Source organism: Solanum verrucosum, unplaced genomic scaffold (assembly GCF_900185275.1).
Source record: "Solanum verrucosum unplaced genomic scaffold, falcon-dt-bn FXZP01000261.1, whole genome shotgun sequence".
In the NCBI taxonomy this organism is placed as follows: Eukaryota; Viridiplantae; Streptophyta; class Magnoliopsida; order Solanales; family Solanaceae; genus Solanum; species Solanum verrucosum.
This window is the reverse complement of record NW_026019969.1, coordinates 587,768-694,389: the sequence shown is the minus strand read 5'-3', so window position 1 is coordinate 694,389 and position 106,622 is coordinate 587,768. Positions and strand designations below refer to the sequence as shown.

The 106,622-nt window shown below is 32.5% G+C and overlaps 13 protein-coding genes across 17 annotated transcripts; 7 read left to right on the top strand and 6 right to left on the bottom strand.

The window, feature by feature from the left end:
* Positions 1-19,221: 19,221 nt before the first annotated feature.
* LOC125816451 (uncharacterized) lies at positions 19,222-97,318 on the bottom strand. The gene is made up of 4 exons (XM_049496058.1): positions 97,308-97,318; positions 20,691-21,394; positions 20,331-20,436; positions 19,222-19,724 (listed from the first exon to the last, which is right to left on the bottom strand). The coding sequence occupies exons 2-4, from the start codon at positions 21,342-21,344 to the stop codon at positions 19,267-19,269; spliced, it is 1,218 nt and encodes a 405-aa protein (XP_049352015.1). The 5' UTR covers positions 21,345-21,394; positions 97,308-97,318; the 3' UTR covers positions 19,222-19,266.
* On the top strand, positions 26,812-32,843 carry LOC125816449 (flap endonuclease GEN-like 1). The gene is made up of 8 exons (XM_049496056.1): positions 26,812-27,099; positions 27,568-27,744; positions 28,619-28,789; positions 29,985-30,166; positions 30,312-30,558; positions 30,698-30,827; positions 31,869-32,335; positions 32,444-32,843. The coding sequence occupies exons 1-8, from the start codon at positions 26,905-26,907 to the stop codon at positions 32,684-32,686; spliced, it is 1,812 nt and encodes a 603-aa protein (XP_049352013.1). The 5' UTR covers positions 26,812-26,904; the 3' UTR covers positions 32,687-32,843.
* Positions 34,165-36,625, top strand: LOC125816229 (two-component response regulator ARR14-like). The gene is made up of 5 exons (XM_049495807.1): positions 34,165-34,285; positions 34,371-34,523; positions 34,599-34,982; positions 35,098-35,174; positions 35,606-36,625. Exons 1-5 carry the CDS (start codon positions 34,165-34,167, stop codon positions 36,623-36,625), a joined length of 1,755 nt encoding a protein of 584 aa, XP_049351764.1.
* On the top strand, positions 36,932-42,494 carry LOC125816453 (ribosomal RNA small subunit methyltransferase, chloroplastic). Its single transcript, XM_049496060.1, has 10 exons — positions 36,932-37,204; positions 37,419-37,568; positions 38,140-38,196; positions 38,392-38,493; positions 38,662-38,757; positions 40,144-40,228; positions 40,936-40,988; positions 41,448-41,531; positions 41,778-41,888; positions 42,002-42,494. Exons 1-10 carry the CDS (start codon positions 36,965-36,967, stop codon positions 42,065-42,067), a joined length of 1,044 nt encoding a protein of 347 aa, XP_049352017.1. The 5' UTR covers positions 36,932-36,964; the 3' UTR covers positions 42,068-42,494.
* LOC125816460 (uncharacterized) lies at positions 42,646-43,253 on the bottom strand. The gene has a single exon (XM_049496070.1). It carries the CDS (start codon positions 43,251-43,253, stop codon positions 42,738-42,740), a length of 516 nt encoding a protein of 171 aa, XP_049352027.1. The 3' UTR covers positions 42,646-42,737.
* Positions 44,223-52,142, bottom strand: LOC125816454 (protein-ribulosamine 3-kinase, chloroplastic). Its single transcript, XM_049496061.1, has 9 exons — positions 52,011-52,142; positions 50,326-50,479; positions 50,117-50,207; positions 49,922-49,996; positions 49,723-49,811; positions 49,320-49,438; positions 46,255-46,395; positions 44,804-44,880; positions 44,223-44,496 (listed from the first exon to the last, which is right to left on the bottom strand). The coding sequence occupies exons 1-9, from the start codon at positions 52,117-52,119 to the stop codon at positions 44,350-44,352; spliced, it is 1,002 nt and encodes a 333-aa protein (XP_049352018.1). The 5' UTR covers positions 52,120-52,142; the 3' UTR covers positions 44,223-44,349.
* LOC125816459 (RING-H2 finger protein ATL64-like) lies at positions 53,105-56,006 on the bottom strand. Its single transcript, XM_049496069.1, has 3 exons — positions 55,417-56,006; positions 54,355-54,455; positions 53,105-53,954 (listed from the first exon to the last, which is right to left on the bottom strand). Exons 1-3 carry the CDS (start codon positions 55,573-55,575, stop codon positions 53,603-53,605), a joined length of 612 nt encoding a protein of 203 aa, XP_049352026.1. The 5' UTR covers positions 55,576-56,006; the 3' UTR covers positions 53,105-53,602.
* On the top strand, positions 61,679-62,563 carry LOC125816224 (ethylene-responsive transcription factor ERF010-like). The gene has a single exon (XM_049495806.1). It carries the CDS (start codon positions 61,679-61,681, stop codon positions 62,561-62,563), a length of 885 nt encoding a protein of 294 aa, XP_049351763.1.
* Positions 63,686-68,348, top strand: LOC125816456 (serine/arginine-rich splicing factor RS41-like). 4 transcript variants are annotated; one of them, XM_049496064.1, is made up of 6 exons: positions 63,686-63,783; positions 65,521-65,643; positions 66,513-66,625; positions 66,761-66,996; positions 67,628-67,891; positions 68,029-68,348. In XM_049496064.1, exons 2-6 carry the CDS (start codon positions 65,538-65,540, stop codon positions 68,063-68,065), a joined length of 756 nt encoding a protein of 251 aa, XP_049352021.1. In that variant the 5' UTR covers positions 63,686-63,783; positions 65,521-65,537; the 3' UTR covers positions 68,066-68,348. The 4 variants fall into 4 exon arrangements, with proteins under 4 accessions (XP_049352021.1, XP_049352022.1, XP_049352023.1 ...); XM_049496065.1 differs by having other exon boundaries at positions 63,687-63,783; positions 66,764-66,996; XM_049496066.1 differs by lacking the exons at positions 63,686-63,783; positions 65,521-65,643 and adding an exon at positions 66,053-66,382.
* Positions 73,668-77,574, top strand: LOC125816450 (protein CELLULOSE SYNTHASE INTERACTIVE 3). Its single transcript, XM_049496057.1, is given in 3 exon segments — positions 73,668-74,105; positions 75,630-75,781; positions 75,783-77,574. Coding segments are annotated over 2 exon segments (1,668 nt in total). The 5' UTR covers positions 73,668-74,105; positions 75,630-75,676; the 3' UTR covers positions 77,346-77,574.
* LOC125816457 (peroxisomal membrane protein 11C) lies at positions 79,969-83,513 on the top strand. The gene is made up of 8 exons (XM_049496068.1): positions 79,969-80,111; positions 82,012-82,218; positions 82,354-82,428; positions 82,505-82,579; positions 82,674-82,754; positions 82,858-82,932; positions 83,040-83,213; positions 83,324-83,513. Exons 2-8 carry the CDS (start codon positions 82,027-82,029, stop codon positions 83,357-83,359), a joined length of 708 nt encoding a protein of 235 aa, XP_049352025.1. The 5' UTR covers positions 79,969-80,111; positions 82,012-82,026; the 3' UTR covers positions 83,360-83,513.
* LOC125816455 (F-box protein At4g00755-like) lies at positions 84,269-91,201 on the bottom strand. 2 transcript variants are annotated; one of them, XM_049496062.1, is made up of 6 exons: positions 91,091-91,201; positions 88,704-88,862; positions 86,457-86,873; positions 86,173-86,342; positions 85,772-85,890; positions 84,269-84,589 (listed from the first exon to the last, which is right to left on the bottom strand). In XM_049496062.1, exons 2-6 carry the CDS (start codon positions 88,828-88,830, stop codon positions 84,481-84,483), a joined length of 942 nt encoding a protein of 313 aa, XP_049352019.1. In that variant the 5' UTR covers positions 88,831-88,862; positions 91,091-91,201; the 3' UTR covers positions 84,269-84,480. The 2 variants fall into 2 exon arrangements, with proteins under 2 accessions (XP_049352019.1, XP_049352020.1); XM_049496063.1 differs by lacking the exons at positions 84,269-84,589; positions 85,772-85,890; positions 86,173-86,342; positions 86,457-86,873; positions 88,704-88,862 and adding an exon at positions 89,730-90,751 and having other exon boundaries at positions 91,091-91,137.
* On the bottom strand, positions 91,611-96,600 carry LOC125816452 (F-box protein At4g00755-like). The gene is made up of 6 exons (XM_049496059.1): positions 96,362-96,600; positions 95,558-95,732; positions 92,973-93,392; positions 92,665-92,834; positions 92,311-92,429; positions 91,611-92,115 (listed from the first exon to the last, which is right to left on the bottom strand). The coding sequence occupies exons 2-6, from the start codon at positions 95,682-95,684 to the stop codon at positions 91,812-91,814; spliced, it is 1,140 nt and encodes a 379-aa protein (XP_049352016.1). The 5' UTR covers positions 95,685-95,732; positions 96,362-96,600; the 3' UTR covers positions 91,611-91,811.
* Positions 97,319-106,622: the final 9,304 nt, after the last annotated feature.

Genomic DNA, 106,622 nt, shown 5'->3' with positions numbered 1-106,622 from the left:
CACATCATAAAAAAAATATTTAACAACTATCCAAATAAAGTGTTAATTGTCACATAATTAATTAAATTAATTTTTAAAACTAAATTAAATTACATTAATTTAATAATGTTAGTCAAAGTTTATATGGTTTGAACTGGTAAATAGAAACAGAAGGAGTATTTGACTATTCTTGTATGATGATAAGTTTTCCTTTTTTAAAGGTAATATTTTTTTTTATCATAGAAATAATCTAGATACCATTTAATTCGCTTTAAGAGACTAAAATGAGAAAAACTACATGCTTTTCTTTATTGAAGATGAAGATTTAACGCGTTTTATTAAATATTTGAGGACCAAATAAATATTTATTTAATTGAGAGCCCAAAAGTACAACTATACCTTCTCTTCTTGATTATTATAATTAAGTAAAGATTAAGTAGTTTTCTATTAACTTCAATGTCAACATATCTATATCATAATCAAGTAAAGATTAATTAGTTTTCTATTAACTTCAATGTCAAGTTGTCAACCTTATATTGAAACGTCAAAGTGGAGGAAATTATATGTTTAGTCTTACTAACGTATAGGAGTTATTATTAATTAACACCTTCATAAACTATGGAAAAAAAAAAGAATAATCAAATACTTCTGCCCATGGACCAAGGAAAGTATATAGTAAATTATTTCTGAATTATAAAGCAAATCAAATTTATAATTGTATCTCGTATCTCATGAACCAAGCAAAGTATAATACTTTTACCTTATTCCACTAAATATTAATTTTGTGAATCATGTCATACAATCTTATATATTCATAATTTGCAAGAACAACAATAATTTTTTATCAATCGTATATATCCAATAAAATAAAGTATAAATAAAATCGTTATATTTTATATGATTACGTTGTTCATAGAGATTAGTACGTACTTGATATGAATCAATTATTTATTCTACAAAATTTGAACTTAATTAAATCTTTATATAATATGGAGGTATTTGAATACTTGTATAGTTGTATAAAGTTTTAAACTTATATAAGATATAGTTGTATACTGTTATCAAGCATAATGAGAATACTTGAGTAACAATAGATATTTTTGTAACTTAAATTCTACTCTAATTAAGATCGAATAGTTTGTTTAATTAGCATAATTAGCAGCAAATTATTGAGCTAGTTATTGCACTCTATTAGTTTTGCATTCCATGATTGAATAAGGATTGATGAATTATTATAATGCAAATTAAGAAATGTATTCCGTAAAGAGGAAATGTGACTGGTAGATGTAATGCAAAAATAATTAGTGTTATTAATTAGTGCTTTAATTTATTTATATATGTCTGGAGAGGATATGTGACTGGTAGGAATTTGATATAGTAGAGGATTGAAGGTTTGATTTTCTTTCCTAATGAGTTATAGTGAAGTATTACAAATGAATTATATGAATGAGTAAAGTATTTTAAATTATAAATTACACGAATCTAAATTTCACAAATGAAATTTGGTTAAGAGAATGGATAAATTTTGACTCCAAATCTTAAATAAATTACGAATTAACATTGAGTCGTCTGAAGAACAAGATAAGCTGAGTAAGTTTGTATCTTGTGATAAGTTAAAGACATTTACTTAAAGAATTCTAATAAAACTCATATACCCTACATTGTTCAATAAATATTATAAATCATAAAATAAAAAAAAATGTTTAATTAATATAAATATTTTTAGTAAGATATTCATATCAGACGGACGAAATATATGCTATGAAAAAAAAAGCACTTTGTAATGGAATGATTTGGTAAAATATCTCCCTCAGGTATTAGTGTTTAAGTGGTTTATGATTTCACATCTTCCAATAAATTAGTTATAATTAGAGAGTGATAGAACTTAAAAAGAAATTAATTTCTACTAATACCTACATACTCAAAGGCTTCTACTGGTCCACAATTTGCTTGAGCCACAAGATCAAGACAAAACTTTTGATTATCTTGCTTTGGACAGACTCATCAAACTTTACTCTAATGTCACGTTGTCACAATCTCTAAGTTATCTCAATGTTAGTAAATTGAAAGTATAATAGGAAAAAGCAATTATCCCTCCTTAATTTATCAAAAAATAACAAGTAAAAAGGGATATTAAATTAGGATGTATTTGACAAATAAAATAGAAACAAACGGAGTATTTATTTTGATTAAACAAAGGTTATTAACATTAATTTTAAATTATTAGTTTTCTTGATCAAATTTTTTAAAAGTAAAAAATGTTTATTTATAAAAAATAATATATATTATCAGAGAGTTTAAGTGTTTGATCAAGATTTCAGAAAGAAAAAATATATTTTTATGAAATATCACAAGTTATTTGTCAAAATTGAAAAAATGATTTTTCTTCTAAAAATTATTTCTGTTAGTTTTTAATATATTTTAATATTAAATTAAAATATTGAGCGCATATATTAATGGATAAAAATTGACAAGGAGATGATCAATATTTTTTATGTAACTTATGTAACTGCGTCTACTAGAGTCGTGATCTACCACTAACTACTCACCAATCCGATGCAATATTACTATTGGACTATTTTGTTATTTAATCTATGAAAGAGTTCTAAACTTATAAATCCTGGTGTTTTATCTTTGCATAGACAGTATGAAAAAGATGAGAAATGTAACAAAATATGATAGTGAAGTTAATATAGTAAAAGAGGAAATTGAGATAAAAGGGAAAATATTTTAAGTCTTCAACTTATTTATTGTATGTAAAAAAAAAAGTATGATTGAGTCAATGAAGTTGTTAGACTGTTGTATTTTAGAAAGAATAAGTGAAAAAATATATTATTGAAACAGTGTAAATTATACAATGATGGACTTGAATCTCTTTAAAAAGAGTGAAATATTTATGGTTTAGCTTGTAGTGCATATTTTTATTCTTCTTTGTTAGTTTTATCTTTCAATTAGTATAATTTATTATATGGAGTAGTCACCAACAATTAGAATCTTGTGCAAATACAAATTACTATCATAATATTGGTAAAAGTATTTCTCAATAAAGTTATTACTCTGTAAAACTATTCTTTCAAAAAAAACTTCTGACAAAAAAAATAAAAATATTTCAAAATAAGTAAATTTAAAAAATTTAGTCAAAGGCTATAAGTTATGAAATGATGTCAAATTCCTCTAAATTCTCTCGTACTTAAGCTAAAAAATTCTAGCTCCTAACTACTAATTATTATTATTTTTCTGTAATACCAACTACTTGAAAATTATTCATACTGTGACAAGTAAGTTTGTGGAGTTAAGTAATTTGATCCAATTGTCAATACCTAATATATGGCTGCGTCAACCTTAATTTCATGGACAAATCAAATACAAGCCGTCTCAATTATTATTGCACACTTGCAATTTTCCTAAGCCCATCATATTATAACAAAACTAAACATGTGATTAAAAAAAATAATTCAAACTTGTTGCACGGTTAGTTTTTTAAAAATAATATCCTCAAACATTTTGGTAGCTATTATAATAAAATATTATAATAAAAAAATATAATATAAGGTAATTAATTTTCAAACAAACTGAATTATTATAAAGAAATGTTATTGTAGATCGATGTAACTGTTATAAAACGAATCTTACTATATTTGTAAAAGTTAACAAAGCGGTAAAAAAGTGCAAACCATTATTTTTTAAATCGAACTCCTCTAATAGGAATGTTAAAGATTTTTTTTAAAAAAAACTAATGTAACGATATCCTATAAAATACAATTTTTTTTATGACCGTCTATAAGTTTAAAAAAAAAATCTATAAAAATTTAATGCAATTTTTTATGAGAAAAATTCAGAAAAGAAAACATAATAAATATAAGGATCAATAGCTATCGTTTTAATAATTGCGCTCAATAGTTATAGTTTTGTTTGCTATGGAGGCTGCGGTTGTATGTTTTTGCCGGTTGTATATTTTGATTTTGAATGTACAAATTTTGTATTTATACATTTAGAAATTTTTCAGAATTTCATTTATTTCGCTGCCAATAAACAAACATCATAATTATTTTATTTTTTTCATAAATAATTTACAAATAGCTAGAGTAAGCATACACAAAATTCTAGATTTATACAAATCAGGTAAATTATATAAATCAAGCGAATAACAAAATTTGCCGAATCTATAGCTGCTAATTAGAATTTCTCTAAACACTAGCTATAGCATTTAACATGGTTTAAATTTTTGCTATTCTGCACAATTTTTTATTTATTTATTGATTTTTATGATATTTTTGCTGATCTCCCAATAAAAACGATCATTAACAAAATCATAGGTGCTATAATATACTGTTTCAACAAAAATAAAGTTCGTGGGAAAATAATTTATTTTTTTATGATAATTTTTAATAAAATAAGTCACTAATTTTAAGTACACGTACTAGTGTGGGAGACAGGTGGCATTCTTGATAGCTGGGGTGATGGTTCCCAATGTATACCTCTTGCTTGGACTTCACCCCTAAAATAAATTGTTTTAAGAGAAAAAATATAAAGTTACCATTGAAGTTATTTCGAATTTTTAAAAAGATATTTTAACTTTGTGGTGTCCTATTTTCCTATTGAACAATTTAATACTGTTATAAATATTCCACTTTTCACCCAACCTTAATTGTAAGAAAAGAGGTGCAATCACGCACCAATTATTGTTTGACACGTATTAAATTCTTTTAATTTTTAATTTTTAGTTTCATTTTTTTTTTGATATTTTATTAACTTTATTTTCATTTTTTCCCTCTTTCTTCTTAAATCTTCATAACTTAAATCCTTTGTTCTTTATTGTAAATCCTCCAAAAGTAGCAGTCATTGTCACCTTCAACGTAGCCTGCATGATGCTTCCTTGTTACAACACTATTTCCGCCACTAAAACATCACTAAAAAAAATCAATTCAACTCTCAAGTTACTAAAGCAAGGTAATGAGATCAAAAAAATGAAATGAAGTTTCATAGTACTCTCTAATCAATGGAATTCATATTTTTATTTTATTTTTTTAAAAAAAAAGAGAATAAAAGAAGAAAAAGAAACAAAGAAAAGCAAGAGAAACGAAAAAAAGTGATAAAAATGGATGAAGTAAATGATCTTCTAAGTTGAAGAAGATGAAGAAAAGATAATTGGATTTTGAATTTGGGTGAAGAAGATAATGGGGAAGATGATGTAAATTAATTAAATAATTAATAATAAAGAAATAAAACGACACATGACACTTTGAAACTGATTAATGGCAGTGAAAAGACTGGGTCATGCGCCTCATGTGCGTGGTAACAACCAAGACGAGGAAATGGGTCAAAATGACCCATTTACAAAGATATTAAATAGTTCTATGGAATGATAGGACACTTTCAAAATTAAGGTATTTTTATGTAAATACGGAACAATTTTAATGGTGACTTTATGTCTTTTTTCTTGTTTTAAAACTTGAACCATCAATATATTTTTAAAATTATTTCACTAGTAATATTATAATATATAAAATTATGAGAAAAATTTAAAAGTATATGTATTTCAAAATTATTCCACTATCCAATAAGTCAACTTTACATCTTCAAATTGGTACTTAAAATGGTGCCATATTAGTTCTACTATGACTTTGTTTTGGCGGTAGATTTATATGACTTATTTTAATTGAACAAATAATAAGATATTTTTATTAAATATTTTTCAAGTCAAATCGTCAAATTTAGTAGATTAAAATGTTTAATAATATTTATTATTATTATTATACATATGCTTAAATATTCAATCGGAACAAATTATAATACAAAGATTGAATAAAATTTACTAGCAAATTTAATATTTATCATTGAACTGGACCTTATTTAAACGTACTCTCTCTGTTTAACAATAGTTATTCACTATTAATTTGACACATCCCTTAAAAATAAAATAAATAATAGAGTTTGAATCTAAGGGGAAAAATCAGTAAGGTCAATGGTTAACACATGCAATGTTATTGTGAAAATTGTAGTAAAAGGTTCATGTTTGCCATACCTTTGCCACTTTTGTAATTTGTGTATTAATTACTAGTAGACACATTAAATGCACATGGAGTATAGGATTATGGGTTAATTGCACTCTTCCTTTTCAAGCTTTCAATGTAATTCCCGCATCTCTATTTATAGGTCATCATTTTAGATTTTATGTTCCTTAAGAAACTGGGTAAATTTATCATTATACCCTTATTTAGTACTCCCTCTATCCCTAATTACTTATCCACATTTCCTATTTTAGTTGTCCCTAATTACTTGTCCATTTTGACAAGTCAAGAAAAGACAATTTTATTTTACCTATTATACCCTCAATTAATTACTTTAAAAAAGATAAAACTTTTTGAAAAGCTTAAATTTTTAATTCATTCACTTCATAATTAATAGGGATTAAATGGTAAAGTACAATGTCAATTATTGTTTTCTTAATAGGTGTGTCAATTCAAAAGTGGACAAGTAATTAGAGACATAGGGAGTATACTCTTTAATAAATGAACATGAATTAATTTTTTTTATTAATTAATTTGACCAATGAACATGAATAAATTATTTAGTTTTTCTATGTTGGTCAAATTCATATTTTCATTCAAGGCTAATAATTTTCAAGGGTAAAATAGGAAGAATGATGTTATTTATGCATTGATTTTGTGAACTAACAAGTAGAAAAAAAATATCTATTTTTAATAACGACGAAGTATAAATAGAAACGGATGAAATATTTGTGTATCCTTGAAGTTTTTTTTTCTTAAAGAAAAGTTTTTGTAAATTATAATTTTTTAAAAAATTGGTTCACAATTCACATCATTGTCAAGTGTACCTATTTCCGCTTTGATTCCATTTATAATCCAAAACTGTTAGGTTGATTTTGTTTCCTTTACTTTTTCTGCTTCCACTTATTCTTTTTAAATCAAATTAACTAATTTTTTCCATATCTATGTTTTATTTAAAAAGATATTTAAAAGGAAAAATGACTTAGTTTTCGAAAAATCGATTAAACTTATGGTTTAAGAGAAATCGAGTTTCCAAAAGAACAGAGTCGCCACTTAATTTTTTAGTAAAAAATCAAGAAAAAATACTTACGGTTTTCAAAAGATTTAAACAGATAAAATCAATTGAAAACGGGTTCGAAGTTCAATATACATTCCGAGAAGGTGTTAGGCCCTCGGAATGCCCGCTAACTTGCGGTTGACCGGCGATTTGACTAAAATGACTTTGACTAATTTTGAAAAAAATTTAACACAAGAATATTTAAATAAATTACGATATTTAATTAATTTTGAGAAAATAATTAGATAAACGACACATTTTTCTTTTTTAGAGAAAAGAATTAAAAAAAAACACATTTGGCTTGTGATACAAGTAATTAGAATTTCAATAAAAACTAGATTAATCAAAATTTATTTGATTCATTTTTTAAGATAATAATTCGAACCAATTAAAGCATGAGACCATTTTAAATCAATTGACAAAAAGAGAACACACACAATTTTATTTTATTTTAGTTCATTTGAGAAAAGTGTTAACTTAAAACCATTTAAATAAGCAAAATGATTAAAGGAAGATGCATTCAACACATGTCCTTTTAAAAACAAAAGATTTAATTAAAATGAAATATGGCCAATATATTTTATTAGTAAGATAAAATGAATACAAAAAACAAGTATAAGAATGTATTAAAGGTAAGCCAATGTAAAGAAATTAACTTATCGTTTGGGGAATTTAATTAGGTTTGTTAACAATTTAAAAGTTAGAGTCGACGCGCAATAAGCAATAAATAATCGTAATTGAATAATTAAAGAGTAGGGAGAAATTGAATTTGGGCCTCATTTTGGGCCAAATTCGCTGGAATTTTGGGGTTTAATCCCAAACCCGTTTTTGTATATATCCGATGTATATCTGTGTATATCGAATGTATACATCATATTTTTCTGCTTTCCGGGACCTGTATTTTTATAGAACTTTGTATTTTTGCCTTTTTCAACCTGTATATCACCGTTTTGCACCTGTATCGCTGCATTTTAAGCCTGTATATCATGTATACAAAATATATACTACATGTACACATCCCTCTTTTGGGCTGTTGTGTCGTAATTTTCTTATCTTCAGAAAAATCACTTTTTGAAATGTTCTAAGTATAAAAACAATTTGAGAAATACTTAGAAAGAGTCGCCACTTAATTTTTTAAAGAAATTAAGAAAACTTATAATTTTCAAAGATTTAAACAGAAAAAATCATTTGAAAATACCAAAGAAGGTTCGGGGTTCAATTTACACTTCGAGAAGGGTTTAAGCATTCGAAGTGTCCGCTAACATGCGGTTGACCTGCGACTTGACTAAAATGTATTTGACTATTTTTAGAAAAAATAATTTAACATAAAAAATATATAATAATTTACACTATTCGATTAAGTTTGAAAAATAGCTAAGAAATGAACCATTTTATTTTGATCGCTTTAGAGGAAGAGACCTAAAATGAAAATATTTAAATTAAGGTGCAAGTGATTAGAAAATTAATAAAACCAGACTAATTAGAATTTATTTAGTTCATTTCAGAATATATTAAATCAATTTAATAAATTAAAGTATGAAAAATCATTTTGAATTAATTGACTAACCTTTTTTGAGAAAATAACTAAGCAAGTATTTATTTATTTATTTACACTATTAGATTAACTTTGAGAAAATAGTTGAACAAAGAGCGATTTTATGTAAGAAAAATGTGACCTTAATTGAAATATTTGATTTAGAGACAAGTAATAAAAATTTTAACGAAACTAAATTAGTTGATTTTTCATTTGTGTCATTTTTGGTTTATGAAAAAACTATTTTAAACTAATAAATTTTTTTTTTTTTTTTTTGACTAAAGATTATAAATGAAAATACAAGAGGTGATAAAATAAGTTTTGTTAGAAACAAAACAATTCAGATAAATAGTTCGTGTTTTGGGGAATTCAACTAAGTTAATTAAAAATTCTAAAGTTAGAGTTAAACAACGAATAATAAGTAATCGCAATTAAATAATGAAAGAGTAAGGGAGAAATTGAATTTGGGCCTTTCTTGGGCCAAATTCGCTACTTTCTTGGAGTTTAACACAATTCTCGTTTTTGGTATACAGCTGATGTATATCAATATATATCGGCATGTATATCAGCCCTTTTTATGTATTTCTTGCTTCCAAACACCTGTATTTCACTCCAGCCCTGTTTTTTATTGCGTTTTTGACCTGTATATAAGTGTATACAGCTGTATACATCTTGTACACAACCTCTTTTTATACTTTTTGAGACTTGTTCGTCGATTTTAAGCTGGTTGACTTGATAAAGGAAAACATTGGGCCTGAGTGGCCCATTTGTAATACAAAGGGTAGAAGCACAAGTCCCAAAGGACCCCTCGATAGATCACATACATAAAAAAAACAAAACAAAAGAAAATACATAAGTACCATCCATTAACAATTTAATATTGGAGAAACATTCGATGAAATGAACCAACATATTGAGATTTCAAGCGACTCATACTTGCAAAAATTTGACTCCTTGCTTAAGCATAATACGGATGGATTTACCTTGCATATGATAATTAATATATGCTAACAATTTAATAAAATAACTACACACTAGTGCAACTATCTAACAAAACATTTCAAACTCATGCTGACAGAAAGCAAATTGGAGTTGTTAAACTTTTGATGAGCAACATTTAAACATCCCTTAAGGTAAGTAAGTGAGGAAATTACACAAAAAGCGAATGCATTAGTCCGATTCTCTTAGCAAGAAAACAATATTATATAAAAGAAGACAAAATACACATGAGGAAGAAAACCACAGCGATGTGAAATGGACAATGAACAAAACACCGACACCTCTCAAGAATTAAACAAAAAGTTGGAACACTACTACCATCCACAAAGGGGCCAACACAATAGAGAAAATCAATAGCAATGGTGGACTTGAACAAATAAACAAGTGACTCCATATTAAGGCAAAGAGGAAATAACATATTTGCAAAATACGAGGAACATACACTATTTAAGTACTTTAATATGAAGACCGAGGCAAATCAATAACAAAGAGATGCTTATAGAAATTATCAAACTATAAATCATCTGATTTGATCAAATCACGAGATGATATTCATTCGAGCATAAAAATCAAATAACTACGCATACTCACTCTAATACAACGTCAAGAGTCTAGAACCCACAAGCCATCAAGATCGATTCATTTATGGGAAACAAACGCCAATAAGATAAAAAATAACAAAAAATAAAAAAATAAAAAAAATAACCAGAAACTGATCAGCAGGCAAATGCTTAATCTTATGCTCAAAAATTAGCCTACTTATAGTAAAGAAAAAATAATAAAGAAAATGAGAACACAAAAATGAATTCAAACTTATTTCACATACTCAAAAACGTCCAAAACATATAGTAGATGTAACCTGGTGCACTATTCAAGATGTAATAAATCATAAGGATGATAACAAGTGGTAATCGACGAATATGCATTAATTCGAAACCAAGCAACCTTTTATCATACAACAACCATGAGCCAAGCAAAGAACAAAGTCAATCGAGGAAACAACAAAACAAACTGAAATGAGTTAAAATCAAAAGGGGGGTTCACCTTTTCGAGGGCAGCGAATCGGGACGGCTACAAGCTCAAAGTGACTTCACCACTTACTTCAAAACTCGAACAATGAAATCAGAATATCCAAATCGATTTTAAACGAAGACCCTTTCAGAACCTAGAACTAAAAATGCATTCCAAATTTCTCAAGTGCAAAAATTAATTGTTCAAGAAAAATTTCAAAGAAAAAAAAAAAACCCCATTTTTACTTGAATGTCAAGGATTATTTATAGGGGAAGTTATGGCGATTTAGGGGGAAATCCGTTGGATTTTTGAAAGAAAAATTTGAAATTTTCGTTGCTCCTTTCCGAGACCAACAATAAAAGGCATGAGAGTCTTTCTCTGCTCTGAGACTTCGCAAAAAGGGGGAAAGGAGACGTGAAGGTGATGGATTAGGTTGCTAGGGTTATGGGTGACGAGATTTTTGGATTTGGCTGGATTTTTCTGGGTTGCGTCTGGATTTCTGCGTGAAGAAGACGGTATGGGCAGTGGGGTCGTTTTGGTGCTGCTGTATGTATTGTTTGCTGGAGAATGATTTTGCTAATGGGTTTCTTTGGCATTGACAATGGGGTTGGGCTTTTGTAATGTTTGTATTGCTAGGAATATCATGCTGCTGGAAATTAAAGGGGACTGAGGGAGTTGGGCTGGAAATTTTGAGAAAGGGAATTAGAATTGGGCCTTTAGGAAGTGGCCCAAAATTATTCTTAAAAGATGGGATAAAATGGATTTCAATTATAGCCTAATAGAATTTAATTGGTAAATTCGGCTAAAATTTAAACAAGAGGAGTTAATATAAATTAATTAATGAGCTTCTTAATCTTAACGAAATAAAAAAATAATAATAATTAACTTAATTATAGACTAACTAATTCAATTACAAAACTAATTAACTCAAAATTATAACTATAACTCAAAGTAAATTAATAAAATATTTAACTAAAATGTAAAATCTTTTGTGATAATTTTCAAATATTTATAAATAGCGTGATTGCAAAATATACATACTTATTATTAAAAAGTGATAGAATTACTTAAAAAAAAAATAACTTGAAAGTATTTTGAATTTCATAAAACTTATTAACTCAAAACTATAACCATCCCTAATATTTAAAATATAATTATCTTTTTTGAGACGATTTTCAAATAATCATAAAATATACTAATTATATACATAATTATGTAAAACATATATATTATTTAAAAATTATAAAAAGTGACGAAACTATTTAAAAATAACTTGCAAACTATATTTATTTTACTTATTTTTGAAATTTTTATAGAGCTAATTATTTTAAATCATTTGCAATTGAAGAAGCTCAAAATGATTAATTTATATTGTGGAGGGTCAAAATTGGGTGTCAACATGGGCATTCGGGGCCTGTTTCAGCTTCCTATTAATGGGATTGACTCAGGAAAAAAAGGAGAGAGAGCTTTCATGTCCCGTTTCGAAGATGCAAAGGAGAAACTTGAGTCCAAGTGACTCGATTTGGTGTCACATGTAACACAAAAATGACGAAAATTAGTGAGCAATAGTAGTGTCTTGAAACCAAAATATTAAATGACAATGATGATCAACCGATTCGCAACTCGACACAAACAAAATGAAAAAATAAAAATAAATAAATAAATAAATAAAATAGCAAATAACTAACAATAGCCATAAGCCAAGTGAAATACACGTGAATGCCCAGAAAATTGAAAACAAACAGAATACTCAAACCTTAAAGTTTAATTCCAACATTTCCAACTAGTTTCCATTTTTTATTTATTAACGAACTTGATAAACAAAATAAATCCATGACCAATCAACAAAAAAAAACAAGCAAATTCCACAAAAAATTAAGATCACAAAATCTGAAATAACGGAATGGGTTCAACTAAGATACACAAATCATGAAAAATTTAAAAGGGTGAAAAGGAACCCAAACTCAAGAAAAATATATGTTCAGCATGGTAGTTGACTTAGAAATGGGAGCATAAGCAGCAAAATCTTCAGTTAACATATTGGACTTTTAAAGCAATTATTTTGAAACGAGACTCTAAACATTCGCAAAAGAGAAACTTACTGATTTAAGGAAAAGGAAGAGGCATCGCTAAACTAAGATTTCATTAAGCATGGCTCAAACCACCACATTTTACCTCCCAAAGTAATCACACTTCAAACCTCTATTAACCCTCAAAGGTAACTGATATTAAAGAAATGAGTCGCTCAATTTTACAAGGCATACCCGATCTTTGGCGAGATCAAGGCGAAATAAGAGAATTTGTAAACTTAAAGTGAAACTCAAAGACCCATCTGTGAACATTTGTTTAACCAAAGGACAACACAGTGACAAATATTACAAGACTGAAAGGAAAAAAAAAAGGAAAAAAAGTAAGTTTTATCAAAAGTGATAGGCAAACAAATAGAAGGAGACGTTGAAAACAGAACAAAATCATGGATGAAACGCACTCAACTAAACAGGCTTGGGGTGTAGAGCAACATAGACATGCCAATGATCTTGTTGGAACGAAATAAACTTAAGTTTTGAAGTGGAGAATCGACTAAAACTAACACTAAAACGACGAAGCTTTTGACTCGGTCCAAAGTCATTTAAGCTCACCAATAAAGTATAAACCAGCCATCAACAACCAATGCAAAATGATAGAAATACAACAACAAGAACAATGATCTTGCTATACTGAGAGCACTCTGTAACGGTGGAAAAAAATATATTATAAAGGAAATATTACCTTTCAAGGCGCAGCAAACAGGGGCAGCGAGCTAGCAACTGCGATCCTTCCACCACGAAAGCGAAAACTATGAACAAGAAATCCAAGCAGAAGCTTCGAACTCAATACGAACGGCTACCTTTCTCAGAAACTGAAATCGAAGAACTTTCTATTTCTCTTTGATGGGATTTCGTAGTATGTTCTAGGTATTTTGCTTAAATTGCTCTCTATTCCTCAACCGGAATTTTTTTCTTTCAACCAAAAAAAAATAAAAATCTCCCCCACAGTAAGGAAGATGGAAACATATATAAGGGAAACTAGGGTTCATGTTGGAGGGAAAAGGGACGAGGGCAATTTCGAATTCAAGGCCTACAAATTTGAATTCCAAAAACCTTTCACAATTTAGATAAGGCACTTTTTTTCTGAATTTTCACCCCATTCCGGAAGAGGAAAGGGGCGATGAACGCTCTTGATCAATTCCAATGTCCTTGGGCGCCGAGGTGGCCTTATCTCGCACTATTAAGGATGAAAACATGTGTTTTTGCTGCTGTATGTATTGTATTGTTGCTGCTACAATTGTGAACGTTGGTTTGTCGTTTCTGGGAATGTTCTCGGTTCTCTTTTGTGGAAGAGAAAGAGAGTTGGGCCGGGTCGGGATAATCTGGTGGGAGTTAGCTGGAATGGGTTTGTTCAAGGGAAAATGGGCTTCACGTGAGGAAGGGTCACTTTAAAACAAAAGGGCTGATTGTTGGGATTGTGGGCTGCTGTAATGTGAGGGGAAATGGCCCAGCTTTTGGCCTTTTAAAGAGTTAGAAAAGTTGAAAGGCAAATGGCTAATTTCATAAATAAAAAGGTATATTCCAAATTAAGATATGGCCCATTGAGTTAAATTTGGCCGATTGGGATTTGGGATTTAACCAAATTGAGCTCGATTGACGAATTTGGTTAAAATTTAAATAGAGCGAATTAGTATAATTAGTTTACGAGCTTCTTAATCTTGACGAAATAAAATAATTAATTTAATTATAAACTAATTAACTCAAAATTGTAAACTATTAAATAACTAAGCAAACTAACCAAATATTTAATTAAACAAAATCTTTTGAGACGATTTTTGAATATTTATAAAGTTCAAAAGAATACACCTATTATTTAAAAATTATAAAAAGTGACAAAACCATTTAAAACTAACTTGAAAAATATTTTGAATTTTATAAAGTCAATTATTTTAAATCGTTTGAAAATTAAGAAACTTAGAAATTAATTATATCGGGGAGGGTCAAAATTGGGTGTCAACAATCTATATACAGTAACGAGAGATATTTTAGATATTTGCATTAGGTATCAAAATATTTGTCAAAGTTACAGAATCAAGACATTATTGATTACTCCCTTTCATTCTAAAATAAGTATCGATTTAATTCATCCATGCCTAATGAGAATAGAAAATACTCTCCCGTTCACTTTTATTTGTTATATTATATTTTTCGAAAGTCAGTTTGACTAATTTCCAAAGTTAAAATAAGATTATATTAATTTTATATTTTAAGCAAGCATATTTAGATATTCAAAACCTACATGAAAAACACTATAAATTGCAAATTTTTTTTGCATATTAATATGACGAAAAAATATATCGTAAAATGTTAGTCAAAGTTTTTTTAGTTTGACTCTAAAAAAGAAAACTATGACAGTTAAAAATGGACGGAGATAGTAAATATAAGGTATAGTTTGTAAGTTATACCGATACACTCTATTTATCAGATTTTTTTGAGAATTGGACATCATTATTAAGAAAAAGTTTTTTAATACAAGGATATATTTAGAAATAATTACTATTTTTCTCTTGAATTTCTAACATGACACTTAATTTGTTTTTTTCTTTCTTTCTAAAGCGACACTTAATTCAGAATGGAGGGAATAACTTTTTCCCATTCTATCCTTAAAATTAAATGATTTTGAAAGTAAAAATAATGATTACATAATGTGTCAAGGGTAAATTAGTAAAAAAAAGTATAACTTACATAAATCCCATAGTGTAAGACCTAAATTACATCTTATCCCTACTCTTTTCTATTTTACAAAAATCCCTTAAAATATCAGTCATCCCGATACATAAGTTTCATCCGGAGACATTAATTGTGATACATTATAAAAGCTCTTACTATGGAATATTAACGTAAAATTGATTTTCTTTCCCCCAAATCACGCATAACTGATTTCTTTCCACAAATCACGTAGAACTGATTAATATCAATCCATTCCAATCTGTAACAACTTCACAAATTTCAAAAAATCAAATTGTTATCTTCTCTGTCAATTCGAAATCTTGAATCTCAAATTAGCCATTGTAGATGATTGGACAAACGATTCAGGATTTCAAATCATCAATCCGAAATCAGTTGTGGACGTTGTGGTCATTATTGTGTTTTGATGTGAATACACAGAAGGCAACTAATCTACATATGTTTGTTTGTTTGGCATTGAGTTCCAAAAGAACATTTGCTGGGAATTTCTTGTGGCTGGCCCTAAGCAAAGACATTGAAGCAGGATAAGTTGGGCTTAGATTAATTACTAAAATTGACATGCAAATTACTGTAAATGAATGGAGTATAAGCGCCACCAGTATAGCAGATGGAAGGTTCGCGAGCTTTGGGTTATGTGAATTAATGTGTAAAGATGGTTGTTAATTACTTAGGACTTCTGTCTTGTATTTTGTTATGATAAAAAAGGTAAGAGATTAGTTGCTCTTTATTGTAAATTATTATTTTTCAAATTTTGATAAATAAAATCGTCATACTTTGCTATTTCCAGAGGTATTTCGTGAGTTGGTTATTGATAAATTGGTATATATATAGTATTGTAATGTATCATGGTTATAGTTTTGTTTTGTCGTTTTGATGTGAATATGTAAATCATGATACATTAGTATTAAACGACGCTCGTGTATTGTAATTTGTATCTATGGATTATGTGTGGTCATTATTGTGTATCTAAATGTGATTTGTATAAAAGTGTATCATCATAATAGATTGTATATGATACATGTAACAAATGAATTAACAATTGAGATGGATCAAATACGTTTTGAATATCGAGTGTATGTATCATGAATTTCTATAAATGTATATCAGTCTTCTTGGATTACTTGTTTTGATCAATAAAAATGTGGATGATACATTAATATATATATATATATATATATATATCAATCTTGAATTTTTGTGAATGATTGTATCATTAGTTATTGTAATGTATCTGGTACATGTTATAAGATAGTTATAAAATTGTGTCGTTATATGTTAGTTTGTTGTTACATAGGTATCACTTTGAAAATTAAAAAAAACGTATTTCATATAATGTATCATTGAATTTTTTAATGTTTGCAGGTTGTTCCATGTCGTCTAAGTTTAATTTTTCAGTTTATGATCCTGGGAGAAGATACATTGTTTGCCTTAAGTGAAAAATATGTAATTGTGGTAAATTTCAATTAGACGAGATACCTTGTGGACAAGAAGGACACAATCGAAGAACTTGTATTTTCTTCCTCAAAGAGAAGTGAAACAGATTTTCAGAGCAACTACAAAATGTTTTGACTGTGTATCATGACCAAACTATATTGTATATGATACAAAATTATGAATATAACAGTCCATTCAACAATATGAACTTTATACTTGATACATCCATAAGATCTATTCACACAAATTTTTTTATAACCGAGCTGTAACCATCAAATTTACGTTATGATACATAATTTGCACTACAAAGTATCTTAATTGTTGATAAAAATGTATCTGATACAAAAAGGTTATGAAAAAAGGGTCTATGTGAGCTGAAATAAAGTGTATCTATAAATGTATCAGAATAAATAAGAATTAAGTTATCAATTAGATACATGAATGAATCGACAACTAACTGCAACTAAATGTCCAATGTATCAGCATGAATGAATCAACAACTAACTACAACTAAGTTATCAAGTATATACATGAATGAAAAAACAAAAAAAGTTGTAAAAACAAAAAAATTGAAAAAAACAATAATGGAGAATACGAAAAGTATCTATTTAGTGGTTTGAATTTGATTGATTGGAGAGAGAATCCTTTTTAAATTCAAATTGAGATGAAAACTGTAACTGATAAGATTGTGGAGTGAAATTAGGGAGAAATTCAAGGAGTGAAAAAAGGAAAGGGATAAGTGGGTTAAGGCTGGGATACTTATGTATCCGGTTGACTTAGAATTGAGGAAAAATAAGGAATTTTAGAAATATTTTGAAATGGTAGGAAATAATGGAAATTATGGAAAATAAAGGTGTGTATATAGGTAATTTTTCCAAAAAAAAAATACTTCTTATTTATTATTTTTTAAAGAGCATGTCAAAATCGAAACATAACAACTAATTTAAGATGATGAGGGTATCATAATACTAGTATGTTTTTAGATATTTTAGATTTCTCAAATAGTGCCGAGGGAAAATGGAATTCAATAATTAGTTTTACACTGAACTTGGACCATCCAAGATTGCCTTCCATATTTGATTAACGCTTCACACATAATCCTAATTAGTACTCAAAACAAGTTTTGACTTAACTATGCTACTACAAATTTGTTGTACTAATCCGTTAGAATAATTAAATACATTATGAAAGATGCCTCATATATATAATATAATTTTTTTTTTATCAAAAGGGTTTGAATGTGGCTATGTAACATCATGTCAAAAGTATGCACATCGATCGATCTTTTGTTCAAATCTATCTATAAAAAAAAAACATTTTGACATGATAATTAACTTTTAGAAATAATTTTCCGCGCATCGCGCGGGTATGTATACTGTATACTCATATCTGATAAAAAGGGAGGAAAAGTCCACTTGTTCAGGTAGAAGAAGAGTCCAGATTTTATGGGCCAGAAACAGCCCAAATGAAAATTTTGGGTCCAAGCCATCGAACTAGACACTAGCCATCAAGTTAAGTACTTATTGGGCCAAAGAATTTTCAAAGTGGAGATATTTCATAAATAGCTGTAGTTTAGAGTATAATTATCAATTATAGTTATAAAGCATAATTATCAATTATAGTTATAGTTTGTCTAATAGCGGTTCATAGATACTATTTTGGAGTTGTACATGTTCTACCTGTTCCTTCAATCTAGTTGTGTCGACAAATGATACAATTTCGTTGGATACACTCATAACCATAGCTAGTCATGATTTCTGGATATATGAATACAAGTATATTTTTGAACTCATGAATAAAAGTTGATTGTTGATATAGTGACTCCGGGCATATAAAAATCCACCTTTAATCTGCACCTAAATCCCTCAAATTCGAGATATAAATTTCTCATGATACACTCAATCTTTTAAAATAATACTAACAATTTTGAATTATAATCAACTTATCAACAATGATGATATCTGAGATATAAAAAGGGAATAAAGCTGATATCTCAGATTAGAAAACATCTATTAGTTCAGGTTCAGATATAAAACTCAAAGAATTTCATTATTTTAGATATTTTTCTTTACCTTTTACTCTGAAAAAAATGATCGTGCTCAGAAGATAGAGGTAAAAGGATTGATAAATTTCTGACCTTGAGGCTTTAACGGAACCAAAAGTCACAACAAGAAATCATAGAAACAAAGAAATACTTGAATTTAGTGTGTACTATGTACAAAAGCAACAAAAAAATAAAATAAATTGAAAAGCTCTATTGATATACTTCCTCCTCTTTCGTTAATTGAAAGGGAAACATAATTTGTCTACGAATTTTAAAAAATCCGTGGCTTTATAACTAGAACTATACATAATTAAGTCACAAAAAACGTATCCTAATATCTAATCAATCTATAATTTACTTATATGTATTAATTATAACATGTTCTACACATGTTAATTATACGATACATGAAATTCAATGTTCTAATTATGAGAAAAAACATCTTCCAAGACTTCATTGACCAAATCATTAAACACTTCAAACTCCAAATTCATGATAAAGTCTTGTTTTTCCTCTTCAAACTTGTTCCAATTTGCTACTTTTTCCATGTCTTTTATATAGGCTTCTCTTTTATCCTCAATTTCCCATTCAAATTCCTCAGTGTAATCATCATTGATCCAAGATTTTGCCTCTCTCAATAGCTTTTCATCAATATTAACATTGTTTTGACGTTTTCCACTTGTAATCAATTCATTCCAAAAGAAATCAAAGAGAAGTTGATCATCATCCATATAGTTTACTTCACAATTGATCAACAATTGCTTTGCCTTTTCTTCAATTTCTTCATCTTCTTTTAGTTCTTCTACTCCTTTAGAGTTGATGTTTTCTTCAGCAAGACTCTCAAATTGTTGAATTCTTTGCATAAGCATGCTTTTTCTATCTGTAATTTAATGAGGAAAAAAAAATTGTTAGTTACAATTCATGTGATATTTAAATATAAACATAAAGCAAAGTTATATTCCTACACAAAATTGGTTATGACAAATTAGTACTTTATTTTTTCGAATTACATATATACCTTTATTAGGATTTGTTACAAAAAGTTACCTTTTATTGTCGGTTATATCTTATAATATAATTTTTAGCATTTTTAATAAAAGAAAACTTTTACAAAGTAAACATACGTTGTATTTATTACTCATAGACTAATTGTAATTCCATAATTGAATTGATCAAAGTATAAATATTTGAAAAAAAAATAATTTGCCCTTTCATTTATTGAAGTTTTATATTTTCTAGGAAATAAATTAACTACTTACAAAGTTATATTTATGATTTTACAAAGGATTAATAATGGAAAATATGATTTAAATTATGTCATCAAATATTTTTCTTATTATGTCTGTATCAACTCACAAATTCAGTTAATATGGAATAGAGGGAGTATTGATATATAGTAACCTTTCCCCCATTTAATTTCTATACCATAATATCAAAATAAAGGTAATTAGAAGTAAAATTAAGGTAATTAGAGATTAAAACTTACTCTGGAAAGAGAAGGCCATAATTCCTTCATCATCATCTTCTTGAAATGGAGATTCAAGAATTGAAACTGGGCTATATTGCTCATTCTCATCAAAACACAACTCTTCCTGTTTAATTAAAAAAAATAAAATACCATCGTTAAGATCTTTTAATATTTGGAAAAAAATTTACTATATTTGTTATGATAATGTTAACCTAATTGTATTAAAGTAATAATTAATTCAAGTGTAGTCAAAGTACATTATTGGGACCATGACAGCCTCTAGACAAAACTATGCCAAAATACGACAAAATAGAGATTATTAAATATAGATATTTTATATAGGTATCCAAAGTTTCATGCAAGTAATAAAAAAATCACCTTATTAATAATTGATTTTGTGGTTTCCATGCAATATCCACCGACACTATTCTTTCTACCCAAAAATTCACCATTTTCACCCCACCATGACGGTAAATCCTCCGCTGTAAAATCGCTATCGCACCAACTTGTTCTCTTGCTGCTCGTGGTCGTGGTCGTGGTCGTGGTAGTGATTGTACCGCACCTATACGGTGAATAAGAAGAATCTAACGGCGTAGATTTCTCTTCCGCTAAGTCTCTAAATGATTTCCATCGTAAGATGTCTTTGACTTTGACTTTAACTGAGACATCTTGGTCAACGTTATGTTTTTGACTTTTCTTGTAGTTATTCTTCCTTGATAGTTTTCTTGAAATGCTTCTAGGGAAAATGGAAGGAGATTTTACAGAGGTAAAAGGTAAGAACTTAACAATGTTGATGACCTTATTAATTGCGGAGATTGTAGCAGTTGCGGCTCTAGATGATCGACTTCTAAGTAATTGATGAGATGAGCCTTTGTTTGACCTAATAATTCTTGAACCATGAATGTATTTTTTAGGGTATGATCCAAAATCATTAGATGAGTATGGATCGTCTTGAAGAAGAAATTCTTTAAGCAATTTGGGTCTACGCTCAAGTGATAATCTTGCAAGTGGACTAGGAGATGAAGAAGCCATGGTTAAAACTTATATGTCAAAAAGAGTATTGTTGCGCGCTCTCTCTCTCTCTTTCTTTCTTTTGTTTTGGTGGGGTTGAGTTGAAGGGAAGAGTGAAGTTATACCGATATATATAAGAGGAGAGAGAGAAAAAAAAGATAAGAGGTCTCTAGAAAAAGTGATAAGGTCAAGAAATTTTGTTAGGGATAATTTAGAGTATTTAAAATTTAATGTATATATATATATATAAAATATACTATTATTTTTTGGAAATAATCTCTCTGTCTACACGAGATAGTGGTAAAGTTTACGTAAATTTCATCCTTTAGACCTTAACTTATGTAATTTCACTCATCTCTGTCTACATGAGGCCGTAATGGTAAAATTTACGTAAATTCCATCCTTTTCGAACCTTGCTTATGGAACTTCACTAATTATATTGTTGTTGTACTGCTATTTCATTTCATTTTTATGTGCTTTAATTTGATTAGCTAAATACATAATTTAAGAAAATAAGGGAGATTTTTTAATTTTATTGTCTTAAACGAAAAGATGTACATGTATAATATGTCGAAATACTTTAAATCTTGTGGTTAATCACTTCGGCCGGTTAGACTCTCCTTGGTAGAAAACATTTTACTTCTTTAATCATTAAAAAGGTACAATGAAACGGTTAAAGATAGAAAAAGACTACATAATTAGACATCAAGAATATATTACTTATATTATTAGTAATTAAGAGTTTTCTACGTATCTTACACTTAGATGTATATATTTTTGTTACCAGATACACAAAAATAAGAAGAGAGGTGAGTGAGATTCGTATGTATCCCAAATACATGTGAATCACACTAGATACATGTATGTATCTGAGATACCATATACATGAAAAAGTGACGCGCGAGATTAAAGAAAGACGAACGAGATTCGCTATGTATCACAAATAGAATCCACTTTAATACAATTTATCTAGAACACGTTATATTTAAATTTGACCGCATGTATCTAAGATACATATATGTGAGTGTATTTGACCTCTAGAAACATCAAAATCTGATAAAAATACGTAACTAGAGTAATTAGCTCCTGAGATCTATGTAATTTCACCTTAAAAATATCACCACTGACCAGAAACTTAATTAAGGTTCAAACACGGATAATGGTAGGAGTAAAAATTAATCAAGTAGTAAACTTCAATATATATCATTAGCATAAAACAAAAACCAAAAAGAAAAGGTGAGGGAATCGATGCAATGGACGAAGAGAAAGAAGACAAAGCAGAGGTAGAAGCATGGATACTTCTTAACTTAGTAAAAATTTAGGAAGACAGATTTAATGGTTGTTGAGGTATGTCGGAGAAGAGCCAAAAGAAGCCGCGATTTGACTGACATTTTTTGTTAATTATTACCGGCCATTTCTGCGGGGCTGGATTTGTCTGCTACCTTTCCGTCACATGCACATAACCACCGCAACTTCTACCTACATGCCTTGCACTATATATATATATATATATATATCAACTCTTTAATAATTAATACTAGGGAGTAGCAAATCATTAAATTAAATGTATATACCTTTCTTCAAAATGGAGAACGAATGCAGTTCTAGTATCTAGCAACAAGGATAAGGATGGATATCTCCATTATTATTTTGGATTAACTGGCGTTTGATTATTTTGGATTCGTGTCGATTAAGGCCCAAATATTTCCTACCTAATATTTTTCCATACCTAAAACTTTTGATTAAGGGAGCTGGAGCAACCTATCCACTGTACCACATCTTTTAATGACATGTTGAATTAGAATTGAATATAATTTAAAACCTAATATGTATAACGAGTAAAATAGAGAATTCAAGTTGTTTAATTTCCTGATGTATCGCCTAATTAAAAGTTTTATACCCACACTTTTTGAGAAAAATATTTAATTAACTTTATGAATACATGTTTGTTTAAATTATTATTTATATATAGAGCTGTCTAAATGTATCTAAAATGACTTTGAAATTCAATTTCACTTTAACGTCTCAGTAATTACTTAACAATGATTATAATTTAGAAGGATACATTTTGGAGAAAAAGAATAATCGCTCAATATTTTTAAATAATATCAGTTTGTAATACACTTATGAAATCTTTAGGAAGGTTCATAATTGGGTAATGCGTACATACATTGCACAATTTTTATGCATTAATTGAAATCATTTGAATATTGTACTATATAAACATAAGGAATTTAATCATTGTAGAGAACCTTTAATTTGTCTAAAATTATGTTTTCGGCTTGTTAAGTTAGTACATGACATTGCTTGACATGTTATTAACAAATCTTGCATAATGAATATAATGGAGGATTCTATTCGCTCATACATTAATTAATTAATTTACTACTAAGTATTAATTAATTAGTTTTAAGTTGTGAAAAATGTGCCACTACAAAACAAAGGTGACTTGTTTGACTTTGTTAGCTTTCATGCATGATGTATATTTTGTCGTTTAGCACAAAATTAATTAAAAGAAATAAATAAATAAAAACACAACTAGTGGATACTAGTTGAGAAAATGTGAAGAAGCATGGAGAGCCTTGCCTTGGTGTTGGATGCAAAAATAGTAAAAAAAGAAGAGCACGCATGGACTCAAAACAATTTTGTACTACTCCAATTTATTATTAATTTGCAAAATAAATTGGAGGTGGAAAATATTGATTTTGGCATCAAACTTGTCTCCTTTTACTCCTACAACTACAAGAAATGAAGATTTTACTAACTTGCAAATCTATATACTAGTATTTTGGTACCTAGTTCTCTGCATCAATTAATTAAGGTATCCAATGTTGCAGTTTTTACCTTACCCCCTACGCTGTTGATTTTTCTATTCTCTCTACAACTGCGTACTGTTAAAAACTAAGAGTATGCTTGCTATGAGGAAAATATTTCAGTATGTAAGGATTAATAGTGTAGAGGTTATTTCATATTAGAATTGATAAATTGGTAGATATATATGGTATATAATTAAATATTTTTTCTAACATAAATTAAATATATATTACTTATTATATGAAGATCATTTTGTTTATTTTATTCCATTTACTATTAGTAGCCTCATTCTTGTTCAATATTCTATTATGCATAAAATGTATTAATTACACATAAAAGAAAAAACATGAACCAAACTAAACAATGTTTTTTTTTTCTTGAGACTAATAATATAAGCTAACAATTGAAAGGTGTTTTACTTTTTCTTGTTGATCCTATACTTGTAATCTTGTATTCAATAGTAATATATATTTTCAACCTCCTTTTTTTTTCTTCTTTTTTTGGATGCATGTGTTTATGAGGTTGTAGCTGAATTATAATAATGGTCCATATACCAACAAATTTGAAAGGCTTAAGTCATCTACTGACTCTTAAAGTTGTCCGCAAAATTTATTTAGACATCTTAACATGTCCCTTTTCCTATTAGACACTCAAACCTTAAAAAATAAATACCTATCATACATTTTTCTAAGACTGGTCAAAAGAGGAAGTGCGTGTAATGTGACAAAATAACAAATCAAATAAAGACATGTGGCATTTAAATTTAAAATAATTGTATAAATGAATTTTGAAAATAAAATAAAATCTAAAACTAAAAAGAAAAGAATTTGAACTAAAAAAAAATGAAAAATCCCCACCCTCACACCTACCCTGCACCCAACACCACCTCAAACTTTTCCTTTTCTTCTCTCACTAAAATCACCTCTTGTCCACCATTGTTATTTTTCTAAATGGAGATTTTAACATAACTAAGTATGAATTTATTCTCTTTTTGTTTTGATTTCAATTTACTTTTTGTTTCTGTTTCGTTACGAAGAAAGAAGAAAGAAGGGGTGTGGATCGAAGGCAGTGTGTGTGGCCTCCATATTTTCCGGAATGGTGATCTCCATTTTTTCGGACAAAAAAACTTAAATTATGTTTTTCATTTTTTCTAACAAAGGAAATGATGGTAGTTGACTCCATTTTTTTAAATTAAATTTAAGCATAAGCTTAGAAGAAGTAAATTTATAAAAAAAAATGTAAGGTGATAGATTTTGTTGCTATGAATAATTGGTGGCAGAAGGTCTGCAATTTTGAAAGAGAAGGAAGAAAGATTGTTTTTTTTTTTTAAAAAAAATAATGAGAAACAAAAAGGAAAAAACTAAAAGGTGTTGATTAATTAAATGGTTCACACGCCTAACAAGGTGTGGGTTACACTTTTTGTGCAACGTGTGCACAAAGTGTCTAAATGGTTTAAACTCAGAATAGTCAAGGTGTTCAATAGATACAAGCCCCAGTTGAGGTGTTTAACTGAGTTATGCGGACAACTTTAAGGGGTTGTCGATGACTTAAGCCAATTTAAAATGATGAATACTTGAAATTGATTTTGTATATCCATCTCATGATAAGACATATAGCAAGGTTGTATTCATGAATCCCCCGATACACAAAAGAACAAACATGTTTAATTTATTGGTCAAAATTGGACTTGTCTATATAGCCCGGTGGCCTATTTGCTTCCATATAATAGACTGGATTTTTAAAAAAATAAAAAACTCCTATTCGATATTTAATATTTATTTGAAAACTTAATTAATTTGAATTATGTCAACAAATCTCATTATGAAAGTAAAACGCTTTCCATCAAAGAACTAACTGTATCTGTATATAATTGGTTTTCACCGATGTGGCGAGATGACCATATATATAATGCTAGGTATATATCCTTCCCAATATCAATGTATATCCATTTATCTCTTGTTGTACGGGAATATCCATGAAAATTATGTATGATATCTGACAAAATGTGAAATCTACAACTACAGTTGAAGATCTAATTGGAGAGAAAAAGATGTGAGCTGTAAACTTATTTTAAGTCATTTTAAACTTACTTTAAGTCATTCTTGACATTGCCAAACACTTCTCAATTTATTTTAAGTCATTTTTGACTTATTTGAAGTTATTTTTTATATTTGCCAAACACTTCTAAAAGTAAAAAATTGACTTAAAAGTAGGTTTGACCAACTTTTAAGCCAATCCAAACACCCTCTAACATTTTTTAAAGTGCCAAATTAGTGGGTTTAAGGGCTGAAAAATAGCCTTGTCAGTTACATTAACTGACCTCATTTAGTGGGAATTTATTTTGAATGTATTTTTGTATTAAAAAAAATATGAAATATTTATGGAATTCAGCTATTTTTTAACTCAAACTGTAGTGATTTTTTAAAAACATGATACTTATAGCTATTTCAATCTAATAACCCTAAAACTATAGTCATTTATGTAAGTTATACTTTAAAATACTTGGGCTTTTAAATGCCAATTAGTGGCCCAAGTTTATATGCAACACGAAATTTCCAAAAAATTACTACTACCAGTTCATGGGCTGACCAAGAAATTGCTCATCATTGGGATTGTTATGAGAAAAGAGCCCAAGATTTTTCTTCTTATAACAGTCCAACCAATTTCGCAACGGCTAAAATTCCCCTTCTTCTTCCACTGTTTCAAGTTGTAACTCTCGTAGAAGAAAAACCTTTCGAATTTGTGAGAGTAAATTGATGAGGATGAAATGGGGGTTGGCGGAAATTTCTGGGATTTGCTGAAACCCTACGCTCGAGCAGAAGGATTTGATTTCTTGAGAAACAAACGCGTAGCTGTGGACTTGTCATATTGGATCGTTCAGCAAGAAACTGCACTCAAAGGCCAAATTCGAAATCCTCATATCAGACTCACTTTTTTCCGTACCGTCAACCTCTTCTCTAAGGTACGATATAGTTGCAGACACCCACCTAAGAATATGAATTCTTTTTCTTGTTTCCGACTTCTATTTTATTTTAATAGAAAAAAAAGAAAACTTGGCGGGTTTCCTTGTTTTTTTTTGTGGTGGTGGTGGGGGTTATTCTAGAGCTTGCTTAACAAATGTATTCATGGCTTCTTTGATCATCGTTGTCAATCAATTATGTCTCAATTCCATTCTAGTGGAAGTCAACTATTTGAATGATTTGTACCCATTCGGATTTGATTTTCTTTAGACGATTTTTAGGTCAGTCAAGCTTGGGACTGGATATGCTTTGAAATTAGGATAGGTGGAGACTGGAGTTAATTATAAAGACCAAGATAAAACTATCATTGTAAAGACTTTGTTTTTCTGCATTGGTTTCTCAATGGGAGCAGATAGGTGCTGCTTGGCAAACTTTAGTATTGACGGAAGTGTTGTTTGATGATTTTGTAGTTTGGGGCATATCCTGTGTTTGTCACGGATGGTACTGCATCGCCGCTAAAGTCTCAGGCAAGGATTGCACGATTTTTTCGGGCATCAGGAATTGATTTATCAAGTTTGCCAGTGGCTGAGGAAGGCATTTCAATTGAAAGGAACAAGGCATTTCAGAAATGCGAAAAAGAATGTGTTGTAAGTTTGGTTACTGTCACTTTTTGTTTTGACTCTCTAATCAACATGTATCTTTGTGTTTCTTTTTTATCTCAAATTTCTCCTTTGCAGTTCAGTATGACACTGGCTTAGGGTTCTTTAATATGTAAAAGTCGTTGTCATGAACAAGTTTTGATATTATTTTTTTTGACAAAGGTAACTAAACAAGTTTTGATATTGTAGCAAGTATTGAGGCTTTGGTAATTTGTTGGATAACTTACCTCCATGATATTGGGTAGTAGGACTAGAAAGCTACTTTGGTTAAGGAGCTATTCACATACTTTATTTTGAAGAGTAAGTCAGACTATCACATGCTTACATAGAATTGTAACGTGCCCTAATATCTCAGTTTTTCACTGACCCCACATGGGGTGAAATGATGCAAATTTTAGAGTCTTTCATGTTGCTTCGACTGTTCTCCACGAGATGCAAAAGGTTATCAAGTCAATCTTTTCAGATGGAATGAATAATATTATATGAAGAGTGAAGGAAACTGAGGGTTGTTTTGTAATAGGACTCCATACTTTAGCTTGCTATATGGTCAGTTCAGGCACGATCATGTGTGTATATATATTTAACTTCCTGTATTAGAGGAGTAAAACTTATAGATTGTAATTTGTTTAGCTTGTCCTATGGAAAATACGGGGATGTTTTGTCCCAATCTCGTTACTACAGGCAGACGGCAGTACAGTCTCTTATTGTTGACTTTATCCAACTTCCCTTTATTTTTACAAGTCACCACAGATGGAAGTTCTTCTCTAGATGTTTAGTGAGCTTGACCTTCCTCTCTTACATAGCTGCTAATATTACATGTTTCTGATTGTTAGCTAAAGTATAAATTATTATGTTCCATTAGGAGTTGCTTGAACTCCTTGGAGTGCCAGTCCTAAAAGCAAAAGGAGAAGCGGAAGCACTCTGTGCACAGTTGAATAGAGAAGGACTAGTTGATGCTTGTATTACTTCTGACAGTGATGCATTTCTCTTTGGAGCCAATTGTGTTATAAAAAATATGCAACCCAACTCCAATGTAAGCGTGCTTGGACTCTCCTTTCACATGAGGTCATGGTTAAACTAGATGCTATTACTTGGACTCTCCTTTTGCATGGGGTTATGATTAAACTAGATGCTATTACTATGCTCCCAAGTATCTTTATGTGTAGAGAACGCATAACAACAACAACATACCCAGTGAAATCCCACAAAGTGGGGTCTGGGTGTAGAGAACGCATAAAAGATGTAAAATTTTCGTTAGTGTGTTTATAACTGTGGTACGAAACATTTGACATGATATAAGCTCTTATTTCATTGTTCTGTTTTATAAGGTTAGGTTGCTCTTCTTTTATTGTGTTTGTAAGTCTTTTTTTGTTTCGTTTATGTTTTCTGTTTATGGGATATGGTGCACATTCCTACAATTGATTCTTTTTTTTTTGGTTTCCCATCCGGTGTCCGGTACCCACATTGGAGCCCGACTAAATCCGAATTCACGCCGGGAAGTCCCACATTGAGGGGTAAAGTGCTCCCTAACAAAGGAGCAAATGCTAGTAACAAAAGTTGAAACTAAATGAGCTATTGTTCTTACCAAAAGTTTTAATAGGATAGATATATGATACTTAACTAAATAGGTGATCATAAATAAATATAATAGAGATAATATGTCTTTAAATTTCCTTATCATAGAGTTTTGTCTTCTTCACTTTTTTTAAATATTTGTTTTTCTTTTACAAAAAAAAGAAAATCTTGTAAGGTCAATTATAAGAAAAATGATGTGATTTAGGCTCTTTTGTTATTCTATGTGAATATTTGTAATATATTTGTCATATTAACCATTTATGATAAGTCATAAGTAACACACTAAAATTCTCATAAGTCATAAGAGAGAAGTTTTCTAGTGGTATGCTTTTGTAATTCTTTTAATTTCTCAATTCATATTTAGTTTAGTACTTTTAAAATTTTCACCTTCCTTCCATTGCTTTCTGTCTTAATATTTTCTATCAAGAAAGGGATGTGCTAGCATAACTCTTGATAAATTTTTTCATGAACTTTGTATTGTATGAAAGACCGGAAGAGTTATTTATCTAGTGAAACAAGTTGATAGAGTAAGATGCTTTTAGTGGTAATTAAATTCCCGCAACTTTGTATGCAGGCGATTCAACTGATATCACTTGTTGTACATTGAGTCTAAATTAAATCTTACCTAAAGATGCATCTCATTTTTGGTGCAGGAACCATTTGAGTGCTATCACATGTCGGATATTGAGTCTGGTCTAGGGCTGAGGAGGAATCAGTTGATAGCAATTTCGCTTTTGGTGGGAAATGACTACAACTTGACTGGTGTACCAGGGATCGGGATTGAAACAGCAGTTCGTTTTGTCAAATCTTTTAGTGATGATGAGATATTGTATAGGTTTGTATTTCTCTTGATTTGAGTGAGCAGGTGGATTATGGGGCATGGGAAAGTCAATGATGATATTTTCAAATTTAAGTTGTTGCTATGAATACTGAATAGTGGTTCCTGAGTACCCATTACAGTTAACTGCCCATTAATGCAGGTTGCGGGAAATAGGTGGAGGGGATCTACAGGATTTTCAGCACGACGTCAACTTAGACAGTAGTTTAATACCCAGTTCAGATGAGAGCCCTCGGAAAACCAAAGTGCCACATTGTTCAATCTGTGGACATCCCGGAAGCAAGAAAGCTCACCTCAAGTTCTCTTGTCAGTACTGCAGTGCCACCGCCAATGAGGGTTGCATTAAGAAGCCATTGGGCTTCAAGTGTAATTGCTCCCCATGTGATTTGGTACATCTGAAACACCCTGCTTCATTGATCTTTTACTGAAATGATATGTTATTCTGTCAGGCAGCTTCCTATTCAGGGCATTCCTTTTTCCTTCTGGTCTCATCCTTCACTAAACGCTGGCTGTGATGTTATATGACAGGATAATAAGGAAAAAGAACAGAAAAGAAACGAGAATTGGAAGCTTAAAGTTTGCAGAAGGATAGCCTCGGAGCAGAATTTCCGAAACAATGAGATCACAGAAATGTACTTGAACAAACAACAGCAATATGGTGAGTGAACTGGCAATTATGATAGAAGTTCATTTATAGTCTGCCAGTTTGTGGTGCTGTTTGCATATTTAGAGAAAGAGACTTGAGAAAGCAAGGGCAATTTGCATGTGAATATCTTTTTTATTTTGATTTATTTATGTTTACCTCAGTCGCATGGCATCTAATTTATGATTTTTTTTTTTTTTTTTTGAACCCAGTGCTTTATCTAGAGGGCCAGTAAAATTTTTGTTAATCACTGTCTGCTGTTTACTCACTAGAGCCAATGGATTTCCCACCTCCCTCAGTCCTCCTTTTCTACATTTCCGGTCTTCATTTTCAGCTCGACTTGTATGATTTTTCTAGCCTCTTGTTAACAAATTAGACCTTGTGCCTAATTCAACCCGGAAAGCTTGCCCAAGTAGTGAGGATATTTCCCAAGACCATTTAAGGAGACTACATTCCATTCACTTAACTGATGTGGATTCTAACACCCTGCACACCCAGGGCTGGACATTAAGAGTGTGAAGTTATCACATTGGTGGCTCAACCTTGGTGGATCAACATTAGGGATTTCAAGCCTAGCTTAAACCTAAAAACCTAGCTCAAATAGTGACTTAAATCTTCTATATGAATAGGAGTCTTGCCTTACTCTAGATTTTTGTTATTTCATGTCAAGTTTTTTTTTCCTATTGAATAACTATATTTATATCATGCTAAGGAGTCCAATGGTACATTATCTACAGTCAATTCTAGCAATTTCATTTCTTTTTTCTTATATTTTTCTATATAGTATTAGCGGCCTACAATCTTGGAGTCTAGGTAGACCTAAATAGCTTCCGGCTAAACTTTTCTTTCCTTTTCATAAGTTTACTGTTGTTGTTTCTTCTATGTGACAACAGTTCTAACAGAAACATTCCCTAAACTCTCTCTATTTCATGTTAGTACAAGTTTATCTTGTTGTAGTAGTCTGAACTCCCATATAAGTTCCTCTTGCATGTTGTCTACAATCAATTCAAGACAAGTTCTGTACCTTGTTTACCCTCGTGGAATTATTTTTTGCAGATGGAGATTATCATTTATCATGGGAAAATCCAAAGATTGATATGATAGTTGATTATCTGGCTTATTATCAGCACTGGGAGCCATCTTATACACGTCAAAGAATGTTTCCTATGTTATCCACCATATTTCTGAGAGACGTGGCCTCAAATTCCAAAGATCAATTGTTAGGCGGACAATATGAATTTGACTCCATTCAGCGGGTGAAGACAAGATTTGGACATCAACTTTACGTAATCAATTGGAAGAAACCAACACGTGAAATGAGTAATGCAATCTGCATACCTTCTGAAGACTCTGATACGGAACAGGAGCTGGGGATAGCTGATGAGTCCACAGATTTACTTGATGAACCTGATTCTCCGCAGATTCATGTCAAGGAGGGATGCAGCTTTTTGTCAACTGAAGAAGATATGGTGCTTGTACAGAATGCTTTTCCAGAAAAGGTGTCCCAGTTCTTGAGAGACAAGGTAAAGACTGATTTACTTTTTCTCTGCCCTACTTCAACCCCCCAACCCCAATTCCATTCCGCAAGAATGTTAGTTTTGTTTACTAAATGCTCATTTGTGATATCCCAGGAACTAAAAGAATCAAGATCACGTAGAAAAAGACCAATGAAATCTGAGAATTCAGAATCACCTAGAGGTGTTCAACTCAGCATCACCAACTTCTATCGATCATCCAAAGTCCCTTGTCATGAGAAGCTAGAGGAGAGTGAAACTGGATGTCCAAAGATTAGTGCGGATACTTCTAGAGAAAGAGATAAAGAACCCATCCGAAACTACTCCAAGTCAGTTAGACGCAAGCTTTTGTTCGATTAGCCATATTGCAGGATTATTCAATACCTTTGAATCCTGTAAATTGGTTATCACAGTGATGGTGCATATTAATCTTTATTTTTGTTTTTTTAACCCCATTTGGTAAAATGCAAGCTCACTTGTATAAATGTAGGTTAGTTTTTCTCTTAGGCAGCAATAATTAGAATGATGTTCTTAGGCAGCAATTGTTAGAATGATGTGCATATAACTCTTTTGTTTTGTTTTCTTCCCCATTTGGTATATGTAAGCTGACCTATAAAATGAGGTAAATATAGTTGAGTTCTCTGCAGCAATGGGGGTGGGGAGGTCCTTGATATTAAGGTGTCAAGGTCGAAGACCACAGGTGTAAGCAACCGGTTTGATCATTCAATTGACTCCTTGCTGCCCGTTCGTGCTTGTGGTCATGCTGGCAAAAGCAGGGGTTTTTACCTACTATTGAATTTGAACCAATGACTTTTGCCGTATGGAAGCGATACTCTATCAGCTAAGTCAAGTAGGTCAAACATTATAAGAGTTCATGGATTTACGTAGTTCAGTTTATGAGCTAATGAAAATTTTATGAGAAATATTACTGCATGGTCTAAAATTTTATTGAAAAGACGATAACCTAATGTTTTGTCAGTTATGATAACTGTTTGCACAATTTCTAAAATATAGGAATAAAATCTGAATGGTGACTAAAACTAACATGTGTGTAAATCTATTGAAAACGAAGAATTTAACAATTGAACCTAATATTTTTTAGTGGTTGAAACTATATGAATTCTCTTCGCTTGATTCGTTGAAGTAAACTACTTATATGCTTCTAAATTTGTTTTGATGGATGCAGAAGTTTAAATCCACATAATCATACATAGTAAAATGTTAAAATCCTTGAATGAGGAATAAATAGAAAAGGAAAAAAAGGCATAATTATCTACACCACTTCATTAGAACTCAGAAAAAAAAACCCAATGAATATACTCATGTTTTTGAAGATTTATCCATCCTTGTTCTCTTATAAACTTACAAAAAGGCTCTCCCAAACTCTCTCCTTTTAAATTGGAATAGTTATCTTTCTAGAGCCGCCCCAAAAATAACAGTCACAATAATATACATATTTTGTATATTACCCTAAAATATAATAGTCGCAACAAATATATATATATATATATATATATATATTTAAACCTTTTTTCTTCTTCTTTTGTGTGTATGTTTGGGGGTTGTTATGATAGGAAACTCTCAAGGAGAAGAAAATCCAGGGCTAGTCACACTTTTATTATTTCTTAATATAAGATTATATAGAAAAACCAATAAAGCTATTTTCTAAGTAATTTTCAGACTATTTTAGAAAATTTTGCATTGGGCCTACAAACATAGTATAAAAGCAATTAATGGAAATAATTTGTGTTTCCCGTTCTCTTACAAAATACAACATTATATCCCTTATTGTCACATTATTACCTCCAAATTAAACATCTTCCTTAGAAAAAAAAAACATGGACATTCCTGCCAATTCATCTGTTATGGGAACTAAAAATATCTGCATACTTTTAGTTCTTGATGATTTTACTTGTCATAATATTGTTTCTGATATGCTTCACAACCAAACTTATCAAGGTATATATCACAGTATAAAGTTTCTACATCTTTCTTTAAAATAAAGTTATTAACTTTGAATTCTGTTGTTTTCTGTTTTTATCAGTTTTGCATGTTGGAAAAACAATGGATACTTTAAATGCTGTTTGGGAAAGAAAGAGTATCTTCAATCTTGTTCTTACAAACATCCATAGGCTTAACACAAATGGGGTTGATATTCTCCAAATCATCAAGAACAAACTCAATCTTCCTACCATTTGTAAGTGTTTTCAGAGTTTATTTGTTTTTTGCAATTAAAATCTTTAAAGGGGTTGCACATTTTTTTTGTCTACAGTTATGTCACCAGATGATACAAGATGTGAAAATCAAGTACAAGATTGTAGTGTTGGAGCATATGTTGTGAGTTTCTCAGATACAGATGAGATGAACAAGTTTTGGCAAATGGTGTTAGAGAAGGAGAAAGGTAGAAAAGCAGCAGTTAATCAAGAAGAGAATGATTCAAGATTGCCTCAGAATGTAACTGCAGAGACTAGTAGAGAAAACACAACATCTGCTGATACTGATGTAGCGATAATGGCGCATGATCTGAAGGGTAAGCGAAAAGCTAACAGTGACAGAAGTGAAGAAAATAGAGACTTCGAAAAGAAACGAAGGGTTGTATGGACTCCAAAGATGCATCAAAGTTTCTTGCAAGCTATCCAGTACTTAGGCTATGAAAGTAAAACATTTCCTCCTTTTCTTTTTTCCCCTGAGAGTTCTTTTTATTTTTTTTGTTCTAAATTATGTAGTTGATATTCATGATACTTCTTTTGGTTTTCTTAATTGATATCCAGAGGCTGTTCCTAAGAAAATAGTTGAAATTATGAATGAGCCTGGATTGACTAGAGAACATGTTGCCAGTCATTTGCAGGTGTGTTTTCATTTATATTACTAAAATTTTCTGCAGAACTTTGAATCTCTTTACAATCACTTCTATCAAATTTTCATCAGATATGCTATCCTGTTAACTTTTCCTTTTTCTCCATATGGACATTGCTTCTTTTTTTCTCTTCTAGGAGTTATCCAAAATAAGGAAATGTGAATCATAATAGCATAATTACAACACGAAATCTCTGAAATTAATACAAGAATCACCAGTTTTAGAAAACACATGATAAAATGCATTTAATACTAGCAAAATCTTTGCATTAAGAGCTAGAACCTTGCACTTGTCCCTTGATGCATGTCACAGATGTTGAATGTCTTCATTCTCTAAAAATCGCGACATATTAAATTCTCATTATATACTATTATGGATAAGTTTTAATTGCTATTTAACAAAAATAATGTACATATTTGCAGAAATATCGCATGTGTATTAAAAGAGCGCAAGAAAGTTCAGCTGCTTCTATCTATGACCAAATCCTAACAAATGATGCTAATGCAAAATGCTTTCAAGTTCAACCATACCTATCTCCTCTAAATTTCAGCAGTTCGCGAGGATATTCTCATTCTATACAACAGCCATTTCAGACTCACTTCCAGCAAGGAACTGGCGGCATGAACTGTCCAACTTCTGGCCAAATGGGCAGTTTCCAGCAGCAGAACAGTCTCTTGGATTTTGCAAATTTGCAACAAGCAGATCATAATGGCCTAATTGGACGGCATTCGACATTTATGCCAAGAATAGCTCATAGTAGTAACTTCAGAGTATATGGTGACAAGAGAAAGAACATGCTTTTCAGCATCCAAAGTGGCAATGAAAACCAGCCCACAAACTCAAGTAATGCTGGTTTGGAGTTTCTTGGTTTTAGATTGAGCACAGATGGGAAATCTGTCAACTTTGGTCACAAAAGTTCCTCTTGTACTGTAATCCCAAATAATGCGTATTCTGGTCTATGTTCCTCAATATCAGAGGACTACATTCACAAGCAGCAATCTTCACCACAATTCTTGGAAACCCCTACTGAAAATACCTTAATTCAATCCTCTTCAGTTCAACCTGAAAATCTCACATTTAATCATCCTTCTAACAGCATTTCACAACAACAGAATCTTCTACTATTCGATAATGCAGTGAATACAATATCATGTGAAATCCCAGAAATGCCTGACAGCTTCATACCGCAAGAACAGCTTGCAGCACAGCCATCATCAAAGGATCTTGAAAACTATTCTGCAATATTATTTAGTGATGATGAAGTATATGTGCCATCACTAGAGAATTATGATTCTATACAGAAACAATATTCTGCACCAGAGTTACCACAAGTAACTCTTGAAGTCAATAGTTTAGGTACTGAAATAGACATTAAGTCTCTACTGGAAACAACAGAAGACAGAAGTACACAACTATTTTGGGAGGAGAATGAACTTCTTTAATCTTGCTGACTCAAGTTTTTACTCATTCAAAGTTGTATAGGTAGTTTAGCGATTCGATGTACCTTTTATCTCATCATGTTTGTATATAAATCTGAATTTTCATGAACCTCAAGTTACTAACTAGATGCTGTAGTACTACTATGTTCCTGTACTATGCTTACACATTTGGTCATCATCATAATAAAAAGAGTTTTGTTTGGTAAAGTCTATTTTACCCTTGGAAAGTAAAAGAAGATAACCAATGAGTTCATTTTTAAAAGGGTAAACTTGTCTTTTCGTGAACATTTCCCTGGATAAACCCCTGAAATTAACAGACCAATAACTGCAAAAGAACTACCAATGCCTTCCTTGCTACATCCCATGTTGCCACTCTCTTCAACGCCAAAACCTCCGGCAAATTCGCCGGCGTACGATGGACCCTTTGCTGTCCATAGTACAAGAACCAAATCCCTTCATACAGTAGCTGCAGTACCTAAAACTACAAGCGAAACAAGAATCAACAAGGCTGAGGATGACTATCATGCCACCGTCAAAGCTCTCAACTCTAAAGGTCGTTTTCCAAGAAAGTCACTTGGGCAGGTATTTACTGGTTCTGAACGGTAATTCCATTCTATTTCAGTATTTCAGTAGATGGGTATTGTTCGTTGGGGCATTTCATCGAACAGAGAAGTGGGTATTATTAAGCGAGCTGGTGTTTGATGTTTTTCAGTTGCGTAGTAAAGTGAACAGATAAATGGGTGTGATTGAGTGAGTTTGGTGTTTTGTGTTTTTCTAATTGTATTTTGAACTGTAGCATTACATGCTGAATTCAGAGGTAAATGATCAACTAGTTGCTGCTGCTGATGTGCAAGAAGGAGATTTGGTGGTTGAAATTGGGCCTGGTACCGGTTCCCTGACAAATGTTCTTGTCAATTCTGGTGCAACTGTCCTTGCAATTGAAAAGGTTTATTCTTTTTCACTATCAATGTACTTCTGATTTATTTATTTGCCAAGCATAGAGTAATGTTAGAAGTCTTTAGTCTGGTTAAGAGAGTCTTGTATGTTAGTGAAAAGTTTGAGATTTAAAGAGAAATTAATTCATGTTGGAATGACATGAGTTTAAATAGAATGTAATGGTTACAGCCCACTAGCTTGGGATTGAAGTGTAGTGAGTGTATGTCTGTACCCCTCTGTGTGTGTAATAGAATAGCTTGGGATTAAAGCGTAGTGAGTGTATGTGTGTGTCCCTCTGTGTGTGTAATAGAATAGCTTGGGATTAAAGTGTAGTGAGTGTATGTGTGTATCCCTCTCTGTGTGTAATAAAATAGCTTGGGATTAAAGCGTAGTGAGTGTATGTGTGTGTCCCTCTGAGTGTAATAGCATTGAAAATGTTAAAACTTAACAAACTTTGAGGATATATCTTTACGTAAACAGTTATGAGAAAAAGAAAAAAAGCTTATCTATCTTCTGTTCTCAATCTTGTTCTTGTTCCTTTTTATTGTTGACACAATTGTTCTCTTTTTCAATGATTTAAGGATCCCTACATGGCAGCCCTTGTAACAGAGAGATTTTCCAGTCTAGACTATGTAAAGGTAACAATTTTAGTTCAGTTTCCTCCACTTTGAATACATAATTAAAAGTTAATATTTTAGAATATAGTTCCTTACCCAATATAGAATGTTCTTCTACTGTAAAAGAAGATAAATGTACTTGGTTTACGTTATGCTTCAGTAGCTTCTATTGCAAGGAAATATAGAAATGTGATAATGTGACCACTGCATCTATAGGTCTTGCAAGAGGATTTCACAAAATGTCATATACGCTCCCATTTGTCCGCAGTTTTGCAAAGTAGAATGAATTCTTCAGGTGTAAAACCGAAATATGCAAAGGTGAGAACCTGCATTTATTTCAAGTTCTTCCTTTGAATCTTGGTATAGGAATCTGTTGGTCCTATTCTTGACACATTTGTGCTTTAAGATTATGTGTTTTGTAGTGCAAATTACCAATGTCTTCAATATCATGCTAACAGGAGATGTATATCCCTTTCCTTATTGCAGGTAGTCTCCAATCTACCTTTTAACATAAGTACAGAAGTTATTAAGCAACTTCTTCCCATGGGTGATATCTTCTCAGAAGTAGTTTTGCTACTGCAGGTTGGTATTGTCAGTTTAAATATGCTTCCACATTAATTGATCGCTAATGCCAAAGATAGGTAGTAGGAATTATTTGTTGATATTGGGAATAGTGGCATAGTTCTCTTTCTTTTTTTGCCCTTTCTATATTTTTTTAAAACTGGATAACTTATGTTGTGCATCAGAGACTGTTGGTTGTTCTGTGTTTTGTCATACTTTTTTACGATCTACCCCTCCTTGATCTCGATTAGAATTCACCAATTAGATGTAAAAGATTATAAGGCTGAAGCAATAGGACTAAAACTTCTTTGACTCAGTCCAAGCTTTTGCATCTCAATTTTTAAAGGGTCGTTAACGACCTGTATGATTTCTTTTGATAAATCCCAGAACTAAGCAGGCTTCTTTGTAATGCCTGTGCATGTTTAGAATGAGTAATATTGGTTGCCTCGGGTCTGGTCATTTTTCTTGTGCCCCATCCATTTTGTTACTGTGAAAGTTTCTCTGATTTCTTTTTTCATTTCTTATGCCCAAATTTTTATTACTGAACACCAAGTTGGTGTCAAAAATATGTCCAAGTTGTTTATATGACAACCCAAGCCATCTAGGTACCTATGAAGTTTGTGAACCCTCTATACAACACAATATTCACTCTTTGCACCAAAAATACAAGTGAAATAAAAGGAGATTTTCATGCTTTCCACATCATTCTCACTCTTTTCAAAACTATGTTCGTTTTCTTCCATTCCATAAGCCCCAAAAGAGACATAGTGGTGACATTTTAAGGCTATTCCTTTCAGTGCTAACCTCTGTACTCAAGGTTGCATCCTTTATAGTCTGTGTTTGTTAAAAGACGAGCATACAAGAGTTCTCTATCTTGAAGCTAACCTGGATGCAACTAGAGATGATTAGTATCCTCTCTAAATTCTTTTTCGTGCAACATCGACTCAAAAATATTCTCCTTCTCTGTCTCAAATTTAACACAATTGGGGAGGCATCACGAACTGCACACCAAACAAAGAAATCCACTCTCTTTGGAGTCTATGATAAGGCTTTGACTTCTGTCATAGTCTATGTCTCGTTCTGCATCGGCATCCTGAACTAGTTTCTAATTTAATGTAGCTAAGTTTCTTGCTTAAACCTACATGGTAGTTACTTTTGATGGTTACCAAAACCTAACAAGCTCCTCGTGCTGTTTTTGTATGTTTATGGTAACATCTATTACTACTAGTTCTGGAAAAATATAGTGGTAGATGTTCTGGGACATAATGTAGGAGGTCATTTTCACAAAGTATGCAACTTGATGGCATACGGGAAACAGTTTGATAGATTTCACCTGTTACCAAATCCCACCCAACTGTTCCAATTGTTGGAAGGATCACTGACACAGTTGATTGTATGGAATTTCAGGAAGAAGCAGCTGTGCGCATGGTGGATTCATCCTTACGGTCCTCTGAATACCGACCCATTAATATTTTCATCAACTTCTATTCAGGTACTTGAGAAGTCTTGTGAGAGATGAAGTAGTCCTTTATACCTCAATGTCATAACTCTAGTCCTGGACTGAGGATGACACACATTTTGTGGTGATATCTTGAAAAAAGACAACCCTAATTACTCGAAGTATAGCTCTGTAGTTGTATACTGTTTGACTACAAAAACAACCCCCAGTTATCTTATTTGGACTGGGATAGTACACTTAGTTTTACTTTGTAGGCTGTAGCTATGAATAAGAATACATACGATATATGTAAAAATATATGAAGTAAATTTTCTGCATATGAAAGGTGACAAGTGTGCCAAAACCTCATCTTTTTCCAAGTTTTACTTGGTTTCCGGCTATCATTACACCAGGTCCTAGATTCATTTTTGGCTACCTGGTCCCGGGAGACAAAAAAAACACTCTTCCAAGATTCTGCTGATAAATTCCAAATATTCCACTTCTAATTATCTGATATATCAACTCCTATTTGCAGTGGATTTGTGCCATCTTTCATTTCTGATCCTTAGTACCTCAAATTTGTGTTTAGTTGAATGCTGGCGGTCCATATTCTTCAAATCTCAAAGATATACTGTACTAATCAAAATGATATCTTTAATATCAATGACATTTTCACATCTTTGTAAAATAAATAGATCCAAAACTTTTTGTATGCTTTAATCAATGTTCTCAAGTTTTTGCATTTACATTTATCTCTGCAGATCCTGAATACAAATTTAAGGTGCCGAGGACAAATTTCTTCCCACAACCTAAAGTAAGTGCCCCTTTTATATTTACTGTTTGAACACCTATTCTGAACCGAGAACAGATCATAATTAACTATTTTTTGAACTTAAACATTAGCAGTTTGAAATTTAGAGACTCTTCCAGGCACACTGTCACTTCCAGTAAATTGAACATACACCCCTAGACAACTTCAGATGTGATGCTCTGTCCAATATCAAACACTTTGAACTATGGTAGAATGAAGCTTTACTTTAATGTCTAAATAAGTTTCCTTCATTACAAGATATCTTCTAAGCGTGTTTCCTTTAATACTTCCCTTGATCTCTTTGACGAATAGTATTATTTGAAGAACACAGTTCCCAAATCATGTACAGGATCTTTGCTGGTGGTATAATTTTTCCATGTCCATATGATGGTGTCTAATAGGTAATTGTTATGATTATTCCATTGGGTCACAAAGTGAAATTATCTGTTTTTTGTTCTTCAGGTTGACGCAGCTGTAGTTTCCTTCAGACTGAAGCAACCTGTAGATTATCCTCCCGTTTCTTCAGCCAAAAGCTTCTTCTCAATGGTACTCACAGCCTTCTCTTGTACTTCCCTTTTTGCTTTCCGCGTGTGTTCAAATGTGATATGATATAACGATTGGAAGCATAGCACTACTTTATAAACTTTATATAAAAATAAACAGCATCTGCAATCCGTGGTTAGGCCAATACTTGTTTATAAAACTAATTTGGGAATTTAGGGTTAAATATGGTGAGTAGTTCATCTTTATCATTATTATTAGCTGACATTCTATTCCTCGTTGATGGTTAAGGTCAACTGTGCATTTAATGGGAAACGTAAGATGTTACGAAAGACACTACAACATATATGCCCTTCTCTTGAGATTGAAGAAGCTCTTGTTAGTGCTGGTCTTCCATCCACGGTATTACTGATGTAGTTTCTCATTTATCTAGTCAATGAAACTCTAGAAACTGGTCTGTCTAAATCAGTTCTTCTCACGTTTGATTTTCCCCTTCTTTTCTTTTTCTTTTTCAGTCAAGGCCTGAGGAGCTTGCGCTTTATGATTTCGTAAGGCTGCATAATTCAATTGTTAAACCCTAGGATCTTCTGGTGTCACTTGGTGCTGAGCTGTCCTGAGGATACTTATGCTTATGCTTCACTGGTACCAGAATCTGGAATAGGGAGTCTACAAGCTGCAAAAGCCCAGAGCAATATCACCAGCAGCAAATTCAAACAGCTAAAGTTGACAGCAAAAAGAGCAACCCCGCAACACTTGATTTGAGCCTCCATTGCTCTACTGTTGTCAAATTAATCAAAGCCTTAATCCATTCAACACAGCATAAGCGCTAAGAGAATTGTCAAGGCATTAGATATGAGTGTAAATATGTTATAGCGTGCTCTCATTAGTAGAGTATGCCATTAAGTATAGTCGATATTTTTTTTGCATCAGATCACCCTCTATAATCCATGAATAGTGAGAATTTATATGACACTCTAACTTGGTTTGGTATTGAAGCGTAATTATTGTTGTTATTTTATCTCATTCCCTTTCATGTATTGTTATGTAATTTTAATTTTGACTCTTGAGTTGATCAATTAGCACTATATTCGTTACGATTTGCAGTGAAATGAAGAAGCAAAATCAACTCATAATCCAAATAGGGGAAAATGGTTTAGATTAGGGAATATGAAAATACATTTGGAATGACCAATAATTTATCTTATCTACTCCACTAGTAAAGTAATTTCAAACGATTCTCTATAGAGTTGTTCAAGAATGGAACTGATAAATAAGATCCAAGGACCTCAACTTTGTCCCATGAGGATCAAATTCCAAATCAGGGCCGTCATTGTCATAGCTCCGCCGCTGCTCAGCCACAGCTGACGTCGGGGAAAGAGGTCTTTTAGGTCTCTTATTCTGAATGAAACAATCCCTCATCCTCTCCTCAACTCTGTCAATACTACTCTTGGAATTGTGCTCGGTTTCATTGACAGCATCTTCCTCATCCCCAACTTGCATAGGTTCACCGCCTGCGGCGGAGGAGACGGAATTCTCAGGAAACGGAGGTGGTGCAGGGAGGAGATGTGGTGGTGGATAGTGGTGGGATTGGGAAAGGAAGTTGGAGAGATGATGGTGAGCAGATTGAAGGGAAGAGTAGATTTGCAGGAGTTGAGAAGAATCAACAGTGGTGGGGAGTTGTTTAGCCATTAGGGTTGCTTGGTCAAGTGCTTGTATCAGTTCAGCTATGCCTCCTTTCTCTGAAACCATCTCCATCTCCATCTCCATTTCTGTTTTGCCTTGTGACTTGTGTTATGTTGATGGATATAAACAAAACCTATTTCAAAATTAGTACTAATTGTTTTTTTTTTCTTCTAATCCAGCCTTATTACATTACAACAATACATATTATAGTCCAATAATTAGTCATTTAAGAAAAACATAAGATTAATTTAGTCAAATGCCTATTTCCATTTCAAGGGAAGAGTCAATGCTTATACTCACTCCCTCTGTCCACACTAATCAACTTTACTATTTCGTCAAATCATTTTCAAGATTTTTTGAAGATGCTTATAAACATAAACACTATAGTAAAACTAGTCCATTTTGCACGGTCGTAAAAAATAGTAAGTGAAATTTGGGAGTCTATGCAGACCTCACATCTATCTTAGTAAGTACAAAGATAGTTTTCAATAAACCCCAGACTTGAGGAAAGCACAATATTTACAAAAATATAAATAGTAACAACAAGATGGTAAGAAAATAGAGGCAAAAGAGACAACAAGTAGTAATAGAAAACTATGAGAAATACGGAAATAGTAAGACAATAGAAATACCAAAAATGATACTAATATAACTCACAGGAGAGACAAGTCGTGAAACTATTTACTACTAATCTTTACCAAATCTTCGACCTTACATACTCTCCAATCTAGGATCATGTGCAGCTTAACTATGTCCTACGTGATCACCTCTCTCCGATACTTCTTCGCCCTACCTATACTCTCCTCAAGTCCTCTGGCGTCAAATAGAATACCTGGTGAAATTTGTACAGTCTGATTTATCCTAGGCTAACTTGAAGTTCCTTCTTTTCGGTTCTTGGTTACCCTAGTATATAAAGCAAATAATTATATCATGGATGAAATAGAGTTGGCCTCCATCAACTTCCAGTTTATGACTCTCGTTTCTCAGTGTAATATATATATTCACTTGAAATGGATGAAAAATGATATTTTCTGTCAAACTGATTATACAAGCACGTATTTAGGAGTACCACAGTTATAAAATGTACAAACGGCTCTTCAAAATGGCCAACAGCTAGAGAAAGACAAAAGCTTTTACATGTACAAGAAATGAAGTGAATGACGAAAAAAAAAATTAGTATCTAGACATTGAGCATCCGTAGATAGTCATCAATTATGGACATTGCAGAAGATCGGTAACCCGATCCAAACAAGTTATAGTGATTGAGGTAGTGATACAGCATGTATAAATCTCTCCTTTCTTCAAAACCAGGTTGTTCAGGCATCACCTGAACATACAACATACACGGAAACGAATAAGAGTAAATACCAAGAATTTGAAGTAAATGTCAGACAAAGACCACCATCCAGTGGCAAGTTGACAACCTGGTTAACATGACAATATGGTGGTGGATCACAAAATTCAATTGTGATGCTAATTAATAATACTTAACTTGTTATAAGAAATTACCGGTTATCTATTAAGGAACAACAGGAATAAGGCATTTCTTTTTTCTTTCTTTTCCCCCCTTTAGAAAGTCCTTGCAGATTAAATTAAACAAATGTGAATTCCGGAAATGTAGTTAGTTGCAGCACCTCAAAGTAAGCCTTGTAAAAATCTCCTCCAAATCCAGCACACCATGACATTCCAAATTCTGCCTCATTATGCCCATCTACAGAGGACGAGATTTATAATATTTAGTGCATCTGGAGCCATTAATTCGTAAACCAAAAATCAAACACATTGACAGCCAGAACATAAATATTGCACTGAGATCGTTCAACTTATGTATATTTCCTTAGCCATCTGAATTGCAATGTGCAGATGATATTGGCAAAAGGAATAATGAGGAGAAAGGGATTTAAGTCATATTACAATAGGCATTAACATGAATCACATAAACCAGGCTGTACATCTGGAAGTAAATCAAACCCAATGTCCAACAATAGTACTTTCAAAACCCAATGTCCAACTAAAGTACTTCCAAAACCCAATGTCCAACTATAGACGAGGCTACCAAAGGATTACTCTACCAATTTATGTGAAGTTTGGCACAATTCAAGAGGCAATGTCATTTTTAAGTGTTGACCTTCCATTAAACAGTAATCCCAATTCCTAACTGAATGTTTGCGAGCTATGTTGCATGGACAATTCAAAAATATCATCGGGCGTGTGTCAGATCCTTCAAAAGTAGTGCATTTTTGAAGGATCTGACACGGCTGCAGCAACAATTTTGGAGAGTCTGAGCAACTTAGTTTTCGAGTATAAGGACGAATATCCAATAGAGGTAATATCTTGTCCCTCAAACTTGTTAAAAATTCAGACAAGTTCATGTCGGATTCTCCAAAAGGAGTGCATTTTTGGAAGATCCAGGGGTTGCGGCAACATTTTAAAAAGAGACTGAGCAACATAAGGTAAGCTGACACCATATGGAGACTTGTCAACTTTATGTATTTGTGGACTTTGGTCAATGCATTTATAGACAAATTTTATGCAATTTGAGAAATTTCAAAGTTATAAGTATTTCTCATATATTTTATCATTTTCGCCATTTCACCATTAAAGTTTCAGAAGTTGTCTTTAAATGGCTTTGATCAAAATGCCGAGTTTGACCATTGAAAGTCAAACTTCAGGCAATTGGGAAGGTTGATTATCTAATACTGGTCTTCCTCTGAAAAGTAGAAAAGGAAGCAAATATTTACCTTATTAGTGTCCTATATTTCATTATATACTTTTCTTATTGTAATTCATCAGGATCCTAGTCATTTACATTAACTATCTAATCTTCCATGAGTTCCATCTCTTATACTGTATTGATCTTTACTGCTATAACCGGTTATGTTAATGCCTCTGATAAAAGAGGTCGTTACATTAAAAGGAGCTATATAAGTTTCCATAGTAATATAAACTGCACCAAACATGCTTGCCTCAGATAACGCAATTTTCAGGTGCTCGAAAGAGATATATTTCATATATGAAGTAGTGAATTATGAAGCAAAAAAAATAATTTTTTATAACAATATCGAAACTGAAACCTAGGACTTACAGTAACATGCAGGGTCAAGAATCACAGGTTCACCATTCTTGTCATGTGTCATGTTCCCGCTCCATAAATCTCCATGCAACAAACATGGCTCTATCACAACATTTTTGAATAAAGGTCCCAGGTTCCTTGCTAGCCTTTGCCCTAAGAATGGATCAATTCGATATAACAAAATAAATAAAGCATGTCAGATATTGAAAAACCAAGTAAACATCATTGGGTTGTATAAAAATATTTACTTATTTAGCCGTTTAATCTCAAGTTGTAGAAATGCCAAGCCTCAAATTTCAGGAAAAAGGAATATTACAAAAATGTGGGTTTTAACATATATTCAACTCCTTAGAGTTTGATATTTGCCCATCATTCCATGTATGTTGATGTTGTCTCATTGCCCAATGAAATTACTAGGTTGTAGAAGTTTAAACTTGTAACACCCCAGAAATTTTTTAAGCTAAGACTCGAACCATCCTTCGTTGTGAGTAGGATTTTGTCGAGGAATTTAAAAATTTCTTGAAGTGTTAAGGTCACTAGATGTATCACGGTAACATCCCGCCTTAGAAAGAACTAGAATCAGAAAGAAGCTATTTTTGGAAAGAGTAAATTTGGAAATTTTGGCAAGCTATACTAAGTATGAGTTTTGGGTCAACTTCAAACGACCATAACAATCAGTACATGATGATTTAGGTGGCTCAAAAGATATCAAATGAAAGGTCTTGGAATACTCTTTCCAACGCCGCCGAGTTTGCTAATTTTCGAGCTCGTATGAGGGAGATATGTCCGTTTGAAATCAGGTTGTCCAGTTAAGGAAAGTTACCCGAAAATATGAAAGGTATTTTGGTCTTTTCCTTACCCAATCAGCTGAAAACGAATTTTAGTAATATTTTGGGGACAAATTTGATTTGGGTCAGTTTTCATAAATCCAAATACGCTTAGGGTTTTAGAAGAGAGTTCATTCAAGTCATTCCCAATTCTTTTAAAGTTTTGGGTCAACTTCAAACGACCCTAACTTTTAGCACATGATGAGTTAGGAGACCCATAAGATATCAAATGAAAGGTCTTGGAATCCTCTTTCCAACGCCGCCAAGTTTGCTAATTTTCGAGCTCATACGAGGGAGATATGCTCGTTTGAAGTCGGGCTGTCCAAATAAGGAAAGTTACCTGAAAATATGAGGGGTATTTTGGTCATTTCCTTACCCAATCGGATTTAAACATTTTTAATAAGGTTTTAGGAGTCTAAACTGATTAGAATCAGTTTTAGTTATTCCTAAAATACGCTTGGGGTTTTTAGAGGAGTTCAAGAAGAGGAAAAGAGGAGAAAGAGGCGACTCAAACCCTTCCAAGAACGCAACAAGTTTTGTTCAGTTCCAGCCCCGAAATCGAAAGATTTATTCGTGAAATTCGTCACCAAGTATGTGGGATTTCACTGGTGGATTCCTTTCGTCCACTAGGTCCCTATAATTCAGTCAGATTCTTGATTCTCTATATCTTGCTTAGACCTAGGGTTTCTAAAACCTTAGATAGTAGTTGTGATTTAGCTGTTAGAATATTCCTAATCAGATTATCATGTTTTCGTGGAATCGTTTCTTAGTTCTTTGCATGAAACTCAGAACCCTAGTTGTGTAGATTCTCTTAATTTATGAATTACACATGCTAGGTTAGTTAAACAAATATACATGTTTCAGTTTTTCGAATGTCACATGATCAGTATATAATTGTTACATTCTCAAATTTGCATGTCAGTATTTTGAGCTATTTAGTATTTCAGTATTTTCAGTCATAATGTATCATATACATATTCAATTGAGAGTAGGCTTAGCACCGAGTGAACTAGGGTTTTCAACGTACCCTCATAGTCCCAGAACTACGTGCCCCCGTAGGTTAAGTCCCTTCTGTGGGCATCAATTTTAGTGATCACGCCATTCACGCCTTTATACCCCTGGCAAGGTATATCGAGCCCTTCGATGGGGTGTATACAACGGACACCACGGTTAGCTCACGTGGTGGTTATGTCGGTTATTAGTAGCTCCCACAGTCAGACTCTAATGCATTTGACCAGGTTTTCAGTTATACTTTAGTATTCAGTCTCAGCATGTTCAGTACTTGGTCATTGCATTCAGTTCAATTCTTTTCAGTATATACAGTATTTCCATCATGTTCAGATTATGTCATTGCTCAGTTATATGTTTTGTTCAGCTTTTATCTTATCCTGCATGCTTAGTACCTTCCAAGTACTGACGCATACTCTGCGCTACATCTTTTCATGATGTAGGTTCAGGTTCTCAACATTAAGATCACGCGTAAATCGGTTCCCGATCCACATTCAGCAGCTTCAGTGGTGATTCCTCATACTTCGAGGACAATAGACATGTTTTCAGATTTAGTCTTTCATTTCAGTTTCAGTTTTGCTAGAGTTAGCTGGGGGCATGTCCCAGCAACTCTAGTCAATTAGAGGTTTTTTCAGACATAGTATTAGATTCAGCTTTAGTTTTTGAGTGATTGTTCAGTATCACTAAACTCTTAGTAGTCTTTATATATATTTAGACTAGTTTTGGGTATTCCCTACTATTAGTTATAAATTGATTTAGCTTCCGCATTAGTTTATCTTTCATAGATATATTCAGTTTTGCTTATGATATGCCAGCTCAGGGTTAGCTTGGGGTCACTCGTGATCCTAGGTCCCGTGTTTACGCCCAGGGGGTAGCCTCGGGGAGTGACAAAACTAAACACTATCTTTCTTAGAATGAGCATGGGAAGATAGGTATGATTATAAATCACTCAAATGCAGATTAAAAGATAAGTGGGAGCACTGGTTTGCGCCGGAGAAGAAGAAAGCAAGCTACTTTTGGCCGTTAGCCCGTTACAATGAATTTAAGGAGCAACAATCCTTTCTCTGCTACTACAGTAAGTTGGTTCAAATTGTAATTCCAAAACGAAGCCTGAAGCAACTTCAAATTAAGAATGAAGGAGGAGGATGCACACATTTCCAAATTGCATTTATCATGATCAAACAGGATAAATTCCATAAATGGAGTCAAAGTTTTCTTTTCCAATATAATGGTGATTTAAACCTCTTTTGTAAATAGTTGGATCTCCATACTGTTCACGAGCCATCTTCAACTGGTATCCCAATCTGTGTTCCGCGAAAAATTCAACCCAATCTGACATCCATGTGTTTATCTGTGGAGTACTACACATATGCACAAATATTCAGCCCTTGATATGTCCGATCTGTTTATGCCTTAATATATGGAGTGGTACAAATGATGAGAAAACTCCAACTTCAATTACTAGACATTAAATTGAATATTTCTCATTTCACTTCTTTTTTTTGCCTAATAGTATAAAAGCTACACATGATCGTTCCATTTAAACAAATAGTACAATTGTGCAGGTGTGCAATTCACCAACTAGTAGGTTTTCCGAAATGCATCCTCATAATGGAAGAATTTAGATATGATCCTGGCATGATACCTGCCAATAGTATTGTCAACGTGAAAGCCAAACCCCTTCTCAGATTTTGCCGCTTTGTGCATTTCAGCAAGCTTCCTTCCTAATGCAGACTGAAAAGCAGAAAATGGTCAAATATCTGAATGTTATCACCAAATTAACAAAGAAAATGATATGAAGGAAATAGTAATTATGGGAAAAAGAGACGAACAATCACTCTCACCTGATTGCCTCTAGATGCACCAAACTCAATAAATTCCATAATAATATACGAGCCGCCAGTTGGCAGAGATCCAACCTACACAATGCATCAAACAATAACCTCTAGGATACAATTACGAAGTTTTTTTTTTCAGGAGGAAGAGGAGGAAAGCTTCTACAAAGTTTTAGGACACAAGAAAAAAACTGTCATCCTTACTTTATATGGTTTTGGTACACGGATTGACCCTGTTTCGTACATAGCGTTTAAACCCAATGCCTCTCCCTCAAACATTGATGGTCCAATACTCCTGATTAGATTTTTAACAATGACATATTAAGCAACTATCTACCCCTTTTAATACCATATTAAGCAACCATCTACCACATCTATTTAACGTTTTAACAGGAGAAACATAATCAAAATACCTGTTTGTTTTAACAAAAAAGGAACCAGCATCAGTGTCATAACGAGTTGCCCGATTTATGCACCCACCACCAATTGGACTGATTCCTTTGATCTGTGTTGCCTTTCCTTCTGAAAGGATCCATTCACGAACTGGATCATCACTCATTGCAGCCACTGTGGAATTCAAAGGAGCGAATAAACTTGATATGGGAAATGGATGTTTGTTAATGAATGCAGATAGCACATAATTGAATCGAAACCATAAAGGTTCAACAGATTGTCATGACCAATCAGATGTACAGGGTGAAGACTTTAAAGGCGAAATCACAATCACAATAACTTCTTTGACACTTCTAATGAGTTCAACAAGTTGTAAAGTGCACTGGAAGCAACCACTTGTATTCAACGACATTCAACCCACAGTATCAGGAATCAGGATTGTAGGAATTCAAGTGGCTGTAGTCTAGCACCTTAAAAATGAATTCTAGATTTTCAGATTCCGCTAAAAATTCCAGAATATAGTATTACTACCAATTTTCCGTTACCTAAATGAACAACCATATGGAAGAAAAATGCTAAGACAAAAAACTATTTGTACAATGTTAAAAGTTGGAACAAAATCCTGAAAGGATCATTATTGATTTGAAATGGACCAGTAAATGAAGTTACTTTACAGGCACTCAGTGAAGTTCTTATCTCTTCTTTACATCCCAAAACGGATTTGATAAGTCAAGACTCGGGAACAATCTTTGCTAGGACAACTTACATTACTTGCATTGTTTGGAGCGGAGGAAAAGGAAGAAAGGCAATTGAGAGTGTAAGAAGGAAAATAGCAGAGAATGTGAAAGAAATTTAGCTTTTCCTTTGTTTGGGGATGGCTGGAACCAATCAGAAGTGCAAATTGCGCAAGCGAAGCCGGGAAACGGACCGCAGCGCAACGACTAGGACTCGTGTCGGCATAAGGAAGAAGGTGGTAACTGAATCAACTTTTATAAGTACTTATTTATCATCATTCAACTAAAACGATGGGTGCAGGGGAAATTTACTTCCTATTTTCTTTTCTTAATGATGGTTGTGTTAGGGCCAACTTGCGAGCACCTCAACTATTTCACCGAGTACCTGGTACATCCCGCAGCATAGGTACTAGGTAACTCCGGAGAAAAAAAATTCTTTGACTTCAAAGAGTATGATTTACCCTCCTTTTTCAGTGAGTAGAAATTAACTCTCTCTATCATAAAACCATTCATGAAAATGGAGCCTTGGGAGTTTTATTCGGCTAATCCCAGCAATTGATAGAGCTAAACAGTGAGACAGAGATATAGGGAACAAAAATAATTATCTGAATTCATCTAATTTGCTTGACGAGTCATTACACCCTACAGATTAAACTCAATATGCCCCATAAACAACACCTCCAAGTTAACCCCCAAACCCTTAAACTTCAAATTAACAGGAGAAAAAGAATTAAGTGGGCAATTCCATGATTAAAGTTGGGCCAGAGAATGAGCTCTTTGAAACCATCCGGTATAATGCTTCACATCACATTAAAAAATTAACAAGAAAGTTCGAAGTACTAGTAAAAGAAACAGATATGCACAAAAAAGTTGGAATCTTTACGCAAAATATCTTCATTACATGAACTAAATGAGCAAATTTAGAAGAGCATATATAACTAATAAATGGTTCAATTTGTAAAGAAGCATACCAATTAGAGGTTTGTTCTTGTTTAAGTTGAAGGGGTGTTTGAGAGAAGGGGAAGTTATAGAAGGCATGGAGGAGGAAAAGGAAATACTCCCCAAGTGTGTTACAGCCATTTTTGCCCTCTCTTTTGCCTGGAGATATTCCCCACTTTTTATTGGTTCTTGATTGATTCTTCATTTTTTTAATTTTTTTTTACCTTTCTACTGCTGTATGTACTTTTTAAAATAAGGGGTGATTGTCATGTTTCATAATAAAATTGAGTATATTTGAAAATTGTGTTTGGACATGAATATCAATTAGATTTTACTTTTTACTTTTTGCGAGTAATTCCGAGTGAAAATATATTTTAAAATTCTGACATGTTTTTTCTTGGAGTTCAACTCCCAAAAAAGTAAAAAAAAATTCATGTCTAAACTTCCTCTGCCGAAAAGAGAGAAATTATAGGATTAACATTATTTGTGGGTTATGGTGACATTACCATTGCGTTTTAATACTCCAAAAGAGAATAAAAAGTGTGTAAGTTGTGATGAAAGTAGTAGTAAATGGTATAATATGTGTTCTTCTTCCTTGTGGGTTTCAAAGAATCTGTGATGATCTGATGTTTGCCATAGTTACTAATAAATAGTAGTTGTAATACTTTGATCCACTTTCCCGTTTAAATGAGAGTCTGACTTGAATGATTAGATACACAAAATCGTAGTTAAAATTTATACACACAGAATCAATAGATGCATGACTTGTATTTGCATAATCCGTTAACCATGGTAAGTGCATATAATTTGGTATAAACACTTGATGAGAGTAAGTTTTTATCCAAAATTATTGGATCTTTATTGGATGTAGAAACGATATACTTTCACACAGTAACAGGTGTGGTTAGAAATGATATAATCCATGTAATATGAGGTTGTAGTGGATCCAAGTAAAGAAATTAAGAGATCCAAAGAATATAAACTACATTGTGAAAACACAGTAGCAAAATTCAGTCTTTATAGGCATATGATCTTCTAGACCAGCTGTTAGAAAAAAACTAGAAAGCCCAACATTTTATGGTTTCATCATATTCTGGATAGTGCATATCAGAAACCAGAACTGCAGTGAGGTAAAAACTTATAAGCATAACTTGACTGTAAATTACTAAAAGTGGTGTATGGAGGCTCATATTCTTACAGAGTATATGACCCTCAAATGAGCCAATTCTAGAGCATTTCAATAAGACTTTAGTTCGTTGTCTACTTTGGTAATGTCTATGATGAAAACGGAGACTCCAAACGCCTTCTTTACAGTGATATTACAGAAGATTTGACATTGTACAACATGATATAAGATGCACTGTGTTTTGATAGGATAACCAGTGTGCCACAAACTTGGTCCAAAATCTCCGAATTGCTAAAAGAGTGTAACTAGATCTTCTAACCGGTTATATGCAACATTCATCTACAGAAGTTTCTGTGTCCTTCCTCTGTGTCTTCAGATTCTCTTTGTTCAGAATCAGTCCCATTTGTCAGTCTCCAATAAGATAGGTCTGATACAAGGAAACATCTGAATGCAAACAGAAGGCATAATTTCTTATGGTACCTCTATATTTGCCTTCCGTCATGACCTTGCTTCTGCTTCCCGAGAGACCTCAGGTTCAGGATTAATTGAAACGGAAACTGCTTCATTGCTGTTATTTACAGTACCTTGTGACCGTTCAGCAGTACGCAGAAACCACTGCCTTGAATGCTCCAATGAAATCTCAGAACTGTCAGAGTTTTGATCCCTGCCAAGCATTGCAGGGCGCCTTTGTTTGTTTTCAATAGATTCCTGTACGGAAAGACGACAAACTGGACAGGTAGACTGTTTTCTTAGCCATATATCAATGCATGAAAGATGGAAACTATGGCCACATTTGGGCATAATTCTCAGAATTTCGTTCTCCTGGTACTCCGATAAGCATATACTGCACCTGAAATTCAAATTGCATGACCTCATCAATGCACAAACTTTTCAAACTTAGTCAGAAAACACTTTAATTTAGTTATAAAGAAAAGATCAGGCTGGAAGACGAGAGGAAATAGCAGCCTGGACGGTAGAATGAGATTTATTACAACCTCAATGAACAATCAGATCTATGGTTTCACCCAATCCCCTGTATGAAAGTTCAACATAGACAAGAGGGAACCCAATAAACACGACAGGGTGCATTCTTTCATCCCTATATGGTTATACCTATTTCCGCTAGCTTAGATAAATAGTACATCAGAATATTCATCACATTTATCTCTCCAAATGCATAAGATGATAGTTAATTGACAAATGTTGCATGTAGCACATAGCTCAAACAAAGTGTATGGTGCTGCACTTACTGTGTATCTTCTTCTGAGGAGGTGAAAGCCTCACTGTGAAATTTCATGGTCGGAATTGCAGCAACCATAACTGAGTCAAGCCCGTTAATTCGATGCTCTGGCTGCCAGAATAGGTTTACATTAGTGAATCAGTCAGGAATTTCTAGGAATAACAACTTAAATCACAATTCATACACTTAACAGCTTAGAAGAGATATATCATAAATTCCAGTGAAGCAATACGCGGAAAGAAACAAATGCCACTTAACAAAAAAAATTTTTTTTTTTTTTTATCTCAAGAAAAATTTATTCACAGACCAGCATCCGCAAAATACCATCTTGAAACTAATAGCTTGTTTGTCCAAGCTTCTAAACTCAGCTTATTTTGGAAAGTGCTTTTTCTAAAACTGCTTTTCAAAAAAGTAATTTTGATGAGAAACAATTTGTGTTTGACCAGTAAATTTAAAAAGCACTTTGAGCATCAATTAGTGTTTGACAAGTTTTGCTAGTACTTTGTTGAGCTTCGACTAAAACAACTTCTACTACTCCCCACATTTATTTTCTCCCAAAAGCTTGGCAAAACAAGCTATACTATAACTGTTCCTGATAATTAAGCACAAGCAACGACTTAATTCAGAATGCAACCAAAGAACTAAATTCTGAAAGCAAAAACATGCAATCTTGACAAGCACTCATACAAAGTACAAACTCTCCACATTGACTAATCAGTCTTGATATTTGGTGATTTTCTGCAGCTCCCTTTACTCAGATAGGGTAGTCAGTGATACTATAATCTCATTTTTCCACCTTATGTTTCCATTATCACAAAAATCTTATTTTTTTGGTAAAACTTTGACAAAACCAGCAAGTCAATCTAGAACAAAGTTTAAGCCATCAAATCCTAAATCATTCTACACAAAACCAAAACACAATAAACAAATGGACTAGTACTAAACAGTTGTAGCTCTAACACAAAGCAAAACAATTATCTGCAAAATCAGAAAAATCTTCTTGAATGAAACAACTACTTTGATAAACATTGATTAGGAACTAAGAAAAAGTAGTAATTTGAGCAAAACTTACCTGTTCAAGATCAATCCCTGATTCAATTTCAAACATTTGCCTTGATTGCCTCCTGCTTATCCTACCACAAATCAGTCTAGTACACACAAACACAATAAAAGTTGCACTCATCCCAAAACCAATTATTGTGGTTATCAGATTCATGCCAGACCCAAACATCCCAACCCCACTTTGCTGCTTCTTCCTTTTCCCAATACAATAAATTTTCAATTCAAGAATGAGGGTAGAAGCAAAATGAAGAACATCTAATCAAAGAAAGAGCCAAAATGAAAAGTAAAAAAGATTATATTTTTACAAAGACCAATTATTAGAATAGATCCACCTGAATAAAACAAAGAAAAAGCAATAGAGATGGTCAATTAACAACTAATGAAAGGAGTACAAATACCAACACCCAGAATGAGATTCACCTTAAAAATTCAAGATTTTTTTTCAAATAACAAAAAGATACTTTTTTTTAAAAAAAAATCGCATCTAACATTGAATCCTAATCTCTTTGGGTGGACTCTAAGTTAAAAGAATTAAGACCAAGAATAGGGCCATAATGGATAGTGTGGATGAGAGAAGATGTGTAGACTCTTTCTATTCCTTTGGCTTTGCTTCCTTGGACTTATATCTCAGTGGGATCCACTCCAGTTACCCCACCCCCTGACCCCTCACCCTGGTTTATTGATATTCAATAATATTCCTTCGGTTTCAATTTATTTGACTTATTTTGGTTCGACAAGTAATTAAAAAAAGGTAAAGAAAACTTTTGAATACATGAAATGGTCATTAAGTCAAACAAATTGAAACGGATGGAATAGAAAATTAGAGGATGAGGAAGATTTTGAGAGGCCTAAAAGGGTATAAACTTTTTGAGAAATGATGGAATTGAAAGTTGTAAATGACTGTGTAAAAAAGAAAGTGGATTCTTAAAGATTCCTTAGTGAAAGAATGACAAAGATTCTGCATTGTCAAGGTGATTTGTTCTGTGCTTTTACTTTCAGCCTTTTTTGCTTAAATATGTGCTAAGTGTGTTTACTAATTTGGGATAATGCTCTCTTTTTTATATATGTCACTGTTGTACCATTTGATTTTTATTTAGAAAATCTTTCCACTTGTGTTACTCTTTCTGAAAGTGTTATTGTGGGCCAGATTTCAATAATGAGACTCATATCTGAATTGGGTTGGGCTCATAACAAGAAGAAGAATGTTCACTCATTTATGGATTCATTGTTGTATAAATTATAGGAACCATTTATTATAAGTACTAAATAACATTATATTCCTTCTAGTTTTCTATTTATCAAAAATTCCTTAAAAATGATGTCTGCAGGATACATTAGGTTTGATACATTCCACATAGCGGGATACATAGCGTTGTGCACGGGATACATAGCGTTTGATACATTCCACATAGCGGGATACATAGCGTTGTGCATGGGATACATAGGTAAATAAGGGATTTTTGAAATTTTTGAAATAAGTAGGGATAAATGGATATCAAGGTAAGTAAAGGAGTATAGTTAAGTAATTTGTCCTTCATTGTTTTGCCCACTGCTGACTTTTCTACTACCTTGTCTCCTGAAATAAGTCTAGTTACTTCAACAATCAGACATAATGAATCTTACGGGTGTGTTTGGTACAAAGGAAAATATCCTCCGAAATTATTATTTTTCATTTTCTTATGTTTGGTTGGTTGAAATTTTTGGAAAATCTTTATCTGGAAAAACAAATTCATTACAAATGAGGAACATAACTTTCCTAAGTCATCCATACAATTAAAGGTTAAACGTATTAAGTTTAAATTCTTAATCTATCAATATTAGTAAGAGTTTAGGATTCAGGCCTAATGAAAACGATATACAAGTGCACATAGAATAAACTTTTTGTACTACTTTTTAGTCCCATAATAACAAAACTTTGTCATACTCATTTGTATATTTTGAAGAAAGTGCAAGGTGGATGATTGCATCAGTTATCTTGATAAATCATGCTCTTCAATGATTACAATATATTGTAATTTTTAAATTAACTACTCCCTCCGTCCACAATTGTTTGTCAGGGTAAGATCATGCACATCCCTCAAGGAAAATTTAATACAAGGTGTAATTTGACTAATATAACCCTACTATATCACGAATACCAAAAGTCCACATAACTTTTCAATTGAACTACACAATCATTAAGGGCAGAATTGGAAAAAAGTGACTAATTATTTCTTGATTGTTTAAATTGACAATTAATCTTGGACATCTATTTTTAGTATACCTGCCAAACAATTGTGGATGGAGGGAGTACCTTTCACTAATTATATCTCTTTTTGTTGGAATATTTAATGGAGAAGCTGACGAACATTCAACTAGGTGAGATTGATCCTTCAATATTTCCTAGAGATTGTGCTTCTACTTTTGGTGATAATTCACCATACAAAATTATTAGTAGCAAAAACATAATAATTTTGAACGCACTTACAAGATAGTACTTAAACTACTTGATTGTGTTAGCACGCAGAAAAAGTTAGCTCGATAAATTAATTTCATTATGCTACAAGGTTCCAAACCTTCTCCTGAACTATGGAATCTGATACCTTCATTAATGGATACAATATATTGGTCAAGCTTATAATTTTCAAATATAATTAACTACCTGTATTTTTCACTAATTTTTCATTTAGTTGACGGATTATTTGTTATTAGCTACATAATGAAGAAGCTGACCATCATTCTACCAAGATTCTTTTTTTTTCCTCTTGGCTCTATTAGTTTTCTTATTCCATCCCTTTCTGTTTTAATTTATTTGTCTTACTTCTCCTTTTTAGTCCGTTCTCTTCATTTTTTTCAACTCTTTAGTTTCAACTTTTCAGATTATAAAATTCTACATTTAAGACCATAAAATTCAAAAATCTTCTTTATTTTTTCAAATTTCTTGTCAAATCAAAACTAGACAAACAAATTGAAATGGAGGAATTATTTAATTTTATATGCTCTTATAAAGTACAACTATATGTTTAACTGCCAGAATTAATAGTAATTCTGCAATACTTGTAGTAATTAAACTAGAATAATGATCTTCTTCTTCCTAAGAGCCTGTTATCTGCTTCTGTTTAAATTAATTTGCTACTTACTATTTTCCCTTAAGCTTTTAGTGTCATAAATGACTTGTCTCCTTTAATTTGACTATTCCATCCTTTCTTTTTTATTTGACAGCTTTTCGAAAGTCAATTTAATTAATTTTCAAAGTCAAATTAGATTACATTAATTTGATATTTTAAATAAAAAAATTTAGATATTCAAAAACTATACGAAAAGTACTATAAATTGCATTTTTTGCATATAAAAAAATACATTATAAAATATTAGTCAAAATTTTTATAGTTTAACTCTAAAAAATGAAACAATGACAATTAAAAATGAACGGGGTATATATTTCATATCAGTTGGACTTTCCTCGTGACGTCACATATATATAAAAATTTAACATTCTTATTAAAGTTTGTCTCACCATCTTACTATATGATATAATCATATTTGTCACACCTCGATCGATCACAATTAATCCACAAGGAGCGCGTGCATGTCAACTTGTATTTCATCTTGTTCTTATATTTAAAAAAAAATCCTTTTTTTTATGTGAATTTACTGGATATGTTATATGAACTTCATAAAAAATTTATCATTAGATTGTAACAGTGCGGATCGCACTAAATTCTGCATAGCTAATATAACTTCATAAAAGTGACACTTTAATTCCTTTTGTGATCAAGAGAAGAAAAGAAAAACAATAATGCAAACGGATCATTGATAATTGATAAGTTCAACTCTTCAAATAATTAGTCCAATGTTTGCCTTTTCATCTAATAGCAGCTTAAGTGGTGGTGGTCTCCACACATAATATATTAGTAATTTAATTTAATAGTGGAATAGCCAACAAAAGCAAGTTGATTTTAAGCTTTGGTTATGGCAAACCTTATGCACTAGATCCCAATTACAATGATTGAGGAACTAATGATGTTAGATGATAGAGACATTTTAGGTTGTAAGTGAATTTAAAATGTTGCTAAGTACATTCAAATGTTCTCTCGGAGCGGCTAATTAAGTCTTATTATAAGCTTCTGATATTATCTAGGAAGACTAGTATGTGCTACCAAACACTGATTTACAGACATTTTTTTACACATACTATGTTTAACCAAAATAACACCCTCTCTGTCTCAATTTATAATTTAATTTTAAACTATTCATTCTATTATATTGAGATAATTTATAGTTATTATATAAATATGTATGATTTGTTTTACATTAATTAAAAGTTTTTCTTTTATTCTTAAGCATGTGTTCATTCAAACATTTTTATGTAAATTAATTAGAACGTAGAGAGTAATAAAATTGAATCGGTATTATTAGTGCACTTTAATTTGATTTTAATAGACATTTATGTCCTTTAACTTTGGATGTGCACAAGTAGACACTTAAATTTGTATAAAATTGAATAAGTATACAAATACATCCTACGTGACAATTTGCATGAGATGCATTCGAGCTGATTTGTATTATGTCATATATAACGTATGTATTTACTTGTTCAACTTTATGCAAGTTCAAGTATCTATTTATACATAGACTAAATTAGAGAGCATAGATACCAGCAAAGACTAAGTTAACGTGGAATAATACTCCCGTTAATTCCTCCACCACTTAGATGGATGGCCTCATAAATAATCTTCATAGTCTTCTTGAATATGTGGAGTACTGATATGAAATTGAAGGAATCAATGGCCGAATGAGACAAAAATCATTAGTCACTAAAACCCCAAATATACATCTACTATATAATTAATGTAACTTAATTCATAACCCAAATTTATAGTATTAATACTTGATTAATCCATGAAGGAATAGGAATTCTGATAAAGGAGGAAAAAAGGACAAAAGAAAAAAGACAGAAAGATGAGGACTTTGGAGGGCCCTTCACTAATCAATATAATTGGTGCTACCAATCCAACGTTCCAAAAACGTTTTCTCCATTCAAAATCCCTTCACTAATTTGTCTTCTTTTATGTTGATAAAAAAAATGTATTTATCCTGATCAGAGACACTGAGTAAGAATTTAAACTTTATGGAGATTCAAAATTTTAAAATAACTATATTTAGTAACTGGATCATAATTTTAATTTTAACTCAAACATAAGGCTTAGACTAAGTCTACTAGGTTCAATGGAACTGATAGGTAACTTTTTAACTCTGTCCTGAACCCCACCAAATATTTGCACATGAATTGCATTCCAAAATGATCCACTTAGGAGGCAATGACTGCCTTTAATTAGTTTATCTTCTATTTATATATATGTGTGTATGTGTGGAGATCTAAAGATTCACCCACCTAATATTTTCGCAATGCTATAAATTCAAACAAGATCAGGTGTTACTAAATAAAGAAACACTATAGAAAGAAGACAACATAAAGGTAAGTGTTTTAAGTACTATGTGTAATTATAATATTTCAGTGCAAATTAAATGAGAAGCAAGTTGCATCATTACCATTTCCATTATTCCCCTAGTTTGCCCTACATCCTTGCCTCTTAAGGTTAATTAACTAAATAGTTTATTTAGTTCAGGCAATTAACCCAATTATATTGCACGTCAAGTGGTGTTTATACTTATCAATTCATGACCCTTGTTTCTACATGGATGATTAATGTATTTATTTATGAGTTTAATATGCTTCTAAGAGTTTTTAATAGTTACGTCTTTGCAAGTCAAGCCAAGACACTTATTCATTCTTCTAAGTATAATACATGTATTATGCAAAAGATTGATCACTAAAACTAATAGCAAAACAACAAACGAATAATTGAGAGACGGGGTATATGCTTTAGCCTTCGGCCCCTCAATTGACCTCTTTTAAATATTAAATAGGATTAAGCACTTCGGATCGCTTGCTACTTCATACCAATACTAATACATGATAATTTTGTCTATCAAAACTTAGGCAGATGAAAATAAATTATCTAAGTTCTTTTATCTCTATTCAGATTTAAACCTTCATCGTGTTTCACTTATTAATTGACCATTATATTTCTTTGTATTTTGAATTCCCTTAATAAAAAACTCTGACTCTGACACCATAACCACACCTGCTCAGCCACAACGGCTCAATAGTTCTTTAAAGCGCCCTTATTTATAGTGCAAGATTGGCAACACTAGTCCTTATAGTACAATACTTTCTTCTCTTGTCAAACAACTATAGTAGTACTATTTTGTAACTTTCCCCTTAATTAATGGCTACATATTTAGAAAACATGAAAACCACCATCACAACCAACACCAACACCATCAAATCATCATCAACACAACCAAAAAAATCATCAATAACAAGAAAATTTGTAGGTGTAAGACAAAGACCCTCTGGTAGATGGGTTGCTGAGATAAAGGACTCGTCTCAACGTGTGAGATTATGGCTAGGAACATACGATACTGCTGAAGAAGCTGCTCATGCCTACGATGAAGCTGCCCGTGCCCTACGAGGCGAAAATGCACGAACCAACTTCGCTTCTACTGCTCCAAATTCCGATATGGATCAATTGAATAGTTCACATGATACTAAACATGGTCTTAGCTTTTCTTCTATAAAAGCGAAATTAAGTAAGAATTTACAAAGCATCATGGCTAGGAATTCAGAAAATAAGTCGTCCAAGAGTATTACTAGAGTAAGTGACCATTTCACATTTGCTAGGATTTTCCACTTCAAGAATAATTATGATCAACAATACCAAAATCATCATCGTCATGTGGACATGAATAAAGTTGTGCAACCAAGTATTAGAGTACTTCCACAAGACGTAACTGATAACAATAACAACAACAATAATAATAATGATTCGTCTTGGGAAAATTCATCAAGTGTATCTGATTGTAGTAGTGAATGGGCTGCTTTTAGGCAACTTGGGCTGGATTCTGATAATTATGGATCAGATGGAAGTGATCAGTATTTTGTTGGATCAGATCCATTAATGGCAGGGTGGATTAGTAGTCCAGATATTATGAGTAGCAGTACTACTGAAGGATCATCAAGAAGCAAAAGGTTTAAGGTTTCTTCTTCTGTTATGGTTCCTCCTACTTTTAGTGAATCTCCATTACGTGCTCAAAATTATGTACCATTTTAATTTGTAATTTTTATTTTTATGTTTCTTAAGATTAATCCAAAGTTGGATTTTTAAGAGATCCTAGCTAGGATTCCTTTCCTAAGGGCAAGAAAGCCAAAAAAAAATACATTAATAGTTTTTATTGTTATCTCTGTGTGAACGTAGTCGTTGAAAACTTGTATATTAATAAAGGAAGAAATTAGAAAAATGGAATCCAATGAATAAGAATTACACATGTATGTTCCAAAAAGATCAATAATGTTTAAAAGTCTTACTTCGGAAGTAAAGTGATTCCTATCAAAGACGATTTCATACACAAAATTCAAATTTGAGATCTCTAATTAACATACATTTCTTTATCATAACGGAACTGTGATCTGATTTGCACTTGAACACTAATTAAATCGATTTTGATGTTGGCATATTGCAAATGGAATGGCGGCCTTTGTAACATTTCTAAATTTTAGTAGAGATAAATATTAAACATGTATTATTAATCACGATATAAATAAATCAACAAATTAATGCTCAAAGTGCAGGCCCTTAATTCTTATATAATATATTAATTAAGGAAAATGACTTAGATAGTAGAGTTAAAAATATTGTATTTGGCTCTTTTCATGAACTTTGGAAGGTTGGATAGTGATATATACAATTCCTTAAGAGCATTTAGTTTGTCAGAATCACACTAATTAAATGTTCAACCTTCTTCTAATCAAACACAATGTTCAAGTCTTTGAAAAATTTATCTGTATATATCGAGTGTTTACATCAAATCAATAAATGTATGATACATGTTATCTAATGAAAATCTAATTTGAACGTTTTCCTCCTTCGAGTTACCATTATTCCACACTTAGTGCTATGTATTGGTAATTTTGAAGACCAATAACAATAAGAAGAACCAGGAAAAACAAAGAAGAAAGATAAGAATAAGATTAAGAATTAAGATGGAAGACAACTGTTCGTATTTAATTTAATTTATATTACTAGTGCTTAAGATTTAAATACTTTGCAAAATTTAGCTACCTTTTAAATAAGTGCCTTAAAAATCAAATCAAAATGGCCCATGATGGACCACCCCCCCCCCCCCCCCCCCCGCTCCCCAGAAAAAAAAAAGAGAAAGCAATAGTTCAAGGTTCAAACGGCGTCACTTTTGCGTCTGTCCTCCCAAATTGATCTAATATCTTGTCGTCATCTTCTGGGTTTCATCGATTTGGCTGTGAAAAAAACCTTCGGAGGTACGATTTTTCGAATCTATCTTCTCTATATACTGGAATTCTGCAAGAGGAATTTAGTTTGAGCTTTTTGCTTATTAGTTTCTCCTTGTTTTTATCGATCTTTAGATTATTATTATTATTTATTATTTTGCCCAAAATTGACAAGCAAAGGTTGCATTTTCAGGTAAACTTCCTTTTTCTGTTCATGAAAATCAAAAGATCCGTTACATTTTACACTGTCTATGAATTTATACATTGCATTTTTTTGAATGACTGTTAACTGTTAAATATGTTTGGTGATTTTTCCGTTTTTGTTAAACATTTATCAGTTTGAAGAGGAGTAATAGCTTGCTACTTTCATGAGGAAAAAAAATGACGAATTGATATTTTCTGGAAACTGATCTTTTTTGAACTAAAGTAAAAAAGCTCTTTTTTGGATACTAAAAGAATACATAAAAAGACTAAGCTAAATTAGATAGAGCAAGCAACTACAGAATAAGAAAAAGAAGAAGAGAGAAGTTTGAAAATTTGGGAACTCTATTGTGGGTGCATAGATTGAAAAAGAGAAGCTGTGAGGATTTCAAGTATCTTCTTGTAGAAAGTGTTGAATTTTGTGCTGAGGAATTATGGATAAACAGTTTATTTCAGCCCATTCTGAAAATAAAGAGGAAAAAAGATCCTTTTGACCTGATTTGGATTCTATAACCCAATATAGTTAAAAATATTTGTTTTAGGTGTTGATATGAATGGTTGTCAATATTCAAGAAAGACATCAAATCATTTTCGCTGGTAGTCTTTATAAGTAGTTTATTTTTCCTATGGTACACATTTTCTCTTTACCATCATCCCATCAACTATTTAGAAAATCTAATTAACAATTTTGGCCGAGTTCTCAAGTTCAAAAGAAGTTAAAGTAGAGAACATTCTAAATGAACCACATTTTCCCGAAGTATCTAAACGTAAATTATTTTTTCAAAGAGTTCATATATTGGAATTAGCTATATTCTTCTTGCTCAATAGATGTTTTAGCAAGTTGAATTTTTAAATACCTGATCAAGAGATATTAAGGACTGACACTAGGTGATTTCTTCTAGTTTGCCTAAGCCTTGTACTTGTGGGACATAGTAGGTGCGCTCAAGAGATAATAAGAATAGTCAAGGTGAGCTCAAGCAGGCCTGGACACCATTGTCATTAAAAAACTGAAAGCAATTGTGTTTGTTCTTAGAAACAAACTTTGTTTTAGGGAAACTAAATGCAATATAATTTCTGGAACAAGAAACAATTTAAAGACAGAGGCAAGAAAGAAGATGTGAGATATTCTGAAAATTATAGTAGAATTTAGTGCCTTGAGTTTTGGTTAAATTCCTTTGTGAAAATGTGAATTCAATAACAGCATCAGTCACACTGATTAAATATAATGACAATAACTTGAAGGTGGTAGTGTTTGATATCTTGATAGTTTGAAGAATGATCTAGTCTGTATGCAATACTTAAGACTGACATGTAGTCATATTAGCTTTATTGAGTTGACCTATGTTGAATTGGTGAATGCATGACCTTGTTGCGTTCATCTCTAGAAAGGGATAAGGAAAGACAACACGTAAAATGTCACAAATTGCTGAAATGTTAAAAAAATAAAAGATCTCTATCTTCTTTTCACAATCTTGTCTCGAAATTTTCATGTTAAAGGAATTATGTTTGGCTATCCATATATCTCTTGCCATGAATGGTTATCTTACGCTGTCTCTTTCACTGAAGGGGGAAAAGTACACAACATGAGGGCCATATTTTGTGGCAATCTGGAATTTGACGCTCGCCAGTCAGATGTTGAGCGGCTTTTCAGAAGATATGGGAAGGTTGATAGGGTGGATATGAAATCTGGTATACTACCTTTTCTTGACCTTAAGTTGTTTTCTGGTTATTTTTTGAAAGGAAGCAATCTCTTAGAAATAGAAGCCTAAAGGGTCAAGGTAAACTGTGTGTTTACATTTGTTTCCAGCATACCTATTATGTTTGTTGAAGGACTAGACCACAATTATGTGGAGAAGTTCTTGGAAAATTTAAAATGAATGTGTTCTGTTTTAATAGTTTATCCATATACGTGTATGTTGTTTTCCCATGGAAATTCAAGTTTTTGGTATTTGTTCTGATGGATGGCTTTATGTTTATTGAATTGTATCCTCATAAAAGTTAGATGTTATTTTCTTTCTGATTGTTCGAAATGTTCTCTCCAAATTGTTTTATCCGGAGAAACAGCAAGTTCTTGTGTAGTTGAACTCCCAATCTCAATAATTTCTTTGGCGCAGGATACTTGGGAAATTCCTAGATCTTCCTGGATGAAGGATTCTCCGCCTTTCTTTTTTTGGCTTGTGCCCAAGATACATACTCTTATGTTTATCTAAAAGAACCAATATGATCTGCCATGGTTCTACCATCGTACAATTTACTGAGACCATTGCCTTTGCATTCCTCATGACCTTTGCTCAGTCCTCAATATCCGACATGTTTCAACATAGATAGCATGACCATCTCGGATCCAGTGGCAGCTGTTGAGTTCCTTCATACAGATTTTTCTTTCCCCTTCCCCCCTTCCCCCCTCATTCGTGGGGGGTTTTGGGTGGTAAGTTTGATCTAGTTGCATTCTGTAGTGTGCTGATATTTATTTGCAGGAGGCATCTGAACTGACCTTTATGTATGAAAAATTTAACTGAATTTTTTTGGTTTGATTTCATGGCACTTCGGTTTTGTAGGATTTGCTTTCGTTTATATGGAGGACGAGCGAGATGCTGATGATGCAATTAGAAGACTTGACAGGATAGAGTTTGGTAAAAAGGGACGCAGGCTTCGTGTAGAATGGACTAAGGTATGATGTTGTTGAATCGTGAGTTGCAGCACCATGACCGATAATATTTACAGCATCAGTTTGGTGTGGAAATTCCGCACTTTTTTTGTGTTATAACTTATATGCAGAACTGAACTGACTAAGTTGATGTTATAGCAGGATCGTGGTAGTAGGAGGCCTGAAATTTCCAGAAAACCTGCTGCGAATACTAGACCTTCAAAGACTTTATTTGTCATCAACTTTGATCCAGTTCATACTCAGACAAGGGACATAGAGAAGTATTTTGAACCATATGGTAGAATATCAAATGTTCGAATTAGAAAGAATTTCGCGTTTGTTCAGTATGAGTCAGTGGATGATGCTAGCAGAGCATTAGAAGCAACAAACATGAGGTTAGCAGTTAGAAGATTCTTTGATGAGTATTGTACTTTCCTTGCTTGTAATTCATACCTATCATTGTTACTGGAATATTTGATTACTCTTGCTAAGTGAGTGCTCCATTTCACCTTATAAAAGATGATTAACCTCTCTGAAATAGTCGGGGAAATGACTTGAGTATAGACTGTAGGCACAAAACGTTGAAGGGTCATTTTTCCTTCAGCAGTTCATTGCTATGGTCTTACTTATTTCTGGAGATTAATTGTAGGTGTTCCTTTTCTATCTAGGTAGATATAATTGAGAATCAGTAGACAACCTCATTGCCCTCTTTCTTCCCACTTTTTTTTTGTTCATCGGGTACCTGGATTTCCCCATCAATACTAGTACCAGGTAACTTTATCCAAGTCTCAGACAAACGTGAAAAATCACTTAAGTTTTGTCTTATTGAAGATTTAAATTCTGATCTCTCGTGCTCTCCCACTTCATGTAATATTGGGCAACACCCTTGGTTAACACAAAAAAATTGCCATTACTGCATTTCTCTTTTTCGTGGCTGCTGCAATTCTACATTATAATTCCTTTCAAATGACTCAAATTGTATACTCTTACTTCTACTCATTTGAGATTTTTTATTAAATTTGGCAGCAAGTTCATGGATCGAGTTATTTCTGTGGAATTTGCAATTCGAGATGATGATGACAGGAGAAATGATCGCAGTCCTGACAGAAGAGGTCGTGACATGTCGCCTGACAGAAGAGGTTATGACCGTCGGCGTTCGCCTAGCCCATATAGAAGGGATAGGGGTAGTCCTGACTATGGGCGTGGAGCACCTCTAAACTCGAGGCCTCAGACCAGGAGAAGTCCTGAGTATGGTCGAGCCGAAAGTCCTGTCAATGAGAGATATCACAGGTCCCTTCACAATCTTTTTTTTTTTTTTGGTTTTTATCCTTATGTCTGACCCCCACCCTGGGGTGGGTTTATTCAAGCTGTATCCATGTCCACACTTTTCATATATACTAATGTTGTTATGATCTTTACCAATGCAGTCGTTCACCACCGCCACGTGAGAGGTCTCGATCTTGAGAAGAAAACTTCCAACCAAAGATTTCATAAGAAAAAAAACACCTTCCAGTTCCAGAAAGAAGTATCAGTTGTTTATGCTGTCTGTAGGTCTCATCGTCGTCTGGAGTTTTTAGCTTTAACCTTGGGTAGTCAACCTGCAGATTTTTACTATGTTGTACCATTTTGTACTTTAGTTTGATGTTCATTTCCATTGGTGAGTATGTTGTGTGCACTAGTATTTAAAATAATACTCATTGTTACATTAGCTTAAAAGGAGAATGTTGTTAAAAACTCCTTGATTCTATTTTTTCTGCTCTTTAGGCCATGTGCTGATTGTGAATGTCGTTGCCCATGTTTAGTGATCCTGCGCACATAAAGAGTCTCACATTGAATGGTGGAGGAAGTTACAGTTGCTTTACAGTCCTTGGGGGTCATTTTTGCAGATAAAGTTATTTCAGAATTATAATCCTGGGACTAATTTATCCTACGTGGGATCGAATAATCCCAAGTTGGATGGCATATCTAAGAATAAGCTCGAGATTAAATTTTATACCCTATTTGATTGAAGGTATAAGCTAAATTATAATCTCAACCAAATAGAGTATAATCTTAATTCCAAGATATCCCACCTATCAAAACTACCTGTAGAAGAATAAAGTGGAGGCACTAATGAATTAGAGTGGATCAACTGTACGATGAATTGCGTTAATTCATTGCTGCCGTACAAATTCATGTACGCACTAATAAATAAAATGGACTAGAATATGGTGGTACGATTTGACCAATTTGAATATGCATGTAATGTGATTTTGTTGGTTTGTGATTTAATGTAGTGGTTTCAATATTTATTGATTGTTGAATCCAAATTCAAATAAAACGACAGCAAATGTTACACTATTAGGTCATCTTTATCTATTGCATATAATTTACCTTAGTTTAAAATGCACAAATTTAAAAGACGTTTATTTATAAAATATTTTTTTGGGCAATTTGATAGTGTAGGAGATTTTTATTTTATTTTTTTGGTTTCTCATCCGGAGCTCACATTGGAGCCCCGACTAAATTCGAATACGCACTGCAGGGTCCATTTGAGGGTAGCGCTCCCAACAAGATTTTCTCCATATTCATGGCGCGAATCAGAGACCTCTGGTTAAGGGAGAAACACTCTTACCCGTGCACCACAACCCATGTTGGTGTGTAGGAGAGTGTTGTTTGTAGTTTGTAGCGTTAGCATTGAATAATGTGACCGACAAGAGACAGCGTTCCGTCGAGGTTACGTCAAGACAAATTCCCGCACGCTCCATCTACGCTTTCCCAATCTGTACCTTTCAATTTGAATTCTCCAGGCTTACGGTAGGTGCTACAAATCGAAAAATAAATAAAATATTTTTCCGCTCAATTTATATGATGAAGTTTGACTAAAAATGAATATTTTTTTATTTAAAAAAAAAACGACTTTTGAAATTTATGGTCTAAAATAAGTTATAGATATTTGTGTGACTACAAGTCATTTCATTAAAAGTAAAATAGTCATTTAAAGTTAAATTATTAGTACTAAATATAAATAAATATTATTTTTTTGAACTGTCTAAAAAAAAGTGTGTTAGATGAATTGGAACCAAAAAAATAATATGTACTTGAAGTTATCGTTAGTAAAAAAAAGGCTTAATATCTGGATAGTTACTTAAACACAGTATATTGTAAGATAGATTCGCAAACTTATTAGTGACCAGATAGATATTTGAACTTGGCCAAGTGAGTGAAACACGCTTCTAATATATTAAATGGACCAATAATTAGATGACACATGTAATATTTTTTAAATGTAGTATAACTAAAAATGGAATAAATACTCTTTTAAAAAAAAAAAATTAGAAATTCACTTTTATTTTGCGTTGACTTTGTCAATAGTCTTTAAAGTTCAAATATCAAATTCAACTACATATTACCAGTTGGAAATCTCTTTCATCAACTCAAATATAAACTAAAAAGAACACTACAAATTTCACAAAAAGATTATAAATTTTTTTATTTTTGACTAAAAACATAGCAAAAGTACATTAAGCCCGCGGACATCAAATATTTATAAGATGATTAAATCACAAATTTAATTTTAGTGTCCTCATTTTGGAACAGTTGTGTTGGCTAAGCCAAAAGCTTGATGCCTCATTAAACTTTAGATTAGTTTGATTTTCATGTAATAATTTTTTATATTTGAAAAACTGATTGGAAAAATTTGAATATGTATAGTGCATGGTCATGTCAGATAAGAAAATGAGTGCTGAAGAAATTGATCAAAAGTCATACAGTTGACCATGTGGGGTGGGGGTTTGAGATTTCAAGTGACTAATATCTTTTTAAGTATTCCACTAATCATGTAAGTTCATGGTTGCCTATATTTTTGTAGCACATGATTTGGTTTATAATTTAATGATTGAGTAACTTTGTATCCATCATTACTTCTCTTTTCAAAATTTGAACTTCCTCATAAACAGATTAGACAGATATAGTAATAAAACAAATTATCCTCTCTCTTTTTTCAAATTATTATTGCACATGTTTTTGTAGTTGAATAAGATCTACAATTAAGATCTAAGAAGAGGGAGGGAAAATATTTAACATTTGGTCATGTTTTATTGTAAAAAAGTATATATATATATATATATATATAAAGTAGATTTTGTTTATAATTGGCCAATGAATTTTTTTTTAAAAAATCACTTTAATTATTTGAAATTCTCAAAATCGGAGTTGTGTTTGTCTATAATTTTTGCAGTTAATTTAGAATTTAAATGGATTTTCTTTAAAATAATATTTGAATGTGGAATATAATTTAATTGAGGTAATTTTATGAAAATAAAAAATGTAGATTTTTTTAAAAAACAAAATATATTAACAAATGAAAAAGTGAAAGTAATAACAAGATTTTGGGTATTTTTCGAATTTGTACTTGAAATTTTCATGGTCAAAGCTGTTTTTGGAATAAAATGAAATAATATATTGAATAATAGTGATAAATTTTCATGGCCAAAGGGGTGATTATCACCATCATATCACTCTCACCTACTAGTGAAAATTTTTCATGGTCAAACATCCTTTGATGTGTCAATTTTTTGTCATATACTCTCACAGTCTAACCTACTAGTTATAACAACAACAATATATCCAACATGATCCAGCAAGTGAAGTCTGAAGTAAGGGTAAGGTGTATCCAGATCTTACTTTAACCTTATGCGAGATAGAGATCGAGGTGAATCCCAATAAACCCTCAACTCAAAAAGGTATTTTTAAAAACAGATATAATAAAAACAAGAGTAAAAGTTATGGCGATACGGTAAAAAAAGAAAAGTTGTGGCATAGAAAATAATAAAGATACCCAAGTAAAAGTGTTAGTAAAATATCTTTTGGGCCTTATACACTCATAACGAATGCTAGCAAACTGAGACGGCCCATTAGTGAATTTAACGTTACGCCCTAATATCGTCTATATAAACATCATTATGAGCATTGGAAGACATACTCTAAATCGTATAGAAAACGGCTAGGGTTAAGGTTATGGAGCTGGGACTTCCGACGATCAGTGAGTTATGATTGCTACGATCCACTTCCACAAAGTAAAAAATTGTAAGTTTCCTAACTAGAATATTACAACAAAAAGAAACAACATTAGTGATGAAATTAAACTTGAAGAATAATAGAATAATAATAATGATACTAATAAGTATACAAGTGAGCAAATAAGGTGCTCTAAGCTAGAACTATGCTCTCCCACAAGAAAGAAAAAAATCACACAACTATCTATTAACCCCTGTACAATTTACCTTGATCCTTAATTTTCATGCTTTTATCCAATCCAGGATCATGTCCTTAGAAAGTTGACGATATGTCATGTCATGTCGAATCGCTTTTCTCTAATTCTTCTTCGTCTACATTTGCCTCTCATTAGACCTATCACTATTAACCTCACCCCTCTTCATTGGGACATCTATGCTCCTTCTCTTTACATGTCTAAATCATTTCAACCCCGCTTTTCATATATATTTTATCTACCACTACAATTACTCTTACCTTGCACTGTAAATTTCGTTTCTAATTATATTAGTTATAAAACTTGTACAATAAAGTGTTTTACCTTTTTTACGGGTTGAGTCAGATTTGGGCGTGTCATAATAGGCTAGGATAATAATTGGGTCAAAACCTAATCCAACACAAATTTGCTTGGTTGAAACGGGTTAGGCAATCAGTTATATAACGGGTCAAAATCCAACCCAACTCAATTTTTACTAAGCTTAATTATTTTATTTGTTCTTTTAAACTATTTTAATACCTAATAAAGTTATTTTTTTCTTTATTATTGTTGAACATATCAAATTGGAAAAAAGTTTTTAAAACATATTTGACAAGATTTCTCATGAGACAATTCGGGTTACATATCAATCCAATTTTTAATGGGTTGAAATGAGTTGGAATGAAATGGGTTAAGCTAATAAATGGGCCAGTCAATAGCTCGCTCAAACTTAAACGGGTTGATCGGATTGAGTTTGATTTTGTCACCCTAAATAATATTATTATTCTAGAATTTAAAATTCATAAATGTTAAACTCTAATTTTAATCACCTCTTAAGAAACTATAAATAGAAAAGTAATTTTATTATATCACTCTTTGAATATAATAAATATAATGTCTTGAAAAATATAATAGGAAAATGACTATAATTGATGATAAGGATAAAATAAGAAGTAAATGTATTGATTTCATAAAGTGGACGTATTATTGGACATCCCAAAATAGTATAGTGGACAACTATTGATAGACGGAGAGAGTATGTTTTTTTGGTACATGACATTCTTGAAATTGATGTATCTAGAAATTGTATTGTCCTCTATTTGGAAGGATTGGGAATTTTGAAATTTGCATAAATTTGAATTTGGATGGACCATTTTATATGTTTTAGTTTACTGAAAAACTTACTTTGGTTTTCTTTTTGGCCTCAAGTACAAATAAGCACATCAAAACTGTTTAATTTTAAAAAGGTAGGTGAGCTCCTTATATTTGTTTGTTTATATTTATATTACACATCTTTTATTTTATAAAAAATTTCAAATATTTGAATTATTTAATTTATATATAACATTAGCCACTTCAAGTTCAAACTGTTTAAATTCTAACCTTATTTAATGTGAAATTTTCAATTATTATTTGTATTTTAAATCTTCAAAAATAGATATTGGAGTCTATTTATGGTGGATTTTCTTTTTTTCTCTAATTATTGGATGACAAAATTAAATTCCATTTTCCATAAAAGGTGTCACTTTTTTTATCCAAAAGTGTCACTATGCAGTAAAGTGCCAGCTACACGTTCACCCACCACCATAAAAAGCAAATATATTTCTCATGGGTCCCACATAATTCACACGTGTCAACTTTTACTGACACATCAGCCTTCTTGGTAAAATAAAATAATTCTTGTAATAACATTTTTCAAATTTCAACGGTCTGATTTACTGTTTTGATCCTTCAATCGCAACCGTTCATTTCTCAGCATGCTCTCTCTTTGGCCTTGCTGTATTATTATTGGAAAGAATCTAGGTGACAATAAGACAGGACTGTATCTGACATTTTCTTCTTCTTAAAGAGAGAGAGAAGAGAGATTTGGGGTTTCTTTGATTTTGATTTTTGAATCAAGATTTGTTGTTTCTCTCTATGTGTTCTGTCTTCTTTTGTTTATTTAGGCTCCACTACTTTAATTGGTGGCCTATTTTTAAACTAGGTGCTGTTGTAAGTTGTAACAGCTACATTTAGCTTCTTCTACTTCCAGTTCAAAATTCTTCTCACTTTCTTTCATAAAAAAACCCAAAATTTCCTTTTGGAAGATGGTCAACATTTGAGATTTGGGGGTGTTTCTTGATTTACATTTCTTGCTAAATTTTGATCAAAGTTTCTATCTTTTTGAGAAAAAGACCTCAGCTTGAGAGGGGTTTGGAAGGAATTTAGGATCAAGCTATTTTTGGTTCCAATTTGAGGAAAAAGGGTGCTACAGATTGTTTCTGAGTCTTAAAGGTTGGTTCTTTAGCTTCTTCCTTTTTTGTACTTGATCTTAACATTAGAAAGGGCCATGCTGCTTCTAACTGTTTTTTTTTTGAGTTGGGGTGTATCGGAAACAACCTCTCTACCTCCAAGGTACGGGTAAGGTCTGCGTACGCGCTACCTCCCTCAACTACACTTTGTGGAGTACACTGGGTATGTTGTTGTTGATCTTATGATTAGACAGGCTGAGAATGAGGGGAAAAGGGTTTTTTTTTTTATTAATCTTTGGTAGGTCTTGATTTTTCAAGTCTAGGTGATGATTAGTGAGTGATCATTATTTTTTTGGGATTTATTTTCTTGATTGTGATATTTGCTTATAGAAACAGTAATGCAAGTCTTTAAGTGGCTGATAAAGCTTTGAGTGACTTGGATGATAGCCAATAGACTAGTCAATTAGAGGTATGCAATGAAATTTCTTTATTGCAGAAAATTTGGTGAACATTCTTTTAGTGGGAGCTTGGCCCCATTTACAAAACCATGTATGTACAACTAGAGATTAAAAAAAATCTTATCTTCTTTTCAAAGCAAAGAGTCTTCCTTTTCAATACTATACCAGCAATGGATATCCATATATATATGGGGATAAAGTTGGAATTAAGTTACAAATTGAACTAGTGGACCTGTCCTTTCTTGGAATTTTGGCCATTTAGATTTAGATCTACTCCATGTTATGTAGTAGTTGAAGATTTTACTATTCATCTAGAATCAATGTCCTATTCCGTAGCTGAAAGGTAAAGTTATGAAGTTCCATTTTTCTTTACCAACTTGCCCCTATCTTTTCCCTAAATACCCTGCTGATAACATCACCTGTATGTGGGGCATTTTGGTAATGGTATAAAACGTCAGCCGACATTTTCTAATGGCTAGTTGTGGTGTATTTGTAGAAGAGTTGCATCATTTCACTTTCATCAGCTGTCAATGAATGTTTAAAGTTTGGTTTTACTTGAGATTTTCCATGGTGATTTTTCTGTCTACTTGAAAAAACTTTTGAGTGAACTCGTGTGGGAACTGCTTTATTAGGTGCTTAGTAATTGTCTGTCGGCTTTCATTTTCAGCTAACCAGATTTCTGTGATCATGCAAGATACTCGAACCCTCTAATGTTTGGCCTCCTCCCTATCTGTCCTATTTATTTAATGAAGTTTTTTATTTACTGATTCCCTATAGTTTAATGTTTTGTGATTGTAACTGCTCCCACAACTTTAACTTTTCTAGGAGAAAATATGGTATTTTTTATGCTTTTCTGAAACTAGTCCACCACTTTGTCTGAAGTTTACTTTTCCATCTGAAAGACATCTTGGTGCTTAGCTGACACATTTTTCTTCCTTAAAAATCATTTCTTTGTGGATTCTCTTCTCCTTTGATACCAAACTCTCAAAATGGGTTGTTGTCAAGGAACTTGATCCATGTTTAGATCAGTTCATGTGAAAGATTGGATATTTTCCTGTAAATCTTTTCAGTGTCAGAATTATTAAGGTTCTTTATTTTCTGAATTGCAGTTCTTCTCAGCGAGGTAAAGAGTCTGATTCCTTCAGCTGTACTTCATATGATGGTGGATGATAGTGGCAACTTGTCGGTTGAAGAGTGGCTCTCGCGTGCACAAGAACTTGTGCCTGTTGCACTTGAGAAGGCAAGAGAGGTTAAAGGATTCCCCCAGTAGATGGAGGATGATTATCTCAAAATTGGAACAGATCCCGAATCGACTGTCTGATTTATCTAGCCATCCTTTCTTCTCAAAGAATGCTCTTTGTAAGGAGCAATTGCAGACGGTATCAAAGACGTTAAATGAAGCTGTTGAATTGGCAGAGAAGTGCATGAAAGAGAAGTATGAGGGAAAACTTCGGATGCAAAGTGATTTAGATGCATTGTCAGGGAGATTGGATTTGAACTTGCGTGATTGTGGGCTCTTAATCAAGTCTGGAGTGCTTGGTGAGGTTACTTTGCCGTCATCAGTTGCAAGCACATCTGCGGCACCTGAGGTAGCAGTACATGGAAATTTACGAGAATTGCTTGCTCGGCTTCAGATTGGACACTTGGAGGCTAAACATAAGGCCCTTGATAACCTTCTTGAAGTCATGAAAGAAGATGAGAAAAATGTTTTGGCTGTCCTTGGTCGAAGCAATATTGCAGCTTTAGTCCAATTGTTAACTGCTACTTCTCCTCGAATGAGGGAGAAGACAGTAACTGTAATTTGCTCGCTTGCAGAATCTGGGAGTTGTGAGAATTGGCTGGTTTCAGAAGGTGTTCTCCCTCCTCTTATACGTCTTGTTGAATCTGGTACAACTGTGAGCAAAGAGAAGGCCACCATTTCTCTCCAGAGATTGTCTATGACAGGAGAAACAGCTCGTTCTATTGTTGGACATGGTGGGATTAGGCCTCTAATCGATATCTGCCAAACTGGTGATTCTGTTTCTCAGGCAGCTGCTGCTTGTACCCTGAAAAATATATCTGCTGTTCCAGAAGTTCGACAAGCTCTAGCTGAAGAAGGTATCATAAAAGTTATGATGAATCTCCTAGATTGTGGAATACTGTTAGGATCGAAAGAGTATGCAGCTGAATGCTTGCAAAATCTAACTTCTGGAAATGATGATCTCCGAAGATCAGTTGTGTCAGAGGGTGGAATCAGAAGCCTGTTAGCATACTTGGATGGTCCATTGCCCCAAGAATCAGCTGTAGGGGCCTTGAGAAATTTGGTTGGGTCTGTGTCAACAGACATTTTAATCTCGCTTGGTCTCCTTCCAAGGTTGGTCCATGTCCTCAAGTCAGGATCTCTTGGTGCACAACAGGCTGCAGCATCAGCAGTGTGTCGAATTTGCGCCTCAACTGAGATGAAGAGACTTTTGGGTGAAGCTGGATGCATTCCTCTCCTTATTAAGATGCTGGAGGCGAAAGCAAATGGGGTGAAGGAGGTCGCTGCTCAAGCGATTGCTAGCCTAATGTCCCTTGCGCATAATTGCAGGGAAGTCAAGAGAGACGATAAAAGCGTGCCAAATTTGGTTCAGCTGCTTGATCCAGCTCCTCAAAATACTGCTAAGAAATATGCTGTTGCTTGCCTTTCCTTGCTTTCCTCGAGCAAGAAATGCAAGAAGCTGATGATTTCCTATGGAGCAATTGGCTATCTGAAGAAGCTTACCGAGATGGATATTCCAGGTGCAAAGAAGCTACTCGAACGCTTGGAAAGAGGTAAATTGAGAAGCTTGTTTAGCAGAAAATAGGTAGGCCAAAAGTTAAATGTCCTTCCTTGTACAATTAAATCTTACTCTTAATCCAATCTATGATCATAAAATCATATGTAGCTCAAGGGGGGGAATTTAGTAGGTATAAAGCCTGTTGTTCTATGCAGGTCAAGGGTTTAAATAAAACCTCCTGACCATTAGTAATAACTTCTCTCAACTTCTATTTATCAATTTCTTATCAACTAAAAGCAAGATGGTTATGTTGTCATCCTATTACTTCTCTTTTGTTTTGTTCATCTCTTGAATGTTTTCGGAGATCTTTATACAAAAAAATCATGCAATTGAGAATTGGTGGTGAGAAGCTCATCGGTATCAGCTCCTTCACCGACTACTCTACTATGTCATTTACATTTATGAGATTGGCATCTGGCAGGTCTTTTGATACCACCAAGGTGAGTTGCTCGCTTCTTGTTTCAGGGAAACCTGTTTCAAATTGAAATCAAGACAAAATGCATCACATTTTGGTTCTTAGAATGGAGAGGAGCGGAGTTTAAGTTTAGAGGCAAACCTACATTCAAACCTCTCTCTATATAACAACATCGTTTATCTATATATTTTTTGATTGCTATATAGCAAAATGTTGTTATAGAGAAAATATAATGTAACATAACATGAAAAACTGGTTCCAAATAAGCTTGTACTAAGTGAATGACTTTGAGGTTCTCTCATAGATGAGGTATGTAAGGAAGCACCACTACCAAAAAAGTCTGGGGAGTTGTGAAGAAGCTTCAAGCGAATGTGAAATTATATGAGATCGAAGCTCCTGCTGTCCCTTAGACCGAGGGCTAGTCATAGATCTGCTATGGTCTTTTTCTCCTTTTATCTTATTTCTGGTTAAAAACCTTTTTTAAAAGCATTATGTTGTGTCACTCCAAAGAGTAGAATAATCCGACAGTTAAATATTGTTATAGAAAGGTTGTACATGTATTTTTCCGATATATGGAGTTTTAGGTTGTGCACTTGTATTATCCTTTACAAAATCCTTCAGTATATTACCAAAGCATGAAGCCAATAGCCGTCAGTGAACTAGGTACTTTCCGACCAACTGCCAAACTCCGAAATGATATCTTTAGACTTCCAAAAATAGTGAATGGCTGTAATATTTTTGTGGGATGTAGCCATAGCTGTCATGCTTCTAGGTTTTTGTTGCTTCAGAAAGTGAGTCACATGAAGATTGAGTTTGTTGTGCATCAGAATCAGCACATTGAAGGGGGTTGGCAAGTAGCCAGCCCCACAACAAATTTGGCTTTTTCTTTGACATTTAAGTAACCATCAGTATCAACTCATACAAGCTAACCCTTGAAGATGATCAACGTCTTATATAAATGATACTTAAAATCATAATCAAATTCACATGTCCATAATAAAGATCTTAAATTTGAACTCAAGTATCATTCGTACATTTCTAACATAATGTTTTACAGCATAGAGAAAGAACCAGAGAATTAGTAATGCTCGCATTATTTTGTATGGAACGTTTGATTTATTGTATTAAATACTTTACTATTACACATAATATACAGATTCATTCATATATGTTTTTCTAGTACAATTTCATTGTCAATCACATTAAATGGAAATGATCTCAAATGTCTCTCAATAAATGCTTAATAATTCATATCTTCAATATATCTCTTTAAATTTGATTATGTTCTGAGGAAAAGGAAATAAGAAATAAAAAATAAATAGATGAAACATGCATATAGCATTAAATAATTGAATTCTAGCTAGTATATTTGGAGTGCAATATTTAATGGAATAAACATGTTTCTTTCTTTTTAATGTTTTCCTTTTTCCTATTATTAAAACACACATTATTACATCATGCGTTTTTTTATTTTTTAGTGGAGTCCACAAGAAGAAAAACAGACCTTAGCTGACGCTCTAAGCCTATCACAATTACAAACTTATCTTTGCTGTGCAGTGTACACCGCATCAGTACGCAACTCATATCGCTAGTTGAAATAACAACATGTATTTATCATTAATAAAATTCGCATCCATTTTATTCTACCTAAATCCTATTTATGAAATTTTACTGAATATGTAATTATTTTGATATTTGTATTGATGTAAGATCTTTCTAAGAAGATAATTTACTAAACAATTATTTCTTTCATTTTCACAACTCGAGAAAATCTCAATTCAACCATTGACCCCAACCCAACTTGGTAACACAACAATTATTATATAAGTAATATTTTTTTTATATGATAAATAAGAGTTGATTGAGTATAGAAAGTAAATACCGTTAGAGTTTTGTCCTGATTTTCTTTTTATATTTGAGTTTTAGTTTTTCCTTATAGAAAAGTTAAAACGTTATCATAATTGTTTTTACTTTCCAGAAAGGAAAAAATAAATATCTTACATATTTGGTTATTCTTTCCTGAAAAATTTGGAGAGGTATAAATTGAAAATCTTTATTTTCATAGCATAATAATGTAGTCGTTTAGAGACTTTTAATTATATAGGCTATCATATAATAATATTATGTCGTCTAATTATTGACATATAATTTATAATTGTAAGTTTTCATATACATCCTAATTACTTTCATCACAGTATAAATTTGAGTATATTTAACGTTAATAACGTAATTTTCGAGGACCAAGCAAGGCCTTATCAACACCTATCGTATACTGAAAGCAAATTACAAGATTGAACAAACAGCTCAGACGCTACCATAAACTGTTTCCTTTTTAGGTGGTGTAAATTTCAAGGCAAAACGCTGTGGCACGAATCCCCGTAAGCCAACTCTACCATATATATATATATATATAAACTTTCTTGCTTTACAAAGTAGATCTTCTTCTCTCTTTTTTTGATTCAATTCACGAACCCTATCTCTAACAGGTATTAAAATTGATTCTTTCTTCTTTCTTTTTTTTATCTGTCAATCGGCAAATCTCTTTTTAATTGATTTTGTTTGGTCCCAATTTATGGGATTCATGTATTGTTGAAAAGTTACACGTGTTGCGAATCCTAATTATATCTGGTTCGATTCTATTGAATCTTTAATTACTGGGGGTTTCAGTTTAATAGTTTTTTTTTATTCTATTGGATCCTTAATTCTTGGTTTTTAACTTAATATTTTGTCTGATTGCTGTGTTGGATTTTTAGTTTCTGGGTTTTTGGTTTGTATTCTAATGAATCTTTAATTACTGGGTCGTGCTTAATTTCTACAAAAAGATTGAATTTTTAATTAATTATTAGTAGTTTCATTTGTTGTACTAACTTTCTGTGATTCGTTTCAGATGTATACATATATCTTGATGTTTACGAGTCCCTATGACAAAGATGTGTGTCTTTTCTTTTCATACAATTTAATGCTTTTCATACAATTTTATGAGTCTAGGAGTTTTCAGTTCTTTATTTGTTCTTGAGAATCTTTGAGCTGAACTTGGAGTGATGTCGAATGTATGATAAAATATGTGAGCTGGTTGGGAAGTCTACTCTTCTGCCATCCTGTTCTGTTTATGTAGCCTGAGTTAATCTATTGGTATGTATAACGATTCACGATGTGGAAATAGGAACTTGGGGGTGTATCACTTTAGGTAAATTGGGTGAGGAGTATGTGGTTGATGGCTTTTGCCAAACTAGCAAAAAAAATTTGTGATACTGAGACAAAATACTGGGGTCGTGAGGGAGGGATTATGAACAAGATATATTTAAGATAGCCCGTAAAAGCTTGGATAGAATCCATTTAAACCTGATAGTTGCTAAATAGAAACAAAAGAACATGAAACCTGATTGTTATAAACAAATGCAATGTGCAGGAGTTGATAAAAAAGATCCCTCCATTGTCTTTTTTTCAGCATTCCTTTGTGTCTTAAGTAATAATTTCTGTGATGAAAAAAGAGGTAACTCGAAGGACCAGGAGAGATAGAATAAACCCTCTCCTGTTTCTGCTAAGCTTTCCATCTCCAGGGAAAGGAAAAGTGGTCATACTGAACTATTTATGCCCTAAGTATTGAAAACCTGGTTTACGCACTAAAATCATGATTCAACTGCATGAGTGAAATTCTAACCTCAAGATATCCAAAACAAAAAGACACGGTATATGGTATTCATTGTTAAATTGCTATAAAGGTTATCTTCTTCCAGATAGTTTAATGGAAGAACCTTAGTTTGCTTAGCTCATAGAATGTGTTTCTTCCTCTCTTATCATACGACTATTATGAAGGAATTGACATGCGTGTCCTTTATCATCATCATCACTGATATTACTTCTTTGGTTATCTAGAGTCATTTGACATCTTGGTTTCAAACTCTTATCTGAATCATATTAGTTTCTCCTGTATTTAAGGTGTCAAGTCGGTTTCTCGAGTAGTAGCTCTTCTCCAAAAAAAAAAAAAACTGGTGATTTTATTTTACTTCTGTCTATTCCTTTTTGAATGGGGAACTTACAAGCAATGGACATACACTTGCTCAGAGTAATCTACACACCCAGAATTATGGGCACACTCTAGGGGCTCATTGTAGTTTGTTACGTTTCTTTGCAACAAATATAAAATGGTTGTCTATGAGAGAAGTAATTAGGTTGCTTCTGAGAAATGGTTAGAGCATATGAAGGGCTGTATCTTGTCTTCCTATCACATATCCAGTTTCCTTATTATATTAACCTTGTGCAATTCTTATTTTGCAGTATTTGTAGAGTAAAATGAGTGCCTTGGATGCAGCCAGAGCAGAACTTGCCCTTGCAGTCTTGTACTTAAACAAAGCAGAGGCAAGAGACAAGATATGCAGGGCAATACAGTATGGTTCAAAATTCCTGAGTAATGGAGAGCCTGGCACTGCTCAAAATGTTGACAAATCAACTAGCTTAGCAAGGAAAGTATTCCGTCTTTTCAAGGTTAGGTTACAGTGCAATATTGCATATTCATATTAAGGGATTTTCTTTATTCAAACAGTGGTACGTACTATATAATAGCGTTTATTTCACCATTAGCTATTATGATTTTGAGTCTCGTGTCCTTTACTGCTACAGTTTATCAATGATCTGCATGGGCTTATTAGTCCACCTGCCCCAGGAACCCCACTTCCACTCATCTTGCTGGGGAAGGTAAACACCGACTCTCTCTTCTTGTGATCTCTTTTTAATTCTCGTGTTACCTGTCTAACAGTGCTGGTGATTTCAGTCTAAAAATGCATTGCTATCAACTTTCTTGTTTCTGGATCAATTTGTGTGGCTTGGAAGGACAGGCATTTACAAGGTATTAAATCTTTTATATTGTGTAGTCGTTCCGTTTCTATAGAGATGAGACAATGAAGGGAAAATGTCCTAAAATTCTTGTTTTTTTTACACAGAACAAAGAACGCACCGAGTTACTTGGCAGGATCTCTCTCTTTTGTTGGATGGGTTCTTCGATATGTACTACATTAGTGGAGGTTACTTCTCATCTTACTATTCAGCATGTGAAATTAGTGCTTGATCATTGCTCCTAGTGTTTGCTTTTATGCCAATAGATTGTCTCACAGTTTGTTACCCCAGATTGGGGAGATTGGAAGACTTTCTGCATCAATGAAAAAGCTGGAGAAGGAACTCAAGAATAGCGACAAATACAAGGTTTGCCAATTCCAAGCATCATGCATTATGGTTATTTGGTAGCACTGTGGAATTTTGCTTTGAAGATTATTCTATATTAGTAATGTTTGGTGGATTTTGCATTGTAGAATGAGCAATACCGGATTAAGCTTCAGAAGTCAAATGAGAGGTCTCTAGCCCTGATTAAAGCAGGCATTGATATAGTAGTTGCTGTCGGATTACTCCAATTGGCACCTAAGAAAGTCACTCCTCGCGTAACAGGAGCCTTTGGATTTGTTAGCTCCTTGATATCATGTTATCAGGTACATGTTATCAGAATTTTTTTATGCCTTAGATTAACCTAACTTCAAGAAAGTCTTTCATCAAAACTTCTAGTGCCAGTGTATTGAGATGTCTTATTTTCCTTGTGCAGTTGCTCCCAGCACCGCCAAAGGCCAAGACATCGTGAAAGGCTCTAATGCTGTTGATGAATTCCGAATACCACTAGAATAATTATTTATGCAATGCATACTGCTTATGAGGTCTCAGCAGTTTGTCTACATGCTACAGTATTTCACCTTGTTTACTGCATCTTTTATTTTGGTACAGAACTTTAATAATGACATGATGTGTTTTAGATTCACTACATTTTAATGGTATGGCATTTCAAAGCCAGCTATTGTACTGCAAGAGGATTTCTAGATCGTAGTCAACAGTAAATCCAAGTGTCTTAAGTGTCTAGGAGTGAGAAACTCTCAGATAGTGGACTAGATTTGTATTTAGACAGAAGTTACAAGAGGCTAAATGCCATTTCCCCTTTCAAGAGAAAATAAAGTTGACATGATTTGTATTAAAAATAAGAAATACATTCTCCTGAGGTAAGTGTATTGACTCCATGGATCTAGTGTAACCTAAAAGAAAATTAAAGCGCATAGTTTCGAAATGGTGCTTAATTAGCTCGTGCATTTTAGGCCAGCTTAGTTCTCTTATTCATCGGTCAATTGCAAGGGCTTATCTCAAGGAGGGACAAGGGAAAATGTAATAGTCCTGTTCGCTCCCTCGATGCATTCCCTTCTCTTCCCCATTTTGTACCATATATATATATATATATATATATATATATAGTAAGAGAGAGCGCAAAGCCCTCATCTGAACTAGAAAACCAAAGTTACTTTGGAAGCATAATTCCTTTGGTTAACATGTGTAAAATCTTGCAAAACTATGTAGTAACAAAACCATCTTAGAGAATGGAGGGTATTTACTTGGAAAGTAATGTAGAAAACTAAATGAAAAGAAAATCATTACTTTAAGTTGCAAAGGGTGTTAGGAATGGAGGAAATATATTTTCCAGAAGAAACTTCACGTCTCACTATCCATTACTTTGTAAAATGTTAAAAACTATTTCAAGTTGACTATCAGACAAGGTTCTCTTTCATATCAAAACACAGCAAAAAAAAATTTGGTCCATTTAATTGCCTTCATCATTCCGCTGCATAGGTCCAAAATCCAGCAGGTAATTCCAAGCACTACTTTGTTGGGATGTTTTTGGTATCTTGGATGAATCCTATTAGACAAGCTTTGCAACATGGACTAAAGAAACCCTCTCTTGTACTCAAGCACAAAGTCTCCAGACAGTTCGATGTTCTGTACACCAAAGGCAGGACTGAGTGGTCGTCCTCTCACTTTCACATAGTTAATGCTGCACATATGAATCAACAGTTTTCAGATCACATACGAAAGCAACAAGCACTAACATTTGATAAAAAAAGTTAGTAACTTCTACGCTAGTCTTCACAATTACACCACTTCTTATATCTGAAATAATCCTAGTTTCCAGTGAAAACTGTGTTTCCTTTTTCTGCTTTTTGTGATATTAAATTCAAGCAGGATTGAATAATTCTTGATGAACACCTAATTTATGCTTACCAGTGTTTCTTGAGATATTAATTACCTTGGAGTGATGATCAGGAGCACTTTTTTTATTATCATTATTTTTCCTCCTAGTCTGTTTCATGTTTCCTAGATGATTGGAAATTTTTCTTAAATCTTACTCCATTCAGTAATTTGGGTTGTAAATAAACTGGGAAGTAGTGAATATTGATAGTCACTATGGAAAACAAAAAGTTCCTTCACAATGCCATACAGAAGAATGAGGGGAAATAGAAGAATGCATGGTATAACCAAAAAGGATGAGTCTTTCTTTTTCTTTTTTTTTTTTGATTTGCACCGGGTGTCCGAGTCTCTTTGAGCCCCGACTAATCCCGGGGGTGCACAGGCCCTCGGCAAGGAGTTTCCCGCAAGTGCACCACGGTTAATTCAGGTTTTACCCAGTCCGATGGCCCTCAGGAATTGTTTGCACCTAGTGGGTTTCGAACTTGAGACCTTGAAAGGGAGCAAACCCCAAGGCTCAAGTCAATTGCCAGCAGGCCAACCCCTGAGTCTTTCTTTTGTCTAAAAGAAAGATGTTGGTGAGTGGTAAACATGGGCTTAGATAAGGAAAACTGGAAAAAGGAACATTTCGAGTATAGATCGATATTCGTTAGTATTAGAGGCAATTGAATATCCAAAGAAATTGCATTGTTCTCTAGTTTCTTTCAAAATTGTCCAACGAAGTTGCATTGTTCTCTAGTTTCTTTCAAAATTGTCCAACGAAGTTGCATTGTTCTCTAGTTTCTTTCAAAATTTACAAATTTAGGCCTCATTTCTTGAATTAGAAATGTATGTTTTGAAGAGAAAATATGGGTTTCAATTTCTTTGACAAATGAATTTAGTTACTCGAGCCTAATCAGTAATACATAGACAAGACAGCAACAAAATCTTGCTAATTTATAAACCAATAAATACGAAACAGATTCAAGACAGGAAAGAACTGAACACTAACCATATGTAAAACAAGTTGTCAATGTCACATCTCTGAGCTCTGCCCAACAGTTCAATCTGCAGATATCCACCAATACAAAGCACTGGTTCTGGTAACTTGAACTGCTGCAAGCGGTTTTCCTGACCATCAAAGTTTGATCTGTTAATTTTTTTATGCTAATTACTCTATGACACTCCTTTGAAAGGCCTGTAGATGATGTTTAACCTAGTTTACTATTTACTTTATGACAAGACTTAGATGCCTTGGCTCCTTATCAGTGGTGAACTCTTCCACAACTTCTTTTTATTGTTGGAACTGTTCCACCTACGACCAGAATAAACTTATATGTGCCTCCACCAGTAAAACCACAATTTAGTCAATAAGATCACCTGTGTTGGGAAAAGTAAAGTTAATAACTGCACCTGTCTCATCTGGAATTCTTCCGAGGTATATGTCCATATAAACTTGTCATCAGCAGGCTGTAGCTGGGGGAAGTGCAGAAGATAACTCTTTTCTCTTGAGGATTTGAGATGTCCTAATCGAAATCGAACAGATTTCGCGGAGTATATGGGCCTGCCTCGATGGAAATAAACTGATTTGCAAACATATTAGTAAAAGAGTGCCAAAAACTTTGGAAGTCTGATCATGAGTGGTCAAGAGGGCATCTAGTGCCACAAGGTGAAGATAAGAGAGAAAGAACAATCACCTTCAAAAGGTTGTATGTTAATTTCAGAGATACAACAAAGATCAGCTTTCAATTTGTAAATTAGTGTCTCGGGAGCATTGGGATCACTGTGCCCTATACTTGACCAATATGAAGGCCCAATTCCATATCTGTCTGATGGAGCTAGAGTATTCACAATACCTTCAAATGGATAACGGTCCGTACTTGAAGCCCTGACTGCATGACCCATGCAATCACTTGAGCGTGAGTTTGATGTTTCAATATCTTGAAGTAGAGAAGCATAAAAATTATGGTCTCTTTTTAGAGCCTCCCAACTGGAATTGCTAGACTCGTCTTTTCTTTCTGCTACTCTCAAATCTGGTTCTGTTATACGTGTAATGCTAGAAAGCTGCGGAAACTTTCTCAGACACAGTTGCTTGGAAATTCCATTTGTAGCCACTGCAAACAAATAAGTAGACCTTCACCTCATTCATTCTCCCATATTCAAGAAGCAAAAAATGGCATCCCTAAATTTCTTGAATAAATGCTCATTACAGCATCAGGTTTCTGTATGAAAGAAATTCTAAGAAATTGATGCCCCGTCAAAATGACAGGGGAAGTGATGAAATTGGAAGGCCGACAGACCAAGATACAGTCACTAAGTTCTCGACTTCAACATAAATTAGTTACACCACACACCAACCACAGAAGGAAAAAATGATATGCAAGTATAGTGTCTCCAACTAGTAATTTATCAAAAAAAAAAAAGAGTTATTTACAAAATACTACCCCCAATTAATTAATTACTGGATACAAACTCAAAAGAAAATTTACAACATGCAAATGGACAAGCTACACTCAACTAGATAGATCAGGTGACATTTGAGGACAAACAAAAAGACCAAGTGTGCCATCACACAACTAGATTATACTTCTTGAGAGATCCATCAATATAGCAATCCAAAAAATGATGGTGTTCGTATCCATAGATAAGTCAACTGTTTTTAGTTCTGAAGCAAACATATCAATGTTTCTAGAGAACTGGAAACCGGGATATAAGTAGTTTGAGATGGAAACAATGGAGCCTCAAGCAGGGGTATTCTTTCAGCTTTTGCAGAATTGCATTGTGTCCCCAAAAGATTCTTTCCCTTTTTACTTTCTCTTCCTGGAACAATCTTTTTCCTTCAACCGAAAAAAGAATCTTTATTTAAAAAACATGTTCAGTAAAAAAAAAATTAATTTCACTATATGAAAGTTTGAAATGTTTTAGACCTTTTGAGAAAGTTCTACACTTTTACCCCAAAACCACTCCTCGTAAAGCAACCCCAAAACCAATTCATAGAACCAAATCCCAACACTCACTAACCCCAAGAAGAAAAGAAAAAGACAAACCAATATTTTTTTTAATCTGAAAGCCCTGTTGATCTAATGCAAAAAGGATTCAAATTCAAGGACTAATTAATTTGGTGTTCATGAAATATCTATCACAATTCTTCCTTACTTAGCCACTCAGGCATCAAGTCATTAAGAATCAGGAATTGTGGAAAAAAGGAAGATCTGTGCGAAGTTTCTAAAATATAAAAGAGAAACAGGGACACAAGAAACGAAGGTATATTAGAGGTCTTCACAGCCAAGGTTGGAAACGTATTGCAGTAATTCAACTTATATAAAAATTTCCGATGGTACTAGACATCATATTTGTAGATAGCAGGACAAACAAAAGGGATCAGGCAATTTGGTCAAGGTCTAACCTTACATTTTGAACCTCAAGAGGTTCTCTTATACAATGTTCTTGTCGCATGCATTAATTAATTTGCACCTGGTATTTTGATAAAAAATCAAAGAAATTTGATCATGATTGGTTGGCTGTACCCTTAAGAGGATTCTCCTTCCTTTTTCTAGGCTCTACTTATTTGTGCTCATTCCAGGCATATTCAAATTGAAGATTTAGCGTCAATGCTCATAGTAGGTGTAGATGCAAAGAAAGAAAATGTTATCAATGCAGAAAGGGTCTCTACTTAAGTATTTATAATGATGAAAGAATGAAAGATAGTCAACTATGAGATCTTAGGCACACTAAATATAGCAAGCATAGGTAAAAGACTAGAAGAGAATGGAAATAGGAAAATGCAATCTATGACATATCATTTATGAAACATAACACTGTTAAGAGTGTAGTATTATGATGAGATGAAAAAGAGAACAGGTTTTCAGTCTCACAGCCTAAATAAAGTACTAAACAATGCAATAACTGCTTTAAAGGAAAAACTGAAGGCTTGAACGACACACCAAATTGGCGCCAAAGGCATGAAACAGAGGCAGCACGGACCACATCAGCTGGATCATCCAAACGCATCAGAATGTTCAGAGTCATGTCAGTTTCAAGCCATTGCACAAAATCAACATGCGTCTCCATACCAAAGCAAATCTAATCAAAAGTTCCAAACCCTGATTCATCACAAAATACATAATTCATGCAATCAGCAAAATTATTTATATTGAAAAAGATAGAGAGGAAGTAAGTAAAATAGATAAAACTAAAGCCAGTTTATATTTGTTCTTGGGGCTACTGAAAGGCTCACGAGAATGGCTTCGCTTAAGCTGCTTTCAAGGAATGAAACTCCCGCATCAAGTCAAAACACACATAAAAATTCTCATCCTTCATATATTAACCAATTTTCCAATTCAAAAACACCAAGATGAAAAATCTGGAAACCATCTAACCAATGAAATGAGAGAGCAAAAATGAGGCAAGAAAGACGAGCATAGGGAAGATACTAACACTTAGGTGCATTAAGAAAAGGAACGAAAAGTAGCATGCAACCAAGAATGACCTGCGCATCTGGAGTTCACCCACAAAATTCAACAAAAGAATGAAGGCCAATTAAACACAAAGACCAGCAGAGAGTAGAAAAGGAAGGGAAGGGACATGGTACCTGTTGTATTGAAGAAACAAACAAAACCTAGAGAATGGAACAACATGCATACAGGGATAGAGAAAATGGCCACTGTTTCCACCCTATTTTAGAAGTGGAAATGACATCACAATGGCTGCATTTACTGTGTAAACTTTAGAAGCCTCAAAACTTTGTTCATGGATAAACTAATTTCTGAGTTATCTGTAAGCACTGAGTATTAAACAGATACTTCAGAACTCGACTTTACAGATAAATGGGGAGGAAAAATGGTAAAGATTACATGATTCATCAAGGGAAGAACACAAACTCCTGGAAACTCCTAGAGAGCACATATTCAGAAACCCCTCTCTTGACAATTCACATTCAGTCTACTTGTTACATTCTTTTTTAGAAGACCCTACTTGTTACATTCTAGACAATAACATAGCTCAAAAGCCTGTGCATCGTCTCTTCTCCTCCAAGATAAACATTTATAATGAAAATGCAGTTTAAAGTTTTGATCTTGGTCCTTTCTTCCCGGGAATGTGCAATGCATCGTAATGACCAAATCCGTGATACAGAACCTTAATAGGATTGTCATTGCCATATTCTTGCCCGTATTCAGCAATAGAAATCAGGCCACTTGCGTCCTGGTCATACATGTAAACACTAATTGGCATCTGGAGAACATGAGAAGCCATCAAAAGTTCTGGTTCACCTCCCCACACATGAGAATTCCTTATTTGGGCAACATATGTGTTAAAATCACCTTCGATGAACCATTCGGTCTCTTCTCTCCTCTTTATAAATTCATCTGCCACTCTGGCCCGCAATTCATCTGCTAATTGCCTCTGTAGGTTCTCATTAGGAGGGGGCTTTCCTGACTTTACACAAGCACCATGAGCAACAGAACGAAATAAACATCTTCCATCTCCAGGTATACCAATTACAGAATAGTCAGTATAGACCTTCTTTCCATGTGAATAGTCAGTGGTTGAGGAATCACAGCTATCTCCCATACTTCCTCCTGATGCTTCAGCATGTACTGGTTCAGAGGCAGAGCAGCAGACTAAAAATCCAATAAATAAACCTGCAGATGTATGATTTCGCTGTCCAGAATTACACCCAAATTTGTGAAACTTCGATTGAGTAGGTAAGAAAAGCCTCATATTCACATTTTGGGACGAAAAAGAAATATCACAGCACACATTCCTGCGACTCGCAGCAGTTGTAAGCGTTAACGAGCGGCAGCTATTCTTCAGGTTGGAGTTAGTATACCCAACACATCTCTTTTGGGATCCCTCAAAGTTGATTGATGATAAGATACAATTTGACCTGGGTGCAGAAATAGTAAATTTTGCAGGGTTGGTTGAAATATAAAAACGTAATGAGCTGGCTGGTGATTGCAAAACAATATTACAGAAGCGGCCTGCCATTTATCTTCTTACAGAAGTAAAAACAAATCTATGTATCTCCCTCTTTTTTAGTGTGAGAAGGTTCTAGGTATGGTCTGGAAGAGGCCAAAATTCAAGGCTCTGGCTTTATCCAACTAACCAGCCCGGTCTTGTGCTTGTTAGGGCCATAGGTTTTGGATACACCGACAACAGTTATACATACACAAGTGCAATAATCCTGGTCAAAAGACAAACTTAAACCTCTATGAACCCAGAAAAATTGCTCAAACGGGAAACAAATCAATTAACAGACAAGTTACTAGAACCAAATGAAATCCCTAACTTGTGCTTCTAGGCGAAAAAACCCAGATGAGAAAAGGCTAACCTTTAGAGAAGGGAAAGTTTACCGTCTACGAATCTGATACAAAGCCGCTGTGTTTTCCTCAAATACCAACACTCTATTGGGAGGGCTCGTATCTTACTTTATCCAAAACAAAGTAACCTATTGTTTATTTTTATTGGTATCATAGCTTTATATCCCTTTTTAAATACTCTAATGTTTTTAGAAAATTGTTGATATGGAACAAGTAACAACCATCCAAATAAGCTTTTTATAATTCTGAAATTATAATTTCAGGATAAAACGAAACAACCCTCGAGTATTGGATTATTGCTAAGTAAGACTATTTCAAAAATGGATAGATTGATAGTTAATAAAACATCCGATTAGCAATATGAAATTCTGCATAATACTCGGTGTAATTTCATAAAATCAAGTGTAGAGATGATTTATATTTTTCTGAAGGTAGAAAAGTTGTTTCTAATAACCTCAATTCAATGACACTGAGGAAGCCTCACTTACCGTATGTGCAAAAGCAAACAGTAATGAAAATGTCATTTGCATGAAGGAGAATGCATCTCTTTACTGATTTGTTATTGAAAAATGTGCAAAAGCAAAGTAGAAGCATCTCAACAAAAATACAGTTTCATCCATAAGGGTTTATGCAGCTCTAAAACTTTTAAGTACAGAAAGAACTGCTGGAAAACTACTTAATTAAGGACCATCAAAGACAAGCGAACGAACATGCATTAATCGCGATGTTAAATTACAAAAATCCCACTTCATCCATTTCATCATCATCATCCTCTTCGTCGTCCCCCCATCCCATGAGTTCGAAACCTGGATGGTGGTTCTGTAAAAAGAACTCCACAATGCCAGCATCAACCACAAGGTCATCTGATAGTGTTGGAGGAATATTTGAGTCTTGATGACCTCCATTAGTCAAGCTTTGCAACATGCATCCAAAAACATCTCGATTGTACTTCAACACAAATTCTTGAGACGGCTCTAGGACCTCTATGTCGAATGCAGGGCCCAGAGGTCTCCCTACGACTCTTACATGACTAACACTGCACATAAGAATGAAATATCATCAAAATCACATTTATGATTACAGTCAACCAGCCTTGTTATAAAACATCTACAATACAGTTTTTTGGGTCAGTAATGCAATGCAAGTCCAGTACAACAACTTGCTGATAGATAGAGCAGTAAATAGTAATAAGTAGACCTTTCAATCAAAGAGAGAAAAGATGAACACAAACCATATGTAAAACAAGTCGTCCATTTCTTGTCTCTGAACTCTGCCCAAAAGTTGAATCTGCAGATATCCACCAACGCAAAGCACAGGTTCTGGCAGGTTGAACCGCTGAAAGCATTTTTCCTGGCCATTAAAGTTTGATCTGTCAATTCTCCTCCGAATGCAAATTAGTCTATACACCCCTTTCAAGGACTTTGAGAACAAATTTGACTAGTTTTTACTTTCAACAACACTTGATCAGAACAAAGCCTATGACTACTCTCACCATCAGGAAACTTTTCCACCAATAACATAGAAAACTGAGTAAATAAGATTAGCTTTTATAGGAAGAAAACTAAAGAAGTTAAAAAAACAAGACCTGCGTCATAGGGAATTCTTCAGAAGTATATGTCCATATAAACTTGTCATCAGCAGGCTGTTGCTGGGGCATTTTCAGGAGATCACTCTCATCCTTCGAGGATTTGGGGTGCCCTAATCGAAATCGAACAGATTTTGCAGAATATATGGGATTGCCAGGCTGGAAATAAGCTGAATTGGAAAAATTATGAATTAGTCAAGAGGATCAAATAAAGCTTCAGAAGCTTGTGAAACTCAAAACTGTAAATTTGAGGGGAATCTAATCCCCCAGGATGATAATAAAAGAGACTGAAAGGAAGCTTCAATCACCTTCGAAAGGTTGCATAAAAACTTCGGTGATCACACATAGATCAGCTTTCAATTTGTAAATTAGTGTCTCGGGGGCATTCGGATCACTGTGTCCTTTACTTGACCAGTAGGAAGGTCTATCTAGATATTTGTCCATCGGGATTAAGGTATTGACAATACTTTCATCTGGATAATTGTCCGTGCTTGAAGCACTGACTGCATAGCCTATGCAATCATTTCTACATGACTTTGATGATTCAATAGCTTGAAGTAGAGAAGAATAAACTTCATGGTCTCTTTTTAGAGTCTCCCAGTTGGAATTGCTAGACCCAACGTCTTTCGCTTCTGATGCACTCAAATCTAGTTCTGTTATCAGGGCAATCCTAGAAATCTGCTGAAACCTCCCCACACAGAGTAGCTTAGAGAGTCCGTTGGTAATCACTGCAAATAAAGTAAATCATCAACCTGTTTGTTCTTCCAAATGGTAACAAACTTTCAAGGATAAAAACTGGCATGCCAAGATTTCTCGAAGAAAGGCTTAATGTAGCCAATTTCTTGTGAAAGTGATTGTAAAGTTCCCAGAAATTGATGCCACATCGTCAAGCCAAAAAGGCAGCAAAGTCAGATTAAGGCAGTACTGAGTAAAGTGCCAACATCAAAATAACTTAATTGCATTGCACACCACTCAGAAGAAAAATATAATTTTCAAAATAGTAGCTTATTAAAAGAGTTAAAGAAATACAAACAAGTAGTTAACTACTTTACACCATGCAACTGGGCAAGCTCCACTCAACTAGATAGCTCAGGTACTATATTCGAGGATAAGCAAACAAGGCCAAGTATGGTATCACATCACAAGATGATACTTCTAGATAGTCATCACTATATAAAATATTAACTATACAAGCGATAATGTTTGTGTTCAAAGCCAAATCAATTGTTGTTCTTTTAAAAAAAAAAAGTTTCTTTTTAGTGTTTCGGGACGAACAATAGTCCCAGGCATGCCCAAAAGCTGATCCTACCCTTTCAGTTGTTGAAAAATGCATTTTGTCCCCAAAGGTTTCTTTTTAAGAAACTGTGGAATGTCTATTTCCTTCATCCAATGAAATTATATATAGATATATTTCAGAGGGCCAAAGAAGTAGTTGGATTGAAATTAGTTTCACCATATGAAAGTTCCCAAATGTTTGAGAGCTTTGATGAAAGTTCTCCAATTAATCACAAAACAATCACAGAACAAATTCTCCTATAACTAAATCCAAGCACTCGGTATGTTTTCCCAAAAAAAAAAACGAAACCTAACCACATTTGAAACTGAATTTCACTTGATGGTGAGAGTTGATCACTAATTATCCTACAAATATGCATGCATTCAACTACTCAAGGACTGAGACAACTCACATCCATTAATTCATCAAATTCACTGAAATAATAAACGATGTGTTCTCTATACTTCGACACAAGTAACTTAGCAAATTATCCGACAAGCTGCCTCATTTGACCTCTCCTTGCATTTCTTATAATCATGCTAAACTATTTAAGAAATTATTTTAGTCAACTTCCTTCTACTTATTTTGTATTTAACTTTTTCCGCATGGCAGGGAAAAGTAATGAATGATGTGTTATCTATGCATCCGGATGCAAATAATTCAGTGAATCATCCAACAGCTACCTCACTGGACTTCTCATGCATGTCCTGCGATTACGAAACGCCAAGTAGAAACAAAAAATAGCAATAATTTGGTCAAAGTTCAATCTTAATTGTAAAACTCATAAATCAGACAGTGTTTCTTATCACAGACATCACTTCATTGTGTGATTGGTATTCAACACTTTCATGAAATCAACCAAATCTGATTATGATTCGGTTTGCACACTCTTTAAAAGATCCGTCTCTCCTTTCATCTTTCCAAGACTTCACTTATTTTGTACTCAATCCGGATATTTATCAAGGCATATTCAAATTGAGGATAGAGACTCATTGCTTAATAATTCTAGATGCCAATAAAGTAGTTATGAGTCTCTATGCACACTAATCACATGATGTAATGGGATAAAGTATACCAAGTATATGAAACAAGAGTAGAAGAGTCTTGTAATGGAAACAAAGGAAAACTCTGCGGTTTGTGAAATTTAACAACACGAGAAATGATAACCAGTATAACCCCACAAAATGGGGTCTGGGAGTTAAGAGTGTACGCAGACCTTACCTCTACCTCAAGGGTAGAGAGGTTGTTTCCGATATATCCTTGGCTCAAGAAAAATCATCCAAAGCAGTCCAGAAAAAAAGTAGCAGCCGTACAGGAAATAGCAGATAGTAACAAAAACAGCAGGTAGTACCAGGACAGTAACTACAAAAAATAATATGATAGGTGAAGTACAAGCAACAACAAAAATTGAAGGACAAGAAACTATCGGGGCAACACTACAACTACTGTTATTTTTTTTATTTTATTTTTTATAACCGAGAAATGCATCTGTGATGCGCCCTGTGGACCAATCACAGCCTTCTAAACTCAGTGGATAATGGGCCCGCCCCTCTACCCTTCTCCACTTAAATATACAACTACTGTTATTAAGGAAGACAGAAACCTTGATTGGCTTACCAAATTGGCACCAACGGCGTGAAACAGAGCCAGCACGGACCACATCAGCTGGATCATTCAAACGCATCATAATGTCTAGAGACACGTCAGTGTCCAGCCATTGCACGAAATCAAAACGTGTCTCCATGGCACAACCAAAAGCGTACACCCCTATATAATTTCAAAGTCCCAAAACCTATAATTGTCAACAAACACAAACAAAATGATGCAATAAGCAAAAATCTATTAAAAGAGAGGGAAGTTAACGGCAAGGTTATCAACACTAATATAGAGAATTCAGAGTTAAATCAGCAAACATATCCCAAATAAGATAAATATATGAACTTAAATACCAACTTTACTTGTGCTTTGGGTTTCAAAATGGATCATGTAAAATGTCTTCTCTTTAGAAACTTCCAAAGAATGAAAGTTTCACATTAAGTCCATCAATTAACTACACCTCAATACCAAATTACTCAAAGTCGTCTATTTGAATCTTCTATATCCATCAGGTCCTTTCGTTAAGTCAATACTCACATAAAAATCTCATCTTTCACAGAATTCACCATTTTTTTCCAATTGACAAAAACCAGAAAGATAAAGATATATGAGAGGCTACATACCAATTCAAATGAGAGGGAAAGTAGAAAAGAGGCAAGAACAATAAACATAGATAGATTTAACAATCTGAGGCAGGCTCAAAAAAAAAAGTAGCATACAACTCAAGAACAATCTAGAATTCTGGGATTAACCCAATAAATTCAAGAATGCATTGAACAAAAATGTAAACAAACAGACAGAGTGGAAAAAGAAGAAACTTTGTACCTTGTGAATTGAAGAAAGAGAAGAAAACCCTAGAAAGAAGAGCAGAAATAAATGCGTAAAGAAATCTAGAAATGGAAACTGTTGAGGACAGATAAAAGCATTACAATAGCTTCAATGACCCAATAGATTTATCTGAAGCTTCCAAATTTAATTGGTGGATGAAATTATTTCTACAGCTTTGTTCAAACAGGGAAGAAAACGCTAGAATTTGGACTGCATTTTAAATTAATAAATTTCATCGATTTGATTGCTGGGCCGCTTTATAATGTAGATCTATTTGTGCAGAACATGATGAGATGATGGAAAAAGTACAACTCTGCGCCGCATAAAGTAGACATGTCAAAATGGGCTGGCCAACCCAATTTAATCTAATTCTAATGGGCTAGAGAATTAAATGGATTGGGACGGATTGACATTTTTAATTGAAAGGCCTATAAAATAGCAGTTCAATTCAGTCCTAAGTGGGTCATGGGTTGGAACGGGTTGGCCCTTCAACCAAAAAACGAATAATTTTTACGAACGTTGATTAATTACACATACTTCAGTGAATATTTACAAAACAAATACATAATAGCCAAGATACAACATTCATAAGTTTCATCCGAGCAAAAAAATTACATGATCACTATTTTCATAAACAAGACAATAAAGGAGAAGTGAAAAATTAGGCATAAAAACAAAAGTAAAAGAGGTCAAAGATTCTTAGTTATAATGGAGTAATGGACTTGGGCTAATAAGAAAATTTAGTGGCTAATGACCCTAAAATATAAAAATTATGTAAAAAATATAGTCTTGATTTTATATTGGTATTTTAAAAGGATTAATTACTTGAGTGGATCCCTTTTAAAAAATAATTACCTATTTTAAATATACTCTTTAATTATTACCATTTATAGCAATATCTAACAATACTATGTATTTTATTATATTTATCTTTCTTTCTCACCTCTTTCTTTTTTTTTGTCTCTAGCCTTTTCATATTTGTCTCTCTTTCTCGCTCTTTATCCCTTTCCTTCTTTCTTTTTGTTATTCTTTCTCCATTTCTTTCTTTCTTTCTTTCTTTTTGTACGTTATTCTTTCTCCATTTCTTTCTTTCTGTACATTATTCTTTCTCCTTTCTTTCTTATGCTGCTCTTTCTCCCTCTCTCTCTATTGTTCTTTCTCCCTTTCTTTCTCTCTCTACTTTCTTTCGTATAGTAGTCAATAATTCGTAGATGGAATAAAATTTGTATCAATAATTAATTGGACAAGTAATCTAATCGTAACAAATGAAGAGATATAATAAACTGCAAAATGAATTAAACTTGAATTAAAAATGTATTACACACATATTAAAGTTGAATTAGATGAAAATTAAACATGAATGCAAAATATAGCAAACGAAAGAGCATTCTATGATCTGTAAACTGAATAAAACTTTTATCAATAATGAATTAAACAAGTAATCAAATTGTAACAAATCAACCAATAAAATGCAAAATGAATTTAACTTGTATTAAAAGTGTATTACACTAGTATTAAAGTTGAATTAGAAAAGAGAATTAAGCATGCATAAAAAACGTAACTAATGAAAGACCAGACAACGGTATGTAGAGTGAATTAAACTTGTATCAATAATGAATTAAACAAGTAATCTAATAGTAACAAATCAACCAAAAAACTGCAAATAAATCTGCATTAAAATTGTATTACACAATATTAAAGTTGAATTTGAAGAGAGAATCAAGAATGAATGAAAAACGTAACTAATGAAAGACAAGACAATGATCTATAAACTGAATTAAACTTATATTATTCATGAATAAAACATATATTATTATGTGTCTTATAAATTATTTTTGGTTTGTATCACCAAGAACGTGAGTGATGTTTGCAATATATATTAAAATGTATTGTGCATGTATTATAAGTGTGTTACCTAAATTACTTTAGTTGATATCATTAAAAAGGGAGTGAAGTTTGCAATATGTATTATAAATGTATGATCTATTATTCATGATTTTAATACAATTTTAATACAATTATGAAACATATCTAATACAACTTTAATACAAACGCGATATAGTTTCGTAAACTTCATCATTTTCGAGCTTCAATCTAATATTTCTCCTAAAATCAATTCTAAACTTAACCAAACCCTCTTGAAATTGAGATATAAACTTCAAACGATTTTTTCAATTATTCATAGGAACAACCTATCCAAACTAATCGCAAACGAAAGAGCAGAAAGTAATCTAATCGTAACAAATGAAGAAACATAATAAACTGCCAAATGAATTAAACTTGAATTAAAAATGTATTACACACATATTAAAGTTGAATTAGAAGTGAATTAAACATGCATGCAAAATGTAGCAAACGAAAGAGCATTCTGAGATTTGTAAACTGAATAAACTTGTATCAATAATGAATTAAACAAGTAATTTAATCATAACAAATCAACCAATAAACTGTAAAATGAATTAATTTGTATTAAAAGTGTATAACACAAATATTAAAGTTGAATTAGAAGAAAGAATTAAGCATGGATAAAAAATGTAACTAATGAAACACCAGACACTGATATATATAGTGAATTAAACTTATATCAATAATGAATTAAACAAGTAATCTAATAGTAACAAATAATAAACATGAATTAAATTTGTATTAAAAGTGTATTACACAATATTAAAGTTGAATTAGAAGAAAAAATTAAGAATAAAAAAAAAACATTACTAATGAAAAACAAGTTAATAATCTATAGACTGAATTAAACTTGTATTATTCATAAAAAAAACATGTATTATATGTATCTTATAAATTATTTTGATTTGTATCACTAAAAACATGAGTGATATTTGCAATATGTATTAAAAATATAGTGTGCATGTATTATAAGTGTGTTACGTAAATCATTTGGTTGGTATCACTAAGAAGAGAGTAAAGTTTGCAATATGTATTAGAAATGTATTGTTCATGAATAAAACTTATATTATATGTGTCTTATAAATTATTTGATTTGTATCACTAAGAAAATGAGTGATGGTTGCAATATGTATTATTAATGGATTGCTTATGAATAAAACTTATATTATATGTGTCTTATAAATTATTTTAATTTATCACTAAGAAAATGAGTGACGGTTGCAATATGTATTAAAATGTAATGTGGATGTTTAATAAAGACATTATTAGTGTGTTACCTAAATTATTCTTGTTGGTATCACTAAGAAAGGAGTGAAGTGTGCAATATGTATTATAAATGTACTATTCATGAATAAAACATGCATTATATATATCTTATAAATTATTTTGATTTGTATCACTAAGAAAAAAAGTGGTGTTTGCAATATGTATTACAAATGTATTGTTCCTATATTATAAATGTATTACGAGTGTGTTACTTAAATTATTTTGGTTGATACCACTAAAAAAGAGTGAAGTTTGTAATATGTATTATAAATGTATTGTTCATGATTTTAATACAATTATGAAACATATCGAATACAACTTTAATACAATTGTCATACAGTTCCATAAACTTCACCGTTTTCTCGTTTCAATCTAATATTTCTCCTAAAATCAATTATAAACTTAACCAAACCCTCTTAAAATTGAGATATAAATTTCAAACGACATTTTCAATTATTTGTAGGAACAATCTATCCAAGCTAATCACAAATTCGTAAAATTCAAATAATGAATTCAAAATTTGAAGCTTTATAATGACCATTAATGGTGAACTCTTGTTGCTATAATTTTACAGATTTGAAATTTCTGCTTGAAAATATGATTTTGTACAAATTTTCATCTTTCCATTTCTTTTTCCTTCGTATTTTTGGGTAAAAATAATGAAATATGGGCAAAAATTGATGTGAAGATAGTTATTTATATGAAAATTTCAAAGAAGAAGAAGAATATTAAAAAAAGAAAGAAAAAAAAAGAAACAATGATAGAAAAAGAGACAAAAAAGAAGAAGAATAAAAAAAAGCGAAGGAAGATGAAAAAGGGAAGAGAAAGAGGCAAGCGACTGTACAATTTCTTAATTCCAAAAAATTGTTATATTTAGTTAGAAAAATTTTATTGCCATAGATGGTAAATATCTCTTTAATATAGCATATTTATGCGTTTTACCCATTTTAAAATTATTTATTGACAAAATCTTAACAAGTAAAACACTACTTAAAATATATATAATAAATATTTTTAAAATTTACATCCCACGGGCTGGCCTCTGAGGCTTGCGGGTTGGGCCTACGAGGCTAACGGGTCAAATAAGGTTGGGCTAAAAAGCCTCGTTTCTAAATGGGCTGAAAAAATTGAGCCCAACTCCATCTAATTCAAAGGTTGGATTGGATCGGCCTAGTGGGTCAAACCCATTTTGACAACTCTACGCTTAAGGGATAGGCAAATATTTCTATCACTTAATTAGTTCGGCATAGTTTTAGAAAAATATTATCTTCAATTAAATAAATTTTGTTGGAATAAGTTATTTATATTTTATTTATTTATGCTTGTTATTAGGGGGTTGCTTAGTTTGGGTCAAACAAAAAAAAAATAGTAACTTTTTTGGATATTTGGTTTAGATTTTTGATGTGGTATATATTTTTTATAGATTAAATATATAGTTTTTTTTTTAATATTTCAATTCATGACATCAAAATAATTTTAAAAAATCGAACGACATAAGTTTATATTTTTAAGCATGACGAATTATATCGTAAAAAAATAGGGGTGAACGTTCGTGCCATTCAAATTTATGTAAATTTCAATTTTCGAACCGAATAATTACAATCCAAATCCAATCTAAATAAAATTAACTAATTTTGATTTTGTATGTTCGATTTTGGAATAATCATTTGGATAATTTAGATTTATTTTTTATTTTTGACCTTTTTAAAACAGATCATAACAATTAACAACCTCAATATATTCATCTAATAATTTTTTCCTTGAAATACATAACTTTCTATAGTTAACAAGAATTAAGGCTACCTTGTCTTCCACATTATGTAATTCTATGTTGTACCTATCATTGAATACATACAATATGAATAGGACTGATTATTATTATTAAACATAAATTCTCAAATTTTTGAAGATATTCGAAATACTAAATTTAATATTCAATTTGAAATTCATAAATTTTAAAATAAAACCCAAAATTCAATTCACAATTCAAAAATCTAAACCAAATATCCAAAATAAGTTAAAAGAAAAAAATTATTAGACCACGTGCCTCATAAGTTACCTTTACATAACTTGTTGAAATATGTTGCTATTTTAACGAACCTTTAAAAATAGGTATATAAAATTTTAATAAATTTTAATAAATTAAGAAGTAGTTTAGATGTAACTTCTTATATATCTACTCTAGTATATCATGCAAATAATAAGAATGTACTTAGATTTTGAAATTGCATCACCCTAGGACTTTTTTTTAGAATTTTGCTAATAAAAATTCGAACTTTAGTGCACTATACTAGAATTTTACATGCAAGAATTCTCAAGTTTGGAACACAATTATGAAATTTCAATGGTAAAAGTTAGGGAAATTTTCCTCCTTTTTCAAATTTTCAATTATGTATTTTTATTTTTATTTTGTTTTTGACGAGAAATATTAGTGTTAAGTAGTTTAAAATAATTTCTAATTTGTATTTTAAATGCAACTTATATAATTGAATATACCTTAAAGTTTATGATCTTTTCAGAAAGAATCAAACCTACAAGTGTGTCTTTGGTATACTTCAGTAGCTTTGAAAATCTTTAGCCACAAATAAAGAACTTTTATTAAGCAGTGTAATAAAAAATAATATAAGATTAATTAATGAACACGTTCAGTTTTTTTTGGTATAACTATTTGGTATTCGAAATCTACTTACCAATTAATTTGTGTAGAGATTGTGAAGGACCTGAAAATTAATCCACATTTGTGCTGCGATTGCGAAAATCCTGAAAATATTTTTTTTTTTTCTATTTTCAAAACTCTAACCAAAATCACGTTTATTTTTCTGTCTTGCATCCGATTTATGTAAGGTTTAGAATGTGTAGGCTGATAATTTGTAATTGGTAGGAAATTTCCTTCGACAACAACATGACTTGCATAATCTTGCATCCCAAATGATCCTGTCTATTCCCTCGAGTCTTGACAACAACATAAGTCTAAAAAATTGAGGAAAAAATTAATTTTGAATAATGATTGATTTGATGTGAATTGTGATCGTATTGTTGTATTATTTTTTTATAGTGTTAAAAATATTTCTCTATTCAATTAATTAAATATAGATACATTTCGATCTGCTATATGACATAGCAAATAGTCTCAAACTTTTGTAGGAGAATGAGACTGTTAATAAAAAGCTCTCAATCAACCACATAAATAACATATCAAGTGGTCTCAAACGGAACATAGGGTTCTAAATAAAAAATCGAGAGTGAACTTAGCGAGAATTTAGTGGTGTATTCCACTCATATTACAAGATCAATTAAATTTAATTAGTCAAATAAATGAGTGTTTTTAATGATGTCCATAGTTTGTGGATAAAAGTAATAATTCACACATTTAAGAGGGTTTTCAATACTTCTATCATTATTTAATTATTATTTTTTATCTTACCTTTTATATAATAGGTTTATGCCTCCTCAACAACTCTACTTTTTTTTGTTGATTTAATCCTTTAAATTTTTATGATACATGACATTATATATGTTGGGATATATACTATTAATCATATGTTAAGATATAATATTTATTACTGAATAAATATTTATTCAGTTTGAATAGATTATATATTCGTTTATGGTGTATGTTTACTTATATAGTAGATGATTCAGTGTGTAGAGTTTTAGCTTATACACAGAGGATTAAATCATCGGTTCTTATAAGTATAAAGTTTTTGTTCACAATCTAGGATGGAAATTGGACATGCCATCGGTTCGATTGTAGCACAAGATTATATGTAATTTATCTTTATTATGGGAATGGTATAGTTCCAACTTCTTGTGCTAGTGCATTTTGTATGTATTGAACGGGACCGAGTAGAAATAGTTGTTTTAGACTGGCTAGCAAAAACATATTCTCTAAACTATTAAATGTACTTATATTCTTAATCCTAATATGACTATTATGATCTGTATTTATTAATTATCATTTTGATTTATTAAAAGATGAGATTCTGAGATGGGTCAATATGCCTGGTAGGTTGGATGATAATAATATATATTGGTGAAATAATAAGTTAGTTGATGGAATCCATGTCTCGTTATAGGGATTGATTGATATGCCTTTTGAGAAACTTATAAGTTTTCATCGTGTCAAACCTTGCAAGTGGATTTATGAATCCGACACATGAAATAAGTTAAGTAGTGCTCTAAAGGAAATTAATCATTAAGTTAAATTTGTCAGTAATTTAATTTATTAATTAGTATCTGAAATCTTAACATGGAGAATTACATAAGTGTTTAATGGGGAATTACGAAATATAAATAGGGGAGTGCAATTACAAATTTCTAGTGGAATGATTTGTAATTTATTATGGTAAAAATAATTCAAATTAATTATTTGGAATTATTTCCATAATAGGAAGCCTCAATAATTAATTTTGTGATCTCTACCGTGTCCATATTTAACTAGAACTCAGAATCCTATTTCTAAAGGGAATAGGGGAGACAGGCGTTAGTTTTCTTATAAAAAGAAAACTAGCGTGTATTTTTTGGTTAAAAAACAAAAAGAAAAATAGACTGTGTTTTGTTCTCCTCTTTGGATTGGGAAGAAATCTCTATAAATAGAGATTCTCCTAACCCAAAAAAAGATTGATTAGTTTTCTATTCATACTTTCCCACCCAAGTATTGAGAGAGTTCGGATGTGAACTTGGGATCACTATAGAAGACCATAGTTGTTGGCTGTCTTGTGGATTCGCTTGAAGGTCTGTCTAACTTGGGGATTCGCTTGAAGATATTTGTTCACACTTCAAGAGGTATTTATCGAATTAAATTTCAGCAAGTTTATGTGTTTTAGCATAAACGGTATTGGTTATCTATTATTCATGTAAGCAGTTTGATCATGATATGCTTCCGTTGTGCATATAGTTTTCCAACAATTGGTATCAGAGCAATGCTTGCATCTAAATAGATAATCTAATTTAGTTATACATATGATCGATTATGTATATGACTTCAGTTTTTATTCGTTTATAACGTATAAGAAGAAAACAAGTTTAATATGATTCATGTCCTCTATTGGGGTGGTAATTCTGTTTGCCGCCGAGGGAGGTCTTGATTTGTGTTTTGGTAACTTGAATTTGTTTGAATTGTGCCTGTAAACACAGTGACCTTAAATAGTTTATTATATTTCTTGTGGGGATTAATTAAAGGTCATCTTTTTTCTTTTGGTTAATTGAGTGATTTTGATCTTGAAGGAATTAATTAAAAAAGTGTCTTTTGAAAAATCGATAGCACCTTTAGGTTCTGCTAACTCCTTGGTCTATTTCTTTTAATTTCAAAAGGAAGTTTAGTGGGCAACTTGGCTTGCTTGCATAAAGAAAAGGAGATTAATTATAAAACATGCATTTTATTTTTCAAGTGGGTTGGTGATTGGCTGTGATTTGTGACAATTGAATGGGAATTTTGTTGCCTAGTTATGACGGGCCGATTAGTCCACTGATTTATTCTCTTAGGCTACAAAATTGACTTTATTGTCATTTGTTTTAAGAGCGACAAATCTAATGCAATAATCGTTCCTTCATGGTTTAATTATATGGGCATTATTATTTCGTTACTCACGTTATATAATATTGTATAATTAAGAATTTATGATTAGTAAATATTAACTGTTAAAGTGGTTTATTTATTTGAAATCATTGAAAAGTCTTAAAGTATTATATATACGAAATTATGTCAATACATGAATTGAGAATTATGATTAATAAATAGGATTTATGAAAGTGATCTATTTATTTGAGTCATTATAATATCATCAATGTTTCATGTATAAATTGTCCTAAGTGAATACTAGTGGTAAACTTGAATGGAGATTTACCTTTAGATACTGGTGAAAATTAATTCCTGAGAAGAGATATTAAAGGTTTTCACCGGTCTAAAAAGGGAGAAATATAATATCTTGGATTCTCAAAGTGTATTAATTGAAAGGACAATTTGCGATAAAAAGGCGTTGTGTGTTTTAGTCAAAGGAAGGACACAATGTATGCCTTGTGCTCATGAGATAATTATTAAAAGAGAATGAAAAATTGAATCATGTTATTTTAATCTTTAACTATGCCTAAAACGGTTATTTTTCAAACTTGGTCATAGTTTAGGTGGTCATGAATTTTATGATCTCTGATTGACTTGAAATTTGATGGTTCCATCGAAAATCGTTTAGATGGGTTTAGGTAAGTTTGTAGGATTAAAATTTGATTTGAATATGATAAGATCATTCTTTATGTTAATTATGTTTATGTTAAATTTGACACATGATTACACATGGTTATTTAACATGAATTGATATGTGATAAGAATGTATATCATATTGTTTTAATTCCTAAAGATACTTAAATTACTTGAATATGAATTTGGTCATAGCTTTGGAAATAAAGATTCTTTATATGCTCCAATTGACCTGAAATTTGGTAAGTTCATTGATAACTGCCTAGTAAGAAGTACTCATTGTTATGTGGCTATGATTCGTTGAGGTCGTTAAAATGATTTTCAAGTTGTTCTTTCGAATTAAAATATTGATTTAGTATGAATCAATCCTTTATATATGTTCTATTTATGTTAAATGTGATACATGATGAGTTAACATGAATTGATATATGATAAGGATATAGATATGATTTTTTTCCTGAAATCTATTGAATCTGAATTTGAGTATAGCTTTGGAGATAAATATTATTTTTGAACTCTGATTGATCTGAAATTCGGTAGGTTCATCAGAAGCGATCAAATTTAAAATACTCATTGTTATGCAGTGTTTTGGTAATTTGAGGTCGTCCAAATGGTGTTTTTAGATAATTTTTGTATCTTGAAAATTAATTTTATCGAAAAAATTACTCGACTATGATATAGTGGTGATAGAGTTTGTTCTCTATGGTCTTCATGACTAAATTTTACTGAAGTATTAAGTTCATGTGTTGGCTTAGACCTTCCTCCATATCGGATGAAATTAATACAAGTCATTAAAGTTAATCTCTAGTTTTGATTATTGTATTGACTCTCCTAAACTGAGTAATATTTGATTGGATCAATGGATCTAGGGATAATGATATTCACTTGACTTAA

What these genes read in the sequence shown, in the direction of transcription:
- LOC125816456 (XM_049496064.1), top strand. Translation starts at nt 65,538, where the DNA reads ATGAGGGCCATATTTTGTGGCAATCTGGAATTTGACGCTCGCCAGTCA. An exon ending in TAGGGTGGATATGAAATCTG is followed by an intron (nt 65,644 to 66,512) that starts GTATACTACCTT and finishes TCGGTTTTGTAG; the next exon opens with GATTTGCTTTCGTTTATATG. An exon ending in TTCGTGTAGAATGGACTAAG is followed by an intron (nt 66,626 to 66,760) that starts GTATGATGTTGT and finishes TTGATGTTATAG; the next exon opens with CAGGATCGTGGTAGTAGGAG.
- LOC125816454 (XM_049496061.1), bottom strand. Translation starts at nt 52,119, where the DNA reads ATGGCTGTAACACACTTGGGGAGTATTTCCTTTTCCTCCTCCATGCCT. An exon ending in GTGTACCAAAACCATATAAA is followed by an intron (nt 49,997 to 50,116) that starts GTAAGGATGACA and finishes TGCATTGTGTAG; the next exon opens with GTTGGATCTCTGCCAACTGG. An exon ending in GTTGACAATACTATTGGCAG is followed by an intron (nt 49,439 to 49,722) that starts GTATCATGCCAG and finishes GCATATGTGTAG; the next exon opens with TACTCCACAGATAAACACAT.
- LOC125816452 (XM_049496059.1), bottom strand. Translation starts at nt 95,684, where the DNA reads ATGGAGACACGTTTTGATTTCGTGCAATGGCTGGACACTGACGTGTCT. An exon ending in TTTTATGCAACCTTTCGAAG is followed by an intron (nt 92,835 to 92,972) that starts GTGATTGAAGCT and finishes TTTCCAATTCAG; the next exon opens with CTTATTTCCAGCCTGGCAAT. An exon ending in AAGAATTCCCTATGACGCAG is followed by an intron (nt 92,430 to 92,664) that starts GTCTTGTTTTTT and finishes TTTAATGGCCAG; the next exon opens with GAAAAATGCTTTCAGCGGTT.
- LOC125816455 (XM_049496062.1), bottom strand. Translation starts at nt 88,830, where the DNA reads ATGGAGACGCATGTTGATTTTGTGCAATGGCTTGAAACTGACATGACT. An exon ending in TAACATACAACCTTTTGAAG is followed by an intron (nt 86,343 to 86,456) that starts GTGATTGTTCTT and finishes TTTGCAAATCAG; the next exon opens with TTTATTTCCATCGAGGCAGG. An exon ending in GACAACTTGTTTTACATATG is followed by an intron (nt 84,590 to 85,771) that starts GTTAGTGTTCAG and finishes TCATATGTGCAG; the next exon opens with CATTAACTATGTGAAAGTGA.
- LOC125816457 (XM_049496068.1), top strand. Translation starts at nt 82,027, where the DNA reads ATGAGTGCCTTGGATGCAGCCAGAGCAGAACTTGCCCTTGCAGTCTTG. An exon ending in AAGTATTCCGTCTTTTCAAG is followed by an intron (nt 82,219 to 82,353) that starts GTTAGGTTACAG and finishes TTACTGCTACAG; the next exon opens with TTTATCAATGATCTGCATGG. An exon ending in GAAGGACAGGCATTTACAAG is followed by an intron (nt 82,580 to 82,673) that starts GTATTAAATCTT and finishes TTTTTTACACAG; the next exon opens with AACAAAGAACGCACCGAGTT.
- LOC125816451 (XM_049496058.1), bottom strand. Translation starts at nt 21,344, where the DNA reads ATGGCTTCTTCATCTCCTAGTCCACTTGCAAGATTATCACTTGAGCGT. An exon ending in CAAAATCAATTATTAATAAG is followed by an intron (nt 20,437 to 20,690) that starts GTGATTTTTTTA and finishes TTAATTAAACAG; the next exon opens with GAAGAGTTGTGTTTTGATGA. An exon ending in TATGGCCTTCTCTTTCCAGA is followed by an intron (nt 19,725 to 20,330) that starts GTAAGTTTTAAT and finishes ATTAAATTACAG; the next exon opens with ATAGAAAAAGCATGCTTATG.
- LOC125816460 (XM_049496070.1), bottom strand. Translation starts at nt 43,253, where the DNA reads ATGGAGATGGAGATGGAGATGGTTTCAGAGAAAGGAGGCATAGCTGAA.
- LOC125816224 (XM_049495806.1), top strand. Translation starts at nt 61,679, where the DNA reads ATGGCTACATATTTAGAAAACATGAAAACCACCATCACAACCAACACC.
- LOC125816449 (XM_049496056.1), top strand. Translation starts at nt 26,905, where the DNA reads ATGGGGGTTGGCGGAAATTTCTGGGATTTGCTGAAACCCTACGCTCGA. An exon ending in AATGCGAAAAAGAATGTGTT is followed by an intron (nt 27,745 to 28,618) that starts GTAAGTTTGGTT and finishes ATGTTCCATTAG; the next exon opens with GAGTTGCTTGAACTCCTTGG. An exon ending in CCCAGTTCTTGAGAGACAAG is followed by an intron (nt 32,336 to 32,443) that starts GTAAAGACTGAT and finishes GTGATATCCCAG; the next exon opens with GAACTAAAAGAATCAAGATC.
- LOC125816229 (XM_049495807.1), top strand. Translation starts at nt 34,165, where the DNA reads ATGGACATTCCTGCCAATTCATCTGTTATGGGAACTAAAAATATCTGC. An exon ending in CCAGTACTTAGGCTATGAAA is followed by an intron (nt 34,983 to 35,097) that starts GTAAAACATTTC and finishes ATTGATATCCAG; the next exon opens with AGGCTGTTCCTAAGAAAATA. An exon ending in ATGTTGCCAGTCATTTGCAG is followed by an intron (nt 35,175 to 35,605) that starts GTGTGTTTTCAT and finishes ACATATTTGCAG; the next exon opens with AAATATCGCATGTGTATTAA.
- LOC125816459 (XM_049496069.1), bottom strand. Translation starts at nt 55,575, where the DNA reads ATGTTTGGGTCTGGCATGAATCTGATAACCACAATAATTGGTTTTGGG. An exon ending in CAGGGATTGATCTTGAACAG is followed by an intron (nt 54,456 to 55,416) that starts GTAAGTTTTGCT and finishes CTATTCTGGCAG; the next exon opens with CCAGAGCATCGAATTAACGG. An exon ending in TCCTCAGAAGAAGATACACA is followed by an intron (nt 53,955 to 54,354) that starts GTAAGTGCAGCA and finishes TTTGAATTTCAG; the next exon opens with GTGCAGTATATGCTTATCGG.
- LOC125816453 (XM_049496060.1), top strand. Translation starts at nt 36,965, where the DNA reads ATGCCTTCCTTGCTACATCCCATGTTGCCACTCTCTTCAACGCCAAAA. An exon ending in AAGTAGTTTTGCTACTGCAG is followed by an intron (nt 38,758 to 40,143) that starts GTTGGTATTGTC and finishes ATGGAATTTCAG; the next exon opens with GAAGAAGCAGCTGTGCGCAT. An exon ending in CCAAAAGCTTCTTCTCAATG is followed by an intron (nt 41,532 to 41,777) that starts GTACTCACAGCC and finishes TTGATGGTTAAG; the next exon opens with GTCAACTGTGCATTTAATGG.